General features: G+C 43.9%; 1 protein-coding gene, 1 long non-coding RNA gene and 1 other non-coding gene across 6 annotated transcripts; 2 read left to right on the plus strand and 1 right to left on the minus strand.

The window, feature by feature from the left end:
- The first annotated feature begins 10,130 nt into the window (after positions 1–10,130).
- APTX (aprataxin) lies at positions 10,131–87,393 on the plus strand. Of its 4 annotated transcripts, none has more exons than XM_036496709.2 (9): positions 10,131–10,254; positions 12,385–12,452; positions 16,688–16,824; positions 18,703–18,749; positions 20,005–20,313; positions 20,910–20,969; positions 22,666–22,892; positions 27,795–27,898; positions 28,630–28,911. In XM_036496709.2, the coding sequence occupies exons 3-9, from the start codon at positions 16,695–16,697 to the stop codon at positions 28,782–28,784; spliced, it is 1,032 nt and encodes a 343-aa protein (XP_036352602.2). In that variant the 5' UTR covers positions 10,131–10,254; positions 12,385–12,452; positions 16,688–16,694; the 3' UTR covers positions 28,785–28,911. The 4 variants fall into 4 exon arrangements, with proteins under 4 accessions (XP_036352602.2, XP_058528396.1, XP_058528395.1 ...); XM_058672413.1 differs by lacking the exon at positions 28,630–28,911 and adding an exon at positions 87,175–87,393 and having other exon boundaries at positions 10,133–10,254; XM_012925725.2 differs by having other exon boundaries at positions 10,151–10,254; positions 12,382–12,452.
- Positions 17,949–18,051, plus strand: LOC118759919 (U6 spliceosomal RNA). Its single transcript, XR_004996461.1, has one exon. It is a non-coding gene; the product is annotated as a U6 spliceosomal RNA (small nuclear RNA).
- LOC131481874 (uncharacterized) lies at positions 64,289–94,845 on the minus strand. Its single transcript, XR_009246604.1, has 3 exons — positions 94,737–94,845; positions 80,684–80,855; positions 64,289–64,364 (listed from the first exon to the last, which is right to left on the minus strand). It is a non-coding gene; the product is annotated as an uncharacterized LOC131481874 (long non-coding RNA).
- Positions 94,846–144,179: the final 49,334 nt, after the last annotated feature.

Genomic DNA, 144,179 nt, shown 5'->3' on the forward strand with positions numbered 1-144,179 from the left:
TAATGTGTCGCTGAAAAAAAATGAAAAAGAAAATCAAGAACCTTCTTGAAGAAAATGATGCTACTGTATGATCTATGAGTCACTGAAGAATTTAATGAGAAGAAAGTGTTTTGAAGAGATGAAGCCAACAACAAAAAAAATCAAAATCCATGAGATATAGTTTCCACTGATCTTTGTTGGTAAGATATGTCTCCTGTAGGCAACAAATAGATGGTTTTGTTTTTTAATCCAGTCTACTTATCTATGATGTTTGATTGATGAGTTTAAGCCATTAAAAGAAAAAGTGCTTGGACTCCATATGAATGCTGGTTCCTTGTCCCTGCTTCTGCACTTCCAGCTCCCTGCTTGTGGCCTGAGAGAGCAGTTGGGGACGGCCCAAAGCCTTGGGACCCTGTACCTGCATGGGACACCCGTAAGAAACTCCTAACTCCTGGCTTCAGATGAGATTGGGCGCGTTCAGGGTGGTATGGCCATAGACAACTCCTGGCTTCAGATGGGCTCGACTCTGGTTGTTGCAGCCACTTAGGGAGTGAGTCAGCGAATGGAAACTGTCTCCCCTTCTCTCTGTAGATCTGATCTGCATTTCCAATAAAAATAAATCTTAAAATCACCATTTTGGAGCCCGCACAGTGGCCTAGTAGGCTAATTCTTTGCCTGTGGAACTAACATCCCACATCAGCACTGGTTCAGGTTCCAGGTGCTCTATTTCTGATTCATTTCTCTGCTAATGTGTCTGGGACAGCAGTGGAGGATGGTTCAAGTATTTGGACCCCTGCATCCAGGAAAAAGATCCTGGCTCCTGGTTTCAGCTCTAGCCACTGTGGCCACTTGAGGAATGAGCCAGTGGGTAGAAGATCTGACTGTTTTTGCTCTCTGACTCTAATTTTCAAGTAAAAATATTTTTTTTAAATCACTCTGATAAAAATCCTTTCGTGGTTTCCTACTTTACCAGATACCACATACTTCCTGCATCTTTTACATCCATATGTTAGAGAGACTTTGTATAATATGTAATATGTCCCCACCATTCTCTCTCCTATTTCATTTATTCTCATGTGAGAAAATATTTACTTGTTAATGGTCTGCCTCTCCCCTCTACATTGTAAGCACCTTAAAAGCAGGAACATATGATAGTCCCATATCCTATACATGATGCCTGACATTCAGAAATTATTCAAAGAGTTGAGAATGAATGTACCAGACAGTAGAAGATTAGAACCGCTTTGCTTTCATCTGACTAGAGGCCAATTTTTGGATAATATGTGAATTTCTGGTCATTCCCTCCTAACACATTATAGGAGCATGTCTGGCAATGCCAAGAGCTTAGGTCTTCATGTTTTGTGATTGTGAGGTTGAGGTCTTATGTGATACAGGATAAATATGGTTTGGGAGGTGATACTGAAGACAGTTTTACAGTATTTAAAGTAGCCACAGTTTTCTTAGTTAAAATCAAGAACCTTGTCTGAAGGTTCAGGAAATCGAAAGCAAGCTCCTGGATTTGGACAGGAAGATATTCAGGGTGGAAGATAGGGTTTGAGAGAAGTTGGTACCTTTTCTGAAGGAAAAACTAATTGAGGAATTTACATGTGTTTTTAACTGGATGATCAGTTGAAGTTCACGAAAGGGATTACATAGGATACATGATCAGATTTGTGCTTGGAAAGCTCTTTTCTGGCCCTATGGTAAATGGATTGGAGGGAGCCAAAGTGAATTAGGGAGGAAAATGGGCCTTTTAGAAGGGGCAGCATAAACAATAAGGAATTCAATAGATTGAAATATGGAGAATGATCAGAAGTTTAATATTGAGGAGACCTGGTAGAGGAACTTGGGGAACTCTGTCAGGACACAGTCCCTGAAGGTGAGCACAATGACCAAGGCAAGGAGCAGCCCAGACCAGTTCAGGTTATGGTACCCTCCAGCACACATGCAGGCCAGTTCATAACATCCACTGGGAGATCTGAGAACCAGGATGCAGAGCAGGATGGGCCAGGTTGGAAGTTTACATCAGAGCTAGTACTGGGAGCTGCCTGCGTTGGGATAGGATGCAACACCCATCAGCAGGAGCTGGAACTGGGGGCAGGCTAGACTGAACCAAGGTACAGCACTTGCTGGTGGATGCTGAGGTGAGGTGAGCCATACCATTCTAGGTGCAGGGTTTGTGAGCCCTGAGGGCAGGTGGTCTAGTGCAGTGGGTGCCTGGTCTGTGAGCCCCAGGGGTAGGGTCAGGGTTACCTGGCCAGGTCCCTGGGCTCACTTGCGTGTTGGTTGCTGGGTCTGTGAGCCCCGGAGGCAGGGGAGGGAGGGTGTCAGGTTGGATGACTTAGGGTACCAATGGTGCAGTAGTGGGTGTGGGTCGGGGAGGGAGCTCACTGGCCACCCAGTGGCACATTTGTGGTGACCTGGTGTGGGACCTGCGGCTGGCACAGGTCGGGGCATGTGGGAGCCTGGGGTCTCATGTCCAGGATTAGTAGACTGATTGTGCAGTGTGTGTGTCAAAACTGGGTCTCCTCAGTGGAAAAAGATGGAGCAGTGGATGGCTGGCACAGATGCACGTGGAGGATATGGCAGCTCATTGGAGCCAGGAGAGGACATCTGGTAGCATAGTAGAGGAAGGAGAGCAAAACAGTTTGGACAACTACCCCAGCCAAATGATGACAGCAAACATCTGGGTGAACAGAGACTCCAAGGCCGACCATGTGAGCAAATGGACATTAGAAGGGTTCCTCATTGTAGGATTGGCAAGATAGCATACCATTCTAGGCTACTGTGATGGGCCCTCAAATGAAAAGTTTTAACGTGAGCCACCATTAATATGAATTTCAGTACTTGGGATTATAGTGACATCCCCTAAGCTCTTAGAGATTAGATACTTGAAAGAGTTAGGCAATGAAATCAGGCCTGGAGTGGTAGCCTAGCAGCTAAAGTCCTCGCCCTGCACGCACCGGGATCACATATGGGCACCAGTTCTAATCCTGGTGGTCCCGCTTCCCTTCCAGCTCCCTGCTTCTAGTCTGGGAAAGCAGTTGGGGACGGCCCAAACCTTTGGGACCCTGCACCCAAGTGGTGCAGAAGAGGCTCCTGGCTTCGGTTTGGTGCAGATCCAGCTGTTGCGGCCACTTGGGGAGTGAATCAGCAGACAGAAGATCTTCCTCTCTGTCTCTCCTCCTCTCTATATATCTGACTTTCCAATAAAAATAAAATAAATCTTAAAAGAAAAAAGAGTTCAGCAATGAAAACAGCAGAAGGCCACCAAATCCCAAAAGCAGAAGCTGAAAACACAAAGTAGAAATTACAGGTGGAATATTTTGAAGTAAATTGTAGGGTATGATTTATAGATACATCATCATGTTTATACTGTGACATACAGATGAGAACTTCTCTACTGGTATGCCAATTACAGGTATGACTATTTGGAACTTGAAAATATTATCATCAAAAACTCTTAAATCATAAATTGCATAGCTATTTCAAGATGAAACCTGATGTCATAAAGGTTATATTCATAGAAATATACTCAGATTTCTCATTTATTGAAAGACAAAGTAACAGAAACAGAGCAAAAGATAGAGAGGAGAGAGATCTTGCATCTGCTGCTTCATTCCCCAAGTTGTTGTAATGGCTGGGGCTGGGCCAGGTCAAAGTCAGGAGTCATAAATTCCGTCTGGGTTTCCCACCTGGGTTGCAGGGGCCCAAGCACTTATATTGTCATCTATTGCCTTCCCAGGCACATTGGCAGAAGCTGAATTGAAAGTGGAGCACTTGGTACTTGAACTGCCACTCTGATATGGGATGCTGGTATTAACCCATGGTGCCACAACAGCATCACCCTCTCAATACTCTTTACATTTTTTCATATATAATTACAAGGAAAATAATGATAAATATTCACCAAATTCTTTATAAGTCTTCCAAGGTCTGCTAACATTTGCCCCCCCCCCCTGCCCGCCCCATGTGTTCTGCAAGTGTTATAGTTTTAGCTTTGTGCCACGACATAAAAAGTAGGGAGTAGGAGTAAACTTATCTAAAAATTAGTTTTATTCATTTGAAAATAGTCCAGGCTGCCTTAGGTTTGGACCCCTCCAAAAGCAGACCTTGACTCAAGGATGTGAATGTTAGTAGATTTTTTAGGTGATCTCAAGAACCACCAAACTGGGAATGAAGCTGTGAGACAGGGATAGGAGGGAAGTCCGGGCAGGGCAGCCTAACCTGCAGAGCCCCTCTCCCGAAGCCAGAGTCTTGGTAATAATACACACTTCAAGGGTGTTTGATCCTGACAGTGCAGAAGCAACTTTGTCCATCTCCTTTACATCATTGTCAATACAGCTCTCAGGGGATTAAGCCCTTCACTGCTGGCCTGAGGGTGATTAGAACAGACTCCTGGGGCCTCAAGCTAGAGGTTTTTGGTTAGATGAAACTAACCAAATTTGTGCTTCACAAAATTTTGGGCCTGTCATCACTAACAACTTTTATGGTTTGGCATGAGCTTTAAGGTCTGTCCACAGAATCTGTCTGGCCTTGTCCAGTTGATGTTGCTTCCAAAATATCTCAAGTCAGTTCACTTCCCTCCCTTTGTTCAGGTGCCAACATCTTTTGCACTACATCAGTAAACTCCTCGGTGCTCCCAGCCTTTCTGATCTTGCCCTCCTATGTAATTCATTTTTCCTCACAGCACCACAGTGCTTTTCATGAAATGAAAATCAAAGTATGCTACTCCTCAACCAACTCTTCAGCTTTTCATTGGATGATGAACCCATACTTAGTTCCCAAATGGTTTCCTGTCAAGGTCTTGTTCTGATCTCACCATTTAACTTTAAATGTCAACTCCCATTGGACTCTTAGTTCCATTGGACTTCTAGCTTACCAGAAAGAATATGCTAAAAATTTGGCAGCAGTGGTGAGCATTAAAGCCATGGCTTGGGGTGCCTGTATCCTGTATCTGAGTAACTGTGACTGAATCCTGTTTGCCTCTGATCCAGCTTCCTGCTATTAAATGCCTAGGAGGCAACAGGTGATGGCCCAAGTGCTTGGGTTCCTGCCATGTACATAGGGCAGCTGATGGAGTTCCTGGCTTCTGGCCTGGTTCAGTTGTGGCTATTGTGGGCATTTGTGGGAGTAAACGAACAGGTGGAAGATTTGTCTCTCCTGCCCTCTCTCTGTTACTCTATCATATAAATAAGTACAAGCATGGAGAATAAAAATGGAAGATTGATAATAAACACCCCACTGTGACATTTTTGTAAACCCAAAGGCAGTTCTCAACTCTGAACGGTCCCTTAAACCAAGCCAAGGTCCTAATCCTCTTCAGTTCTGTGAAGACAGAGAAATGAGGATACTGCAGAAAGCAAGTTTGAATGTAGCAGAGGCTGGTTCATGAGTTTTTTTTTTTAAGTGACTACTTTTATTGTTATTATTTTAGAATGCAGTTCCATACACCCTGGGATTTCTCCCATGAGTTTTTTTTAAAAATATATTTATTTCTCTTGAAAAGATATATAGAGAGGAGAGACAGAGAAAGATCTTCCATCTTTTGGTTCACTACTCAAATAGCTGCAATGGCCAGAACTGAGCGGATCTGAACCCAGGAGCTTCTTCCAGGTCTCCCACGCAGGTGCAGGGTCCCAAGGCATTGTCCATTCCTCACTGCTTTTCCAGGCTACAAGCAGGGAGCTGGAATGGAAGAGGAGCAGCTGGGACATGAACTGGCACCCATATGGGATCCTAGCACTTTTTTTTTTCATTTTTTTATTATATTTTTGACAATCTGTACATAGTTAATTAGGGTAAAAAGGTTCAAGGGTTATAGGAAAGTGGGTAAGACTGTTATTTCCATATTGTTTCCTTCATGTATCTGAGGTAAAGGGGGATATTGAGGAAGAAGCCCCACCCAGTTTCCCACCAAGCCCCACCCAGTTTCCCACCCACCCCAGGTCCTGGATGTGGGGCATGCTCTGAGATACTTGCTCAAGTGGTTTTGATAGTTCACCAGTTATGAATTGCTGCCAGTCTCGCCACTCCAAGCACGATGAGGTCCTTGAAGAATCCACTGATTGACATAGTCCATCATAGAGTCTCCATTTGCCCAGTATTTCGCTGCCAACATATAGCTGAGGTGGTTGATTGACTTGTTCTGTCTTCTGTCTTTTCTTGGTTAGGGTTCTGAGTCCGGCAGTTCGATTGGGGAGATCCCCAAAGAAACTTTGTCTGAGGCGTTCCCAGACCAGATTCTTGTGTGTTCTAGCAAGCACAAGGTCCGGCACAGTCCATCTCCCCAATCAGCTGGTGGTTGCAATTGCTGTGTTGGTTCTGTTTTCAGCCCCGACTTCCACTGGAACCAATGGGTGTTGCAGTCCAGCCTGGTTTTGTCCAGTACATACTCTGCCCTCGCATAAACCAGTGGGAGCTGCAGCCCAGTCAGAGCGACCCAATAACCCCCACCAGGCCCACCCCATACCCTGGTTTGCCAGTATGTGCAGCCAACTAGTCCAGTCTGTCCCACACCCCATTTGGCTCTCGTACATGTGAATGGGTTTTGAAGCTTAGTTCCATCTAACCAGCTCAACTATCCAGCCCTCACGGATGCTGTTGAGTGCCTCTGTCTAGCCACCCCAGCCCCTGTCCTAGTTTTTGTGCCTTCCCATGGGAGTGGTAACCCAAGAGGGAGGAGCCCACTATTTCCCTCCCAGGTCTCTCTCATTCCTGGATTATGCACTCTTTGGGTGGTTCTGTGGTTTGACTCGACAGAATTAGCCCCCAGTGCCAGCTTCTGCCATCTGATGCTGCGGCTAAGCCCAAACAACCCTCACCCACTCTAATTTTGTTTGCACCAGTAGGAATAATCCGCCCAGCCTGGCTTTTCCCTGATGTAGTCCACATGAGGCACACAGGTGTTATAGCCCTGTTTAGTCTGGTCTGCCCCAATCCCAGCTCACGCTCTCCAGTGGGAGTAGCTGTCCAGCAAGGGAACCTCCCCACTTATTCCCCCTGCCGGCTCTGTGGCAGCACTTTCAAGGTCAGGATTTAGTTACTGAGCCATTGTGTCAGGCCCCGGTTCATAAAATTTAAAGAAGTCCTATTTGTAACATCAGAATAAAGCAGAAAATCTGATGCATAAGGTGTAGCATGTTGTCCAGAAAGCCTAGTTAAAAGAACCAATGAAGGACGCCACACTGCACCACAGCTTTTCAGTGTAGATGAAACAGCTGATCCCGGAACGAGAAACCAGCTAGGACTCTCACAGCTAGAGAGAAGTTAGTGTTTGGCCACACAGCTTCAAAGGTCAACTGATCCCTGTCGTAAGAGTTAATGTAGTTGCTTAATTGAAATTGAGGCCAAGGCTCATTTGTTATCTCAGAAATCCTAGTGCCTCTATGTATTATACTCAATCCAAAGGAAAACAAATAATTATACTGTGTCTACTCTGCTTGTGCTCTGTAAAGTCAACATGACAGCATATTGACTCAAAATGTGACTTATTGAATATCAAGATCACTATTGCTGGTGCTGGTATTGTGGTACAGTGTCAAGCTGCTGCCTGAAACTTCAGTGTCCCATATCAAAGTGTTGTTTCAATTTCCAGCTGTTCTGCTTCTGATCCATCTCTCTGCTAACACACCTGAGAAATCAGTGAAGCTGGCTCAAGTACTTTTGGGCCCCTACCATCTGCATGGGAGACCCTGATGGAATTCCTGCAGCCTGGCTTTAGCCTGCCCTCATTTCAGGTATTGTGGGCATTTGGGGAAGGAACCAGCAGATTGAAGAAATGCTTCTCTCCCTCTATGCCAATCTGTCTTTCAAATAAACAAATGTTTAAAACAAATATCACTATCATCAATCACTATGAAAAACCACAGTGAGATATCTCACACCCAATAGGTTGGCTGCTATAAAAATACAGTAGGGCAGTAGGGCAGTACGGTGTTTGTCTTAGTAGTTAAGATGCTCATGTCCCATCTTCAGGGCATCTGGGTTTGATATTTGGCTCTGATTCCTGGTGCCAGATTTCTGCTAACACATATCTTGGGAAGCAACAGTGATGATTCAAGTAACAGTATTGAGATTTCTATGTCTCAGAAACCAAGCAAACCCACAAATAAGCACTGACAAGGGCTCAGTGAAACTGGAACTTTTGTGTGCTGTTGGTGGGAAAATAAATAGATAGCTGTTATAGAAAACAATGCCGTAATCTCTCACAATATCAAAAAGAAAATTGGCTTATGATCCAACAATTTCACTTCCATGTATATATCCAAATAATTGAAAGTAGGGTCCTGTACAGATGTTTGTACACTCATCTTCATGGGAACATTATTTGGGATAGTTAAAAGGTTGAAGCAACCCAAATGTTTAAGATGGATGAATGGATAAAGTGTGGTATATACATCAATGGAGTATCACTCAGCCTTAAAAAGGAACTATGCTGCATCATGAAGAAAACTGGAGGACATTATACTAAGTGAAGTAAGCCAGTCAGGAAAAGTAGTGTGATTTCACTTATATGAAGTATCTCAAGTGGTCCAGTTGATAGAAGTGTGGTTGCTGGGGCCTGAGGGATAGGTTCAGGGTTATTTTTTTAAACAATGCATTTATGAGAGAGTTTTCATCCACTGGTTCATTTCTCCAGTGTCGGCAATGGCCTGGATATGGGCAGGAATCAGAAACTCCATCTGGGCCTCCTGTGTGGGAGACAGGAGCCCAGTTATTTGAGTCTTCACTGCTGCCTCCCATGGTTCGCACCGGAAGCTGCAGCTGGGAAACAATCCCAGGTATGGGATGTGGAGCCCATGTGTCCTATTGGGTATTTTAAATGCTGTGTCAGATGCTTGCTTCTAGTTTCAGTTTTGCAAAATGAAGAAGTTCTGGAGATAGTTGCACAATCACATTAAATCTATGAAAGTCTTAAGTGCCTGTGAAGTCCTTAGTCAGGCTTTGTGTCATGTGACCATGCTTTTCTGGCCCTTAAAATATTGACCACAGACTGTACCTAATAGTAAACGGGGTATGAAACCTGCCAAGTTTCAAAAACACATTATGTGGCGAATAATAGTATTGGCAATGGTACGGTCCAGGTGTGAGACGGAACGTGCACAAAGGCAGATCAACGGAGGGAAAGGTTAGAACTGGTCAGAGCTTCTTATCTCTAGAAGTTGTGGACTGCACTCTTTAGCCATGAGGCCAGGATACCACTCAGATGCTTGCTGCCCTTCCCTGGTTCCCGGTGTGTCCTCTCTAGTGTCAACCTGTCCTTACTCTGCTCACAAAACCAAGATTCTCCTCCTGCAAGAGCCTCCCACCTTGTCTGGATGGCTCTAATATCTCTGCCTTCCGGTGGAAGGAAACAACATTCTTAATGAAGAAATGTTAACTCCTTAAGGCTCGGTTCCTACTGTGGTATGGCAAAACTGATGCCCCGTTCCTTCCTGCATGAGACAGACGGTGGGTGTTTGGCACAGCCGTTAAGATGTCCTCTTAGCTGCATGCCAAGGGGTTTGCTACTCGCCACCAATTCCTGCTAATGTGCACCCTGGGAGGCAGTGTTGATCGATCAAGCGGTTGTGCACCCTTGCCAGGGGAGACCTGGATTCAATTAAGGGCTCCGGGTTTCTTGTTATAAAACAAGCTGTTGTGGACATGGGGGGGAGGGTGGTTGTAAGCCAGTGAGTAAAAGATAGCTGCTGCTGCTTTTTAATCGTCCTGTCTTTCAAAAAAACACACACACACAACTTGTGTCAAAATACCCTGGAATAATTTCGACACATGACAAAGCTTGGAGAATGTCCTGGAATTGTAAAAACCAGTGTATCTCTCTCGCTGCTTCTTCTCCCTGGTTGTCTAGCAGCAGTTATTTTAGTGATGACATCATTAAAAAAAAAAGTAGGTTTCCCCTGCTCGTTTGTTTTTTCTCTCCTGAAAGGGGAGAAGGCAGATTGTAGAGGAGGCAGCAACGCTGCAGCAGGTCTGCAGTGGCGGGAGGCAGCATGGCCGTCCGCAGAGCCGCAGGAGGACTGAAGTTTTCGTCCAACCCGGAGACTGAGCGGCCCCGACGGCCAACCGTCCTCACGGAGACTCGGCTAACCGCCCCGGCCCGCGAGGCACCAACGGCTGCTGGGCGTCCTCCCATCCGGGCACTGGGCGAGCCCGTCAGCCAATCCGAGCAGAGGCCGTGGCGGCGTCACGGGTCGCGCTCCGGCCGGTAGCTCCGGAAGCGGCGAGGCACGGTTGGAGTAACGCCATCGCGTCCCTCTCCGGCGCCGAGAGGTAAGGCAGCGGTCGGCCTGCCTCCTCTCCGGGCCGGGTGTGAGAGCCGGCGCTGCGGGCGCTCGGCCGGGGCTGCTGCCGCCCGCCAGAGCCGAGCCCTCAGGACGCTGCCTCGGCTGCTCGCCTCCGCTGTCCGCTGCTTCCCGCAGCGCTCGGGGGCCGTTTGAACGGACGTTGGCTGTGGCCGCCGCCGCCACCCTCGGCGGTGTTGGTGCTGTGCGGGCCTGACGGCCTTGCACGAACAGTAAGATGAATGAGCCAGTGGTCCCAGCTTATCGGCAAGGGCCGTGTGTCCATCAGGGAATCTCTCCAAGGAGCTTGAGGGTCCTTGACCAACCCCTCACCGGGCTCGGAGAGCCGCAGGACGCGAGCCTTTCCCCTTCTAGTCCAGTAGAGATCCTCTCCGTTGGAAAGGAATATCTAGACCCTTCTGGAAATTGGGCTTCTGTTAGGAAATCTGTCAGACCGTTCCTGTGCCTTCAGACTTTAGACATCATTCACCGCTCATTTTTTTTTTCCTTACCGGAGCTTCACTGCTGCCAAGAGTGATCAGAGTGTTGAATGCCAGACCCTGAGTTTTACACCTGTCTCATCTGGCCCTTGTGACAAGCAAAGAGAGATTGTTAGTCTTTTTTTTTTTTTTTTTAAACAGTTGAAGGGTTGAAAGCTTTCAGAGGTTAAGTAACTTGACTGAGGTTTTCAGTGAGTAGATGAACGCAGGCAGTCCAACTTCAGAGGCCATGAGGTTCAGCACTTTAAAAAAAAAAAAAAAATATTTGAAAGGCAGAGAGACATCTTCCATCTTCTGGTTTACTCCCCCAATGGCTGGAGCTGAGCTGATCTGAAGCTAGAAACCAGAAGCTCCCACCCAGTCTCCCACATGGGAGCCAGATCCTAAGGCTTTGGGTTATCATGTGGTGCACTCCCAGGGTTCCAGCAGGGAGCTGGATAAGAAGTGAAGCAACCAGATCTTGATGGAATAAGCCAGTTGAGCCATCGAGTCAACCTCAAGTAAATAAATCTTTTAAAAAGTGAAAAAAAAAAAAAAAAAAAAGGCCGGGATGAAGGCTTAATGGCTAATCCCACGCCTATAAGTGCCAGCATCCCAAATAGATGGTGGTTTGTGTCCTGGTTGTGCCACTTCCCATGCATCAACCTGCCTGTGTCCTGGGAAAGCAGTCGAGGACAGCCCAAAGCCTTGGGACCCTGCACCTGCGTTGGAGACCTGGAAGAAGTTCCTAGCTCCTGGCTTTGGATTGGCCCAACTCCTGCTGTTGTGGCCAGTTGAAGAGTGAGCCAGCAGATGGGAGATCTTTGTCTCTCCTTTTCTCTGTAAATCTTCCTTTTTGATAGAAATTAATTCTAAAAAAGATTTATTTTTATTGATGCTGGGGTCACGCACCACAATGCTGGCCCCTGTTGTTGCTTACCTTTTTTTTACGGAAAAAATTAAGGTTATTAGACGTAATTTCCTTTCTTACAAAATCATGTAGATGGCACTCATCTTTTTCCTTTGGTCTCAGCGGATGAGTTTCTCTTATAAAAGTGAAACTATCTTTGCTTTTGACTTTTTTTTTTAAGATTTTAAAATTTTTATTGGAAAGGTCGCTTTTAGTGAGACAGGGAGAGATATCTTCCATCCACCGGTTCACTCCCCAAGTGGCTACAAGTGGCCAGAGCTGAACCTATCCGAAGCCAGGAGCAGGAAGCTTCTTTTGGGTCTCCCATGTGGGTGCAGAGTCCCCACACATTGAGCCATCCTCTACTGCCTTCCCAGATGACAGAAGAGCTGGATGAGGAGTGGAGCGGCTGTATCACGAACTGGTGCCCTTATGGGATCCCTGTGTTTGTAAGGGTGGGATTTAGGTATTGAGCCATTATGCTGGGCCCCTGAGCTTTTATGCTTTTTCTTATGAGACCTCGTTTTTGTTTACTTTGTGTTTCAGTCATATATAAGCAAAGGCGGGTTTCTCAGTTCTTCCCTGTTACCTGCCCCTTTCAAAGAACAAAAAGTCTGTGATGAACCTTCTCCCTTAAGCTGTCACTTAGTAATTCTTCCTTCTTATCTAGTCTGTTCTCAAGTATTTTAAATTTGTATTTCATTTCTTTATCTGCCTTTACCTTCAGCAGGCTAGCTTTCAGACCTGTCATTTCCCTGAAATTTCACCTTGGTCATCAGTGGTTGCTCATCAAAACAGGTAAAACGTTTTAAAATCATTACTAGATCTCTGTGTTACTTGACACTTGATCCTATCACCTACTATTATGTTTTCCAGGGTAGTTTGCTTACCTGATTTGTTTATGAAACGTTAAGATACAGAGTTGAACAAAACAAAGTTATTTTCTTCTTTTTCATCTTCTGTTTATTTTTAAAATATTTATGGGACTTGACCAATGGCTAAATTGGCTAATCCTCTGACTGCCATTGTTGGTATCTTATACGGGCGCCAATTCATGTCCGGATGTTCCACTCCCTGCTGATAACCTAAGAAAGCAGCAGAGGATAGCCCGAAACCTTGGGATCCTGCACCCATGTGGGAGACCGGCAGGAAGCTCCTGGCTTTGGATCAGCTCAGGCCTGGCCATTGTGGTGATCTGGGGAGTGAGCCAGCAAATAGATTTTTCTCTCTCTCCTTCTCTGTAATTCTGCATTTCGAATAAAAATAAGTAAAAAAATAAATTAAAAGAGATCTATTATGTATATGAAGGCAGAGAGTTACACAGAGAGAACATAAAAAGAAATATTTTATCTGCTGGTTCACTCCACAGATTTCTGCAGTGGCCGGGGTGGACTGGTTCAAAGCCAGGAACCAGGAGCCTCTTCAGGATCTTCTTTGTGGTGCAAGGTCCCAAGAATTGGGCTGTCTTCCACTGGATTTCTCAGGCACATTATCAAGGAGCTGGATGGAAGTAGAGCAGCCAGGACTTGAGTGGACACCCATATGGGATGCAAGCACTGTAGCTGGCAGCTTTATCTGGTATGCCTCAGCTGCTTGTGGTTGTTTAAGTAAACTTAGAAGATCTAAATGGTGAAGTAAAGTGTAGTTCCTGTGTTACACTAGCTACATTCTAGCTCACTTATCACATGATAGTTGTCTTTTTGGGCAAGTTTAGGACATTTATATTATTGTGGAAAATTCTGTTGGACAGCACTAAGGCATGTTATCAGAATTTTGGCTTTGTGTGGCTTATCAGACTACTTGAGTTCTTTTGAAAATACTTAAAATTTCTAAGCAATCCACACAACTCTGGAATAAAAGATGTAGAGCTGAAAACTAAATGAGTGGGATTTGCCCACATAGGTGTGAGGATATGTGGGGTTGTACACTAGGAGGTGCCAGAGAGGTAAACAAACAAGTCTGGGGCCCAGCGTGGTAGCCTAGTGGCTAAAAGTGTTTACCTTGCATGTGCTGGGATCCCATATGGGTGCCGGTTCTAATCCCGGCAGCCCCACTTCCCATCCAGCTACCTGATTGGGGTCTGGGAAAGCAGTGGAGGACAGCCCAAAGCCTTGGAACCCTGCACCCGTGTGGGAGACCCAGAAGAGGATGCTGGCTCTTGGCTTCGGATCGGCACAGCTCTGGCTGTTGAAGCTGCTTGGGGAGTTAATCAATGTTGTAAGATCTTCCTCTGTCTCTCCTCCTCTCTGTATATCTAAGCTTCCAATAAAAAAAAATCTTCAAAAAAGAAAGAGAGAAGAAAAAAGAAGTCTCAGCCAGTCCAAAGCCAGGAGCTTCCTCCTGGCCTCCCACACAGGTGTAGGGTCCCAAGGCTTTGGGCCATCTTCAACTGCTTTGCCAGGCCACGAGCGGGGAGCTGGATCAGTAGTGGAGCAGCCAGGACATATGGGATGTGGCACTTGGAGGTGGGGATTAGCCAGTTGAGCCAATGCTTTGGCCCTGTTTCCCTTTCTTATACATACGTTCATTGGAGTAACATTTTCATTTGTATTCACAACTTGGCTTTTGGCCTGCCTCAGCTTTTGGCATCTCTATGCTTAGTATTTTCTAGTTTTTGATTTCAAGTGAGAGACATGGGATTCTTCCTTTAAACATTTAGAGGTGATTATAGTATTATTGAGTGATCTTTTTAATTAAAAGTTTTTAATGTTGATTACATAGTTTTATTATATGTGCTGCCGAAGGAAGCACTGATGTTGATTACATAGTCAAGAGGGACGCATACCAATGTGTCCTCTGATTAGGGTGGGTGGGATTGAGGTGCAAAGGTATGTGGGTAGATAAATATTTGTTTTTTTCTTTTTTTTAAAGATTTATTATTATTTTATATTGGAAAGTCAGGTATACAGAGAGGAGGAGAGACAGAGAGGAAGATCTTCTGTCCGCTGATTCATTCCCCAAGCGGCTGCAACAGCCAGAGCTGTCCTAATCTGAAGCCAGGAGCCAGGAGCCTCCTCTGGGTCTCTCACTTGGGTACAGGGTCCCAAGGCTTTGGACTGTACTCGACTGCTTTCCCAGGCCACAAGCAGGTAGCTGGATGGGAAATGGGGCTGCTGGGATTAGAACCTGCACCCATATGGGATCCTGGCGCATGCAAGGCGAGGATTTTAGCCACTAGGCTGCCATGCTGGTCCCTCAGTTCATTCCTTTTTTTTTTTTTTTAAAAGATTTATTCATTTTATTACAGCCAGATATACACAGAGGAGGAGAGACAGAGAGGAAGATCTTCCATCCGATGATTCACTCCCCAAGTGAGCCGCAACGGGCCGGTACGCACCAATCCGAAGCCGGGAACCAGGAACCTCTTCCGGGTCCCCCACACGGGTGCAGTGTCCCAATGCACTGGGCCGTCCTCGACTGCTTTCCCAGGCCACAAGCAGGGAGCTGGATGGGAAGTGGAGCTGCCGGAACTAGAACCGGCGCCCATATGGGATCCCGGGGCTTTCAAGGCGAGGACTTTAGCCGCTAGGCCACGGCCGCCGGGCCCGTTCATTCCTTTTTATTCCCCTGTGTCTGAAGGGAGAGAGTCGTCCCTTGCTGTCACACTATATCAGCACCCAGGGATGGGGGCAATCATTTGATGACATCTTAGAGACCCCAATGTGGGGAAGAATGCTCCGAGGGTGTTACTTGAGTGGTTTTGATAGTTCTGAGACGTTGTGTTTTCATTGCACTGGGGTTGAGAAAAACTTTTACCTGATCTAATTTCAGGATTATATCTCTGGGAATAGTGAGGCCATGGGAGAGGGAGACCAATGTGGTGGTGGTGGGTGATAGGGATGGATTTGGGGCAGTCAGGAGGTATGGATAGCAAATCAGTGGAGCAATGTAAACTCATGGCATGTATCCCCTAAGTTAGTCATAGAGTGGGATTCCTGACACCCCAAAGCAATTATACTAGTAACACCAAAGATTGTTGATCACAGATCCCCCTGAGATGTAACAGTAATGAATAAGTTGGCATTATTAAAAACTCCCAAATGTGATATAGAGACATGAGGTGAGTATAGGCTGTTGAAAAAATGGTACTAAGCCACAAACATTCAATTAAAAAAAAAATAACAGTATCTACAGAGTGAAAAAGGCAAGATTCAGTAAAGGAAGATAGGACTGAAATGAGTCTCCAAGTTTCCCCTCGCCTGTATTCCTGTCTGCTCCCATTACTTTTGTCTTTGTTCAGGCCTCACCTTTTTTGAATTTCTTTCCTCTCTCTTTTTGACTGATGGCCAAATTTTTTTTTCAAACGAAACAGACCACCCCAAAACCAGCATTTCTACTCTTGCATAAGTTGTATGTTACGCAAAAGTGCTGTGTTCACTCAGTAGAAATTGTGGATTTGCACATTTATTTGGCAGTCCTCTGGCAGATGAGAGCAGAATGTGTGGTTCTAACACTAGTACGTGTTACAACAACTAAGGAAGGGAAACCCAGCACACATAAAGACACCAAGAACTGAGGAACACCTTCCTTCTGGGCCCCTAGTTGCCTGGTGGGCCTGCTCCTCATACATTACAAGCCCGGGTAAATACCCTGTGCATCAGAGTCAGTTCTTTTCCTGGGTAATTACATGTTTGTGTACTCTCTTGTGAATAATGTTTATCATGTTACATGGTGATGATTGTCATCTCAATCTGTCCAGGCCCTCGGGGACAGGGACAATATTTTATTTCCTTTTGAGCTTCATTAGATACCCCAGTGCCCGGCACATGGAGTGTATCAGTAAGTGTGTAGCAATGTTTGATTGCATAACATGAGTCAGCCAGGGAGGTAAATACTTAACCACATTATCTCATTTTAAGCCTTGCAGAGGCTTCCTGAGTCCTGTCATTATCAAGGGTTTGTAGGGGGGAATGGAGAGGGAGGCGAAGTCACCTGCCTCAAGCTGTGCAGCTGGGGAATCACGTGTGTGGTGCTGCTGAGTGCAGTCTCGTGTTGGTGGAGCTTTCCCAGCGGTTCTCTGGTTTTGTCTCTAGAGCGACGATGCGGGTGTGCTGGCTGGTGAGGCAGGACAGCCGGCACCAGCGAATCAGACTTCCGCATTTGGAAGCAGTTGTGATTGGACGCAGCCCAGAGACCAAGATTACTGACAAGAAATGTTCTCGACAGCAAGGTAACTAGTCATGACATTATGGAGCTTGCCATGTGTGTTTCTGTAAGAGAGTGATAAACAGAGATGCCCACTTCCTGGGTAACACTGGTAGAAAACACATTGCCAAAAACAAGCCTCAGAGAGTAACCTTATAGCCAGCACCAGGGCCCCATTCATTCCTGATTCTGCTCTCCTATGTGGTGACATTCCTGTCAGGTGGGGTTGGGAGCAGCCAAATTTTCACTTGTAATCAAGGGACAGTGGAACTGAGTCCTTCACTCTGCCTGACCTGGAGAGATTGCTCACTGGGCAGTGAGATGGAAGAAATCCAGACTCAGCTGGAAACTGCAGGGTGGTGCCATCCCTTACAGAGCCCACACAGAGGGCAGCATCTGTCCAAGACTAGAGCATTGGGTGTCTCGTCTCTCTTAGGTTAATGAAGTGAGAGTCCTTGTCCTCGGGAAAGGGCCTTACTGTGTTCCTCACTGTAGTGTGACCCCCGAGTAGTTCAGAGAGTTGGGGCCTGCAACGCAGATTATTGTTTTTCCTGCTGGAGTTAGTCTAAGGGGAGGAAGAAGAAGAACCATGCTTGAACCCACAGGCAGACATGGAAGCAGGAGCTAGTGTGACATGGTGGGTAAAGATGCCACCTGCGAGACTGGTATCCCATATGGGTGCCAGTTCAAGTCTTGGTTGCCCCACTCCCAAATCCCTCCTAATGCACCTGGGAAAGCAGGAAAGGATTGCCCAAGTCCTTGAGCCCTTGGACTCACATGGGAGACCTTGAAAAGAAGCTCTGGCTCCTGGCTTTGGATTAGCCCAGCTCCAGCTGTTACAATTGTTTGGGGAATGAACCAGCAGGTGAAAGATCTTGTTGCCTCTTCCCCTCTGTTAATTCTGCCTTTCAGATAAATAAATCTTTTAAACAGCAAAATGAAACAAAAAGACATGGAAGTAACCCCCTCTGTGTTCAATGTTCTTTCTGCTCATATGTTCTCAGTCTGTTCTGTCTCTTTTGTCTTCTTTCTCGGATGCTTTCCACTGCTTCTTCCCTAGGTCGGTTGAACTTCTGTTTTTCAGAATATGTATTTTACCTCTTTCTTTGTTGAAGGCATCTGGTAGTTTTGAAAATTGATAATAGAAGTGCTCGCTTTGGTAGCACATATTAAAATTGATAGGATACAGAGAAGATTAGCATGGCCCCTGCACAAGGATGACACATAAATCTGTGAATAGAAATTGGTAATAGAAGCCTGATTTAAGTGTAAGGCAAGCACTTGTGTGAGAAATGAACCCCCCTTTCTAGCTGGCAGAGTCTGTTATGTTGAGAAAGAAAGCACATACACTCTTTCCATCTGCTGGTTCACTTCTCAAATGGCTTCAACAACCAGATGTGGGCTAGGCTGAAGCCAGGAACAGGAACCCCATTATGGTTCCTTGTGTGGGTGGCAGGGACCTGGGCACCTGGGCATCTCACTGCTTTCCCAGGCACATTATCAGGGAGCTGGATCAGAAGTGAAACAGCTGGAACTTCATCTGGTGCTCCAAAAGGGGGTGTTGACGTGGCAAGCAATGTGTAGCTCTGTGTGCCAGAATATGGGTCCTGCATTGGACATTTTATGGGAGGAGTTGAAGGTTTTAGAAGTTGGTGGACCTTGGAACCCAATCATCTGCATAACAGACAGTTGTTCAGAGGCCTTGGAGGAAAAAAAAATCTGTAAAGCTGCCTCCCACAGCTCAGACTCTTCTGTCTCTGCAATCCTTTTTCTTGAATATTCTGTGTACTCCCAGGTCCAGTTGCACTTCATAGATAATGAGGCTACATTGTCCTTTGGGGAGGCAAGGGCAAGTTGTTGGTTTTTATTACCTTGGTGTTTAACGTTTTGCTTTCTCTCTCAGTGCAGTTGAAAGCAGAATGTGAAAAAGGATATGTGAAGGTGAAGCAGGTATGTGTGTTTTTAACATGGCTTCCACTTTATACTTGCTGACTTTTTTATGCTGTTGACTTTGTTTTTCAGTTGTTTCTTTTTTAACACTTAAAAATGATTTATTTTAATTGGAAAGGCAGATTTACAGAGAGAAGGAGAGACAGAGAAAGATCTTCCATCCACTGTTTCACTCCCTGAATGGCTTTAGTGGGGCTGGAGCTGAGCTGATTTGAAGCCAGGAATTTCTTCCTGGTCTCCCACATGGGTTCAGAGTCCCAAGGCTCTGGACCATTCACTACTGCTTTCTGAAGCTGAAGCAGGGAGCTAGATGGGAAGTGGAGCATCTAGGACAGGGAGCCATCACTTATATGGGATGTTGGTGCTTGGAGGTGAAGGATTAGCTAGTTGAGCCATCACACTGACCCCTCATTTGCCTTTCATAGCTAGTTGAGCCATCACACTGGCCCCTCATTTGCCTTTCATAGCTAGTTGAGCCATCACACTGGCCCCTCATTTGCCTTTCAAAGAGAAAACTATTCTATCTGTTGGTTCATTCCCCAAATGCTTGAAAGAGCCACAACTGGGCTGGGCCAAAGTGAGAGCCCAGATCTGTCTGGGTTTCTCACATGGCTGGCAGGAAACCAAGCACTTAAGCCATCATTTGTTTCCCAAAGTGTGCATGAATAGGAAGCTGGGTCCAAAGCAGAGTAGGTGAGACTAGAACCAGCACTCTAATAGAGGATGTGGGTGTCCTAAGTGGTGGCTTAACCCATTGCACTACAGTGTCTGTCCCATATTGTTGACTTTAGTGTGACTGTGTCAGTGAGTGAGGGCTTTTCTGTAATGCATGGAAGTGACAAAGTAATATAGGTAAAAGTTAAGCACAGCGCCTGGTACATAGTGGGAGGTTGGCATGGTAGTAGGTCATGTTACTGATAGTGTTATTGTTATTTTGATTCTTTCCTTTTCTTTTCAAAAGGTTTATTTATTTGAAAGGTGAAGTTACAGAGAGAGAAAGGGAAAAAGGATGAGATGGTCTGTCCACTGATTTGCCTCCAAAATGGCCATGTCTCCCACATGGGTAACAGGCCCAAGCACCTGGGCCATCTGCTGCTGCTTTCTAGGCACATTGTCGGATGCTGGATTAGAAGTCGAGCAGCTGGGATTCAAACCAGTGCTCATATGGGATGCCGGTGTTGCAGGTAGTGGCTTAACACACTGTGCCACAACACCGGCACCTGTTATAATTATTTTGTAATTATTTATTCCATAGGTAGGGGTCAATCCCACCAGCATTGACTCAGTCGTCATTGGGAAGAACCAAGAGGTGGAGCTGTACCCTGGCCAGGTTCTACGCATGGTGAATGAACGTTATCCATATGTTGTAGAGTTTGAGGAAGAGGCAAAGAGCTCTGGACCAAAAGCACACAGGAAGAGAAAGAGATCAGGCAACAATGATTCTGTTGAAAGGGATGCTGTCCAGGAAGCTGATCCTGGCGCAGGGCTCGAACCTGAGAACAGTCCTAGCCATGGCTCTGTGCCCCCCAAAAAGAGCAAGGTGAAGGATAAATCTACCAAGAAGGTGAGGGTAGTATGATTGATGGTGACCTGGAGATTAAATGAGATATAATGGCTGCTTAATTGTTTTGTGTATACTGTAAGGTTCAGGCACATGTGAAGTGTTATTAACCATAATGAGGGTTATTCACCATGATGAAAGAGTCACTTGTTTGTGGCTTGGACATTGCTTGGGTAAACGTCCCTTTATATGCGTTTCTCTTGAATTCCTGAGGTATACCACTTGAAGGAAGATAGGATAATAATGGCAACATATTTACCACTGAGTGATTAAAATGGATCCTAGCGTAGGTCATGTAGTTTATGTGCCATATTCAAGGTAGACACTTGACTGGGTAGTAGCTGGAGTGTAAGAGGGAGGTGAGGACAGGATAGGAGTCACACTCTTGACTCTTCTGGTCTCCATCCAGACACCTCCTCCAAAACCAGGCAGATAGTGGATATTTCCATGACTCTAAGAGGCAATAGAATGAATAAAGAGAGTGTAGTTTAATTCTCAAAATGACCTTATTTTCAGGTTTGGTTGGACTTTGCTATCACACAGTATTAACTAGTGTCAGATTTAATTATTGGTAATTTACATGACCTGTTTTTGTTTAGGATTCACTGGGCCACTGGAGTCAAGGCTTGAAGATTTCAATGCAGGATCCCAAAATGCAGGTCAGAATCAAGTTTTGTAGTTTAAACATATCTTATGTTTTAAATGATCACAGGGTATGGATCATACTTTTATATTAAAAAGTGTTAGTCCATTGGCATGAGATGTGTTTTGTTGGGCTGTTTTGTGAGAACAAGTGTTTTCTCCATTGACAAAAAGGTAGCAACTAGAATTATTTGAACAGAAGCTAAGTTATTCAGGTGACTATCCCTTCTGCCTTACATTTAATTTTTAGTATTAAATTTATTTACTTGAGAGAACCTGGGAGAGACGGAGAAGCAGAGAGCTTCCATCCATTGGTTCACTCCTTGGAAGCCTTCAGTGACCAAGTCTGGGCCAGACTAAGGCTGAGAACTTGAAACTTCAATTAGGGTCTCCCGTGTGGTGGCAGAGACCGAGTTACTTAGCATCACTGCTGCCTCCTATGGCATTGGCAGGAAGCTGGAATCAGGAGCTGGGAGTCAAACCCAGGGATTCTGATGAGGGTTGTGCTTAATACCTGAGCCACTTGGAAAAATCACACCCCCATGGATTTTTTCATTTAATTAATTAATTAATTTGAAAGGCAAAATGACAAACTGAGAGGAAGACAGAGATCCTCAACCTGCTTGTTTATCCCCCAAATGGCTATGTTTGCCAGGTCTGGTCCAGGCTGAAGCCAGGGGTTCAGAACTTCAGAACTTCACCCAGGGCTCCCATGTGGGTGGCAGTAACTCAAACATTCAGGCCAACTTCTGCTGCCCTCAGAGGCCTTTAGTAGAGAGCTGGAGTGGAAGTAGAGTGATTGGGACTTGTATTTTGATATGGGATCCTGATGTTACAAAATGATTGATTGGTCTGTCGTGTCACACTGTTGGTATCTCCCCACAATTTTTTTTTTTATACAGAAAGTGAAGTAGAGACAGAGTTTTTCTATCCACTGATATACTCCCCAGATGGCCACAGCGGCCAAGGCTGGGCCAGGCAGGCTGAAGCCAGGAGTTTAACTGTGTTTCCCGTATGGGTGGAAGAAACCAAAGTACTTGGACTATCTTCTGCTGCTTTTCCTTGACTATTAGCAGGGAGTTGGATCAGAAATGGAGCAACTGGGACTCCAACTGGCACCCATATGAGAAGCCAGCATCACAGGCAGTAGCTTTCCATGCTATGCCACAATTCCAACCTCTCTCCTACAGCTGCTTTTTTTTTGTTTTGTTTTTTGAAAGAGAGTTGGAGGGAGAGATGGATCTTCCACCCTTTGGGTCACTTCCCAAATGGCCATGATAGCTAAAACTGGGTCGATCTGAAGCCAGGAGCATGAAGCTTCTTTCTCTAGATCTCCCATGTGGGTGGTGGAGCCCAAGGATTTAAGCCATTATCCATTGCTTTCCCAGACAGGTTAGCAGGGAGCTAGACTTGAGCTGGTGCCCATATGGGGTTGTTAGTGCTTAAGGCAGCAGCTTTCTTCACTGTGCCACAGCACCAATCTCCTCCCCTGCTGATTCTAGATCTTGGTTAGAATCCTAGATTTATCATCTGATGCCTATGTGACAAGATGCTTGATTTGTCTCAGTCTCAGTGCTCTCATCTCTCAAAGTTGTGATACTAAAACCTTTTGCAGAAGACTGTGTTGGGAACTAAGTGACTTAATGAGTATGGCAGCACCTGGCACACAGAAACTTCTCAGTAGATGTCTGTTTCCTTGTGTCCCTCTGCTAGGTGTACAAAGATGAGCAAGTGGTAGTGATTAAGGATAAATACCCCAAGGCCCGTTACCACTGGCTGGTCTTGCCGTGGACCTCCATTTCCAGTCTGAAGGCTGTGACCAGTGAACACCTTGAACTCCTCAAGCATATGCATACCGTGGGAGAAAAGATGATTGCAGATTTTGCAGGGTCCAGTAAGCTCCGATTCCGACTGGGCTACCATGCCATTCCCAGCATGAGGTAAGTTTTGGGTGGTGCTGGTGCTTCCATTTCTGTCCAGTTGTTCAGAGAGCTGGAGCCTGGGCCTGCTGAGTGTGCTGACAGCCCTGAGACCCCCAGGGGCAGTAGGCTGGGATGGAGCCAAGGGTGAAGGGCTGAGCCTTCACCTCTAGCTAGACCCACCTAGAAACCTACTCTGCCTGTAATTAAGTTCCTTAGGATCCTTTGTTCTCAAAATTCAGAGCTTTTAGGACCTCAAATAGGAGCAAGACGAAGCAGCTGCGTTCCCCTCAGATGAGGACCTGCAGTCAGTGGCTTTCATCACAGTTTTCAAAAGCATCTGCAACACAGAAATACTTAAGGACTGTTGCTGTGATGGGAACAAAACACCACAGGCTTCCTTAATGACAGCTTAGTAAAACTAAGACTGAAGGTAAAATGAGAGTGCGGTATGGAATCTGGTCCTCTGGCTTAGACCTGGAAGGGTTTGGGAAGGAATAGTGACTCTTTTTTCAAAGAATGCATGCAAGGCAGATCTCCATAGTTTGTTTGACCTGCACAGTAGGATAAGGAGACTGATTCCAGAATTTTTACCTTATTTTTAAAATGGTGGTCAAATATGCATTAAGCATCTTCGCATTGTTGTGCAACCATCCTTCTCCAGCACGTTTTTCATTTCCTCAAAATGAAACTCTGTATGTGTTAAATAATAATTCCTGTTCACCCAGTGGCCCCTCCTGTCTGGATGGAGTATCGTCTTCCCTCATCTGTGAGTCTGTGAGGGATGTGTTTTTTTTTTGTTTTGTTTTGTTTTTTTTTTTTTTAAAGATTTACTCATTTTATTACAGCCAGATATATACAGAGGAGAGACAGAGAGGAAGATCTTCCGTCCGATGATTCACTCCCCAAGTGAGCCGCAACGGGCCGGTGCGCGCCGATCTGAAGCCGGGAACCAGGAACCTCTTCTGGGTCTCCCACGTGGGTGCAGTGTCCCAAAGCCTTGGACCGTCCTCGACTGCTTTCCCAGGCCACAAGCAGGGAGCTGGATGGGAAGTGGAGCTGCCGGGATTAGAACCGGCGCCCATATGGGATCCCGGGGCTTTCAAGGCGAGGACTTTAGCCGCTAGGCCACGCCGCCGGGCCCGAGGGATGTGTTTCAAGGCTCTGAAGGGAGTGCTTGAAATTACTGAAGCTGAAATATATTCTTTTACAAAATATGTACATACCTCTGATAAATTTCAACTTTAAAATTAAGCACAATAATAGATTAATAATAATAAGAACTATAGTACCAAGACATTGTTATAAAAGTTGTATGTATTTAGTTTCTTTTTTAAAGATTTATTTATTTTTATTGGAAAGCTGGCAGATTTACAGAGAGGAGAGACAGAGGGGAAGATCTTTTTTTTAAAGATTTATTTTAAATGCAGTTACAGAATATGTGTCGGGGGGATACGGGATGCAGATGCAGAGAGAGAAAGAGCGGGAAGCCTTCCATCTGCTGGTTCTCACCCCAGATGGCTGCAGTGGCTAGGGCTGGGCCAAGCCAAAGCCAGGATTCAGGAATTTCTTCCAGATCTCCCAAGTGAGTGGTGGGTCCCCAAGTTCTCATGCCATTTGCCACTGTTTTTTTCTGGCACACTAGCAGGGAGGTGGATCAGGAGTGGGACAGCTAGGACATTAACTGCTATGCATATGGGAAGCCAGTATTGCAATCGGCGACTTTACATGCCATGCCACAATGCTGGCCCCATCTAAATTCTTTTAGCGGAGATAGTGTTCCTCTTGATTTTATAGCTTCATATAAATGGAATTGTGCTCTCTTTTTCATTTCCATAACTTTTTTTTTATTTGAAATGCAGAGAGAGTCAGATTTCCCATCCACCATTTCATTTCCCAAATGCATACAGTAGCTAGGACTGGGCAGAGCTGAAATGGAGAACAGGAACTCAACTCAGTTCTGCACATGTGGCAGGGAGCCACTTGAGCCTTTACCTGCGTCCCTCTTGGGTACACCCTTTTAGGAAGCTGGACTCAACCAAGAACTGGGACTAGAACCTGGGCACTCCTTTTTGTAAGATTTATTTTTATTTGAAAGAAAAAGTTGCACAGAGAGAACGAGAAAGAGAGAGAGCGAGCAAGCGAGCATGCGCATTTACTACTCAGATGGCCTCAATGTCCAGAGCTGAGCTGATCCAAAACCAGGAACCAGGGGTCAAAGATTATCCTTTGGGTCTCCCATGTGGGTGCAGGGGTACAAGAACTTGAGCTGCCATCTGCTGCTTTCTTGGGTTCCATGGAGGGAGCTGGATTGGAAGTGGAGCAACCGGGACTTCAACTGGCTTGAACATGTGGAATGCCTGCACTGCAGGCAGAGGCTTACCTTGCCAGGCTATGGCACTGACTCTAACCCAGGCATTTTTGATATGTGTTCTGGGCATTCTGAATGACATCTCAACTTCTGTATCAAACGTTGTCCCCCAAATTTGGGTTTGTCTGACATTATTTATGATTAGATTAAGACAGTGCCCCCCCCCCCATGGGGCCTGGCGCCATGGCCTAGAGGCTAAAGTCCTCACCTTGAATGCACCAGGATCCCATATGGGCGCCGGTTCTAGTCCCGGCTGCTCCACTTCCCATCCAGCTCCCTGCTTGTGGCCTGGGAAAGCAGTCAAGGACGGCCCAAAGCTTTGGGACCTGCACCCACGTGGGAGACCTGGAAGAAGCTCCCGGCATCGGATCGGGGCAGCATTGGCCATTGCAGTCACTTGGGGAGTGAATCATCGAATGGAAGATCTTCTCTGTGTCTCCTCCTCTCTGTGTATCTGCCTTTCCAATAAAAATAAATAAATCTTAAAAAAAAGAAAACAGTGCCCTCCTCCCTCCCTTTTTTATTGTGAATGCCAAAATACCACAGAAGTGACTGTTTCTTTCCCGGACATACTGGAAGTTACTAATACTGAGATGACTTGTTTGTGATGTTAACCTTAACCATTTTTTTAAAGATGATTTCTGTCAGGTTTCCACAATCTTCCACAAAATTCCACAATATTTTTCTCTTTGTAACTGATGAATGCCTTTAGGGAGGTTTTTTTTTGTTGTTGTTGTTTGTTTGTTTTTAAAGATTTATTTATTTGAAGATTTATTTACTTTTATTGAAAGGCAGAGTTAGAAGGAGAGAGAGAGAAAGATCTTCCATGCATTGGTTCACTCCCCAAATGGCTACAGTGGCTGAAGCTGAGCCGACCTGAAGCCAGCTGTCTGGGGCCTCTTCCAGGTCTCCCACATGGGTGCAGGGGCCCAAGACTTTGGGCCGTCCTATTTTCTTCCCAGGCCACAAGCAGGGAGCTGGATGGGAAGTGGAGCAGCTGGGCCATGGCTTCCCAGGAGAATCAGAATGAAATGCAAACTCCTAACTGGCCTAAAGGACTCTTTCTGATTTGGTTGGCTGCTGCTGGTCTCGGCTCCTTGGCTCGGACAGTTCCAGCCAGGTTACTTTCTGTTCCTTGAGTGCACTAGGTGTTGTCTTTTCAGAACCCTTGCTCTTGGCCTCCATACTCCCTCAGGCTTTCCTCCCCAAACCTGGCTGTGTTGTCTGCTTTCTCTGCCCAGGTCTCAGCCTGGGAAAGGCCTTGCCTGAGTGCAAGCTAAGGATTCAGCCTCTACTCCAGTATATGCTGTCTTGTTCCCACTTTTACTTTTTCTTAGCATGATTACCTATTTGAATTGTTCTTGTTTGTTTATTTATTATTTGTCTTCCCTCATTAGAACATAATTTCTGTAAGGACAGATGCTCTTCACATTTTGTTCAGTGCTAAATTTCCAGCGCCTTGACCCTAGAAGATATTTTTTAGCTTTAAATATTTTTAATGAAATGAATAAATTGAAATAAATAGTTGTGCTATCAGTACTTTATGTACCATACTTTTCTGTTTGTTATTTTGGTTAAATCTTAGTTTTTTTTTTTAAAGATTTATTTATTTTTATTACAAAATCAGATATACAGAGAGGAGGAGAGACAGAGAGGAAGATCTTCCGTCCGATGATTCACTCCCCAAGTGAGCCGCAACGGCCGGTGCTGCACTGATCCTATGCCGGGAACCAGGAACCTCTTCCGGGTCTCCCACATGGGTGCAGTGTCCCAAAGCATTGGGCCATCTTCAACTGCTTTGCCAGGCCACAAGCAGGGAGCTGGATGGGAAGTGGAGCTGGCGGGATTAGAACCGGCACCCATATGGGATGTCGGCACGTTCAAGGTGAGGACTTTAGCCGCTAAGCCACGCCACTGGACCCTAACTCTTAGTTTTTACATTTATTTTTTAAGTTGACACATAAAATTGTACCTATTTATGGGGTTTCATGTGGTGTTTTGATACATTTATGCATGTATTATGTTCAAAGCAGAGTAAGCATTACTTGTCTTCTCAAACATTGATCATTTCTTTGTGGTAAAGGAAATTATCATAATCCTTTGTTCTTGCTTTTCTGAATTATAAAATACATTATTGTTGCCTATGACTATAGTCACCATCCTATGCAATAGAACAAAGTTTATTTCTCTTACCTGACTGAAACTCAGTACCCACTGACCAACACATCCCACCCTCTGCTGTCCCTCCTAGCCTTGGGTAGCCATTTTCTGCTCTGAACTGCTGTGGGATCACCTGCCTTAGTTGCCACATGCGAGTGAGATGAGCTGGCATTTGCCGTTAGTGCCTGAATGACTTCATTGAAGTAACAGCCTCTAGTTCCATCCATGTTGTCCCAAGTCGTAGGATTCCATCCTTTTTAAATGGCTGAACAGTATTCTGTTGTTTATATATACTTCATTTATTCATCAGTTGGTGAACACTTAGGTTGTTTGGGTAAACCTTATAGCTCTTATTAACTTTAACGATCAGTTTGTTTTTTTCTTCCAACTAGCCATGTACACCTTCATGTGATCAGCCAGGATTTTGATTCTCCTTGCCTGAAAAATAAAAAACATTGGAATTCTTTTAATACAGAATATTTCCTGGAATCACAAGGTAACAGTGTTCTTTGCTTTTCATGTTTGTTACATTTTCTGAACTGTTCTTATATTTGATTCCATTGTGAACAACTGAAACTCGTGGACAACTTTGTGTTCTTTATAAAGACATCCCCATGGAAGGAAATTAAATTTTTTGGATTCTAGTATAATTACCACTGTGCTGCAAGCAGCTTTCTTAGGTGTCTAGATAATTTTTTTTCGGGAGTCAAAAGTATTCTGTTGTAACAACAGGGGACTTAACGTTGTCATGAGAGTTATTGGAGATCGTGGATGAGAAAGCTCTGAGCAGTAATTTGGTTTACCCTAAGTGGGACAGGAGCATGGCAGCTGCTTCCGGTTAGGAACAGTTAATTAACAGGGCAGGGGAGGCTGTGTGTGTGTAGAAGGAAGCATTGCTTGATTGTCTGCTGTGAAACTTCAGTGTTTTGGGATGTTGACAATTACAGCCACCTTTTACCAGGTGCCAGCCAGGAGTATCCACTGTGATAGCCCTTAACAGAGTAATGTGAATTGCTTAGAATGTGTCCTGCAGGAGTATATTACCTCAAAGGTAGGTTAGTCAGATTTAGAATCAAATGAAACCCATCTTTCTGGTGGGAAGTTTTGCCTCAAGCTGGCTTTTCAAGTACCTGACATGTATTAATTGGAGACACACCTTCTGTTTGTGCTGTCTCATATTGACTCTCTGGAGTAGCTGGGCTCTGAACTTTTCTTCCTCACCTACAGCTGTGATCGAGATGGTACAAGAGGCTGGCAAAGTGACTGTCCAGGATGGCGCAGCGGAGCTCTTGAAGCTGCCCCTGCGCTGTCATGAGTGCCAGCAGCTGCTGCCTTCCATCCCTCAGCTGAAGGAGCACCTTGGGAAGCACTGGGCAAAGTAACTGCAGGGACTGAGCCTCTGCTGCGAGTGTGGTCGATTGTGTGGAATGAGCTGTGGGCACCTGCTCTGGGTGGCTTGTGCATTATTCATTTCTTGGATTAAAACATGCAGTGTTTTTACAAAGCTTATTCTGGTTTTGTTTGGCTTGTTTTTTACTGAGCGTCAGACATACATCTACCCACTCCATCTTCTGATTTACTCTGCAAATATGATGGTGAAGGCTGAGCCATTTCAAAGCCAGGAGCCAGCAGCCAGGAACTCAACTGGGACTACCACGTGTGTGGCATGAGCCCAATCACTTGAACCAGCGCTGTTGCCTCCCATGGCCTGCATTAGCAGGAAGCCAGAGTCAGGAGTCACATTTGGAAATAAAACCCAGGTAAGTCTAGTGTTTGATATGGACATCTTAACTGGTATCTTTTTTTTTTTAAAGATTTATTATTATTGGAGAGCCGGATATACAGAGAGGAGGAGAGACAGAGAGGAAGATCTTCCATCCAATGTTTCACTCCCCAAGTGAGCCGCAGTGGGCCTGTGCACGCCGATCCGATGCCGGGAACCAGGAACCTCTTCCGGGTCTCCCACGCGGGTGCAGGGTCCCAAGGCTTTGGGCTGTCCTCAACTGCTTTCCCAGGTCACAAGCAGGGAGCTGGATGGGAAGTGGAGCTGCCGGGACTAGAACCGGCACCTATATGGGATGTCGGCGCGTTCAAGGTGAGGACTTTAGCCTCTAGGCCACGCCGCCGGGCCCCATCTTAACTGGTATCTTAACTGGTAGGCCAAACACCACCCATATTCACCCCTATTCTGTTCTTACATGGTCACAATGTAGGTGATTTGACATAATTCCAGGATTGGAAACCTAAATTTGTTATGAATATGTTCTGTGAGTATGTGAAGGTGGCTGGGACATGTGTGATTACTATTGCTAGGACCTGTGTGAGGTCTGATGGGGAAAAGAGCAACATATTCACCCAGAAAGGTGGTGCTATCCATGTATAAAGCTTTATTTATTTTTTTTGAAAGGCAGATTTACAGAGAGAAAGAGGTAGGGAGGTAAGGGGGGAGGACTGGAGGCAGATGGGGAGGGGTAGAGAGAGAGAGAGACCATCTACTGGTTCACTCTCCAAATGGTCACCTGACCAGAGCTGAGCCAATCCAAAGCCAGGAGCCTCTTCCGGGTCTCCCACACGGGTGCAGGGTCCCAAGGCTTTGGGCCGTCTTCGACTGCTTTCCCAGGCCACAGGCAGGGAGCTGGACAGGAAGTAGGGCTGCTGGGACATGAACCAGCGCCTGTATGGGATCCCAGCATGTTCAAGGTGAGGACTTTAGCCTCCAGGCTACTGTGCTGGGCCCTGACCCTTGTCTATTTTGTGATGTTCTTTCTTCCCTCTTCATGAGGAGGCTCAGTGTCTCCCAATCTTTCCACTCCCTTTCTGTCCAAGGTTACCTGAATGTTCCTGTCAGTTCTTCATGGTGAGCAGCGAGGCTAGATGAGAATGGAGTTTTCTGGTATCGGGTAAAAGGATTCTGGCTAGTAAGGAAAACTTAACTTCATGGTTTAGCTCTTAAGTCTTCTTGCTGGTTTGCTTGGTCAAAAAGCAAAATATTTGTGTATTTAGACATTTCTCCTAAGCAGCTGACAACTAATAAAAGGTGGTAATCACAGAATTGCAATGTGTGAGAAAGCAGTTGTTGCATGACAGGATGGTTCAGCCTTGTTTTTCTTTGAAAAGAAATTTGGATGGAACAGTTGTATGGGGTTGGTTTTTGGATAATACTAGAGCTAAGGATAAAAGGGAAAACTGTGTTGTTTTGATCAGATTGTTGGCATATTTGAAGGAGTGACTTTTCACCATTGATTCATAGAATATTTTAAGGATTATTTTATTCAAAAGACAGAGTTACAATAGAGAGAAGGGGACAGAGATCTTCTATCTGGTGGTTCACTCCCCAGATGGTCGCTACATCCAGAGCTGGGGTTAACTGAAGGCTGGAACCAGGAGCTTCCTCCCGGCCTCCCACGTGGGTGCAGGGAAGTGGGTGCAGGGGTCCAAGGAGTTAGGCCATCTGCTGCCTTCTCAGGCCACTAGCAGGGTGGTAGATCAGAAGTGGAGCAGTTAGAACTCAAACCAGTGTCCATATGGGATGCTATCGCTGCAGGTGGAGGCTTAACATGCTACACTATAGCACTGGCCCTGAAAGAACACCCTTAGTAAAGATTGTCAGTTGGGAGAGGGAAAACCTTAATCCAGAGAGTACATTCAACCTCACAAGCAGGATGCCGCAGTGAATGTGGGTAGAGTAACACTTGATGTGGTCCTGCCAGGACACAGATGCCATTTTCTAGTTGGTTCTTTGGGCCAGTTGCATGCCTGCCTGCTCTCTGTAAGATCAAGGATAATTTAGAATTCAGGGACACCTTGGCCTTTTTGTATGGGAGAGTGCCTGTCAGCAGCCCCTCCTCCCTGCAGGTGCTCGTGGGAGCAATCTGTTTAGACCAGGTTCTTAGGGGCTCTGTCTGGAGCCAATAATTATTCCCTTGAGTGGCTCTCTTTCTCTCTTTGTGACCAGAGGCTAGTCCAGTTGCTTTGTTTGGGTCCTGCGACCATAAGCTAAAATTGAAAATAATGCGATGAAAGCCATGAGACCCTCTCCCCAGAAAACTGTGTGCATGCATATGTTCTCAGGGAGCATGTGCAGCCACAAGAGTGCTTCCATAGAATCAAAGGGTCTCTATAAAGAGTCATCACAAGGCACCTAGGATGTTCAGAAGGGCCTAGGGGCAGATCCACCTGCAGGATGTTTTCCTGAGTCCTTTGGTGCATGACCATCCCAGAAGTGTACAGTTGGGCTGGTGGCTGCAATTCAGCGCTACACTTATCCAAGAAATAGTCCTGGACCTGGGATAGATTCTCAGTGCATCTGAAGGATGCAGGAATCCTGCCTGACAGACTTCTATGAGTTCTCTTAGAGGCCTGCAGTCTACTACAATAGGAAAGATGTCTAGGGGAGGCAGGTGTAGTTACCTGCCTAGGTGGATCAGCTGCATAGTGTCTGTATCCCAGGTGATCTTCCTAGGCGTCAGTGGGCCAGCAGTACACCCTGTTCTGAGGACCTAGTTTGGTGCAGCGTGCATGTCCTGCCTGCTACCTGGTGGGTGTGGCTTACACTGTTGGTCTAAGGTACTGGTTTCCTGACGTGTCAGCAGCACTGAGAGCCACTGGGCATTTAAGACAGTGCATAAGCACTTAACTTCCACATAGTTATCAATGTGATTTAGGTTTGCATATCAATGTTCCAATAAAAATAGACTATTTTATTAGAAAATATAACCAAGGAAAGACAGTATCAGGGATGTGTTATAAGTGAGATGGAATGGAGGAGGATTTGAAAGAGTGAAATGACCAGCCCTGAATTTTGGGGTCAGCCAGGCTACTCGGTGGCCAGGAAGAATAGATTTAAAAATTTTTATTTTTAATATTGTTTACATAGTTGAGAGGGATGCATGCAGATGTGGGCCTTTGATTAGGGTAGGGAGGGTCAGGCTTGGAGGAAGGTGGTGGGCAGGACATATTTCAGTCTTTTCCTCCTGTGTCTGCAGGGGAGGAAGGGGAGAGGACTGCTTCTTGCTGCCAAGCTACATCAGTGCAGGGAGATGGGGGACGGTCCCTAGATGATGCGCCAGAGACCTCAATGCGGGAAAGAATTTTGCAAGTGTATTACTTAAATGGTCTCTATAGCCCTGAGACATTGTTGGCTTCTTTGCTCCAGGGTTGAGAAAATGTTTCCAAGATCTATTCATTGGTTGAAAAGTTCACCTTATGCATCCACACACTCAGGAACATGCTGCAAAGCTTGGCCAAAATTGTCTAACCTATTCTGCGTTCCATCTTCTGACCAGCCACTCAGTATCCCCTGCTGGCCAGATGAGCTGGCTGTCATGTTTCCCGTGTGCATCTGGACATTTTGTTCACTGCGAATGTGGAGGCCCAGTCCTGATACATGCACTCCAAGGTCGGACTTTAAAATCCTGTGATTTTTTTCGCTGTGACTAGAATCTGGGTTCAGTGGTCTAGTCGGGGGGTAACCTCAGACTTATGTGCACCAGCTAGCACAGGCTCAGGTGATATCTGTTACTTACACCTACCAACACACACACCAGTGGATACAGTGTGGTCAGTTCTGCCTCAGCCCCATATCTTGCTTGAACGGATGATGCTGTGGTCCAGTTCACCACAGACCCAGTCCTCATGCATACCAGTGGGTGCTGTGGCTTAGGGTGACCCCCCAAAACCACTAGCAGGCCTGCTACTAGCCCTGTTTTTGTGCATGCCAGCCTCTACTGCAGCCTAGCTCAGCCCACATCCCATCTGACTTGTGCACACCCACAGGTGCCGCAACCTTGCTCAGCCCGACCTGCCCCAGAACCATCCCTCACGTTTGCTGATAGGTGCCTCCACCTTGTCTAGGCTAGCCTGCTGCCAACCATGGTTCTTGTGCTTATTAGCAGTAGGTAGAGCCTAGCAGGAGAGGGCCCACAGTTCCCCTTCCAGGCATCTTCCCAGCCCTGGATCTTGTGCCTGCCATGGGATACTGTGGTCCAGCCTGACATGACTCACACCCAGTACCAGCATTTGCCAGCTGGTGCTGTGACCTATCTTTGTTGGCCTACACCAGTTCTGGCTCTCATACATGCCAGCAGGTGCCGAAGCCCAGCCCAGCCTAGCCCACCACCAGCGTGGCCCATCCCCAGTCCCAGCTTTCACACTTATTAGTAGAAACAGCAGCCCAGAAAGGGAATCCCCAAAGTTCACTTACCAGGACCACTCCCAGCCCTGAGTCTTGTGTGTGCCAGTGTTTTGGCCTAGTCTGAGATGGCCATCCCCAGTCTCAGCATCATGAGTAAGTGCTACTGCTTGGTTCAGCCTAGCCCGCTCCCAGTCTCAGCTCTTGCTGATAGGTGCAGCAGCCTATCACAGCCTGACCCACCCCCAGTCCTCACATGAACTGGGGTGGGTGTTGTGAGCCATCCTGGCCTGGTCTGCACCCTGTCCTGGCTCTTAATTGTGCCAGTGATCCTGCCTAGACCACCCCAGATCCATCTCACACATATGACAAGTACTATAGCCTAGCCTGGTTTAGCCTGCTCCCTGCCTTGACTCTTGCTCACCAGTGGGGGCTGAGCCTAGCAGGAGAGTTTCCCAAGTTATCCTACCAGGCCTGCTCCTAGCAGTGGATCTTGTATGTGCTGTTGGGTGGTGCTGCCCATACTGATATAGCCAACCCTCAGTCCTGGCACTCACTGGTGGGTACCGTGACCTAGCCCAATTGGCCTGCACTCATTCTTGCTCTCGTTGATGAGTGCTACAGGATAGTCCACCTCCAGAGCTGGCTCTCATGTGAGTCGGCAGGTGCTGTGGTGTAGCCTGGCCTGTACCACACCCATTCTGGCTCTTGTGAGCACCAGAGGGTGCTTTGACCCAGCTTGGTATGGCCCTCCTGCAGTCTTAGCTCTCTCTGGTGGATGTTGCAGACCAGCTCAGCCTGGCATGACCCATACCTTGTCCTGGCTTTTGCACATGCCAGCAGGTGCTAAGGCCTGGTCCAGCCCTTTCTGTCCCCAGACCTGGCCCACACAAATGTTGAGAGTTCCCCTACCAGGCCTACTCACAGCCCTGTATCTTGTGCATGATGGAGAGGGGGGGGGTCAGCAGCCCTGCTGGGCGTGGTCTTCCCTCGGTCTTGGCCCTTGCATGTGCTAGTGGATACTGCAGCCTGGTCCCACCTGGCCTTCTAGCTCTAACTCCCATGAGTGTCAGGTGGGTTATTGTCAGGCGAGTTCTGTGGTTCAGACAATCACTGGTGGGTACTGCAGTTCCACAAAAGTGAGTCCACAAATCTACAGAATCTGCCCCCAGATCCAGTTCTCTTGTGTTCTGGGGGTGCTGTGGCCAAGCCCGATGTGGTCCACTTTCTGCTCCAACACTAACAGGTGGATACTGTGGCCTGGCCCAGCCAGGCATGCACCCCAGCCCCAGCTTTTGTGAGCTCCAGTGAGTGGTAGGTGATGCTATTGAGCCCAGCCCAGGTCTCCCATGTGGGCAGTGCCTTGGCCTGAATGTTTTCCCTCTTCTAAACTACTCCATCTTAGCTTTCTTGCTTACCTATGAGTGCATTGACCCAATCTATGAAAGACCCCAGAAGTGATTCCTTCCCTGTCAAACATACCCTCAGCTGCTTCCACTCCAGTAACATTCCAGATCCCTTCCCTGGGCAATCTGCTCCCTACTTGGGGGCCAGGGTGGCATGTTCCAGCCCAGAGTTTCCTGCCTTCCCTACTTACCTTTAAGGAAAAAAAAAAAAGAATAACTATACTGGCAGAGTGGTATAGTTAGCACAAATTTGGCATTAACTAGTCACAGAAAGTGCACCAGCTATTAGCTGCTTTTCTCCCAGTTGTGTAATACTTGCCTAGGTACAAGGCAACTTAAGCCATTGGAGAAGAATACATGTTTTTAGTACAGAAACGTGAATGATGACTTGGACCAGGAAAAGGACATGATACTGAGGTACAGAGTCCTGTGACCCATTATCCTGGATGGGATATTTGTTATCAAAAAAACTACCTTCCTATATTTAGTTAACACTGATTTATTGTTGCATTACAGTGTGTGAAGTCCTTTGAAGGTGTAGGGAATATTGGCCTGAAAAAGTTGATCCAAATCATGCAAAGCACTTTTTGATGCTGCATCATTTTATAAAAGGACTTTGTCCAAAACTGGCCCCATCATTGCAGATGAGTCTCCCACCTGCTTTATTAATGCAAAGCAGGTGGGAGACCTGAGCTGGAATTGTAGGTATCAACCACCATCTACTGACACACATGAAAGGCATGTCTGGGGGTCCTCCCTGGCAGAGCTCCACCACAGTACATCCAGTGAGTGTTGGACCAGGGGGTGGACCATGTCAGGCTGGGCCATGATACTAACCAGCATGCAAGAGAATGGGGTCTGGGAGCAGATTCTGTGGGGAATTTGTGGCTCACGGTGGGACTGCCATACCAGATTGTTTGCTCAAGAGCTGGGAGTGGTGATGGACTGAACTAGGCATGACCATGTAACTCAGCAACACTCATGAATACTGGGGTTGGGAACAAATCAGGCTGGTCCAGTCTGCAGCACCTGCAGGTATACCCAAGAATTGGGTTTCATATAAAGGCTGACACTGGGAGGTGGGGCAGACTTGTGCTGGGTAGGGAGTAACACCCCCTGGTACATGTGAGATCTGAGTCTGGGAGTAAGCCTGGTGGGGAAACTTGAGGAACTCCCCTCATGGGCCGTAGATCCCACTGGTAAACACATGAGTCAGTGCTGGGTATTGGTCAGGCTGGACAGGGCTGCTTGTTGACTGGTGTGTGGATTGGCTCTAGGGAGAATGGATCAGGCAGGGTTAGGTCAAACTGTAGCACACTGGTATATGTAGGAGCCAGGATGGGGTATGGGCCATGCCAAGCTAGGCTAAGTTATCACACCTACTGGTTTGTATTAAAGCCAGGGATGGGGACAGGTTGGGCAGGAATAGGCTGCAGCACCCACCAGTGAAATTTGGGGCTGGTGGCAAGCCAGGTCAGGCTAGGTCAGGCTGCAACATCTGATGGCAAAAGACCAAGCTAGGTGATGGGTTATGTTGGGCTGGGCATCTATGAGCATGCGCAAGATCTCTGACTGGGAGTGAGCCTGGTTGGCTAGCTAAGAGGATACCCTGGCTGGGCTGAAGTTCCCACTAGTGAGCATGAGAGCTATAACAGGGGTGGTGAACTGAGCTAGACATGACTGCAGCTTCCCTCAGCCTGGGTATGCCATATAGGGCTAGGTTCAAGCATCTGCTAGTGTTTGTAGGAGCTGGGGTGAATGTAGGACAGACTGGGCTAGATCTTGACACCCGCTGAACCACATGAGAACTGGGTCTGGGGGTTGGGCCAGGCAAGGCTAGGCTGTAGCATCCAACAATAAGAGCAAGAATGGGTGTGGGCTGGTTGGGCAAGGCTGCTGTACCTGCCAGGGTAGGAGGTGGATCAAATCAGGCTAGGGCAAGAACCCATGATGTGTGCAAAATCTTCTACTGGGATGTGACCTGAAAGAGGAGCTTGAGGAATTCCTCAGTCAGGACATGATCCCTGCAGGTGAGTGCAAGAACCAAGGCTGGGGGCAGCCCAGGCCAGGCCAGGTTATAGTACACACTGTGGGTCAGGTCTAGGGCTGGGCCATGCTTGGCTAGTTCGTAACACCCAGTGGCAGATGTGAGAACCAGAATGGGATGCAAGACAGGATGGGTTGAGTGACAACACCAGCTTGTTCATGTTAGGACTGGGGGATGGTTGGGCTGGGCTAGGCTGCAGGACCCACCAGCATGATTTGGGATTAAGGGCAGACCAGACTGAGCCAGGCTGCAGCACCTGCTGGTGAATGCCAAGGTGAGTCGAGGTATTCCAGTCTGGGCTGCAGCATCCAGTAGCACATGTAAGGCCCAGTAGGGACAGGAAGCCTGGTTGGGGGGGCAACAGGACTCCCCTGCTAGGCTACTGCTCCTGCTGTGAGTGTGAGAGCTGGTACTGAGAGCAGACCAGGCTGGGTAGGGCTACAAAACCTGCTGGCCTACATGTGAGCTGGGTTAGGAGGAGAGCCAGACTGGGCTAACCGACCATATCCACTGGTACATGTGTGAGCCAGTTAGTGTGGGCTGGTTGGGCTTTGCACAGCATTGGCTACAGGTGAGGTGACTGGGGAAGTCCTGTCAGGCTAGATTGTAGAACCACTTGGAAAGTGCAAGATCCAGGGTTGGGAGTGGGCCTACTAAGTAAACTGTGGGCACTCCTGTGATGTGCTGCAGCTCCCACTGGTGAGCATGCGAACCAGGACTGGGGGCAGATCTGGATGGACAGGCAGTGGCACTTGCTGGCATGAGTGTGGGCTGGAAAATGGGGTCAGTTGGGCTGATGTAGGCTCCAAGCCCAATGATGTGTAAGAGAGCTGAATGGGATATGGAACTGACTGGGGGTGGGCCTGGTGGAGGTTAATGGGGGGTCACTTCAACTAGGCTGCAGTTTCCGCTGGTGTACATGAGGACTGAGTGTGTATGGTAGGGTTAGGCTGGGCCAGGCATCCACTGATTTGCATATGAGGTGGGGCTGGTGACAACTGACCATGTGACTGCAACCACCAGTGTTTGTGTGGGTGATGGATTGAGCCAGACCCCACACTAGCTGGCATACACAGGAGTCACATTGGGGGTCACTTCTGGTGAGGTTTCTTTGGGGACCCCCCCAACTGGACCACTGGATTCAGAACTCTAATCACAGGAAAAGTCACAGGATCTGTGGTCTGATCGTGGAGTACATATTCCAGAACTGAATCTCCTTGGTTGTTGAAGCCTGTGCAATGGACAGCATGCCAAGATGCACGTGGAGGACGCCACAGCTCACTGAGGCCTGCGGAGGACTAGTGCCATGGAGGGCAGAGCAGATTGGACAGCTCTCCAGGCTAAGCCTTGGCAGCAAGTATCTGGGCAAGTGGAGACTGTAATGTGGACTGTGTCAGCTAGTGGACCTTGGAAGGATTTCCTCAACCTTTGGGCAATAAATCAACAGCATCTTGGAACTATTTCCTCAACCTTTGGGCAATAAATCAACAGCATCTTGGAACTATCAAAACCATTTAAACAGTACCCCCAGAACAGGCTCCACATCAGGGACCCTGGGATGACATCAGGTGGCCATCTCCCATTCCTGGGTACTAATGTGGTGGGGCTGCTGGGAGCGGCCCTCTCCCCTTCTCTCCCCTTTCCCCAGATACAGGAAGAAAAAAAGAAATTGGAGGCAGATGTCTTATCCACTTTCCTCCGTTCTTCGACTCCCCACAATAACTGGTGGGCCACATGGACATGCATCCTTCTTAACTATGTAAACATCATCAAAAATTAAATTTATTATTAAAAAAGAAGAAAGAGTAATTGCTCAGTCCTACTTGTCTCTTGCTTCGCAGTATTTTCTTCATTCAAAGGTAGAGTAGGAAAAAAATTAGGTTTGAGGTTCAGCTCTGCTACATGTTAGCTGTGTGAACTTGGGGAAGTCATTTCACTTATGTGGCCTGAATGTTTTCATCTGGGAAATGCAGTGAAAATCTGTACTCCTGCCCTCAAGGCTGGCTGATTGAGTGCCCCTCCAGTCGTGTCCCACCAATCATGCCCCCACCAACCTGTACTCCATTTATCTTTGAAGCCACACTGAACCTCTCTGGGAACAACCTAGTCTGGTCTCTTGTATCTAAAACCACGACCTTAAACTGGATCATGCTTAAGAACCTCCTTGCATAGAAGATTCAAGTCTTTAGGCTTCAGCTGCTTGTCTGGTGTTTCTTTGTCCTAAAGGTTTTCTTTTTTTTTTTTTTTTTCTAACACCGAATTTGGCAGATGGACTTTCTAAGGCATACAAGAGTCTGCAGCCATGTCTCATGCTCTGAAGTATCTTCATCTGCCCTTATATTCCTTTTGTTTCTTGGTTCCATTTTCCCATGTTGGCTCTTTCAGAAGGGTATCAGAAGAATCCCCATGTGTCTCAGAGAGCAACCCTTTCTCCCCAACCATCTGACCAAAGCACGAAATTCTATACTTGGGCCAACCCTTGTCTGTGTTTGCATCAATGTTTCTCTTGGGAAGATGGAATACTCCGGCCATTTCAAGCGATGAGACCATGAAGATGTGGATGTGGAGGACCTTGGGGCTGAGGACATCATCAGAACTACACAGAGCAGAGAGGAGCAGTTTGCAGAACAACTGCCTCCTGTGGCGCACATCATCCTGAGCTGCCGACGGCACCCTCCGTCCCTTGTAGGTCATGGGGTCTAACACTGAAAAGAAGACAAATAATGCTGTACTTCTGGCACCTGCAGGGTTCAAGTTGACACAGGCCACATCCCTGCTCCTCGCTTGTGCTGTTGGATGTTGATTAGGGGAAAAACTGGATCATTTGTTCATGTTCAGTAGTCAGTCAGTAGCCAAGGGCCTGGCGCAGAAACTTCTCCAGAAGCCACTGGAGTTCCTCTTACAGCACTTGGGGTCACCATGAGGCACCTCCATGTCTGGGCTCACCCTGGAACCAACCTCTGCTGGTCTTTCCTGAGCTACCTTCTGGAGGGAGGGTCAGGCCCGGGGGCTGAGGATTGGTGGCTGGGGGGCCCGTAGGGCGGCTGAACTCTTAACCTGCTGCTGACAGCAGTTCTGCCATTGCCAGCATCCTGGAGGCTGCAAATATTGACCAGGGACTCAGGGCTGAGGCTGTTACTTTTTAAAAGAACTTATTAATTATTTTTGATGATTTTTACATAGTTAATTAGGGTGATTAGGGTCAAGGGCTACAGGAAGGTAGGTGAGATCACCATTTCCACATTCTCTTTCTTTCCTTCCTGTATCTGGGGGAAAGAGGGAAGAGACAAGAAGAAAAGCCACACCCAGTTTCCCAAACACCTCTGCAGCAGGATGGGAGGACAGCCACCTGACACCATCCCAGGATCCCCAGTGTAGGGCATGCTCTGTGGGTCCTGCTCAAGAGCTTTCGATAATTCAACAGTTCCAAATTGCTGCCACTCCAAGCATGATGAAATCTCTCCAGAACCCACTGGTTGATATAGTCCACCTTAGCATCTCCCTTGCCCAGATATTCACTGCCAACACTTGGCTGGGGTTGTTGATTGATTTGTTCTGTCCTCCATCCTCTGTTGTGGTACCAGGTGTCCTCTGCAGACTCCAATGGACTGCCATATCCTCCATGTGCACCTGGATATGCTGTCCACTGCTCTGTCTAAGCCACTGAGGAGGTCCATCTCTGACACATGCACTCCATGGTCAGACCACGGAATCTACAATTCTCTCCATAGTTGGGGCTCTGAGTCCAGCAATTCAGTTGGTGGGATCCCCATAGAAACTTCATCTGAGGTGATCTCAGAACTGATTCTTGTGTGTGCTTGCCAATACAGGGTCTGGCAGAGTCCACTGCCCCAATCAGCTTATGCACATGCTGGTGGTTGCAATTGCTGGGTCAGTTCTGTCTCCAGCCCTGTAAGTACAGTGGCCCTGTCATTGAGTGTCCCTCAGGATTAATTCCTCACCTACACATACAGTGGCCTTATCCATGGATGTCCCTAGGCAGTAATTTCAGAGCCCCAAGACCCCAGAGCTCGCCCCTGGGCTCTGTTGTCACTCTGGCAGCCCACAAGCCCAGGATTGAGCCACTGTTTGGCAGTGGTGGACTGGGAGCTAGGATCCCCAGCAGGAAGCCTGGCCCTGCACGAGTTCTCCCAGCCACGTGGCTGAGAGATTCAGATGCCCACACCTCTGAGCAGACTTACCTGGACTCCACCCCCCAACATTACTTCTGATCCAGGAAGGGAGGAGACAGGTCAGATACTGAAACGTGGTCATTCCAGCTGACCAGGCTTTGGCAAGAGACCAGGGTTTTATAGAGGTCCTAGTAGATACACTTAATTAAAGCTATATCCCATAGGTCTCTTTATGTCCACGAGATGCAGGGTCCCTACAAGGAGAAGCTTTTAGTCCAAGCTTACCTGAGGCTGAGCCCCATGCAGTCCACAACAGAGCCATCCTTAGGGTCATAATGTTGGTCTCAGGAGGTTTTCTAAGGAATGGCACTTTGCTTTTTTGTTCTCCATCACATACCTGATGAAATTCAGAGTATCTGGGATATAATAGAATCCTCATAAAGCTTGGCTGAGTGAATGAATCCTGTCTCATACTATTTGAAACATGTAGAAAAGAAAGCCCTTTTTCACAGACCATTCTTACTGCCTTTGAAAACATTCTGAGGACATTGTTTATGCAAGAAATATCTCCTACAGAGCAGAATGAGTGGGACCCTAAGCATGGTAATATTTTCCTCATAATGTTTCTTGTTACAAACTTGGTGATAGGGATATTAGGATTTTTCTCCCCATTTTCCGTGGTCTAGATGGACTTTGCAATCTTTGGCCACCAGATGGCAGCATTTGATCAAGAAATTCTTAATTGTCTTTCGCAGTGCAATGCCTTATTGGCATTTTATGTAACTTGTTTTCAGAGTCCATAGAACAAAACAGATAAGGAGTTCTAGAAATAAGACCAAGATATGTTTCACTGCATTTCTAGTGAAAATATAAGTTTGAAAGAAAGCAGTAACTATTTGACTTGGAGTTTATATAGACCCTGAAATTGGCTAGAGCCAGAATTCAGTTAAGAGGGCATAAAGATCTTGGGACAAGTGCATGGCGGGTGTTGAAAGCATGCTGGTGTCTCTAATCCTGTTCCTTCACCTTTTAAAATATTTATTTATTTTTATTAGAAAGGCAAATTATAGAGAGGACAGAGAGAAAGATATTACATCCTCTGGTTCACTCCCCAAATAGCTGCAATAGCTGGAGCTGAGCCAATCTGAAACCAGGAGGCAGGAGTTTCTTTTGGATCTCCCACATGGGTGCAGGGTCTCAAGGCTTTGGAGCATCCTCCATTGCTTTCCCAGGTTGCGAGCACGGAGCTGGATGGGAAGTGGAGCAGCGGGATTAGAATCTGTGCCCATATGGAATGCTGGTACTTGAGCTATGATTCTGGCCCTGCATCCTGTTTCTTAATTGGATTTTGTGTTACTGACTCTCTTCATCTTAAGAGCATCTGGGAGTATGACAGGGGTAGACACTTCTCCTGGGCATATATCTTGGGAAAGTTATGTGTGCTCTAGACCTCTTTATTTTTTTCTCTTGCTTTAGTATTTATACATATTTGAACCAAACACTAAGTGCATATACTTTAACCATTCTTTTTCTAAAATTAATAATGAAAATATTTAATTCTATGTGCATTAACTGTTGGGTTGGACCTAAGGCTTGTAGAGGCTGCCTAGGCTGTTTGTAACGAGGACCTGAGCCATCCAATCTCTCTGTGCTCACAGGAGGCCTCACCCTTTGCTGCCAGCAGATGGCTGTGTTGCTCGCACATCTCACAGCGTTTTTCTTCCTATATTCTTACCTATGACTTACACCCCTTGTCTACTGTCCCCTCCCACCACAACAATGAAATAATCGAACTCAGACAAGAATCTGTCACTTTTTCCCCCCTAAACATTAGTATTTTATATTTCAAAATTCCTTTTCTAAGCAGAAATTGCATGTCAATCAAATTTGCACAAAAAGCTAAAAACAAAACACAAAAAAACTAAAACCGAAAAGTCAGTGTCCTCAGTGAGAGGATGCTTAGCTTTGATGAACTCCATGTATCTTTCTTTCCCCCCAGCTTGCGCTTTTGCCGTCCTCTGTCATTGTCAGTCACATGGTCAGCTGCGTTTTATTCTAATTTCCAGTTTTATAGTTGTTTAAGAAAGATTTATTTTATTTTTCTTGGAAAGTCAGATTTACAGAGAAAGAGAGACAGAGGAAAAGATCTTCCATCTGCTGGTTCACTCCCCTAGTGGCCACAAAGGCTGGAGCTGAGCTGATCTGAAGCCAGGAGCTTCTTTCAGGTCTCCCACGCAGGTGCAGCGTCCCAAGGATTTGGGCCGTCCTCAACGCTTTCCCAGGCCACAAGCAGGGAAGGACGGGAAGTGGAGCAGCTGGGACAAGAACTGGCGCTCATATGGGATCTTGGAGCATGTAAGGTGAGGATTTAGCCACTAGGCTACTGTGATGGGTCCAGAAGTTTTATAGTCTAACGCTTTATATGTAGGTCTAAGATCCATTATGGATTAACTTAAAAAAAGTTTTTTATTTTATCTTGTATTGAAAATGCAGATTTACAAAGAGAAGGAAACAAAGAAAGAAAGATCTTCTGTCTGCTGAATCACTCCCCAAGTGTCTGCAACGGCCAGAGCTGAGTTGATCCGAAGCCAGGAGCCAGGACTGTCATCCAGGTCTCCTATGTGGGTGCAGGGTTCTAAGGTTTTGGGTCATCCTCTACTACTTTCCCAGGGCAGAAGCAGGGAGCTGGGTGGTAAGTGGAACAGCCTGGACACAAGCTGTCATCCATATGGGATCCTGGCACTCGCAAGATGAGGATTAGCCAATGGAGTCATTGTGCTGGGGGTTAACTTAAAAACAAACAAGCAAACAAATAAAAAATTTATTTATTTGAAAGGGAAAGATGGAGAGAGGCAGAAGCGAGAGAGAGGGAGAGGAGTTGGAGAGACAGTTCCCTAAATGACCGAAATGTCCAGAGGTGGGCAGGTCTGAAGCAAGGGGTGGGAGCTTCTTCTAGATTTCCCAGGGATCCAAGCACTTGAGTCATTTCCCACTGCTTTCCCAGGCATATTAGCAGGGAGTTGGATTAGAAGAACAGCTAGGACTCAAATGATACCCACATGGGATGCTGGGACTGCAGATGGCCAGTTCACCTGATACAATACAACGCTGGCCTCTTGACTTAATTTTTGTGAAAATCTAAAATCTGGGTCAATTTTTTTTTTTTTTTTAATGAATGTCCTCTTAAGGGATTTTTCAACCTTTCCTGATGGGGACTTGTGAAAATACAAACCGTTCCCTTCTTTCTGGATGTCCCACCTCCCTGATAATCAGAATCTATGACTAAAGAGAAGAACTTCAAGGGCCAAGAACGCAAGGGGTAGCAGGTAACCATATGAATTAGAAAGCAATGTGTGAGTTCTCCATCTCTCTTTGCGCTGCCTTGCTTGGCCAGACAGCAGACAGGTGTGGCTTAGGGGAGCTGCAGCCTTCCCTGGGGCTGGATGTCGCAAACGGTGTGTAATTCGCAGTAGCCTCCGGCAGGGGGCGCTCGCTTCCCGCCTGTGCCCGGTGCGCAGCGCCGCGTGCAGTGGGTGGGAGAGTGCTTTCAAGGGCTGCATTCGCTCCAGGCTCCTAATCCTGAGCCCACTTTAAGATTTTGGGGTGGGCACCTTCTTCCATAGCTCGATCCTCCCCACTCTAATCGGAGGCCCATGGGGTGTGCATCACTCTCAACTATGAAAACAATATTAAAAATAAAATTTAAAAATTAAATACATAAATAAGAAATTAAAAAAAGATTTGGGGGTGAGGGAAATGAGCAGCTGCCACCAAGGTTAAGTATAAAACGTCCCTAATAGGAGGCATCATTTAACTGTCCCAATGGGGAAGAATTCGTTGCAGTGGACCATCTGCCCAGGGGCATTCTCGAAGCCACTATACACCCTCAGGGAGTCTTTCATTTTTCATTAATTTTTTAAATCTCTGGGTATGCCTATGCAGGAGCCAGGCTGAGCTGCCACACTTGGCGTTCCTTAGGGGTAGAGTTTGTTTCTCAGTGAAAGGTGAAAGGAGGGGCACCATCATGATGGTGATGTTTGGAGAAGATGGGAACTCCTTCCGGAAACGGAGGTGGGCAGAGAGACTTGGGGGCCATCCCTGGGCAAGTGGGAACAGTGGGGACAAAAGGCATTCCCCTGCTGCCTTTGATAAGAGAAATAGCTGCCAGGTTCAAGGTGAGACTTTCCTCTTTCTGTGAAAAATGAGAGGCACCAGGTACACCCTGGTAGCTATGCTGGGAGGTGTGCTTTCCTGGACCCTCGCACAGGCCCTTGGCTTCTCACCCAGCCTTGCTCACCTGTGAGGGGGCAAGCTGAGGACAAGCAGGCCTGGCAGAGCAAGCGGATCATGACTGGTGGGGGACAGCCAGCTTGTACAAGGTGGTTTCTCCCCCAGGTCCCCTTACCAACCATACCCCTGCTGTCCTGCTGCTGTCCCCTCCTCTCTGCAAAGGGTGGTGGGCTGCTTTGTACCAGATGTGTAGCGCAAAGTGGAACTAGCTGAGATCCCACACTCTGTCTCGGTGCCTCTGCCAGCATGAAGGAGCCCATGTGGGCAGCAGAGCCCTGGCCAGCAGGCTAGGTTGTCTGGCCCATCTCGGAGCTCCTTGGTTTCTACTGTAAAATCAGGGTGTGGGGGCAGGCATTTGGCCCATTGGTTAAGGCAGAGCTTCTGGGAACAGCATCCTACATTGGAGTCCATGGGATTCCAGTCCTGCTCTGCTTGGGATTAGGCTTTCTGTCAGGGCACACCCTATGAGGCAGCACAGGATTAATCAAGTACTCAGGTTCCTGCAGCCTGGCCCAGCCCCTGCTGTTGCAGATAGCTGGGGGGGGGGTGGGGGTTGTGATGCAGGGGACAGAAGATTTCTGTTTCTTAGGCTTTCAAAAAAAAAAAAAAGAGAGAGAAATTGCATATATAAAATACATTGTGCACACACACGCATACACACACTCCACATTTTGAAAACAAAAGTGGGGTTGAAATCCTAAGAAGAAAGCAAAATCAAGTGAAGAGCCTAGCATAGCCCAGTGGGTGTGGCTTCTGTCTCTTCCTCAGCTGAGGGGGAGTGGTAATGAGGGAGGAGACCAGCCTGCTGATGCAAAGTGCTGGCAGGTGTAGGGAAAGCGCCCTGGGGGAGGGGTAGGCAGAAGGCTAGTGGGTGCTGGCTGCTGAGGGGCCTCTGGCCCGCTGCCCCCGCCAGATCCCTGTGGCCCGCGGAGAGCCAGGCAGGCTGCACCAAGGTGGGACATGAAGCCGTGTAGGGGCTACCAGAGCAATAGAGCAATAGAGTGAGCGCCCACGGTGGTGTGGGAGGCAGGAGGCTGCTCATCCAGGCTCAGACTGGCAGGGCCGGCCTGGAGCGAGGGGACTAGCTGGAGTCCTGGGTTCTAGATGGCCCCAGACTCTCTCATGGGCATTTTCGGCAGCCTCTCCTGGGCTGGGGATGCTGGAATGGGGTGTGTGGAAGACTCAGGGATAATGGTGGGGCTGGAGCTGGGCCAGATCTGGACAGCAGCAACTGTACCTATTGGTGACTTCTTGATTTCTTGAGGACTATGTGTCTGTAGTGGTAGGCTTGGGTGCCCCTGGGCTGGGCCTGGTAATTTCCTTAGGTGTTAGTGGAAACGAGGGGGGTGTTGCCAAGTAATGGGCTTCAAGCAGGAGTGCTCAGAGGAGAGCTGTGTTTGCCTGTGCCACGTACAGGAGACTGTGGGCAGGGATGGGTCTCTACAGAAACTGCTTTTCTGAGAATCAGTGTGGCAAGGCTTTCAGAACGAGGACCAGGGGAGCATCCAGGATGTCCAAAACGGGAGCCAGAGGGCCGTGCTGCCTACAGCAGACATCTTCACGCAGTGGACGGTGAAAATGTGGGTTCCTGGGCCTTTGCCCATTTCATATTTGTGGTTGGTTGGTACCGTGTGGCCTGATAAGCTTTCCTGGCATGTTCGCTGAGAAATAAAGCCCGAGGGAGAACATTTTCAGATTCTCTACTCGTGTTCTTGGTCTCTCTCTTTAGCCAAATTTCGTTCTTATCTAGGGGGGCTAGCGTGGGCTTTTGTTGCCTCATGTTAAGGTGTCTGCACCTTTTTTACCTTCATTGGCCAACCACGAGTTTTTGTTCGTCCTCCACGCTAGTGGAAGCAGCCCACAACCCATGCCAGCCTTCGTGGAAGCTTTGGGGTTGCTGGGTTGGAATCCCAGACTTAGCCCTTAGACGGTAATTGACACCTGTTATGTTGTTTAACGTTGTTGATGCTTAGCTTTCTCACCTGTGAAATAGCTTCTGTGCCACCACCTACCCTGTAGGGTTTGTGTGAACAAGCAATGACCAGAAGCGGGTAGAGCAATTGTAGATGGTCACTAAGTTAAGCTGGTGATTGTGGCAAAGGGGCTGCTTTTCCAAGGAAGTTTCCCTGTGGAATAGGCTTCACCTATTTATTCTTCTGAATTCATGGTTTCTTTTCTCTCCTAACGAAGCACACAATCATGAGAGAATTTTTTTTCTCATTAAACTTTGTTTTGATGGGTCTCAAACTTCAGTGACAGATTTTTGGTCAAGTTGTTTCCATTAAAATGTATTGATTTTTAAAAACTAATAACTTAAAACTGCTACACACAAAAAATATGATCCACAAAACATTCTCATTTCCTTCTGAAGGTTTTATGATGCATTGTTATCATTAACCAGTCTTTTACTATTAAACTTAAATGGCCAATTGAGACAAACAGTTCTGAGACCGTTCTTCCACCACTGATTAAGACGGGGTGGCAGGTGTTAGGGATAACGTTCATTTAGCACTCTGAGCTTTCTGGACAGACTTGGTGACCTTGCCGGCTCCAGCAGCCTTCTTGCCCACTGCTTGGATGACACCGACGGCAACTGTCTGCCTCATGGACAGTGAAATGACCCAAAAGGAGGATAGTCAGAGAAGCTCTCAACACACATGGGCTTGCCAGGGACCATGTCAACAATTGTAGTGTCACCAGATTTCAGGGATTTAAGGCCATTTTCCAGCTTCTCTGCAGAATGATAATCAATCTTCCTTTAGCTCAGTAAACTTGCAAATGATGTGGGCTGTGTGGTAACCCAGCACAGGACATAACCACAGGACATGCCCAGCGCTGATTTGTCCTGGATGGTTCAGGATGATCACCTGAGCAGTAAAGCCAGCTGCTTCCATTGTCACCAGCAATATTGCCATGATGAGCATCTTTGACACGTTCTTGACATTGAAGCCCACGTTGTCACCAGGAAGAGCTTCTCTGAAAGCTTCATGGTGCATTTCAACAGACTTAACTTCAGTTGTGACATTGACAGGAGCGAAGGCCAGGTTTTAGCATAACATAACATAGCATAGCATTCCACCGGCCCACAGGGACAGTTCCAGTGCTACCAACTGTGTAGACATGCTGCAGGGGCAGACACAGGCTTATTGGTTGGTCTAGTTGGTGGGAGGATGCAACGCAGACCTTCCAGCAGTGTGGTTCCACTGGCATTGCTGTCTTAGTGGGTGACTTCCCATCCCTTGAGCCACAGCACCTGCCGTGGTTCAATGAGAGAGTTTCAAGAACATATTCATTTTTTGTAGATGCTGGTTATGGCTTAGGATCAAGAATAACATCCTTGGACAAGACATTTTCAATTACAAAAAATTTAAGGAAGGATATAGAGTTGATTTTCCAAAAGGAAGAACTTACAATAAGTTTTTATATGGATGAGTAAAGTCTAATTTTTTTTAAAAGTGGATAATAATTGGATGGGTGATGTATTTAGGTGAATTAACTTCACCAGTTTTGGGAGTGGCAATTAATGTCAAGATCAGCAGCCCAGCCATTTGACCAGGTACAGATGAGTTCCTTGAATCAGTTGTTGTGCCAGTATGGACATTAAACATTTTATGTAATCAGGAACATCTATTACTGTATTTGCATTTGCATTCTTTTCTGTGGTTTTCCACGTGTTCACGAAAACCTACAAGCTTTTGGCTGATGTGACTAACAGAATAGGTGTCATCGAGGCCTCCTGTCTCCTTCTGTGATGTGTTTCTTCTTGTATGCGTTCTCTAGAGACTTTGTTGAGTTTTGCACATTATCTACACCTTTATTTAAAAGCCAAATGGGAGTTATGAAAGAGAAAAGAATCATTAAAGAAGAACAATGCAGGCAGGTTCTTTGCTCACAATCACATTTTTAGGCTAGCCTAGCAGGACTTTGTTTGCATAAAGTGTTTCTGAATTGCTTTTCAATTTCTCATTACTGTATTCATCATGGCTTTGTTTCTTGAGTGAAAAGCCTAATTTTTGTCTTTCTAACAGGATTACCTAATTGCACAATCATTTTGAACCATACGAAAGCTGCCATTAAAAATGAGTCAGGGGAAATAAATGAGACTTTTAGGTTGGGAGGCAGTAAGCCATCTGATACCCAGTCCTTGTTGGGCTGAAGGGATTTTATTTGACATCCATGGAAAAAGGACCTTTTTTTCCTGCAGAAAAAATTGCTTTTGTGTTTTAGTTAGCTATGGCTGGTTGTATTGAAAGAATTCCTTTCATGTTTTTCTGATTCATTTCGTGCTTAAAAAGAGATTACTTTAGTTCGTGCATCTTAATTTATTGTGTGATTTCCTTCTTTTTAGCTCTTATAGACTAGTGAGATAAACAAAATAATTGCTATGAGATTTCAGTATGTGCATATTAAAATTAGACATCTTGAGGCAAAAATAAAGACATGGGAATTGGACAATATAATAAAAGCATGTGTGGGTGCATGGGAGTCCACATACACATTCATGGATGCAGATTCTTTGAAGCATTTTTATTAATATAAACAAATTTTGTGCATTCTATAGGTATAGTTCGAAGAAGATGACCACACTTCCTTCCCTTCTTTCCTCCCCTTTAATATACCTCCAGTTTCCCCTCTCTGCATCAGTTTTTGTAAAGATGTAATTTTAATCCATATTAAACACAGGCTGAATTTGCCACTAATTGTAACATTCAACAAGTAAAAGGAAGACCACAGTTCCACTGGAATATGAACACAGGCTTACAACAACAGTCATATCCCAAGTGAGCACTTCATTCCTACACGTTTTTTTTCCTGCATTCTTTTTTTTTTAAAGATTTATTTATTTTTCTTGGAAAGTCAGAGATACAGTGAGGAGGAAGATCTTCTGTTTGCTGATTCACTCCCCAAGTGGCCATGATGGCCAGATCTGAGCCGATCCGAAGCCAGGAGCCTGGAGTTCTGGAGTTTCTTCCAGATTTCCTGCTTGGGTGCAGGGTCCCAAGGGTTTGGGCTGTCCTTAACTGTGCTTCCAGACCACAAGCAGGGAGCTGGATGGAAAGTGGGGCTGCCAGGATATGAACTAGCACCCATCTGGGATCCCGGTGCATGTAAGGGGAAGATTTAGTCACTAGACTAATGTGCTGGGCGCTTTTTTCTACATTCTATATTAGCTGTTGCATATAGAGAAAACATATTTTCCTTTTGAGATTTTCTTATTTCACTAAACATAATGGTTCCGAGTTGTATCCATCTTGGTATGAGTGTAGGAGAGAAAGTCTTTCGTCCCTTGAACAAAGAGCCTTGGCTCCCTGTATGTTCATGGACCATTTAAAATAATGGATCTCATATTTGGCACAAATAAACAAGGTAAACAAAGTATACATCATATTCTTTGATCATAATCAACATTACAAATGAATAATTTAGTGTGCTTAAAAATCTTAACCGCTTAGACATGAAGAATTATTCTGCCAGAAAAGAATTATGCTGGATTGTTAAAAGTCTGTGCTGAAATTAGATTGTTAGCGTTGTCAAGTCTGATATTTTATAGACTAATGTATAGGATACACAAAAGCTGTTCTCAGAGTAAAATACATTGATTTATAAAGCTTCCATTGGGGTCAACATTGTGCCAAAATGGGTCGAGCCTGTGTTTGCATGCTGTCATGAACTTTTGGAGTGCTGGGTTATGTCTGAATGCTTTGTTTCTGATTTAGCTTCCTGCTGATGTGCCTGGGAGGAAGTGGAAGATGGCCCAAATGTTTTGACCCTTACTATCCATGTGGGAGACCTGCTTGGAGTTTTTGACTTCTGGCTTTGGCCTGATCCTCAACAGCCGGGAGCCAGGAACCTCCTCCAGGTCTGCCATGTGAGTCCAGGGTCCCAAGGCTTTGGGCCGTGCTAGATTGGCCTCCCAGGCCACAAGCAGGGAGCTGGATGGGAAGTGGGACCGCTGGGATTAGTACTGGCACCCATATGGGATCCCGGTGCGTTCAAAGCAAGGACTTTAGCCGCTAAGCCACTACGCCAGGCCCCTCTTTCTTGATCTTTTTTAAAAAAATGCTTTCATTATACAGAAAAGAGTCTGAAAATGAACTCATCTTAAGAATCTGGAAAAAGAAAATATAATGAATGTAAAGTTAAGAGAAGTGAGGAAACAGATAAAAATCAGGAAATTTATAAAGTAGAAACAAACTACATATCAAAAGGTTACATACATTTAGAAACTATTTTTATTTAAAATTTTTTATAAAAGCAAAGTATTGAATAAACATTACAAGAACTCAGAGACATAAAAAAAAAAAAAACCCAAATAGCACTACAGGTCAAAATACAGTGTTCAATACAGAAATTGAGGAAAGGACAGACACTCTAAGGGAAAACCAAGAAGACCCCACAAGGAGAGGCTGGAGAGTCAGGGGTGTTGGCCGGAGACCTGCTTTGAGTAGATTCTTGCAAGTGCTTGTTCAAAGCCGTGCGGTTTCCCTGAGCTCAGCAGCACGTGTGTTCAAGGGCTGTGGATGTTGGGCTCTCCAAGCAGGCTCTGGATGGAGAGCAGGATGGTATGCCATGGTGCAGTGTGGGTCACTGAGGCAGTAGCAGCACTGGGATACTTCACCATGTGAGAGCCTCATGTGGGTAGCCACTCGGTCCCTCCAGGGAGAGCTGTGTGTTGGCTCTTCATGCTCAGCAACTCCAAGGCTCGTCCCCCCTACCTGCTTGAAAAGGCTGTCTGATTCAGCAAAGGCAGAGATTCCTTTGTTTCCAGGGATCCTGAGGGTCGTTGGCTCCTGCTGTGGCAACCACTGGGTCTTGTGCAGTGCCCCTGCTGTCTTTGCTTCTTTAGCAGCTGGTGACAGCTGGCTCCCTATCATGAGAGGCCATTTGTTGGCACTTGGCAGTGAAGCAGGGACTGTAAGAATGTGACTGCAACTGCCCAGAAACTGTGCTTTGAAAAGAATATTAACAAGCCTGACACTATACAAATTAAAGAAGAAAGCATAACTTTATACTCTAAGAGATGTGAATGAAATAGAGAAGTGAAATTATTTTTAAAGAAATTTTTATTTTCTTTTTTATTTGAAAGGCAAAGTTACAGGGATAGAAGGAGAGACAGAGAATGAGACATCTTCCATCTACTTGTTCACTCTCCAAATGGATAGAGTGGCCAGAGCTGAGCTGATCCAAAGCCAGGAGCTTCCTTCAGGATTCCTACATGGGAGCAGGGACCCAAGCAGTTCAGATATCCTCCGTTGCTCTCCCAGGCACACTAACAATGAGCTGGATTGGAAGTATAGCAGTTGGAGCACAAATTTGTGCCCACATAGGATTTTGGTGCTGGAGGCAATGTAGGCTTACACTGGCACTACTATCCTGTGGCCCCAATCTCCAGACTTCCGTATTTCTTTTTTTTAATTTGAAAGGAAGGGTTATGGTGAGAGGAGGGGGTAAGAGAGGAAGTTTTTGCATCTGCTAGTTCACTCCCCAAATGGTCACAATGGCTGGGGCTGGGCCAAGGTGAATTCAGGTTTCCTGGAGCTTGAGTCTCCCTTGTAGTTCCAGGGACCCAAGCACTTTTGCCATCCTCTGCTGCTTTCCCAGGTGCTTCAGCAGGGAGCTGGGTTGGAAGTGGAGCAGCTGGGACTGGAACTGGCACTCATAATGATACTAGCATGGCAGGTGGCAGCTTAATGTGTTACGCCACAGCCAAACCCACGACAGAAATGATTATGAGTGACAAAGATGGTAGAAGAAAACTTGAATAGGTTCTTTATCATGCAAAGTTTAGAAGGGTGCTTAAAACCCTAAAATTTAAAAAGAACACATATGGGATAATTTCCTAGCTTTGTTCTTATTTTGAAGAACAGATAATACAATGTAATCTAGACCAATACATCTGGAATTGTAGTAGTAATCTCCTAGGAATCTTGAACTGAAGGCTATGATTCAACAGAACTGGGGTAGAGCCTGAGCTTCTGTTATTTCGCAAGCTCCCAGGTGATGCTGCCGCCTGTCCACGCTGTTTGGGTGGCAGAGGTCAACTGTTGAAAACCACAGAACAAGATGAAAATCACCTCATTTAATTAACCCAGCATAGCTTTCATAACCAAACAAGGCACAAGCAGTGTAAAGAAAGGGCACTAGTCCCACCTCTTGATGTGTTCAGTAAATGTCTAGTGAGCACCTATAAAGGGCTCCAGTACTGTTCTGGGGACAGGGGATGTAGCAGTGAACAATGCAGGGAGGTCCCTGGTCTCTGGAGACTATGTATTATGATATTGTGAAAAATATATTTGGTTTTCATTCTATCACCCAGCAACAGTTGTTAAAATCCTGGAATTTCCAAAGTCAAAAAAATGTATTAAAGATGCTTAAGTTTTCATGTGTTTCAGAAGCAGAATAATGGGTGGGGAAAAGAAAGGAAATGGGGATTGAAAGAGAGAGGGAGACAGAGAGACATCTTTCATCCATTGGTTCATTCCTCAAATGCCTGCAGCAGCCAAGGCTAGACCAGGGTGAAGCTAGGAATCAGGAACTCCATCCAGGTCTCCCACATGGATGACAGTGCTAGGTCCTTGGGCTGTCTTCTGCCTTTCCAGGAGCATTAGCAGGAAGCTGGGGCTGGAGCTGATGCTCTGATACAAGATGATGGTGTTGCAATGCAGTGGCTTAACCACTGGGCAACAGTGCCTGCTCAAGAGTAGCTCATGTGTGCTAATAAGATGGCTGGTGGCTGCAGTTGTAGATCAGTGCAGGGTCGGGGCTGGTCAAGACTCTGCCATGAGGAAAAGGTTGGGACTTTCAATGATAGAACTTATTATACTTGAGCAATGGGACCTGCATAAAATCCCACAAGGATTGTGTAGGAAGAGCTTCCTCCTGGGGGGAAAATATGGACATTGCTATAGTCCTCTGTATTCAGAGAGGGCCTTGACACTCTGGGTACCGTCCCACACCCCTTGTCCTGTGCCTCTCTCCCATCTGGCGTTCTTTCATGTCTGAACTCTCCTTTCTCTGGGGGCTGCTCTCACAGATGCAAGCAGTGGGTCACAGGAGCTACAAATTGTAGCCGATTGGTCAGAAGCACAGACCGCAGCCAGTGCGTGCAACTGGCACCTGCAGTGGGGTCCTCCATCTATGGAGTCTCCATGTGGACAGTGTAGAATTGAATTGAATTAGGGTGCAGGTGTCTGCTGGGAGTTTTTAAAAATATCAATTTTGATTTTATTTATATTTTATTTTTATTTAAAAAATTTTATTTTTATATTTATTTTTGTGATTTTTTGTTATTTTTTTGTGCTGGAGAGTTATTGTTTGAGGTGTCTCATATCTATTGTTAGGGATGTTGAAGACTGCATAATTGGAGTATAAAATCTTTGATTTTTTATGTTCTTACACAAATGGATACACATATATAGAGGGTGCATGTGTGGCACAGTGGGTAAGATGCTGTTTTGGATGCCTGTGTCTTACATCGAGTGTCTGGATTGAGTCCCAGATGCTCCACTTCCAATCCAATTTCCTGCTAATGTGAACTTCAGAGGCAGCAACTGATGGCTTGGGTTCCTACCATCCATATGGGAGGCCTGGGTGGAGTTCTGGACCCCTGGCTCAATCCTGGCTGTTGTAGGCATTTGTAGAGTGAACCAGCAGGTGGGAAGTCTTGTTGTCTGTCTGCCTTTCATGTAAAACAAAAATAATTAGATAAAAATAAAAAAGAAATCAGGAAGAAATGTGAGTTTTCAGAGGTGTATGACTTTGTCTATCTAATTAAGAAGGAAAGATCCAGTTAATTTTCTGTAGTATTGCTTATAACATGATCACATATATTTTAGCTAAAAACAAACATACAAACTACCCCATTATAGTGTATTTGAAATATAAATACAGTCCATGTTAACATGGAAAAAATGCAAACCAGGACACTCACTCTTGGCTTTTTTTGGATACCGAAGAAAGAAATTATGCTTATGTTATAAGGAAGTGATTTTCCCAAGGTATTACACATAAAGGAAATTTGAGTTGTTTATAAGAAAACAGTAATTTTAGGAAATTATGGAAAAACCAACGTTGTGCTTTAAACTTTACAATAAAAAATGGAACTGGCATTATGGTGCAAGTGGATTAAATTGCTGGCTGTGCTGCTGGCATCCTGTAACAGTGTAGCTTTGAGTCCCAGCTACTCCACTTCTGATCCATCTCTCTGCTAATGCACCCAGGAAAGAAACGGCAGATGAGCCCCATACCAACATGGGGATCTGGACAGAGTTCCAAACTCCTGGCTTTTCCCTTACTTAACCAGTTATTTAGTAAGTGAACTAGCAGATGAAGATCTTTCTTCTTCTCCCACTGTCTCCTTTTTTTAGGTAACCTCACCTTTACAAAAAATAAAAATAAACTAAAAAAATTAAATAAAGCCTTAAAATTCATGAGATTTTAAAAATAACACAACTTGGGCCTGGCACAGTAGCCTAGTAGCTAAATCCTTGCCTTGCAACCACTGGGATCCCCTAAGGGTGCTGGTTCATGTCCCGGCTGCTCCACTTCTCATCCAGCTCCCTAATTATGGCCTGAAAAAGCAGTAGAGGATGCCCCAAAACCTTGGCACCCACATGGGAGACCCAGAAGAAGCTCCTGGCTCCTGGCTCCTGGCTTCAGAACGGCTCAGCTCCAGTCATTGCAGCCACTTGGGGAGTGACCCAGTGGATGGAAGATCTTTCTGTCTCCTCTCTGTAAATCATCCTTTGCAATAAAAAAGAATAACATAACTTACCTTTGATAACACTGTTTAATTCAGAAAGAAATTAAGACACAAATAAGGATAAAGATAGTCCATGTTCACGGAGTGGAAGAATTAATATTGTTAAAATGCCTACTATGGTTTGGATATTAGTTTAAATGTTGAATGACCCGTAAGGTTCCCGTGTTAAAGGCTATGTTAATAAAACCCTATGATGATCCAAAACACCTGTTTCATGAGAAACCAACATGCACCCCTATGTTCATAGCAGCACAATCAGTAATTGCAAAAACATAGAAGCAACCAAAATGCCCATCAGCAGAAGACTGGATAAGAAAGCTATGGTTCATCTACTCCATGGAATACTACTCAGCTATTAAAAAAAAACAAAATGCAGTTCTTTGTGGCCAAATGGGCCCAACTGGAAACCATAATGCTAAGGGAAATGAGCCAATCCCCAAAGGTTAGATACCACATGTTTGCCTTAATTTAAGATGAAATGATGTCAATATGTAAAATAGTACCTGTAAAATGTAATATTATCTCAACCTCATGTGGTTGAGAACTTGTATTTTTTTTTTAATGTATTGGTTACCCAATACTCTGTCCACTAATTCCATAACATTATAAATTGTTGCTGATGTTATGTTGGGGCTTGTAATTGATCGGATGACACTCTACCAACTCTACCTTCAGACCAGAGAGGGTATACCCAAGAAGCCGTTGAACTTATCTGTACAGTAAGATGCTGGACTCTATGTTTGGTGTATGCTTGCAATGAGGGAATCTCAACTGAACTTGAACTGTGGCAATGCAGCAAGGTGGAGGGTTTGGGTAGGCGTAGGAGGTATCCCAGTACCTATAGAACTGTGTCACATAATGCAATGTAATAAAAAAATACAAATGATAAATATATATATATATATTTAAAAACTAATAAAATAAAATAAATAAATAAATGAAGGCAAAAAAACCTCCTATGATGGTGGTATTGGAGGTGGGGGAAATGTTATAAAGTGGGGTCTGGCCTTTGGGCTACTGGGAGCATGTCCTTGGGAAGTTGTGTGCAGTAGGAGGTTATAAAAGCCTGGGTTTGTTCCAATCTCAGTCTTTCTGTTTCCTGGCTCACCACGTGATATTCCCTTCATCTGCACTCAACCCCTGCTGTTTGCTGCCATTTTATAGGTCAAACCAATGGACCATATGATCTGATCTTGGACTTGAACCTTCAAAATGGTGAGCTAAATAAACATGTTCTTGTTTCTTTCTTTTAAATATTTGTGTTTTTGAAAGGCAAGGTGATAAAAAGGGAGAGATCTTCCATTCACTGGTTCAATTCTGCAATAGGCCAGGCTAAAGACAGGAGCCAGGAACTCAATTTGGGCCTCCCAAGTAGGTGGTAGGAGCTCCAGCGTCTGGGACATTATTAACTCCCAGGCACATTAACTGGAAATTGGATTGGAAGCACACGGTAGTGGCTATTCAAGGCATTTCAATATGGGATATGGACATCCCACTACATGTGACACTTGCCTCAGCTTGTAAAAAAAACCCTTTTTATTGCTTCAGTTTCATATTTACATTTTTTAACATTCATATTTTATGCTGTAAAAATCCTATCAACATAAATTTTTAAGATATGCTCCTTCTAGTTCCAGTATCTAGACTAGATAAACATGAATTTTGTTAACATGTTGAATACCAGCAATGTGTTAGGTACTGAATAGCAGGCATTGCCCATAAGTGGTCTAGAGTTATTTAGAGTTAGATGATTTTTTTTGAAAGATTTATTTTATTTTTATTACAAAGTCAGATATACAGAGAGGAGGAGAGACAGAGAGGAAGATCTTCTGTCCGATGATTCACGTCCCAAGTGACTGCAACGGCCGGTGCTGAGTTGATCCGCAACAGCCAGGAGCCAGGAACTTCCTCCAGGTCTCCCACGCGGGTGCAGGGTCCCAAGGCTTTGGGTCTTCAACTGCTTTCCCAGGCCACGAGCAGGGAGCTGGATGGGAAGTGGAGCTGCTGGGATTAGAACCGGCGATCATATGGCATCCTGGCACGTTCATGGTGAGGACTTTAGCTGTTAGGCCACTGCGCCAGGCCCTAGATAATTTTTTATATAGCAGAGAAAACTATGTTCCCTTAAGCCTAGCTAATGAGTTAAAAAGCCTGTAGTCACTCTTTTGGTCTAAAGGGGCTAATCTAATCTCTGGGTGCATTGAGAGAGTTCACTGAAATTGCTTGTCTTATACGTTTGATTTTCTTTATTTGGAGGACCTGTATCAATTGTGGATCTGAAACATTTGAGTGCCAGCTTGTGTCCTGGCTGCCCTGCTTCCAATCCAGCTCCCTGTTAATATGCCTGGGGAAGTAGTGGAAGATGTTCTAAGTGTCTGGATCCTTGCCACCGTTGTGGGAAACCTGGAGGCAACCCTGGCTCTTGACTGTGGCTTTGTCCAGCCTAGGCTGTTGTGGCCATTTGGGAAGTAAACCTGTGGATGGAGGATCTTTCTCTGTGTTTCCCCCTCTCTAACTCTGTCTTTCAAATAAGTAAATAAATATTTGAAATATTTTTGAAAAAAATTGAACTGTACATGTACAAATGTATCTATTTGAGAGCTAGAACATGGGTTGGGAGAAGAAAAGAGATCTTTCATCTGCTGTTCATTCTCCAAATATCCAAAGCAGCCAAGGCTGAGCCAGGTGGAGGCCAGGAGCCAGAAACTCCATCAGGGTCTCCCACATGCGGAACGGCAGTGCAGTACTTGAGTGTATCTTTGCCTGCCAAGGTTCACATTAATGGGAGGCTGATGGGAAGTGGGAGAGCAGGACTCTCTAGTACTCTGATATGGGATGTGGTCATTCCAAGCCTTGGCTAAACTGCTCTGTTAAATACCTCACCTAGGAAAAGTTTTCTGACATGGACTGCGCTAGGCAACTCTAACAACCTTTGCTGCTTATCAAAAAGCAGTTCTGGGCTCGGCAGCGTGGCCTAGTGGCTAAGGTCCTCGCCTTGATCCCATATGGCTGCTGGTTCTGATCCCGGCAGCTCCACTTCCTCTCTATCTCTCCTCCTCTCAGTATATCTGACTTTGTAATGAAAATAAAATAAATCTTAAAAAAAAAAAAGCAGTTCTTCCATTTCCAAGTGCATGGGCTTTTTGTCTATTTTCATAAAATGCTTGTTTACTTCTTGTCTAGAAAAAAAGATTCTTTTTGTATTTAAGTATTTCTTCCTTTCAAATTTTTGGAATTTGAAAAGATGGAAGAGCTGTTCTGCTGTAATTGCTGCCTTAATTAATCGTAAGACACATTCTACTTAAGAAATGCTAACCGTAATGTGCATTTATTTTCTAAGACATTTTCCATCAGGAAAATGAAGAGCTTATAATTGGGTTAGGTTTTTCACTTATTTCCTTTGGGCATTTGCAATTTGGAAACATTTGCTGCCCATAAGCAAAAATTAGCATCAATTTTCAGAGCAGTGCATTTTTCCCTCTAGCAATATACTGTGAATGTTAATTAATACTAGGGACAGTAATAGGACTTCATGACTCGCTGCACATCTTCTGTTTTTCAAGAAACTATTAATTATTGAGGACTTACTATGTGTTGGGTACTGCATAAAGCTCTTTCAGTTCCTTCTTTTAATCCTCACAACAATCTTTTTTTTTCTTTATTTGAAAGCATAGATGAGAGGAGAGAGAAGGAAGTAAGAGGCATTCCATGTGCTGGTTCATTTCCCAAATGTTCTTGGCAGCTGGGGCTGAGCCAGGCTGAAGCCAGAGGCTAACTTCATCTGGGTCTGCCACGTGGGTGGTAGGAGCTCAAGAATTTGAACCATCATCTGCCGATGCTGCCTCCCAGGATGAGTTTTAGCAGGAAGATGAGCTTAGAAGTGATCTGGGATTTGAACCCAAGCACTTCAACATGGGATGCAGGCATCTCAAGTAGTGTCTTAACCCCTGTGACAAATATGTATCCCAATATTTAAAAAATATGCTGATCTAACCATGCATGCTTAGACACATCTTCTGTGCTTTCGTTTCCAAGACAGCTCTATGTAGAACTGGGCAGTCCTACCTGAGGAAGAGCAGGCACACGCTTAGAGCTTTACATCTGGATGGAGAGCACCCGTGCAACGACCCACAGGTATCTGGGAGATAACTGCCCTGGGTTACTGTGACCACCAGGAGAGTGGAGGTTGGAGAGAATCACCCAAAGACCTTCTCCTTGTCCCTTGTGGTTCCACAGTGTTATCTAGGGTTATGCTGTGTGGATAAACAAGCATACATTTTGCATTTCAGGTGGTTGGCTGTGTACCTTTGTGGCTTATCCTACAACTGTGACTGCCGAGCCGCATTTGCTTCCAGTTCTTCCATCACTTTCCTTTTCCATTACTTCACTGCCGGGGATTGTAGTCCCTGATAAAACTTCTGTTAGGATGTGAAAATATCAATAACACTAGGATATACAGGTTCACTAATTTATTATCTATTTTTTTAATTCTTTGCCTTCTTATTTTTTTCCCCAGGAGGGATGAGGTTCTTCTCTGAGTGCTTGAGTGGGTAGATTTCAGAATCATAGGAGTGAGTTACAGGTGGTTCAGTGGTCCCTGTGTTGTCCCATATTCTGGCTGGGCTTGTCTTGATGTAGATGACAAAGTTGTAGTGTCTGACCCAGTATAATGAGAAGTGGTACTGCTTTTCCTAGAGTGTTCCCTCTATGGGCACCTTGGACTGCTCTGTTTCTAGCTCCCTCCCGACCCAGCCTTGATTTTCTAGGGTATAGCTTTGTCTGACTGTGCTTTTGTCTTCAGCACTGTATTGGTTTCAATACTGTTACCCTTTTTATTTGATGAACTTTCTGTTTAATTTGTCAGTTCTCTTAAAAAACCCATGAGGAGTTTGGCTTTAGTTGTTTTAATTTATCTGTGAACAGGACAGATATTAACCACATTAGCCTCGTTGAGGCAGGAAAAGGCTCTGGTACTTTGGTGGTGGTGGATAAGCATTTTTTGATTGTCATTGCCATAAGAATCTTAGAAGGAAAAGTAAATTTGCTGGCTTATTCTGCCATCTTGTCCAAGGAAACCTGATAACTTTTTTTGAGATGAGACATTCTTTATGTCAGAAAGAATCAAGAGCAAGGATGGGGTATTGTTGGCGTGGTGGGTTGAGTGACTGCTTGGGACATATTCCATACTGGTGTGCTGGGTGAAGTCCTGGCTCCACTGCTTCCCAACCAGCTTCCTGCTAATGTATGTGGGAAGCAGCAAATGATGGTTTAAGTATCAGATGTAGTTCCGGGCTTCAGGGAACAGCCCTGGCTGTTGTGGGCAGTTTGGAACAAACCGGCAGATGGTAGCTCTCTGTTTCTCTTGCTCTCCTTTTCAAATAAAAGAAATATAAACAAACAAATCTTTTATAAAAATGGAATCAAGGCTAAGTAAGTCAATACAGTTTGGTTTACAATAAAATGTTAATATAAAGTCACCGAATTCACATTGAAATGTTGCCATAGCAACGGTCATTTTTGTGAAATTATTTTGGATATTAGATTCTTAAGAAGTGACTTTTCCAGTGATTTGCTTTAAGGCAGCTTCAATTCTCTTTCTCTTTCTTGGGGTATAAAAAGTGAGAAAGGGGTCTGTATCAAACAGAATTCTTTGGTTGAAATGAATAGAAATCAGTGGGTCATTTAAGTGAAAGTGTGTGTGTGTGTGTGTGTATTTACCAGCAGCATGAAATGGTTCATAGGGCTGCAGGAAATGTGGGAGGGGGGTCTTTAGGGAGGCTCTTCAGAGTTGTCAGGAATACGGAGCATCGTGGGAATGTGGGGAGCAGCCAGGAGAATGAGCTCTTTCTGTTTTTAGAGGGTTCAGATCCCAGGGAGTCTGTGATCTGCCTTTGTTTTAAGACAACAACAACAAAACCCACTCATTCCCACTTTGTCCTAAAGAGATTCTCGCTGAAATTCTAAAGGTGTTTACAAGCTCTTTCAGATTATCAGTCATGAATGATAGAAAATAGACTAAGGGTGACCGTGAAAGCAGTGCCATTTCAAATGGAGAAAATATAGCACGTCTGAATAGTTTTTGTTTCTGGCAGTGTTTTTTCTTTCTTTTTTTTTTTAATTTAAGTTATTTGTTTTTAAATGTTTGTTACATAGTTGGGATTTACCATAAGGGTCTCTAGGTGGGATGGGGGAGGAGGGGAAGATGGAGAAGGGGAAAGACCCTGCCCTCCCTCCTGTGGTGTGGGGAGGGGTTAAGAGGGTGGAGGCGTGGGAGATGTTATGCTGCTCCTTGCTGCCACATCACATCAGCACCAGGGACAGAGATGGCTCTCTGATTTCTTCCAAGGGTCCCTGATTGGAGGAAAAATGTCCTGAGGGTGTTACTTGAGGGGTCTCAATTGTTCTGAGATGGTGTTGGCTTCATTGCACCAGATATGAGGTATTGCTTCATGCTTGCTGGTTGTCTATGTTTTGGTATGTCCATAGCCTTAGATACCTAATGGAGAATTTGGCCTGTAGCATTGTTCAACCTTCTTTTTCTCTCTCTTTCTGATTGTTCTGTTTTTCATGTGTGTCCTGGTATTTTGTCTTTCCGTACATAGCGTCAGCAATGGGGGAAGCCCAGTCCCACATGTGGTTCTAGGTTCAGGCACAGTTTTATTAAAACCTGTCTTTGAGATTTTCTTTTGTGTTTCAGATTTCTGAATCTTCCTGTAGATTCACCTTATTTTTTCATTCCTGAATTTCACCAGTAAAGTTCATTCATGAGAATGTTATACTTTATCTTGTTCTCTTCTAGGGATATGCTCAGTGGTACTGGTACCTACCCTTGGCTTCCCTCCAATTCCTAGGCAGTGTCCAAAATGCTACACATTTTTAGGTCCTTCTCCCTTTGCCAGATGATCCTGGTTTTTATCACAAGAGTTTGGGTACATTCTGCTGTCTGCTGTGGGGATTGGCCGTGAGATGTACTTTGGTCAGTGGCATACTAGCAGATGTGATTCGTGTAGAGACTTCAAACAGGTGTATGGGGATTGCCTTGCCCTCTTGCTCCCTGCATTGTGCTGGTCTCACAAGAGTAAGTGACATGTGGAGCAGAGCTGTGCCAACCAGTTTGTACACTGAGACTGAGCTGTTGCAGCAGACCCGTGGACTTATGGGCAGGAGAACAGATCCATTTTGTGGTATAATTCTCAGTTTTGGAAGAATCTGTTAAAGAACGTTTTTGTGTCACTGCTGAACTGGTGCATTGTTTATATCACTGAGCACATTTTCATTAAAACTGGGGATATTCTGGAGTTCATGCCTTAATCCAAGTGAGTACCTGTTGACTTCACACCCTAAACTATCAATATAACTTAGAAAATCAAGTAGTTGCTGATAAGATTTCACAGCACAGTGTAGTTCTACAGCATTACTTTCTAGCTGGGTGTATATTCATTGGAATTCTAGTATAGGTTAGGATGTAGCTCTAGTTATTACACGCTGGCCTGGGCTTTAATAGCTCTTAAGACTTGGCTTAATATGATATCCACCAGATTTCCAGGTGGAAGCCTTCCATGGGGAAGCCATCAACACTTGGTTGTAACTTTTCCTATCTGTAAGGTTGACTTTGAGTCCAACACTCTTGTTTATTTTTTGATCTGAAAAAATTCAGTGTTTGTTAAGGTCTCGTGTTTGTGGTGGTAGCAGACAGTTAACAATCCTGTGTGTCAGACAAGCCCCCCAGACCATTGACTCTGAGAAGACAGTGTGAACTATGCTTCAAAATTTCTTCTTTGTTTTTTTTTTAAGATTTATTTATTTTTTATTACAAAGTCAGATATACAGAGAGGAGGAAAGTCAGAGAGGAAGATCTTCCATCCGATGATTCACTCCCCAAGAGAGCCTCAATGGTCAGTGCTGTGCCGATCTGAAGCCAGGAACCAGGAACCTCTTCCAGGTCTCCCACGCGGGTGCAGGGAGCTGGATGGGAAGTGGAGCTGCTGGTATTAGAACCAGCGACCATATGGGATCCCAGGGCATTCAAAGCGAGGACTTTAGCTGCTAGGCCATGCTGCCGGGCCCTCTTCTTCTTTTTTTAATGCTTACATAAAAACAATGCTTGGAGCAGGCATTGTGGTATAGTGTGTGCTCATTCCAGAGCATTAAGCTCAGAGAACATTTTCCTCCATTTAACAAAATTCACATACCCCTGAATAGAAAAATGAGAAATCAGAGCCCGGCAGCGTGGCCTAGTGGCTAAAGTCCTCGCCTTGAAAGCCCCGGATCCCATATGGGCGCCGGTTCTAATCCCGGCTGCTCCACTTCCCATCCAGCTCCCTGCTTGTGGCCTGGGAAAGCAGTTGAGGACGGCCCAAAGATTTGGGACCCTGCACCCACGTGGGAGACCCGGAAGAGGTTCCAGGTTCCCAGCTTCGGATTGGCCCGTACCGGCCATTGGGGCTCACTTGGGGAGTGAAGCATCGGACGGAAGATCTTCCTCTCTGTCTCTCCTCCTCTCTGTATATCTGACTTTGTAATAAAATAAATAAATCTTAAAAAAAAAAAAGAAAATGAGAAATCAAACGCCTTACAAATGTAGACTTTAGGATCAAAACCAGGGATATCCAATGTTATAACTACTATTTGAATTCCTTTCAGTATTTTGACAGATGAGGGATTAGGATTAAGGCAAGCAAAAGAAATACGTGTCACTATCAGAAAGGAGAAAGAGTTACTGCATGATAATCTATCTGAAAACATCAGTGGCCCAACTACCAAATAAGAACAAAAAATAATAAGCACCCAATGGCTGCTGGACCTCATAACCTACCAAGGAGGATGGCTTGGAGTCAACTCAACAAGAAATACAAAGGATATCCAGGGAGAACCACAGGGGCATTCTATAAAACGTATAGCACAAACCATGTCTGGGAAAGTCCAAGGCTTATGTAGCAAACACTCCGGGGTGCCAATCCTGGAGAACTGAGATTCCTGGTTCAAGAAAAGTCTCCTTGCTTTGATGAAGTAACTGTTCTCCAGTGTCTGCCACTCAAGGAAGAGATAGGAAATTTTCTGGTACCAAAAGGCCTATTAGACTCCTTGTTTAATTTTCTGCCTCTAACATTCATGAAATATTGTTTGGATATAATATTCTTTTAGTAGTGACTTTGGTTTTGAAGAGGAATTACAATCCACATGTTCAGGGCTGTCTGTAGGGCTGTCCTTCAAGGTGAGTTATCAACACTGACATATGAACAATTGCTCTCGGCCGTTTGGCTAAAAACAAGTGCGTGGTCTGGATGGGAAGTGGGGTCACTGGGATTAGAACCAGCACCCACATGGGATCCCGGCGCATGCAAGGTGAGGACTTTAGCTAGTAGAATTCTGTGCTGGGCCCTAAACATTTTGTTTTTAAAAGATTTATTCCATCTGCTGTTCAATGGACACTCCTTCAAACAGCTGCAAAGAGTGGAGTTGAGCTGATCCATAGACAGGAGCCAGGAGCTTCCTCCAGGTCTCCCATGTGGATGCAGGGTCCCAAGGCTTTGGACCATCCTCTACTGCTTTCCCAGGCCATAGCAGGGAGCTGGATGGGAAATAGGGCTGCTGGGATTAGAACTGGCACCCATTTGGGATCCTGGTGCTTGCAAGGTAAGGATTTAGCCAGTGAGCCATTGTGCCAGGTCTCAGCTCCAGCCTTTGTGGTTACTTGCTGAGTGAACCAGTTGATGGAAGATCTTTCTCTCTTTGTCTCTCCTTCTCTCTATAAATATGCCTTTCCAATTAAGAATAAATTCATCTTTAAAAATAAAATAAAAATAAAAGATTCGTTATTTACTTGAAAAGCAGAGTTGGGGAGCAGAGACAGAAGGAGAGAGAGAAGAGGAGACAGAGAGAGAGAGAGAGGTCAATCTTCCACGTGCATTGTGGCTCAAATGGTTTCAATGACTGAGGCTCAGCTTGCCTGAATTCAGAAGCTTCATCTAGATCTCCCACGTGGGCATAAGGTCCCAAGGCTCTAGGCTGTTCACTACTGCTTTCCCAGGCACATTAGCAGGGGGCTGGATTGGAACTGGAGCAGCCAGAACAAGAACCAGCACCCATATGGTATGGTGGCATCACAGGTAGTAGCTTAATCTATTAAGCCACAGTACTGGCTCCAGAGAAATTTTTAAAAAGACTTATTTATTTGAAATACAGAGTGAGGGAGGAAAAGAGTTCTTCTTTCTTCTGGTTCCCTCTCCAAGTTGCTACAATAGTTAGGAGTGATCCAGGCCAAGTCCAGGAGCTTTGGACCCCAAATGCTCAGGCCATTTTCAGCCGCTTTGCCAGGAACATTAACAAGGAGCCTGTTTGAAAGTGGAGTGACTGGGACTGAACTGGCTTGCCAGTATGGAATCCTGACATTGCAGGTGGTGGCTTAACCCACTGTACCCCAATGCTGGCCCTGTGTTTTGTTCCTTGACTTTTCCTGTTCTGGCTTATATCCAACAGCTGGAGGGAGACCTTTTCTTCTGAAGGTTGTGTGGGTGGTGAGCTCTGAGCCTTGTACACCTGAGCATGTTACTGTCATTTTTTATGGCAAATGCAGCTTGGCTGGTGGAGAATTCTGGGTTGCAATTTCCTACTTAAAAGTTTTCCTTTTTGCTTTGTAGCAAAGGCTAGGCTGGCTGTTAATCCTCTGCAAGCATCTTTGTTTTTGCTGCTTTGCTTCTTCCAACAGTAATTTCTACACTCAGGTTCAGGATGTGCATGCTGGCAGGTCTCAGAGCCAGCCTTTTGTCATTAATTCTACCTGATTCCAAAAGCATGATACCCATCTGAAGAAGTAATTCTTTCCCAGTTTAGGCTAGTTCCCCCACCCCCTTTCTTTTTCTATGATTGTTGCTTCTTTTCTGTTTGTCTGATTCTTTCTTGAGACATACAGCAGTTTTAAGTTGACTTGCTGGTCTCTATTCTCAGTATCTTTATTTTCTTTCCCACAACTTCATCTCTGTTCTCTGTCTTCAATGTTCTTGGAATTTTTTTTCCCTCCTAGAATGATTCCACCCTGTGTTCCTTGCGGTTCTTTGTAGCTTCTGTCCCTGCTGGCTGTCTGGTATCCTCCACCTTCCCTCCTCCCATCTCCTTCAGTCTGCCTGGCTCTCAGCCAGATGCTTTTCTGACTTAGTGCTGACTTAGTCACTTTCTAAACACTTTGTCCCAGACATGCCCAACTGGGTCAGCCTTCCTCACAGCTCCCTTCTCCCAGACTGTGGAGTGACAGAGCCAATATGCCAAGGGTACCTCTTTCCTTCCTTGGCTTTGAGTGGACCCCAGAGATGGATATTTGATCAAGAATTTATGCAAATAAATAGAACACTGGGTAGGTTGTTTAGCCACTCTTATTTCATAGAATTAATTTTGGAGACTTTAATGGGAACACAAGGCAGGTTTGTAGGTAGATATTGCTTAGGTATGCAAGAAGTCTGTTCTCTGCCTTAATTTTTTCCCACAAGGGTTTTTTTTTTAACTGTCAAGTTCTTTTTATTTAACTGAATTTTCTACATTAAAAAATTATTATTATAATTTTATGATATAGTCTCATAGGCCCTGAGATTTCCCTTACCTACCTCCTTACCCTCCATTGAGTTCCCCTATATTATTAGTATAGTATAGTTCTTCATAAACAGTCATATGTCCATCATTGTGGGCCTGGACAGTGGCAAAGAGTTCAACATCCTATTGTCAACATATAATTAACAGTTTCATTGGGAGTCCATCTTTGATCTGGAAGCAGAAATGCATAGTGCTTTGTATTCTCTCATCTGGATATGATAATCTCCATTACACAGTTACTACTATACATCCCCTTAAATGAAAAGCCACATAACAATCAACAACAGGAAGGAAACAAGAAATTAAAAACACCATGAAATTAAATAGCATGCTACTGAATGACTAATGTGTCACTGAAGAAATGAAAAAGAAAATCAAGAACCTTGTTGAAGAATATTATGCTACTGTATGGTCTATGAGTCAGTGAAGAATTTAATCAAAGTGTTTTGACGAGATGAAACTAAATAAAAAAAAATCAAAATCTATGAGACAGCTTCCGCTGATCTTTGTTGGTGAGATATGTCTTCTGTAGGTAACAAATAGATGGGCTTTGAATTTTACTACAGTCTACTTATGTATGACGTTAGATTGATGAGTTTAATCCATTTACATTCTGGGTTAATATGAATGGGTGTTAATTTGGTCCTGTCTCCCAAGTTTTAAAATGATGATTTATTTATGTATTTGAAAGGCAGAGTTAGAGGAAGAGAGGTCTTCTATCTGCTAGTCCACTGAATGGCAGCAATAGCTATGGAAGCCAAGAAACTGGAACTCCATCCGTTTCTCTCCTGTGGGTTGGCAGGAGCCCCAGCAGCTGTGGTATTTTTCATTGACTTCCTAGGCCCATTGGTAGGGCTTTGCTTTTACTTTTACTCTGGATCCCATGTCATTAGAAAGATTCCCTTAATTGCTTTTTATGTGTTTTCCATTCCAGGTTGGTGACAGGTGGGCATGCATCTCACAGAGCTTGACGCATTGGGATGGATGTTGTAGCTGTTAGTTCTTGGTCTGCACTAGTTCTCACCAAGTAGCCTGTGTTGTGCCTTTGGATCTTGGGTTCTGCTGTGTTTGTGCAAGGCATGTAGTATGCAACTCTAGGGCATAAACCAGGAGACTCTCACACATTCCCAAGGAAATTTTTCTATTTAGGCCAGGTTGGGGAATTACTAGTCTTCTGTTTCCCTGGGTAGGCTCCTGGGAGACTTGTCTTGGTCAAAGGGAATATATTCACCCTTTCTTCAGGTCTCAGAGGATTTTTGTTCCTTCGAACACATTTTACTAATTTCCCAACTGTCATGGGCTTTGGAGCAGTAGTCAGGAATTGACCCATTTTGGTCACTTTAGTTTTCTGCCCTGCCCCAGCCCTCCACAAGCAAGAAGGCACAGAGCCTGTCACTCCTGGAAAGAGCAAGGGGAACCCTATGTTCTTTTACATATTTTAGACATTTAAAATTTTGTTTCTACTTATTCAGAGTTGATCTATAGGATTCTATCCAAGATAGGTGTCTTCACTTGGAACACAGGTGACTTTTTCTTGTGCATGCCCACTTGCTGCCTGCGCGCCTTCAGGAGCTGGAGGAGGGCTCTCTGCTCAGGGAAAGCAGTATCTTAGGAGCACTTGGCTGGTCCTGGTGGGGCACATAGCACTAGTGTGTCCAAAGCCATGATTACGGTGGCTTGGTTTCTTCCTTATGTTCCTCTTGCTATATTAGTGTGTGAGTGTGTGGGGGGCAGTCCTTGCTGCATCGAGAAGATGTTCCTCCTCCTAGCATTGCTGCTGCTGTCCCGGTCTGGAGCTTCTGGCCCTGGGGCCCAAGGGCTCCTGTCGTCTTGGTCTTTGGGTCTGAGCTTCCTTCAGTGGGAGGGAGAAGGCTCAGGATACTGCAGCTTTCCTTTGATGAACTTCCTTGGGTAGTGAGTTGGTCCTTGCCTTCTGGTTACCACTTTTATGATCTCCAGAAGCTTCTAGCCCACAGAGGGTGTTTCACCTAAGATCCAAGCACGAGTGAGGTATGTCCCAGTTTTGCATTTCCTTAGTCATTTCCAAGACCTGTGTTCACATGGCCATCTGCTCTTTGTGTTGAACATCCCTTTCTCTCCACCCAGTTGTTTGATGCCTTTCATGAACATCTAAAGAGTTAGCATGTTCTATAATTACAATATGGAAATATCTGTGAACGAAGTAGACACAGTTTGAGAAGGGGATAGAGGCCTAGGAAAGAGTCAGGCTCTTCCAGGATTTTAAGCAGTAGCATCTACCAGAGCCAGAACTGGGCTGCCTGGGTCTTGGTAGACATCCACAGCCCAAACACCCATTTGATTTCGTCTTATGTCAGAATCATCTGTGCTGAGGGATAGTTCTCTTTTCCTGATGTTTTTGTGATTTAGCTCTTATACGTTACTTCATGGCCACTGAAATACCAGTGATGCTGAGTGGTGTAGCTTGAGAACTCGGATCCCTTTGCATGCCTTTCCGTTGTCTCTTGGAAACAGCGTCCAGCCAACCCTGTGCACGAGAGGGAGACTGTGGCTCACCCAGAGTAGAGGAGTCAGGAGATGGGGCTCCACGTTGCCTCCAAGTCTGGCCATTGTGGCCTGCCAGAGGTGGCATGGCAACATGTTTCCTGAAAGCTGAACACCCTTATTGCAACCATTACTTGACTTTTTATTTTAAGTAATTCTAGACAATGTTGCAAAAATAATAGCTTTTCTTTATACCCTTTACCTAGCTTCTCCTGCTTACATCTTACATAATATACTTATTAAAATCAGGAACCTAATGTTAGTCTGTGGGTAATTACATTGCCCACTTGGTTCTAATTTGTCCAGCTTTCCCCTGAGAATATTTCTATTTATGTATTTATTTTTAAAATTTATTTTTATTGGAAAGGCAGATATGCAGAGAGAAGGAGATACAGAGAGAAAAATATTTTGTCCACTGGTTCACTCCCCAAGTGGCCACAACAGCCAGAGCTGAGCCGATCTGTAGCCAGGAACCCAGGAGCTTCTTCTGGGTCTCCTATGCAGGTTCAGGGTCCCAAGTCTTTGGGCCGTCCTCTACTGCTTTTTCCGGCCACAAGCATGGAGATGGATGGGAAGTGGAACAGCCAGGACACCATATGGTGCCCATATGGGATCCTGATGTGTTTAAGATGAGGACTTTAGCCACTAGGCATTCGCATTGGGCCCTCTACTTATTTTTTAAAATGTATTTGAAGAAGAGAGACAGAGATATAAGTATTTGGGCTAGGCCAGGTTGAAGCTGGGAACTCCATCCTAGTCTCCCTTGTGGGTGCAGGGGCCCAAGGACTTGGGTTATTCTTTGCTGCTTTCCCAGACAGCAGTTTGAGCCAGTAGATGGCTTAACATGCTGCACCACAATGCTGACTCTCTATTAGACTCATTTTGTAACAATAAAGGTAGCTTTAGTGGGATTGGAGGAAAAATATTAGTCTTGTTTTGTCTTTTCCCCACACCAAAATACACATTATTTTGAGAGTAAGTTAACGGTACCTATACATATATGAAATGAAGACGGCTCTGATATTTGGGCTAACACCCAATAGTCAGTGGTTTTTGATATAGTACCTGGTTAATAATCTGCTATTGGAAACCCAATCATGCTGTTCCCTCTTTAGTGAGACCTAGGCTGTGTCTGCTTCACATGACTTCCCACAACTATGCTATCAGGATTGCAAGGAGCCTTCCCTTGCAGGGATGGGCTGGCCAGTACTTCTCCAAGTATTGTCACGATTACCGTGCCAGGGTGAAGGTTCTGTACCGGTTAGATGTCCTCCAGGTGGCTAACTTGCTTTAGAGTGTTCGGAGAGTCTTGGGTGAGCCTTTTGCTGTGCAGGGCAAGCACAGGATATGTGAACAGGACCTGTCCTTTGTTATTTCTGGCTGTGAAGCTGCTTTCTTAGGGCCAGTGATTGTGATCCACATTTGAAAGTGCTTACCCTGTGTATTGTATTAATTATTTCCTTTAATCCTGATCATCTATACATAGATGGTGTCAATTAAACTCATTTTTACAGATGAGACTTAAGAATCTGGATAACTGGATCCAAATCAAGTAGCCATTAAGAGCACAGCCCAGGTAGCCTGACTCCGAGCCTGTCTCTTAACCACCCATGAATGCTGGGGCACAGGTGAACACGATGTTATTCTGTTTGATTTGGCCTTTAGTGGTGTTGCCTTTGATTTGTCTAATACTTACCCTCAGGGCCTCATGTTCTCATTACTAACCTGCATCCTCTTTTAAGGCTGAAGTGCAGCAGCCCTATAATTTCTGACACCATGGTGTCTTTAAAATTGCTGTTAAAAGCAAACTTTAGGCTTGCAAAAATAAGTCTGTGTGCACTCAACAGAATGCCACCAAGGTTATTTCTGAGTTGTAGAATGATGACCATTTAAGAAAAGGTTGTGTTTCTTTTTTGACTTGTTTTCTATTTTTTTCATTAAATATTTGTGTAATTAAGAAATACTGAACATTTGAAAAAGTTGTGATTTTATATTGTGGGCTAATAACATGCATTTAACTTTTTGATGAGTGACAAAAGATAAAATACAGATATGTGTTTGGCTTAGCAGTTAAGCTGCTGCTTGGGTTGCACAAATGCCATACCAGAGAGCCTGATCTTAGGGCTTTGCTTTGCTTCCAGTTTTAGCTTCCTGATAATATGTACTCTGGAAGGCATCATGTGATGGATTAAGTACCTGGGTCCTGTCACCCATGGAGAAGGTCCCATCTAAGTTTGGCCTTCCAGCTCCAGCTTGGCCCAGCACCAGCTAGTGCAGGCGTTTGAGGAGTGAATCAGTAGATGGAAGATTTCTCTGTTCACTGACAGAGTAATGAACAGGCAGAACATAGTATATTCACCCAGTAGGATATTATTTCACCTTAAAAAGGATGTGATGGGGCCATCTTGGTGGCACATTAAGCTAATCCTCCATCCCAAATGGGCTGCTCCATTTCCCATCCAGCTTTCTGCTTGTGGCCTGGGAAAGCAATGGAGGATGACCTGAAGCTTTGGGCCCCCGTACCACATGGGAGACCCAGAGGAAGCTCCTGGCTCCTGGCTTTGGATCAATTCAGCTCTGGCTATTGCGGCCATTTGGGGAGTGAACCAGTAGATTGAAGACCACTCTCAGTCTCTCCTTCTCTCTCTGTAAAATATGCCTTTCAAATAAAAAATATGTATTTTTAAAGGATGAGGTGAATATTTAGCACAGCAGCTGGGACACTGCTTCTGATGCCTTTGTCCCATTTTGGAGTGCCTGGATTCAAGTCCAGTTCCATTTCTGATCTAGCTTCTTGCTTTTTGATGCCTTGGGAGGCAGGGGATGATGGCTCAGGCCTTGGGCCCCAGGCATACACATGGGAGATTCTGGTTTGGGGCTGATCCAGCCCTGGGCTATTAGGGCCATTTGAGGAGTGAAGTAGGAGACAGAAGATCTCTTTTTCCTTTTCTTTGCCTTTCAAACAGAATGAATACTAATCAAGAAGGTAAATTCTGACTAGGACAAGTTCAAAAATATTCTCTTTTTACATTCTGGTATCCTATGCACTTTTTCCCAGCCTTGTGAGAATGCTTTTTTGGCACAAAGTGGGCAGTCACAGGAGCCCCAAGTCAGGGAAAGCTGGGAAGGACCTGATTAACTCAAATAGCTCCTCTCATTATTAAAATTCTCCTCACTTTTCAATCTGTTATTTCTCTTTTCCATTTGCACAAGGCATCTTTAGTATGAGTCACAGTAAGAAACTCAACATAAGAATATGCCAGGTTGCAAAATACACATCTTCTCTCCCCTAATGGCACAGTCAAGATTTTAAAATTGAGGTAACTTAACAGCATGGATCTTGGAGTTTGTTGCCTTTTTTTTTTTTGGCTAATATAAACTGCATTTTTGATGATAAAAACTGGCTAAAATCCTGATTTAATTAAGCTATTCTCAAGTTTGAAACAGTTGCCCATTCAGAGCTGTGCTCTCCAAATTAAAGATGAAAGGCATTTCACACTGTACATAGCGCAGGGAGACCACAGGAGAAGGCATTTCACGCCTGTCTGCTATTCAGAGTCTGTGTGTATGTCTGTCATTTTTGTGGCATGGTTATCTTGTATGTGTATAGTTGGTGGGTGTGATTTGGGGTATATGTGCAGGGTGAGGCTGTGTGTAGTTATGGTCTATTTGTGTGTAATACTATGTGTGTGCTGCATATGTTGGTGTGGTGGGTGTGTTATATGCTGTGTGTGTGTGTTGTGTGGTCATGTGCAGAGAGTTGACACTCAGGGTTTAGAGTATTTAAGAGTATCTGTTTAGATAAATCAGGAAAGTCTTTGTTTCCTCTCAAACTGACAGGTACATTCTTTTTTATATTTAAAAAATTGGTTAATTTTCTTTTTAATATTGTTTACATAATTGACAGGGATACATGCCTATGTGGACCTCTAATTAGGGTGGGGCGATTCAGGTATGGAGGGAGGTTATATATGTTTCAGTTTTTTTTTTTCTCCTATGTCACAGGGGAGGAAGGGGTGAAGGTTGTTCCTTTCTTGCTTTCACTGATGGGTGCTACAGCCTTGCCCAGCCTGGTCCACCACCAGACCTGACTTTCATATGACCTGGCAGGTGCTGTGAGCTAACCCAGCTTGTGCCACATCCATTCTGGCTCTTGCTAATGCCAGTGGGTGCTGTAGCCTTACCCAGCCTGGCCCACCCACCGCCTCAGCTCCTGCAGCCTAGCAGGGAAGTCTCCACAATTTCCCTACCAGGTCTGTTGACGGGTATTAAAACCTAGCTCAACTAGGCATGAGCCACACCCTGTCTTGGCTCGGCCTGTTACCACCCTTAGCTCTCTGTTTAAACTAGCAAATGCTGCAGTCCCATTGAGGTGAGCTCACAATTCCCCTATAGAATCTGACCATAGATCTGGTTCTCTTGCATTTTTGTTGGGTGCTGCAGCCCAGCCTGACCTGGCTCATTCCCTGTGCTGACATTTGTGCACAGGTGTGGTGGCCTAGTCCAGCCAGGCAAGCCTTCTAGTCCCAGCTTTTGTAGCTGCCAGGTCTCCTGTGGGCAGGTGCCTTAGCTTGACCCTGCTCTTGGGCTTCCCTCCTCCTAACCACCCCGTCTCTATTGCCTACCTGTGGGTGCAGTGACCTGGTTAATGGCAGATCCCAGAAGTGATCCCTTCCCCATCAAACATGCCTTTAGTTGGCTCCCACTCCAATACATCCCCAGAACCCCTTCCATGGCAATCTGCATCCCCCGAACCTGGGTGCGGGGGTAGCATGTCCTGCTGGGAGTTTCCAGCCTTTCACACTTATCTTAAAAAAAAAAAAAAAGAATAAGAAGCTATTCTGGCATACTGGTATAGTTAATACAAATTTGGCATTAACCAGTTCCAGAATGCCTACCAGCTACTGGCTGCTTTTCTCCCAGCAGTGGAGCATTTGCTTAGATGTAAGGCGACATAGACAGTTGCCTCTATCTTGTGAATAGGTACATTCTTAAAGCCAAATGTTTGGTTTTCTGGAAGAAATGTCACAGATTATAAATTAGATTAAAATGAAGGTGGTTTTCCACCTTCCTGTAATTTCACCTGATGTTGCCGTTTAGCGACAGCCACGTGGGAGCTTCAGAGTTATGATTAGAGCTTCCACAGGGTCTCTTTCCTGTCTCTGATGTGCCGATCTAGTCTCCTTGGTCATTTACAAGCATTTCTTGCTCTTCAGAGGTTGTTGTGTGGGAGGATGTGCCTCATTTTATCATCTCTTTCTGCTGGCCCTGGGCCACCTCGTGGGAGAGAGTGTTATTTTGAGGCTAAGAATGGGAGCTCAAATCACACTTCCTGGATCTAAACCCTGGCTCTCTCAACTAGGCAAGGGCTTAACTGGGATGGTTTTCCTTATCTGTAAAATGGGGTCATACTGTAGTTCTTGCAGAGCTGTTAGTGCAGGAGGGCTTTTAGGAGATGATGCTGAGTGCTAGCAACAAACGTGTTCACTGTACACACATCTGTCATGGCTGGGCCTCTACAGGTGTAGAGAAGAGACCAGTAGACTCCATTCAGTGAACTGTTTTTTTTCACCATTTAGTGTGACTTGTGAATTCACAGTGACCCTTTTTATCCATGGGTTCAGCATCCATGTATTCAACCTAGCACAGATTAGAATTATTTGACAAAAATTGCACCTGAAGCTCATATGCATAAACATTTTTCTTGACAACTACTGAATCAGCATTTACATTGGGTTAGATAAGTCATGCCAGATGATGCAAAGTGTATAGGAGGATGTGTGCATGTTGTAAGCCCTTTGACACAAGTGTCTGCGAATTTTGGTGTCTGACAAGGATCCTGGAACCAATTCCCTGAGGGTACAGTGGGACAACTGTATTTTGCTTGATGTGCTGAAGCTGATTAGTTTCATGCATGACCTCCTCACACTTGCAATGCTGTGTCCTGCTCTCTTGTTGGGATAAATAATGGATCATGCAGTAAATGCTCTTAAGAGACTTTGAATATGTGAATGGGCTTAGGTCTGACCTATTGTTGCAACAAAACTGCTTGCTTTCACATGTTGAGACTGGCCCTGCCACCTGTTTTCTGTGCCGGAATAAGAAAGTATCACAGCAATGCAGAAAGGCACTCAGAGCCTTCAAAACAACAACAGCCAATGCTATAGCCTTTGCATGTAATAAAAGTCACTCTGGCTATGCAGTTGCCTGGTGCAGATTTCAGAAGAGACTTCACATTTTGTCCTGGTTACTTTTGAGCAAAGTGCCTGTTAGATTCTGGGGGAAGCCATTGCCTTGGTGGTTTAGCCATTTACATTCTACATGGGAGAACTTGAATCTAATTCATTTTTTTTTTTAGATTTTAAAATTTGTATTGGAAAGGCAGATACGCAGAGAGGAGGAGTGACACAGAGGAAGATCTTCTGTCCAAAGGTTCACTCCCTAAGCGGCTGCAACGGCCAGAGCTGAGCTGATCTGAAGCCAGGAACCCAGAGCCTCTTCCAGGTCTCCCACATAGGTGCAGGGTCCCAAGGCTTTGGGCTGTCCTCAACTGCTTTCCCAGGCCACAAGCAGGGAGCTGGATAAGAAGCAGGGCCACCAGGATTAGAACCGGCACCCATATGGGATCTTGGTGCGTTCAAGGCAAGGACTTTAACTGCCACACTGTCACGCCAGCCGCTGAATCTAATTCCTGTTACTGACTACAGATTCCAACTTCCTGCTAATGCAGACCCTTGGAGACAACAGTGATGGCTCAAGTTACTGAGTTTGTGCTATCCATGTGGGAGACGTGGATTGAATTCCACGATCCTGACTTTGACTTGGCCCAACCCCAGCATTGCAGACATTTAGGGAGATGATCCCGCAGATGAGAGCTGTCTCCTGACCTTTATGTCTCTCTTAAAAGAAAAAACAAAAAAAGAGGGGGCAGCTTTATGGGTTAATGGGTTAAGACATTACCTGTGTCACTGACATCCCATGTGGGTGTTGGTTTGAGTCCTGGCTACTCCAATTCTGATCCTCTGTTTAGGAAAGTAATGGAAGGTGGCCCAAGTGCTTAGATTCTTGCTACCCACATGGGAGAACAGCAGGAGTGCCTGACTTTGGCCTGGCTGTATGACTATCTAAGTAGTGTAGTAGACTGCTATATAAAGAGAAATTATGATTTTTATGAGGCAGCTGCTGGGCCACAGCAAAGGGGTGAGGTAAGGGCGACAACTCTGATGGGGCTGGTGTGGCAGTCAGGGAAGGATTCACAGAGGATGATGAGGATTTTCCTAGATGGAGAAGGAGGTAGCAGAGCAGTGCATAAAGGCTTGGCTGTGTGAGTGTGAAAAATGAGGTATGGCTGGTGTTTAGGCTACATGGTAGAGAGGAGGCACTTGCGGCTGGTTGGGTCCAGAGGGTAAAGGACCTTATATTTCTGCCTTAGGAGCTTGGATTCTCTCCTGCAGGCCATTGGTTCTTGACCTTTAGAAGAAATGAGAATCGCCTAGGGAGCTCATTAGCAGCGGGGATTCCGAGGTCTTCTCTTGGAGGAGATGCATGCTGCTAGTCTGGGGTTTGGGAAGCCACAGCTTAATGAGCTCCCCAGCTGATTCCAGTGTGGCTAGCCCACAGACCTGCCCATTGCTGTGGGCTAGGAGGGCTTTTAAGAACAAGGAGTGACATGACCCACTTTCTTTCTTTTTTAAGGAAGACAGTTCTACCAACTGTGTAGAAGAGGGAGTGACTACTGGCAGGGAATATACATGGGAGTTTGCTGCAGGTGAGAGATGATGAGAATAGAGGCTGAAATGTTCATGGAAATGAAGAAAAAGGCTGAATTTAGAAGACCTGAGTTAGAATGCCTAGGGTGGGCATTTGGGCAAGCAATTGAATTTCCGAGTAGCACACCTGCGTCTCATACTGGAGTGCCTGGTTTGAATCTAGACTCCAGATGCTTATGAATGTGGACCTTGGGAGGCAGCCATGATGGCTTGAATAGTTGGGTTCCTGCCACTCACGTGGAAGATCTGGATGGACTGATTTCCTTCTGGTTCAGATGGGGGCCATTGGAGGCATGTGTGGAAGGAACCAAGGGGTCTCTGCTTCTCAAAATGGTAAAAACCAGGTGCACAGTTGATATAAGTTGGAAGGAAAAAGGTGGGACTGAAACTATTAAAGATTGATTCCTGCTGTTTGTTGATCAAAAGAATAAAAAAGTTGAGTAAACGTGGGATGACAAATATATGGAATGGGATGAAAAGGGAAAATTCCATTTTAGATGTGCACATTTGAAATTAATGCAAGAAATATTTAGAGTTTGTGAGGAAAGTTCACAGATTTCGACATAGATGTAGAAGTAGTCAGAAGACAATTCTTCTAACAATAGCATAAACTGAGGATCTCTTTCTTTTAAAGTGATTTATTTATTTAAAAGTGACAGCTTATGGGGGGCAGAAACAGAGGGAGGGAGAGAGTGAGTCTGTCTGATGGTTCACTCCCCAAATGTCCCCAACAGCTAGGCCTGGGACAGGCTGCCAAAACCAGGAGTCTAAACTCCTTTTGAGTCTCCTACATGGATGGCATGTGGCCCAAGCATTTGGGCCTCTTCCATGGCTTCCCCAAGTGCATTAGAGGGGAGCTGAAAGGGAAGCTGAGCATCTAAGACTCAAATTGGTGCTCTTATATGGGGTTCTATCATTGCAAATGGCAGCTTAACCCCCTGGGTCACCATGACGGCACCCAAGACGCATCGGTCTTGTGCACATCAAGAATAAGTAAGTGTGAAATAGAACAAAGTCAAGATTGGGAACAAAACCAAGGGTTATGAGGAGTATGTTTTAAACAGTTTTAAGAAAAAAATGTTTTGAAACGTGTATGTGTGCGTGTGTTGGAGTGTGTGGTCAGTCTGAATGCTGACACTTATTCTACTCAAACCTTTTCTTCCAGTACTGTTTCCTAGTCGGTTTAGGTCTCAGATGTCATTCCTGAATCAGGATAGCAACAGCACGTCAAGAGCATTAAGAAGGTCTTCCTTTTTGCTATATTTGGAGAGCAGTACTTGGCTCTAATAAAAGGTATTTTGGCTTTAAATTTGATGTGGGTTAGGACATACTGACACTCGCACCTGCAATATTTGTTTCTTTGTAGTATTTAGGTTAGAATCAGTCTGGCAGGATCTCTTTGTTATCTGTTAAGCTTCAATAGATTTCGAAGATGTATTAATATACTCCCATCAGATTCAAGGGTGCCCATGTCACTTTGTTTTGGAACATAATCATGTTCCCATTAAGAAGTCTCTGCTCTTGGGGGAATCTCAGAGCCTGTGAAACAATGTCATAAAATGAAATGCAGTAAAATTTAAAAAAAGTCTCTGCTCATATGTTTGTCAAAAACAAGATCAACTTGATTTGTACTCCGCTTTTCACATGGTTATGTATCAAATTCTGTCCAGGATTGTTAATCTGTGTTTATTGTAATCATTTTCTTAACCCATCATGATGCAGTGGAGGTGTGAACAATTTTCTTTTCCTTTTTGAGATATTTATTTGAAAGGCAGAGGGAGGAAGTTGATAGGATTAGGGAGAGAGAGAGAGAGAGAGAGAGAGAGAGAGAGAGAGAGATCAATCTTCCATATGCTGGTTCATCCCTCAACTGCCTGAAACAGCTAATCAGCCCGGGCTGTGGCAGGCTGAAGCCAGGAGCTAGGGGCTCCATTCTGGTCTCCCACATGGCTGCAGGGGCTCAAAGAACTCAGGCCATTTTTTTTTTTTTGCTGCTTTCTCAGATGAATATTAGTTGGAAGATGGACTGAAGTTTAGAATAACCAGGACTCAAACTGGTGCTGAATACAGGAGAGAAGTTTTACAAGAGGTGGCTTAGCCTAATGTGCCAGAACATGAGCTCTGTGAGCAGTCTTTAGACCGGATTGTACAACAAATTCTGTGCCCTTGAGATTCCCCAGCCAGAGTTCTTGGCTTTTGAGAGGACTTTACCTAAAATTCTGGAATTTTCTCCAGCTGAGTTCAAGGAAATTTTCTTTATAGGAAAAACATGTTAGAAAACCACATGGTGGAGTCAGGCGCGATAATCTAGTGGCTAATATCTTGCCTTGCATGCACTGGGGTCCGATATGGCCACTGGTTTGTGTCCAGGCTGTTCCACTTCCCATCCATCTCCCTGTTTGTGGCCTGGGAGGGCAGTGGAGGATGCCCCAAAGCCTTGGGACCCTGCAACTGCATGGGGGACCCAGAGGAGGCTCCTGGCTTTGGATTGGCTCAACTCTGGCTGTTGCAGCCCCTTGGGGTGTGAGCCAGTGGATGGAAGATCTTTTTCTCTGTCTCTCCTTCTCTCTGTAAATCTGACTTTCGAAGAAAAATAAAGAAATCATAAAAAAAGAAAACCATATGGTAGTTTAAATACCATCTGCAGCTGGAAACAAACTAGAGGAGGAGTTTGTGGGTTGGAGGCGCTGGATGATCAGGCTTCACTCTGACTCCTTCAGAACTTGAGTGGGCATTCTGGAAGCACAGAGGCACTTGGGCTGTGGAGCTTCTTGTGGCTGAGGGCCAGGAGAAATGTTCTGAAGATTCATCTAAAAGGAAAACACTTTAATACTTATATTTATTGGGTTAAACAGGAGTCCAGTTGTTCAATTATAGGTCTTCTGCTGTGACTCCAATGGTTGGGGTTGGGTTTCTTCTGGTAAGAACGAGAGCCTGAAGGGGGACAATGGACTGGGCTGCACATGGCTGCAATCTCCCTTAGCATGGGTGTGGCATTTGGTGATGGTTGATGCTAACTACCCCAGCTCAAGTCTCCCACGTGTGCTGGTACTTCGTTCTGACTCTTAAAGTTCTTTCCATTTCTTCCCTCCAAACCTCGCAGTCTCAGCCCCCTCGCTTATCTGCAAGTACAGTGGTCTTGTCCATGAAAGGTCCTCAGTAGTCATCCCTCACCTGCACATGAACCGTTAGGTCCCTGCTTGCCCCATCTTTGCCATTCCTCAGAACCCACTGTTAGCCTACACCCCAAAGTTCCCAAAGCTCATTTCTGGGTGGCCTAACTCACTGCAGCTGCCAGGTGGGTAGGTCAGAGGTCCCCAAAGCCAGGCACAACTCTTAGTGATATTATTTTATATTGAAGCCTTCAATCCAAAGAAGAAATAAACATTTCAACCATGTTATATGTTCTGTAATTTAAGCTAAAACATGTTGAAGCAACTTACCTTGTTATTTAATTAATTTATTTGACAGAGAGAACAAGTGAGAGTGCATGAATGAGCCAGCGTACACACTCTCACCTGCTGGTTCCCTGCCCACAACGGCCAGGGCTGAGCTGGAATCCGGGTCCCACATGAGTAACAAGAACCAAATTATTACAGGATGCAGCATGGCTGCCTTCTAGGATCAGTGTTACGAGAAAGTGGAGTCAAAAGAATTGAACCTAGGTAGTTCAATATAGAATGCAGGTATCTTAACTGCTACTCGCTACTTTATTCTTGATAGTCGTTGAATTTTGTCAATATGGCTTGGACTTCGGCTTCATGAAAGCCTTGTTCTTGTTTTTATTTTTGTGTTGTCACTTTCAAATATTCTAATCACCTGCAAGTTCATTTCCATTTTTCATGAATGCTGCCTTTTACTATTTGCAGTAGGATGCTATGTGTCTATCACTGGGGACAAGGAGGCAATCTAGTTAGGTGCCTTTTTGTTGCACCTGAAGTAACAGGTGTACAGTGATCAATCATGGGTGGATTTTGAAAGGACTCACTTGCTTGGTTTTTTTATTTTGATAATCATCTATTTCTTACATAGTACTTTGTGGACTGAAGGTTAGAGGCAAAGTTTGTGGTATTTGTGATTATTCAGTTAGCCTGCAGTGGCAGCTGCCATCTGAATCCTTTTGCTGAGTGACAGATATTATTTAACCCAATAGTGATAACGGAAATTTGTACATACTGGAATTGTGCAAAGGAAGGGGTGTCTGTAATCTGTTGAAATGAATCACTTAGTATTAAATAAAACTAAAATATTTGGGCCTGGCATGATAGCCTAGCAGCTAAATTCCTTGCCTTGCATGTGCTGGGATCCCATATGGGTACTGGTTCTAATCCTGGCATTTCCACTTCCCATCCAGCTCCCTGCTTGTGACTTGGGAAAACAGTTGAGGATAGCCCAAAACCTAGGGATCCTACACTCACATGGCAGACACAGAGGAGGCTCTGGGCTCCTGGCTTAGAATTGGCTCAGCTCTGGCTGTTGTGGTCACTTGTGGAGTAAATCATCAGATGGAAGATCTTCCTCTCTGGCTCTCCTCTTCTCTGTGTATCTAACTTTGTAATAAAAATAAATCTTAAAAAAAACCTAAAATATTTAAGTACACTCTGTAACCATCCTGGGTCTTCAACTCTGAATATTTTATTTGCATCAGAATGCTCAAATTGTTCTACTCTGGTCTTTAAAAATTATGTTAGTGCCTCTGATTGCTGTGATTGTCTTCTCAAATTGATGTTTTTGTTGCCTCCCGCCAAGTCTTTGTCGCCTCTCTGATAAGTTTTTGGGCAGCTCTTTCTCTGAGATACACTATCCCCTTTCATGCACAGAGCAAGCAAGCCAAGCTAAGCCATGCTAAGCCAAGCCAAGCCAAGCCAAGCCAAGCCAAGCCAAGCCTTGTCTTGCCTATCCTTGGGATCTAATACCCCCTCTCCTCACTCCTTCCTGGTTCCTGTGGTTCAGAACTGCCCTCCAGAAGCACGCACCTGTTTCTAAAGCTCTTACCTCCCAGCCAGGATAAAAGATTTGCCTTTCTGCCCCTGGAGTCAGCCAGGCAGAGCCTGATTTTCTAATGAATAACTCATCAACACTGAAGAACACCTCATAGTGGTTGCTGCAACCTCTTAAATCTCAGGCCAACCCACTTTTTTTTTCTTCCTTTTAAGGATCTAAATTTCAGGAACTCTTCTGTAATATTTAACATTAACTTCAAAGGTTCACAAAGGAAAAGTTTCCTGAAGAGGCCCTGTCTCTCTACTTTTTTTTTCTCCTTGGCACTTTTGATGTATTTTCAATGTAGCAAAATAAGTTTTAAGTGGATCCAGGGAGGCGCCATGTGGTCCTTTTGTACCTCCAAATACTGAAAACATAGGTAGGCGCCTAGGAAGCCTTAACAAATGCTTGTTGCATTATTGATTAAAGTTCCACACTCCAGGTACACTTTGATTTACATGTAGATTTATTTCTGGAAACTGTTGCCTTGGGGAGTGGGAAAGGAGATGTGGTAATGGATTGGAAGGAAGGAAAGAAGTTGCTCAGAGATATCTACTGCCAACCCTTTTCATAGAATGATAAATTTGAACATCTTTTGATGGTGGGAAGATTTCAGGCAACCATCTTTTGTTTGAATCTGTATTTTAAATATTTGCTTTAAACCTGATAGTCATCTATTAATAGGTAGTCATCTGGTCACACAGTCCAAACAAAGTGCTGATGTTTTGAAAGATAAGGCAGTAAGATTTGGGAAAAGATACTTCATCAGAGTATGTTTGCTACTTTTCTTTGGCAGGGAATAGCATCCAACCTTATGGAAGTTCCTTTTGGAGATGCCTATGGCTGGATTGTCAAGTGCCCCATCTCCAGGAGCCTGGAACTTCTCCTGGTTCTCCCATGTGATTGCTGGACCCAAGTATTTGGACCTTCTTCCACTGCTTTCCCAGGCACAAGAGCAGAGAGCTGGCTAGGAAGTCGAACAGTGGACAATTGAACTAGTACCCATATGGGATGCTAGCATTGCAGGCAGAGGCTTAGGTTGCTATGCCAGCCCTGTGTCTCTTAGAGAATTTGTATTTTGCGCCTGTCTTAGATTAGTTTATGTGAAGCTTCCTGGTGGTTTAGAAGCAGTGACATTGTGTTTATGGGAAATCATTCCTCCCATCCAAAGCTAGCATATTTTCTCAACATAGTTGGAAGACTGGTCTCACCAATTGCATTAGGATCAGGCAAAGTGTGTCTAGGATGCAGATAGAGTTCACTGTAGTGTCTAAGGATCCTTCAAGGGTCAGTGAGGGTGGCTGTGAACCCAGGGAAGTGATAGGAGAAAGAAGTTCTGTGGTACTGACGGGAGGACATGTTCAGGAGCCGAAAGTCTAGGGCTTGGGGTTTTGTTTGAGGAGCAAGATATTTGCTTTCTCTAGAATTTAGGGGAGCATCTTTCCAGATCCACTGGACAGCCTTTGTTCTGAGTCATCTTCTGACTGCTATTGGCTCCTCTGGCATCTTAACGCCAGGATGGTGGCAGTGCATGTGCACTTCCCTGCGACCTCATTTTATCCTCAAGAGGCTATTCAAGCAGGGCATCAAAACTATCATGAGGAGGCACATTATTAGAGAATAGTGTGTGGATTTGAAAAGTTTTTGGCACCCAAATAAACTGATTTTTTTTTTTTTAGGATACACACACACACCATTCATTGGTTTACTCCCCAAATGGCCACAGTGATCACAGCTGGGCCAGGCTTGGTTGGAGCCTAAAGCTTCATCCAATGTGGGTACAGGGGCCCACACATTTGCTTCTTTTGCTTTCCCAGGAACAATTAGCAAGGAACTGGATCAGGAGTGGAGCAGCTGGCACATGACATGGCACCCGTATGGGATGTCAGTGTCATAGGTGGTAGCTTAACTCAGTGCACTGCAACACTGGCTGCAATAAACTCATCTTTTAATTTTACTTTCCATGAAAGTTTTTTTTTTAATTTTATTATTATTGGAAAGCCAGATATACAGAGAGGAGGAGAGACAGAGAGGAAGATCTTCTATCCAGTGGTTCACTCCCCAAGTGAGCCGCAACGGGCCGGTGCGCGCCAATCCGATGCTGGGAACCTGGAACCTCTTCCAGGTCTCCCACGCGGGTGCAGGGTCCCAAAGCCTTGGGCTGTCCTCGACTGCTTTCCCAGGCCACAAGCAGGGAGCTGGATGGGAAGTGGAGCCACCGGGATTAGAACCGGTGCCCATATGGGATCCGGGGCTTTCAAGGTGAGGACTTTAGCCGCTAGGCCACGCCGCCGGGCCCACTTTCCACGAAATTTTTAAGTACTGTCATTTTCCTCCTGATATAGCCTGTGGACTGACTTTACTTTATCATTTTTATTTGCTCTATGCTCATGATTTACTTTGTTTTATGGTCTGTTTGTGTATTTCTAAGTAATCCTGAAATTTTTCTTGGACTAAGGTACAGCTTGGGTGAAGAATGAATAAATAGATCTCATGGGTTTATAGTGGCTTTGGTCCACTTTAGGATGAGTTTGTCACCGAAAGGCTACTCATATTCAGTTTAATATCTGGTCCTGATTGGTTTCTGATCAGGCAATAGATTCTGCTGTTCTAACCTTTGCCCTGTCATTAGAACAACCAGCCTCTCGCAGTGGCCTTTGACCTAGTGGTAAAACACCTGTAGCTCATGTCAGAGTGGTGAGTTTGAGACCTACTTCTGGCTCCTGGCTCCAGCTTCCTGCTAATGCACAACCTGGAAGGCAGTGGTGATGGCTTTGGTAATTGGGTTTCTGCCACCCATGTGGGAGACCTGTATTGAGTTCCTAGTTCATGGTTTTGGCTTGGATTCACCTTGCCCCAGTCAGCCACTGCAGATATTCAGAATATGAACCAGCAAAACCGGGAGTGCTCTCGCTTTCCACCTCTCAAAAGCCAAAACACACATTGCCCTCCAAGCCCCACCAACCCATCTTAGACATTGTCTTCACCCGCTGTGGCACCTTCAAAATGGCAGTGTCAGAGTCAGATGATATGCATTGAAGGCTTAAAACTCAGTGAAGTAACACTACTCCATTTGTCTTTTCTGTGTTTGTTACTTCTGTACTTTCAACCTTTGAATCTTTAATTTTGATCGAAAGATAAAAGCAAGTATAGCTTTTAGCCTGGATTATTCTGCTACCTAAATGTTATAATAAGTCAACATCTTTGGAACTCCAATAGTGATTTTTACAACAAAGAGCGTCCCAACCTATTAAAAAAATGATCATCCCTCCTCTTTGCTGAGGAAGATGTTTAGGGTGGGGACTCTTCATTGTTAAAGCTCTCACGCATCTGCGCGACACAAGAGCTAGTGTGCACCTGTCAGGCTGGGTCTCAATAAGGAAAGAGCTCCTGGCACTCTACCTGAAGAAACAACACAATATGCAAATAAAATATGTGAGAGATCGAGACTCTTTACCAAGACTGGACTCACTCAGGGAAGGCAAAGCCAGCCAGGCAGAGGTGTTGTGATTTAAATTCTGTTGGCAGTCAGAAGGGCTTTGTTCATGCAAAGATAAAAAGGTATTTGTGTGAATATTGCCACAGAGACTTTGCTTGCTTTTAATTTGCTAAATGTCATTTCTATTCACTGTTTGAAATTAGACTTCAAATCATTCTAACAGTGAGAAACATTGCAAAAATATTTCAGATAAGGTGAGAATAAGAGCTAAAGCTTGTAACTATGGCGGACCAGGTGTCTCCAACTGGAAGCAAATTTGATTCCTTTGCAAATCCCTTCTAATGCTCTAGTATACTTTCTTAATTTCCTTCCATGAGTCAATTTCTTTGGAAGGAATAGGTAGATGGAGCCATTTGAGCATTTGAAAGTCATAAATTTCTTCTGAGTGTCTGGCTTGTTATTGTTTTATATCTTGGGAACAAAAGACTTTTTTTTTTTTAAAGCTGAATTCCATCCAGTTCCATTAGAGTCTAAGGGGAGCTAAATAACCCATTTTCAGAGCCCTTCAGAGTGACAGTGGGACATTTGCTGCCTAGTAGCCCTGCTCAGAAGGGCTTAAATAATCCTGTGAGTGATCAGTCTTACTCACTTTTTGCTTTGTATTGTAATTTTTGCTTTCTCATTTGTCTCTATTGTTAATAAAACAGCTTTCTTTTGGTGAAAGGGAGAGAGCAACCTTGGGAGCCTCTAAACTTCAGATAATGGGCAGATATTCATTCACAACCTGTCTACATTTGGCAAAATAACCCAGCAAACTGAACTTCTGATATGTGCAGCATCTGTGCCACCCAGGGTAGGGTGCCAGACATCCAACGGCAGCCACAATCACTCAGAAAATAGGCTCTATAATAAAATAATTTTTTATGCCTATGTGTGAGCATGAATGGAGCAGTCTCTATGAACTGGAATAAAAAACAATTCTACAGCAAGACTAGAGCACAAACTCTGAAATTGATTCATTGTTTTTCATAAACCATCTGGTGTAGGGAAGGATTGAAGTTAAGGTGTTACATGCTACTAGGAGCCCATTGGTAAGATTAATTTGCAAAGACAAACTTTAATTTTATATTTATTGACTTTTATTTGAAAGGAAATAACACAGAGAGAGAGAGAGAGAAGCTCCCAATGCTGGTTTACTCGCTAAGCATCTGTAGCATCTGGAACTGGGCAGGGCCAACGCTAGGAGTTCAGCACTTAATTTAGGTCAGTGGTGGGGTTGTGAAAATTAGCAGGAAGCTAGATTGGAAGGAGAGCCAGGAAGTGAGCCCAGATGCTTCCACAGAGTATGCTGGGGGTTCCAAACAGCATCTTGCCTACTGGGTCAAATGCTCACTCCAAAAACAAGAGCTTTAAATGGCAGAGTCTTTGTAAAAAGAAAGGGATTGACTTTGAAATTTTTTTTCTAAAAAGAATTTATTTATTCTTTAGGATTTATTTATTTTTATTGGAAAGGCAGATATTCAGAGAGAAGAGACAGAGGAAGAACTTCCATCCGATGGTTCACTCCTCAAGTGGCCACTACAGCTGGAGCTGAGCCAATCCGAAGCCAGGAGCCTGGAGCTTCCTCCCAGTCTCCCACGTGGGTGCAGGGTCCCAAGGTTTTGGGCCATGCTTGAATGCATTCCCAGGCCACAGGCAGGGAGCTGGATGGGAAGTGGGGCCATTGGAATTAGAACCAGTGCCCATATGGGATCCCGGTGCATGCAAGGCAAGGACCTTAACTGCTATGCTATTGTGCTGGGCCCAATATTTATTTATTTAAAAGAGTTACAGAGACAGAAAAGAGAGATATCTCACATCAGCTGGTTCATTTTCCAGATAACCACAAAAAGTAGGAATGTTCCAGTTTGAAGATAGGAGCCAAGAACTTCTTCTAGGTCTCCCACAATGGACCAAGAACTTTAGCCATCTTTTGCTGCTTTTCTCAGGTCATTAGTAGGGAGCTAGATTGGAAGTGGAGTAGCTGAGTCTCGATTCAGAACCCAAATAAGACTCCAAATGATCACAACAGCCAGTGATGGATCAGGCTAAAGCCAGTAGTCAGGAACTTCATCTTGGTCTCCAACATGGGTGTTGGAGACCCAAATACTTGGGCCATCATCCACTGCTGTCTCAAGAATATTAGCAGGGAGCTCCATCAGAAATGGAGTACATGGGGTTTGAATTTGTGTTCTAGAAGAGGATGCAAACATTGCAGATGGTGGCTTAACCTTATGTGCCACATGGACCCCAAGAATGGTCTTTCTTAAAGAAAAATTGAATGTTTTTCTTTGTTAAGAAGGCAAGTATGGGACCAGCACTAGGCTCAGTTGACTAATCCTCTGCCTGCAAGCACCAGCATCCATACGGGCTTCAGTTTGTGTCCTGGTTGCTTAACTTCCCAACCAGTTCCTTGCATATGGCCTGGGAAAGCAGAAGATGAAGTCCCAAAGCCTTGGGACTTCACACCTATGTGGAAGAATGGATGAAGCTCCTGGCTCCTGGCTTCAGATCAGCTCATCTAAGGCTGTTGTGGCCATTTGTGGGATGAACCAGAGGATGGGAGATCCTTCTCTCTTTAATTATGCTTTTCCAACAAAAATGAATAATTTTTTAAAATGCTAGCATTCCAAATCTACTGACCTTTTGGTCAGGGTTTAAGGGTGACATTTTGTGAATGAGAAGGAAAGTATCCGCTTTTTAAAGAGTTTTATTTTAAAATTTGAATTTTATGGTACAATTCTGTATAGTCTTGGATCTACCTCCCCCCGATTCCCACCCCCTGACTGATTTTCCCCATACTGTCACAACAGTTCATTCCTTCATAAGTAGTTACAATTATATCAGTCTGCTACTTAAGTGTGCCCCGACATTGCAGGTACAGTGTCAGACAGTCCATCATCCCATTGTCTAAATATGTTCAACACTTTCACTGGGAGTCCATCTTTTGTCTGGAAGTAGGGATGCACTTTGCATTGTCTTTACATCTGAATATGGTAGTCTCCATTACTCCATCACTATACATTCCAATTTGCATGATGGTTTCCTTATATTAGAGAGAACATTGGTATTTGTCTTTTTGGGATTGACATATTTCACTGAGCATAATGGAAAGAATATCTTGAAAATGGATGTTTGGCAATGTTTCTGTTGTTAAGTGATTTTGTTATTGAAAATGATGTGCCCCACTTATAAAATCCTTAATAGTTCTGCTTTCTAGAAAACAGAATTTTATATCTAGTATAAAATTTATAAGAAAGGAAATTTGTGAGTTTGATTAGAGAAAGTAGGGGTTTGTGAACCTAATTTTAACAAAAACCTTTGAATAGATGATGGTTGGAATTGAAAAATCATGGTATCAAAAGCTCGGTCAACAATGTATGTATTTTTTCTATTTGGATCTATTTATCATCTTTTCAAGATTATTATTTTTGAAAGAACAAGAGAGGCGGGTGGGGGGGACACTTTCCATCTGCTGGTTTGCTCCCCTAATGGTTACTATAGCCAGGTCTGGGCCAGGCTGAAATCAAGAGCCTGGAACCACACAAGGGAGGCAGGGACCCATATACTTGGGCCATTCTCTGCTGCTGCCTCAGGCACATTAGCAGGGAGCTGGATTGGAAGCAGAGCAACCACGACTCAGTTACTTAAATGAGTTGCTGGTAATACAAGTAGGATTTTTTTTAAAGATTCATTTATTTCACTTGAGAGAGAAAGATATCTTCCACCCAATGGATTACTCCTCAAATGGTCACAATGGCTAGAGATGGGTCAGCCTGAATCTGGGAGCCAGGAGATTCTTCTGGATCTCCCGCATGGATACAGGTGTCTAAAGACTTGAGCTATCCTCTGCTTCTTCCCAGGTCCATAAGCTGGATTGAAATGGAACTACTGGGACTTGAACTAGCATCTATATAGGGTGCTTGTACTGCAAGGTGGAGGATTAGCCTGGAAAGCCACTGTGCTGGCTTTTAGTAGGATCTTAACTAATTGTACCACAATGCTGGGTTCTGGACTTGCTTGTCATTATGAGTCAGGTTTTAATACGCATTTAAAACCAACCGTTGGAATAAACTGAATGTGAATTTCTGAATTGTAGAGTTGACTAAGATGTTTAAAAATAGTGAATACTAAATGGTAATCAAATTATAATATTTTACTTATAATTTTTATTTTGGAAAACATTTTTAAAAAATGAAATAGTAATAATTTTATTATCTCTGTTTTATTTGAAAGGAGAGGGAGGGAGGGAGAGATTGATTGAATCATTTTTTCTGTTGATTTATTTCCCAAATGCCTGCAGCAGCTGGGACTGGGTTGGGCTAAATCTAGGAGCCAGGAACTCAGTCTGAGTCTCCCATATAGGGAGGGTGACAGAGATCTAAGTCCTAACCTATCTCACCTGTTGCCTTCCAGGGTGTGCATAACAGGAAACTGGAATGCAAAAAGTCACTCTGACATGGAATGCGGGCATCCTAGGCAGTGTCACAGTTTCTGTGCCAGATGCCCACCCCTAAAACAAATTTTTGTGTTGCTTATAAATGAAAATTATTCAAGGTTTTATTTTTTAAACTTTAAGGAAAGATTTCGAAATCATATTGATATAATTTGTAAAGTAATATAGCTAATAAGCTTATGAATAAAAGCAATGTGTTAATTATAATTTTTTTTTTACTGATAGGAATATATAACTGAAAGAGTTCAGATACCAGACCACTATACTGTAAACTATAACTGTCTCAATCCCCAGTTTCCAGGAAGGAGAAAATGATCGGCATAGCTGTGTAGGGTGTTCATGTGTGGCCTTATTAGCTGTCACCCGTGGAGGAGGGTGGCCTAATGTAGCCTAATGTGTTACCTGTTACAATCATACCAGCTACATGCTTTATAAGAAAGCAAAAGTTATCATCCCATGGGAAAAATCACTTGTAAACAGAAATTTTAGCTTGTGAAGTTTGTCTTCTGCTAGTTTCTGCCTCTCTTCATCTGGCCATATATTTGTCCAGTTTCACTGATGGATCTTGGGACATCTAATCTTACAGATGCAAATGCAACAGAAAGAGGCTATGAAGTGAAATTGCCTCTCAAACATTTCAGGATTTATGAAGAAAATGATGTAATATCGTTCAAGTTACGTACAAATGAGACCAGGGTAAGTCAGATAAGAGCTAAAGAAAAGTCAGCACTACAATGTAGTGGGTTAGGTCATCCCTACAGTGTTGGCATCCCATATGGACTCTGGTTCAAGTCCTGGCTGCTCTGCTTCTGATCCAGCTTCCTGCTAATATTCCAGGGTCAGCAGTGAAAGATGGGCCCCTGTACCAACAATGGGAGATCCAGAAGCAGCTCCTGGCATTAGCCTGGACCATCCTGGCTGTTGTGAACCAGACCTCTGTCTCTCTCTCCCTCTCTATAACTCTACTTTTCAAATAAATAATATAACAAATATATAAAAAAAAGCAAAGGTAAATCCAGTAAGGATTATGACATGATAATTGTCAAAGCAGATGACCTGAATGGCAAAATACATTGATATTGGTAAATTAGTAATCCTTTTTTAAAGATTTATTTTATTTTTATTGGAAAGTCAGATATACAGAGAGGAGGAAGGACAGAGAGGAAGATCTTCCATCCGTTCATTCACTCCCCAAGTGGCCACAACAGCTGGATCTGAGCTGATCTGAAGCCAGGAGCCAGGAGCCTCTTCTGGGTCTCCCATGTAGGTGCAGGTGTCCAAGGCTTTGGACCATCCTCTGCTGCTTTCCCAGGTCACAAGCAGGGAGCTGGATGGGAAATGGGGCTGCCGGGATTAGAACCAGTGCTCTTATGGGATCCTGGTGCGTGCAAGGCAAGAACTTTAGTCACTAGGCTTTCGTGCCCAGCCCCAATTAGTAATCCTTTCACTATTTTTTGCCAAAGTGACCTTCTATGATTACACTGAAAAATCAAGCTTGAAGGAAAGGATGTAATAGTGTGTTATCCTGTTTTGTTGGACAATTTATAACTTCAAAGATAAATATTTGATTGTTGTTTATAAATGTGGCACACAGATGGACCAATTATAACTTAGTTTAAAAAGTGAGACGAACCAATTTTTTTTTCCTTGAATCGTAATTCCATTTACTAAATCCAAGGCTAAATGACATGTTTTTCCCTAGCTCTTTACTGTGGATAACTGATGCCTGGCTTGTAAAGGAAAACATCCTGTTACAGGTTGGCCCTCCAGGGAGCTGTGGTTGGAGTGTTCTGTATCCAGGCTTTGGTGTTTCCTTGGGCTAACCCCTGATCATTTGCTTCTCCAAACATCCAGCTTGAACCCCACTCCTTTAGTTGTCTTCGGTATCTAGTTCGTTGATACGAAAAGTTGACTTGAGCCAAGATGTTTACTAAAGACAAAAGCTCAAAAGATCATTCTTGCCTAAAATGCTCTTGTTTCAGCAGCAGTTCTTAATACCTAAAATCGAGAGGTGAAATGAAGGTCTGGGGACTTCAGGGAGGGGTTATTCTGCCACCTGCACATGTCTTGTCTGTGTCCTTTGTAGAAGCCAATTCTGCACCATCAGTTCTGCTCCTGTGTGCCCCTAGGGAGGGATCTTTGGGCACGCATGCCCATATTGACATTTTGGCTTTAATCATCCCCTAAGAGGAGGAATGGCAAATGGATTTAATCACCTGTCAACTCCGACTTCTTCGGAGCAACTGCTTGGGACACTGCAATGAAAAATTTCTGGAACTGTTGTGGTCTAGGTTTGGACTTGGTGTTTATTTCTTGTGTTCTTGCCTCTTAAAAAGCATTTTAAGTACAGGTGCCAATACTGCCTGCAAAGTGATAATGTATATTTAAATGGTTAGGGATTCACAGACAAATGTGGGTCATCTTCAGGGATAGAAGGTGCCAGGAAAGGAAAGGTGGAGAAATGGAGATCTGACTTTCATTTGCTGCATCCACAGGAGGTAAGAGAGCACACTTCCAGCTTTCCAGATTTCTAATGAGCCTGCAAAAGGGCTCAGGCATGTGATACTGCCCCCAGGTTACAGGTGAGAAAGTAGTGCCTCCTGTGAGATGGTTGTTTGATTGACAAGTAAGTGAATAGGGGTTATATAGGATGGGGGGACAGGTGTAGCTTCCAACTTGTGAGGCTATACTAGCTACTTACCGAGCCCATATAGCGACCATGCCTGGGTCAGCAGAAAGATTGATGGATATCTCTCAGGGTCACTGGAGGTGCAGCAGGGGCATACACAACACATTCTTGCTCTGTTCCAGACTATGCCTGCATTGCATCTGGGTGGTCATTGGTTATCTTTAAATTCTCGATTCCTCACCAAGATTCATGTTTTAGTATTGAGTTCTTGGGTCCTCGGCAGGTCCCCAAGTAGGACCATGACTGTGCATCTGAGTTCAGTAGAATGACTACTATTTCTATAACTTGGCTAAATGCTATTGATTTCATTGAGGGATGCCATAAGGGAGCCTTGCTTTCCTTAGGGAAAAGCTAGTTACAAAATTGTTGAGCACCATGATTTTTTTTTTTTAAGATTTATTTATTTTATTACAAAGTCAGATATACACAGAGGAGAGACAGAGAGGAAGATCTTCCGTCCGATGATTCACTCCCTAAGTGAGCCCCAATGGCCGGTACGCGCCAATCCGAAGCCGGGAACCTGGAACCTCTTCCGGGTCTCCCACGCGGGTGCAGGGTCCCAATGCATTGGGCCATCCTCGACTGCTTTCCCAGGCCACAAGCAGGGAGCTGGATGGGAAGTGGAGCTGCCGGGATTAGAACCGGCACCCATATGGGATCCCTGGGCGTTCAAGGTGAGGACTTTAGCTGCTAGGCCACGCTGCTGGGCCCGAGCACCATGATTTAAATACAAAGAACATTTCATATTTGGCCACTCTTCCTTTAAGAACATACCCAGAATAGATATTTCTGTGCAATTTCAGTTTCAGGAAGAGATTATAATCCCAACCCTCTACCCCATCAGTACTAGCATTCTGTGCATTTATACTTTCTGTCCAGAGAAATTGTAGCAGTTTTAGTTAGGAGCTTCAGGGGCAGTTCTGAAACAAAACAAAACAAAACAAAACAAAGCAAAACAAAACAAAGCAAAACAAAACGAAACAAAACAAAACAAAACGAAACAAAACGAAAATAGTGTTATTTAACAGCACTTAAAATTCTTATGTTATCACGCTCAGCTAATTCTCGCAGTCAAGTTCTTTTACCCGTGAGCCGAAAGCACCAGATGCAACCAGGTACTTTAGGATGTTTATTCCAGCAGGGCAGGACCGGTATGGAGGTGGTGGGGGACCGATGAGAAGGAGAAAGAGAGAGGGAGAGAGGGAGGCAGACACCTGGGGGGTCTTTACGTCATTCAGGTGAGCCCACAAGGTGTAGGGGCGGGGATTGGGAGGGATTGAGGGCAGGCCCCAGGGGATTGGTGCCTGAGACTGTCACAGATGATTCCTAAGGATGATTGGAGGAGGGCGGGGTTGGGGGCGGGGCTGGGAGAGTCTCGGGTGAAAAGCGGGGTTACATCTGATTGGTGGACAGATGGACGGGCGCGAATTTTGTGAGCTGTGAGGAGAAGGAAATGGCGCCGGGTCCAGGGTGTTCGAATAACTCCTCACAGTAAGGTCTGAAGATCCTTGTTTTAGTCAATTTATATAAGAGCATTAGGAGATTAAACTGTTTTTTGTGGTTTTACTGAACCTGGTTAACTTCACTGTCAACCCCAAGATAGCTGTAGCTTTGAGGTGGGCCTCATCGACATGTGATCCGTACAAAGCCGGCATGCTCATGGGACTGTCTCAGAGCAGTGTTGCGAGTGAAACAATTCAGTTCCGTTTTCAAAAGTAATTTCCAGAGTGCTCAACCATTTTCTTGCCTTTCCTGAACTTTACAAAGCATCTTTATGTTGTTCTTAATGAATATGTTTTAAAAAAGGTTTATTTTCATTTTACTAGAGAAAAAGAGAGAGGGAGCGTGCAAGCCAGAGCCACCTAGGCCTCTTATCTTTTGATTCACTTCCTGAATGCCTCCAGTGACCGTGGCTAAACCAGGCTGAAGCCAGGAGCCCGGAATTCAATCCAGGGCATTGATGTGGGTTGCGGGGATCCAAGTAGTTAAACCACATTCTTGCCTCCAGCCTCCCGCCTCCCAGGGAGTGCATTAGCAGAAAGCTGTATTGAAAGTGGGGTAGCTGATAAAGCCGACTTCATGCGGTGCGAAACCCCTGCTCCAGCAGTACACCGTGCGCATGCTCTTTTCTCTCCATTTCCTTTCTCACTGAGATATTTCTCCATCTCTTATTCCAACATCTCTCCAACAAAACCCTTCTTACCCCACTCCTCCCTGCTCCAGCCCCTATGCACCGCCGTGCTTGTTTTTTTTTTTAAAGATTTATTCATTTTTTTTTATTACAGCCAGATATACACAGAGGAGGAGAGACAGAGAGGAAGATCTTCCATCCAATGGTTCACTCCCCAAGTGAGCCGCAACGGGCCGGTGCGCGCTGATCCGAAGCTGGGAACCTGGAACCTCTTCCGGGTCTCCCACGCGGGTGCAGGGTCCCAATGCATTGGGCCATCCTCGACTGCTTTCCCAGGCCACAAGCAGGGAGCTGGATGGGAAGTGGAGCTGCCGGGATTAGAATCGGCACCCATATGGGATCCCTGGGCATTCAAGGTGAGGACTTTAGCTGCTAGGTTACGCCGCTGGGCCCCGCTGTGCTTGTTTAATTGATGCTTTTCTTTTTTTTTTTTTATCTTTTTTTTTTAAAAATTATTTATTATTTAACTTCAGTAATTACATTGTATTATGTGACACAGTTACATAGATACTTGGGTTCTCCCCACCCCTCCCCAAACCCTCCCACCATGGTGGATTCCTCCACCTTGTTGCATAACCACAGCTCAAGTTCAGTTGAGATTTCCCCATTGCAAGCGTATACCAAACATAGAGTCCAGCATCTTATTGTCCTGTCAAGTTCAACGGCTTCTTAGGTATACCCTCTCTGGTCTGATGACAGAGCCAGCAGAGTATCATCCCAGTCAATTGAAAGCTCCAACATACCATCAGCAAAAATTTACATCATTATGGAATTAATTGACATAGTAATGAGTAACCAATATGTTAAAAGTAAATGCGGGTTCCCAGCCACCTTCTGTGACCACCTCACCTATACTTCAATTTTAGTTTATACACAACATATAACATTCAAAACATAACATGTTATACATAACATCATATCATCTTAAATTAAGGCAAACATGTGGTATTTAACCTTTTAGTTGATGCTTTTCTTAAGGGTTACAAAGTCCCAAAGGGCTTATTATTTAGCAAAGAGGACCCTTTATGGCTGGGGGTAGGGAAAGGAAGGCCAGGAGAGAATTTTCTTAAGCCTGGGAGGAGCAGTTAGTGGGGTAGTCAGACTCGAGTGGTTTCTTTCATAGTGCTCATCAAGATAAAGACTTACTTTCAGATCTTCATATCCTGGGTTGCATTGCAATTGCTGGGGAGAGAACTGGATTTTAGCTGTCCCTCTGGGACCTCCTTTCCACCCCACATGGGGTCAGCCTGTGGGATGCTGATGCTCCTGGTTGTGTCTGGCCTGGTTCAGAGCAGACTAGGGGTCCCAACTATCTGCCCATGATGGTGTGTGTTCTATCCTGTTTGCACAGGCATGGGCTGGTATCCTCTCTACATGGTAACTTTTGCAATAGATGTCTTTCTCTTCCATGCCTTTTGTGTCCACTTTTGGCGTGGATCTTGAGTCCACACATTGGTAATTCAGTTGGTAATTTAGACCCGGAGTCTGCTGTATTACATTGTGAGGCAATTTTGGGCAGGTGTGTGTGGGGTAGGGCACCAAATATACATAGCCATGAAGCCTTACTGATTAGCCCAACATTTCAACAGCCTGTGCTTATTCCTAGCCCAGAGCCAGCTTTAAGCTCAACCATGACCTTTTTGCAGGAGTAGCCTCTTGACTGGATTTGGAATTTCTCTACCAATTCCATCCTTAGCTTGTTGATCCAGCCTTCCATCTGTTGATTCTCCTCTTCTTAGGAGACTGTGTCCTTGTTTGCTGTTTCTTGAACTCTACCTTTTCGTTCTTTTTTAAAAAGCCAAACATTTCCTTATTTTGCACAGGAGCTAAAGACACATGTTCACTGTTGAAATTAGAAAAATCCAAAAAAGCGCAAAGAAAAATGACACATGGTTACCCACAATTCCAGAAATGATTATAGTTAAGGTGTGGTAAATGTCTTTTACATAGTTGAAAATACACTGTATATTTAGTTATGCATTCAGACTTTTTCCTCCTGAGTTATTCTGCACCACTTCTTTTTTTTTTATTATTCATTAATTACATTGTATTATGTGACACAGTTTCATAGGTACTGGGATTCTCCCCACCCCTCCCCAAACCCTCCCACCATGGTGGATTCCTCCACCTTGTTCTGCACCACTTCTTAGGACAGTCATGAGGTTGCTTTTACACTGATGTTTGTACATGTGTGACTGTGCATGAATGAACTCTATCTTATACTTCAGGATCAAGTACTGAACTCTGGCTACTATGCAGTTCCCAATTCTGCCTTTGGGCTTTCTGTTATTAGGCACTTACGTTTTCTCACCTATTATGTTCCCTCTTCTCCATCTTTATGGATATATGTGGTTTCTGGTTGATTCAAGGTCTTATTACGTGATAGCTAAAGGCCACTTTAAATTGGGTAATGAGTAGCACCGAACATGAGATAGCCCTACATCTAACTGCCGTTCAGTCTATTTCCTGTCTTCTTTGGAACCTTGGTTGCCACTCTTTCTCAGCCTTGGCATAACTGTTTCCTACCTTCCCTCCCCCCTTCCCCCCGAGCCTTCAGACTCCATAAATTGCTAGGAAACAAGGTCTGAGCACCTAAAGAGAGTTTCCTGTTATTCTCCTGTAAAATGATGAGGAGTTTGATAAAAGCTGGATGAATTTTTAGTCTAGGATGTTCTGTTCTTAAGCTATAATTGCTGTTTTTCCTTTAACTCTAGAAGTGATTCTTCCAAACAAAAGAAACTTCAGTCTTCATATGGGTATTATTTTATCAAAAATGGCTCCTTTAGATGTGTGATTTAAAAAGGATTTCTGCAGCACTGAAGGTGATTTTATTTTGTCTTGGGTTGGCTTTAACCTGGCTCTCAGATCACTTTTCAGGTGATCTTTCTGGGTGGCATTTATTCCACAAAGTGAATCATACTCAACTGCAGTAAATATAGAGAAGACCATGACATATACAATTTAAAAATTATTTTAAAATTGAAAAGTCTTAACCTGTGTTTTTTAAAGTATTTGCCTATGGTATGTATTTGATCTTCCTCATTTAAAGCCATTGCAGGTAGCATAAGAGTAAGAATTAAGTAGTATCTGGGATGGATTCTGTTTAGGTATCATCAGCTTTGAAAGACCCAGAGGCACCAGTATCCCTAGTCCCAGCTGGGAGAAGCTTTATCTGAGGAACTGTAATAGGAGCGCAGACCATCTGTCTTTTTGTATTTCCCCCAGGGAACAAGCCCTGTGATTTAGGAGTGCTTCTTTTATAATCAGCCACATGCCCTGCAGGTGATCATGAATCTTGGTTTTTGAGAATTATATAATCTGTATGAGGGATGCCATTATAAGATTAATAGCAAATAAATATGGTTTCATGAACTACATTTTTCTTGCTATCATGTGTTCTTCAGTGTGGCAAATGATTTCTCTTTATTCCAGTGGGAAGATCAAGTTCAACATTTATTACTCTGAATAGCCATGGGGTATTTGTCATCAATCATATTTCCTTCTTTGTTGTATAGCTACAGATTAATAACTGATGGATGATCTATTGCTTTAGGCAAATGTGGATCGTGGGGTTCCCAGAATATTAACACAATGATATAAAGGAGAATCAGGTGGAAGGAATAGAATGGGTCTTGGCTATCTTGAATCCTTGCTCTATTGCTATGCCGTTGGGTTGATCCACTTGAAATGTGACATCTCTCATTGCCCATATCAAAATTAGACAAAGGGAAGCTGTTTTGGAAGCCAAAGCCACTGTGCTGCCAGCAGTGGGTGAGGATGCTCAGCAGGTCAGAAGGAGACTCTAAGTGCTTGGAGGTCAGGCCCAGGTGGACCTTATTGCTTGCTATGCCTCTAGTACCTCATACAGTTCTCACACAGCATGGGCATCCAGTAAGCATTACAGAATTTTGAGAGCTGGATTTATAGCTCCATGACCAAAACTGTCCCCGCCATCAGGGTCTTGGTTGAGTCACTACTTGCAAGTTCCAGATATCTCTACTGGAAGAGCTTCTAGTACTTCAGTCTGGCAAAAGAGGCATATAACTGCAGCCCTGGCTGGGTTCTGGATCCAGGACTAGTTAAGATAGTAAAGATGTGGGTTGTCTGCACACAGCACTGGCAAAGCAGGGTCTAGAACTGAGCTAATTTGAGCAACAGTCTGAAGGGCCTGGACAAATGGGTGAAGTCAAATTTGAAGCACACAGAGAGATCAGTTAGACTGGGAGGATGGGGGTCAGACAGCTGTAGACAGGATGTTAAAGAGCTGAATGGAGATGGAGGCTTGGACAAGGGAGCCGAGCCTGTGAGGACACAATGCCTCCTAGGGGTGGATGCGTCCTCTGTGCTCATGGTCTTCATACAGGGCCCTGTGTCTTCTTCCCAGCCATTTCAAGAGTTTCCTTTGCTTCCTGCCTTAGGAAGTGCTCTTAGAACCCCCAATGAAGTTCAGGTTCTCATTTTCCCAATAGGAAAGAATGTTCTTGAATTGGCTGTTGGGCTTCAGCAGGGACTATCAATGTTGGTGCTCAGTGGTTCAGCTTTGAAGAAGGCCTAGGATGTACACAAAGACTCAGTATTCCAGGAAGTTGGCTTGTCACCTTTACCAGTCCTTGGGATTCACAAACATTTCCTCTATGACTTCCGAGGGCACTGAGGGTCAAGGTTTTGTGCCAAATGGCCTCACCTTAAGCTCTGTGAAGGCAGCACTCACAGAGTCACTGAACCTTGAAAGACTTGGTAATTTTTTTGGGTTAATTCCATGCATATCACTGAATACAAGAAGTTCAACAGAATGAGAGCTGTTTCTATGTCTGGATGCAAGACAATTTTTTGAAAGATTTATTTATTTTTATTGGAAAGGCAGATATACAGAGAGGAGGAAAGACAGAGAGGAAGATCTTCTGTCTGATTGTTCACATGACTGGAGCTGAGCCAATCCGAAGCCAGGAGCCAGGAGCTCTTCCGGATCTCCTTTGCTGGTGCAGGGTCTCAAGGCTTTGGGCCATCCTCAACTGCTTTCCCAGGCCACAAGCAGGGAGCTGGATGGGAAGCCGGGCCGCCAGGATTAGAACCGGCACCCATATGGGATCCCGGGAGTGCAAGACGAGGACTTTCACCACTATGCTCTGGGCCTTGGAGGCAAGATATTTTAAACTCTCACTATTTTGGAGCCTGACAGGGTGCTCCCCCCCGCCCAGGCTCCTGTAGGCAGTGAAATCAAGCCTTTGACAACATGGGCAGCTCCAACGTCTCTTTGCTAGCTTTTCTAGAACACTTTCCCATTATCTGGTAAAGATTAGGTTTGGTGTGGAGAGAGGAAACTTCTTTTGATATTTCTAGCTTTCGCCAGTCCCTGGCACATGTACGCCATGCTGGTGGTACCTAGGTGCAATTCAGAGAGGTCCCAGCAAGTGCACTTTTTTTTTTTTAAACAAACAAATGAGATTCAATTTACTGGCCAGATTTAGCAGCTAGGAGAAACTATATATTAAATGTGAGGCCACAGCGTACAATTTTAAACAAAAGGTGTTGTGATCTGCATGGAGGAATCTAGGCAGTGGCAATTCTTCCCTCACCCTCGGAGGCTCCTGGAAAGCTGGTGGGCTCTAGGCTCTGAGCCTCTGAGCCTGACAGATGAAACAGGTCTGAGGAAATTTGACTCTTTGTAATGTGGGAATAAAAAGTTTTAAGGCTATAGGTTGTTCAGACATTAGAATGCTTGCGTGTCAAAGGGAGATGAGATGAGTGCTGTGCAACTGTAGCACTGGAGCAGGTCATTATCTAGAGTCACACACCAGTGAGGCTGTCCCGGGAGATGTGGCCTGGAAGGATTCTGTGCGAGCTGGAAGGATCTTTTTCGGGAAATTGAACACAGCTAAGGATTCAGCATCAGAAAGTCCTGGTGCTAATCACTACCTGTGTGATTTTGAGTATGCAGTTAAATCTTGTTATAGTTTCCTGTCCTCATCTGTAAAGTGGAGAGGTGTCCAAATTTCACTGATTATGTAGGGTTGCTGAAGATCCAAGAATAGTCATTTCAAACTCATGGTGAATGTGAAAGCCTTGTGCCATACCTGATTCTAAGGATACAAATGGAGCACCCAATAGTAATAGGATTGAATGAAAGCAAAATGAGTCATTTAAAATTCATTCATGCTACTGACAATCATCTTCCAGAGGAAAAAAAAAATCACTCCCCTAAAATGTATAAGGCAAATTTAAAATAATAGATCTCAGTGCTGCCTACATTTGCTAAGTTAAGGCTCTATTAACAACTTACTCTAGTTTCTGAGCTATAGAAAGAAAGACTAGAATTATCAGGGTTAGAACTAAATAATATTGGCATTGAGCTCAAAATCTTTATTTTATACATAGGAAAACCACATATAAAGTGAGCTATTGCAACAATTATTTTTAAAATTTATTTTTATTGCAAAGTCAGGTATACAGAGAGGAGGAGAGACAGAGAGGAAGATCTTCCATCCATTGATTTATTCCCCAAGCGGCTACAATGGCCAGAGCTGAGCCAATCTGAAGCCAGGAGTCCGGAGCCTCCTCTGGGTCTCCCCTGTAGGTGCAGGATCCCAAGACCTTGGGCCATCCTTGACTGCTTTCCCAGGCCACAAGCAAGGAGCTGGATGGGAAGCCAGGCCACCGGGATTAGAACTGGCACCCATATGGGATCCCAGCACATGCAAGGTGAGGACTTTAGCTGCTAAGTTATTGTGCTGGACCCTGCAATTTCTATTTATACCTGCCTGGTTCATTAGGATATTCAAGTGGATTATTAGGACAGAGGCAGTGATATGGGGAGATCCAGAACGAAAACAAGCTGTGATCGTGGAGATATCTCCTTTGACTCAACAATTTTGGTAAGATCCAGTCAGTATTTATGTTTGTTCCTTGTGTTTGTTAAGTTCTTCTAGGATCTTACATCTTTTCAGAGTTCCCTTTGTCAGGAGTTTTTGAAATTATGCCATCCATTTCTGTTGCTTTACAGTGAATCCAGAGGTAATAAAAGACTTGCACCATAAATCACAATAGCATCAGGCCATTTTTGAGGTTCTTCATATGTTTCAAGTAGGTCTTATAACCAATCCCAGTTAGTAAATCATATTATTCCTTTGTCTAAATGAGGAAAACCAGGCATAGAAGTTTGAAGTGCTTTGCTTATGATCAAGAGAATGAGAGAGAACCCAATTCTATCTGGCTCCAAAGTTCATTTCCTTATACAACCTCCCAAGCCAGAGTTGCTTTTTGGTGAGATGATGGGAATTGGATTCAGTTCAGCTCGGAGTTCTCTTAGGTCTTAGTACTTCCTTTTAGCTCTGGTCATAGAAGATTGCATCAGTCCGTAAGTCCCCTTAGGCTAGGGAAGTAATAGAACCAAACCTGGATTTTGAAAAGTCCTCACCCTAAGCTTACCTATTGTTGTCCGTTTTGCTTTGCGGGAATTGTTACTTGGTCAGTGGCATCAGGATCTTCATAAACTCCTGGATTTCAAATGCGTTCTTTGGTGGACCTGAAACAAATTATTTAAATTCACAGTTCTCCATGGTACTATTAAATGTTACTGGTATGAGGCAATGAGTTGTGAGGTAAAAATGATTGATAATAGTTAAAGGGTCTGAAGGTCTAAATCTGGGGATTTCAGACTTGACAGCTGGGACTTTTTTTTGCCTCTCCCAGGACCTCAATGAAGGGAACAGGGTATGCAATAAATCCTATCTCTACATCAAACATGTCCTGCGTTTTTGTGTGTAGATCTCTTTCTGTTCAAAATATCTGGTATCAAAGGCCTTCGTATCTAACAGAGGAGACCAAAGGAACTCATAGTAAGGTAGCAACACAGATGTAGCCAGAAAACCTTGTCATGGCTACCACCTAAGCTGCTAGCTTGACCTTTGTTCAACTTGACAAAATGCAGATGGGGATAACTGCCCGTTCAGGCCAGCACAGGGTTCCAGACAATGAACAATAGGCATGGACCGTCAAATAGATGAAAGTGTTCTTGTTGTCTCTCCTAAGCAATTTTTAAAAAAGATTTATTTATTTTTATTTGAAAAGCAGATTCTACAGAGAAGAGGGGTAACCTGTATCCATATGGAATGCCAGTACCACAGGTGGAGGATTACACTGGTTTCATGGCAGAATTTCTGAAAACCCAACAGTGAGGCTGCTCCACAGTCTTTCTTCTTTCCTACTGCAAGCCACCCAAGTGCAGTTCACAGAAACTTGCTTTGTCTGCTCTCCTTTCCTTTCTTAACTCTTCATTATGTAGGTCAACTTAGCCTCTTTGGTGACTTACAGTTGTCCTCCTTTCTCCTTATCTTGATTCTCCACAATGTAGAAAATTCAAGGAACTGACTTTAAGATGACTTGTTCCTTAGTAGAGCAGGGAATGATTGGGGGAAGTGATTGAAAACACCTTTGCTCGTCTTTGGTGCCTTGTTAAACCATTTTCCCCGTATCCAAACTGTGGCAAATGTTAAAATCTCAAATTCTTCGTGTATCATTCTCAAATACATGGGACAATATATTCTTTTAAAATTTTTTAAAGGGAACAGATTTAATATAATTTGTAAATGCAATTCTAAGAATACAATACTTCTCCCTCCCTTTTTTTCAAAACAGTTCAGAGATAACATTTTCTTAATTTTTTGTTTAGTGGAGCATTAAACCTTTTGAAGAATCAATAAACAAAAAGCATGAAGACCATAGTGCAACAGGAGCACAGGCAAGGGCCACAAACAATAATCAACTGAGATCCTATCTTTTGCAACAAAATGGATGCAACTGGAAACCAGTTGCAAGCCAGTTTCAAAAAGGCAATCATTATTTTCCCTGATATGCAGCAGCTAATGCAGAATTCAAAAAAATATATAGGAATACAATGATCATTTTGGGATATAGTTGTTGCTGCTAGTCCATGTTTATACTCCTGTGGAACTGTGGTCTACTTACCTTTTACTTGGTGAATAGTATGGCTAGTGGTGAATTAAGCCTATGAATATAGAGTGGATTAAAATAATGAAGAGAGGAGAAGGAGGAAGGGGTGTCGGGGGAGGTGGGCAGTGTGAGAAGTGTGATGTCTTCTTGGAATTGTACCCATGGAATTCATAAAACCCATTCTCTTTATATCCGTAAACATGTTTAAAAAAGGCAGAAAAAGAAAAAGATGTTCGTGGAGTTTGCTGACCTTGGAAGCAGAGTGTGGGGGGTTGGGGAAAACAGTTCCTTATCCTTTAGTAAGAAAATAGAGACAAGATCACAACACTGAGAAAGATTGGTTCTGCAGACTAAGAAACAGACTGGGGAGTCTGGAGCAGTAAGAAAACATTTGGTTTTATTTTGAAGTTGAAACATACAATATATAAAGTTAAGGATTTTGACAAACTTGAAATAGTTGGTGAGACTTCAAAAATTGTGGTGAATTCTCAAATCTTTTAACATTTCATTTACATGGCTTTTAAATTGAGAGCCTTATTAAACCCATTCTATTGACGTTACAAAAATGAATACCATTATGCATTATGCATTGGTGATCTTATTGCTAATAATGGATAATGTTATTATTTTAGCTTTTTAAAAAAATATTTTTATGAGAGGCAAATTTACAGAGAGAAGACAGAGAGAGAGAAATCTTCCATCCACTGGTTAACCTCCCTAAATGGCTGCAACAACTAGAGCTGAACTAATTCAAAGCCAGGAGATTCCTCTAGGTCTCCCACATGGTTTGAGGGGCCCAGCTTGTTTCAGTATCATAAGCAACAATGTTTTGGAATGAAAGCAACATAATGTATTCCACTCACATCCAACAAGATTTGTAAATGGCAAGAATCAGAATTTTATTTTCAAGTTTCTGACAATCCATGCTCCTTAATATGGGCTCAATGTTGATTGGAGTTAGAGTAGTCAGGACCTGAGGGCCAGGGCACATACTGCTTGGTCCTTAACCTCGTACCCAGGGGTCTTAAGCCAGATTCATATGAGGTGACTGAAAAGAACTTTCAAGATTTAGAGATAGAGGACTATTTGATCAGGTATGTATTTAATTCACCTGCTGAGATCTGCTGACTGATGGGAAAGATGAGTGAAGGATAGCATTTGTGTCACACCTCTAACTTCTGCAAGGACACTGCTGAAGGTTATAGATCTTATTCTCTTTTTTATAGTAACACTAGAAAAAATTTGGAGAAATGGACAAAAGGTATAGTCTCCTTTTGGTCACTGATCAAAATTGTCAGATTAGATGGGCTCGTTGGGAATCATTACTTTTTATAATGCTCTGCGTATACCCAGAAGAGTTCAAGAATTTACATGTCAAGGTCACACAGCTTGGCAAAAATTTCCTTACTGCTACATCATGGTGAGTGAAGCAAATCATAATGAGTGAAAACACATGCAAATAAGGCTTGGACCACTAGCCCACCTCATTAGGACTGGCTTGACTCGAGCTCTGCGCTTTCCGTGAGCTGTGTTGTCTGTTCAAAGACCCCAGTGCTCTTGACAGTGATGGTTGATGTGTTTCCCCTACAGACGTGTCAGCTATAGGATCCAGCCAGATTCAGGGCTGGTTCCTTCCAGGCTGCAGCCTGCCCTGTCTACTATGTACTGCATGAGGACCGGTCACTTCCCCTTCTACAAGGGATCATTGAAGAAACCTGCTGTTAGAGGACCAACAGTGAGTGTCCTGCTGCTCCAGGCAGAAATTCCATCTTGATGATTGTGTCCTCTATTACGGTTTGGCAAGATAGCCAGCTTCCCGGGCAAGGCTGAGGGAGAGCACTGCCCCAAATTTCTGTGCAGGGCAGTGAAGGCTTGAGGCGTCTTAGGGGAGAAGCCAGATAAATCCTTCCCAAAGAAAACCGTTAGTCAGCACTTCCAGGTTATTTTGCTCACTTTTCATATGGGAAAGGAAGGGAATGAATACTTCTTGGTAATTACTCTAGCCTAACAACTGTGCTCGATGCTTTATGCTTGCAGTAGCCTCCATCCATGACCCTGTGAGGTGGGTGTTATGGTCCTCTAGGTGAATAGGGAAACTGAGGCTCAGGGAGATTGTTATTTCCTTATTTGCCTGTAACATGTGGAACTGAAGTTCTAGCTGCCTCTAACCCGAAAGCCTTTTTTTCTCTCTCAAAAGGTTATTTCTGAAAAAGTGTAAGAATTGCATTCCCTTCCACATTGTTGGGTACCCTTCCAGGGTTATCTGCCTGGCTAGCTGGGATGAAACTCTTTGGGTACCCACAAGAAAATGTTGGGTCCCCTCACTGGAATTATTGAAGGAGGAGGTCTTGGTCGCTTGTTCACAGTGTTTTGGAAGAGATTTCTGCTTTGGCTAGCCGATGTACAGCAGCAGCAGTTTGTGCATTATTGATGAAGAATCATTATCAACAGTAACAAAAATAAACCTTTAATAGTAGTGCGCGTTCATGGTTCTTGCATATTGGAAAAAATGACCAGTATTTCGGTGTATGGTCTCATAGCTATTACTGTTCAGACACAGTTAAATAGATACCAATAAGCAGTTCTGCAAAAACATCAGAAACACATGAAGTTGATAATGGTAGTTCATTGATATTCCCCAAGCTGTGAGGTTGGCATGTGACTAACTGATGCCTGGGAGTAAGCAGCTGGACAGGCTGCATCCAAGGGGTCAAGGGCTTAACAATGTGCTTTTGCTCAGTCACACAGGCCAAGTGGCAGCAGGGGCCTGCAGGATCCTGGTGTGGTATGACTGATCAGCTGGGTGCAGGTGCAGGCCTCCTGGGACCCTAAACCCCGGGGACTCTAGGCCTCAGAGACCCACTCTGTTTGTAACCTATCTGTGTGACCTTAGTTACTTTACCAGTTTTGGTTTCCTCCTCTATCAGATGAGAAAAAATAACAGTACCTCCTCAGAGCTTTGTTGTGCAGACTAAGCAAAATGCTGCAGGTAGATGAAAATAACTGGTTTAATAAATGTAAGCTATTCTGGCTATAATTCTTTTTCTAAAAAAAAAAAAGATTTATTTGAAAGAGTGGCACAGGGAAAGGGAAAAAGAGAAATCTTCTATCTGCTGGTTCACTCCCCAAATGCCTGCCAATAGCAGAGCTGCACCAGTCTGCAGTTGGGAGCCAGGAGCTTCATTTGGGTCTTCCACATGGGTGATAGGGCCATAGTACTTGTACTGTCATCTGCTGCCCTCCCAGGCACATCAGCAGAAAGCTGGATGGGAAGTGGAGTGGTCAGGACTTGAATTCCAAATATCAGTTGATTGCATTACAAGCCCCAGTTTCACCTGCCATACTAGCATGTCGGCCCCTATAGTTGTTAATAATACTTTTATGGGATTATGATCTTCTTCTGCCCAGTGACCTGGCCCTAGTATAGCTAGATATTGCATTTTAATCAACCATTATTGGAATATTATCTTAATTTAATTACACATCAATTTATATTTATTTAGGCCAAGTCTTGGCTTGTAACTAAAATATTGAGGAAACTATTATGATTATAATGTAGCCAGTCTCCACCATGCTCTTCATCTCTCCATGTCCTCTGAGCCATCTCTTGGTTTAGGAGTGAACGTGACTTTACTGCTCTGGGCCAAGCCTGTCTCTTAGAGGACAAAGGCCAACCGTGGCTGCTTGCTCCTCTGGCCTGCAGGTGCCTGCCTGTGGTCTGTTGGAGTGCCCAGAGAGCACAAGGTTTGTATTTATAATATCTGCCTGGCCATGGTGCCTGAGGACATACATAGGGTCTGACAGAGAAGGTCATGACTATTTCCTTACCTGATGTCAATTTCTGAATAAACAGAGTGAAAAGTTCAGTTCCCTTAGCAGTGACCAAGCAATGTTAGGGTGCAGGTTTTTCCCTCCTACTTTAGAAAGTCATTTTGCTAGTGATCCATAAGAAGAGTATTTGGGGCTGACACTATGGTATAGGGGATTAAACCCCCAGTTGAGATGTTGGCATTATATATGGTCACTGGTTCAAGTCCGGATTGCCCCATTTCTTTTTATTTTATTATGATTATTATTTTTTTGGTACAGTTTATTTGGTGCTTAGGTCTCCCTTCACTCTCCCTCAAGCTCCTTCCCCTCTCTTCTGTTCTCTCCATCCAGTCTCACAAGGTGTATTTCAAGAATTTTCCCCAGCCCATCATGATGCCACTGGAGTGTCTCCCAATCATGTAAGAGACTGTCAGTCATTTCGTTGTGGGTTCATTCTTGTATTCCAGGACCCTAATGAAGGTACAATGAGGACCAGATCTTAGTTATTTATGGGCAGTACCAAAAGCAGTGATAAAAGGGACATTGACCATTTTAAGTAATTATATACAATCAACCTCTTATGGATGCTTGATTAATGAATTATATCACAAAATCTTATTACAGAAGGTACAGGTAAGTATGAAGTGACATAGAGCAAGATTCACATATAATATCCCTAGATTTGACATCATATTATCTTAGAGCAAACATGTTATCTGACCTTTTGAAATTGGCTCATTTCCCTTAGCATAATGGTCTCTAGTTTGGCCCATCTGGCCACAAAGTATTGTGTTTCATTTTTTTAAATAGCCGAGTAGTATTCCATAGTGTAGATGAACCACAGTTTCTTTATCCAGTCCTCTGTTAATGGGCATTAGGTTGCTTCCATGTTCTTGTGATTGTTGATTGTGCTGTAGTAAACATTGGGGTGCATGTTGCTTTCTCATGTAACAAGTCTTTTTGATATATTCCTAGAAGTGATATTGCTGGGTTGTATGGTAGATGAAGTTTTAATTGCCTAAGTGTTCTCCATACTGACTTCCATAGTGGTTGTACCAGCCAACATTCCCACTAGCAGTGGCGTAGGGTTCCTTTTTCTCCACAACTTCACCAGCAGGTGGTGTTGGTTGTTTTCTGTATATGGGCAATTCTTTCTGGCATTAAGTGAAACCTCAGTGTTGTTTTTATTTGAATTTCCCTTATTGCCAGGCAGCTTGAGCATTTTTTCAAGATTGCTCCTTTTATGATCCAGCTTCATAATCACTCTGGATAAACAGCTGAATATGGTGTTTGGGTCTCTGCACCCATGTGGGAGACCTGGAAGAAATCCTTGGCTACAACTTTTGGCTTGGCCCAACTCTTCCCATTGTGGCCATTTGGGGAGTAAACCAGCAGATAGAAGATGTCTTCTACCTTTCTGTAACTCTGCCTTTCAAATAAATAAAACAAAATCTCCCCCCAAAAAGATTGCCATTCACAAACTTTTCATTAAAAATAAAAGTGTTTCCTAAGCAGTTGAGAGGAGAGGAGAGGAGAATGAGAGACTGGGCCACAGTATACTTTGAAAAAGAGGGCTTGGGTGTTTGGGTAGCTGCGAGGTAGGTCCTGAATTCCATGTTTCCCCTTCATCAGAGTTGAACAGAAAGGGGGGATAGTTTAATCAAACAAGGAGCACCTCACCCTTGCTTGTGTTTGACAAGGACTGGAAGGCCCCTGGAAGAGTGTTGGGGGCTGGGGGGATGGATGCAGGGGCTGCTCTTCTGCATTTAGGCTTTAGGCACTGAACGAGATGGGGCAAACAGGAAGGCAGAGCAGCCCTGAAGACAGTCCCTGCTGTGGTCACATTTTCCTGGGGCTGATGCTGTGTGTTAGTTCTCCTCCACATCTTAGAAATGATCACTAGAGACTTCATCTGTCTCTCATCATGGCTAAACTCAATAAGATTAAAAGACATTGTTTGTTGCTATGATACACTTCAATAGCAGAATGATGGGCTTGTGACTGTTGCTGAAGGACCATGCTGTTGTGATAATGTAGTGGTGGGGAGGGTAAATGGGGAGGATGAAAAGGGAAATTCCTGAGCCTATGGAACTGTATCATGAAAAAAAAAAAAGAAAGAAAAAAGACATTGTTTCTGTTCCTGTGTCCATAATAATCCTTGGAGTTCCGTTATTGAATCTTAACCTGACCACTTCGTTTTGACTCGTGAGCACACTGGAGTGGTGTGGATAAAACGAATGGTCTAAATGGTCTAAATTGCATGGCAGAGCTGAGATATTGCCCCTCGGCCTCCTGCTCTGGTGCTCTTAGTGAATGCAGCTGTTTGCACTGCCCAACAGGGAGGGCACAGAGCAGAGCCATGGCAACTGGGGTGGTGAGATGCACGGTGAGTGTCATGAGAGCCTAGAAGGCCTGAGGCTTTTCTGTGCAGTGACGAGCTCACAGCTACTGTAATACTTGTTATCAAGCCAAGCTCATTGACTTAACCCAGCAGTGTTGGTGCTCATCTAATTCATGGCCTACAAATGGCGATTACAGGAAAGCACAACTCTGAAAGGCTTTGAGGTCTCCACCAAGGCTCAGGACATAAGGAAAGAGCCATGTCTTCCCCGAAGTGGGCTCTCTACTGCTGGGTTCCCAGGCAGGCTCAGTCTTTGGATGGTGGCCAGGCCTCTTACTTGCTCTGGTGCCTTCTAACTTAACCTCTGTCTGGCTTTAAGATGAAGCCTTCTGGGGAGGCTTCCTATGAATAAGTGCATTGAGCCCAGCATGAGCCCACTGGGCATCTAGATTGAGCTGTTAGTAGAATCCAAACAAGCCCTCCTCTTGCTGTGGTCCTGCAGCATCTGTGGTGGGGGAGTCATCTGGTGTCCCTCCATGATAAACTGACTCTAGGTGAGTTGTGATAGCAGAGCTCCCTGCACTCCAGGCCAAGTTCCTCAGAGTTCCTAACCGGACTCCATCTGTCAAAAGGTGATAGACTTGCAGGTAGTCCTGAAGCACAGCGTAGTACTTTTTGATATAACTAGTAAATGGCATATTGGAGCTTTCTGACTTTGCAACCCTCTAGGCTAAATAAAGGCAACATGTGAAAGGTATTTGTAGATTTTGTAACTGTGATTGTACTCCTTGCTTGTTGTGGAGTAGACCCTATAAGTGAATCATCCAGGACTCATTGAGATGGGCTCCGAGAGGGACTTTAGTCATCCCAAAGATTCCTGCATAGCTTGAGAGACAAAGAATTTGTGGAAGATAGTGCCATTCTTCCCTTTGGGCTTGGAAAAATATCTATAGAGAGGTTACTAGATGGGATAATATTTAGATTTTTTATTCTGTGCCAGAAGTGCTAAAGGAAGATTGTTGCTTTCTAGACTGAGCAGAACTCAGAGGAACATAAGCTATCACAGAGAGAGACGCCCCACCAGCCCTTGAAGACTTGGAGATCTTTGCCCCGTCTAGGGGTATGTGTCAAAGATACAATGCCAGAACAGATGGAGCTCCTGGTTTTGCACTTAGGGTGGTTGAAATTGTGTCTGTTACTCATTAGGTGGGAGTTCCTACATCTGGTTTTACAGGCATGGCATTGTGTTTCTCATTAGGTTGTAGCACATTCCAAGGGAACAAATGGTGTTAACCTGACTAAATTCTGGAACTATTGACATATGTAAGTTTAAATGAGCCAATGAATTTCTGTTGGCCTCAGCCTCCTTATTTGAAAGGCTTTGTGACAGTCTGGAGACAGAAATCAGGCCAATTATTATTTTTAAAGATTATTTATTTATTTTTATTTGAAAGGCAGCATTACATAGAGAAGGAGATAGACCTTTCATTTGCTAGTTCACTCCCCAAATGGTTGCAACAGCCCCCAAATGGTCTCAATGACTGAAGCTGAGTCAGTTTGAAGCCAGGATCCAGGAGTTTCCTCCAGGTTTCCCACGTGAATGCAGGAGCCTAAGGACTTAAGTCATCCTTTGCTGCTTTCCCAGGCTGTAAACGGGGAGCTAGATCTGAAATGAGCAACCAAGACAGGAACCATTGTCCATATGCAATGGCGGCATTACAAGCAAAGGCTGGCCAGTTATTTTAACAGAGTAATTAATATAACTCATTCCTAATCATGTATTAGAGAAACTGGACATGCAGTCAAGGGAAACAAAGGTATCACAGAGGTGGTTAGCAACTGCAGGAGGCAAGCTGCTCCTTTAGGGCTGGGGGAACAGAGAGGAGTGGGGACAGTGACTACTCAGAATCCCGGAGATCAGAGGCCATACCCCTTGCATCACTGGGTCTGATGTCTCCGGGGAGGGCATTGCAATACTACTGGCACTGACAAAGTGCAGTCATTGAGCTTGCTGCCAGGGTTAAGAAGAGACAGCACTGACCTAAATGGGAAGCCAGCAGAAGTAGCAGATAGCAGCTCCCTCCCTCAGGTCTTCCTTTAAGGAAACATCTGCTCTCCACTCCCTGTCACAGCCCTGAAACTGCTTCAAGGGAACAGCAGCTGGTGAAGGAAAACAGGCTGGGTAGAGTCCCCTCCATAGCATCAAGATGCAGCATGTGAAGGATGGAATGAAAGCTCAAAGAAAACAGCTTTGTAAATAGATGCAGTCTCAACGATTTCTGCCAAGTCAAAGACCACAAGCCAGGCTTTGAATCCAAGGCAGAGGACAAGCAAGCTCTTGGTCAGATAGTATGCTGCGCTGGAAGGGGTTTGAGCTTTACTATCAGGCAGATCTGGGTCAGATCCTGCTCCAGCTACCAGGACATTAGGCAAATACTTTGGATTTCTCTCAGCTTCATTTTGTCTTCTATAAAATGATGTAAGACCTATCTCACAGGATTATTTTGCTAATAAAACAAGAAGGCATTAAAGTGCTTTGGTCAAAGCTGGGGTGCCTGGCACACTTGGTAGCTGTGATGTAGGAATTCTTATCCAGTGAATGTCTGCTTGGTTGACTTGCTCCCTTTGGTGGCTGTTTTGTTTTTTCCATTTGGATATGACCCAGGGAACTGTGATGGGGATCCTGGGGCAGCAGTGCAGCAGTGGCCAAGGATTCTCATGCCAGCTGTGTGGGCAGCATTTGCTTGGCTGCTCCTGGCTTTTCTAGGATGCAACACTTTGCCAAGATGGGCATCTAGTAGACTGTTCCAGAGTTTGTGATCAGTGCAGGGCAGGGAATGTTCTCGCCTTTGTGCTAAACTTGCCCAAGCAACAAACAGGCTCCCCTGGATACGCTTCAAATCACAGGCAAGAGCTTGGCTTTTTAGGCAAAAACTTTGTAAGTGAGGAAACTCATCTGGAATCTTCCCAACACTTAGTATTGTTCATATTCTCTTTTTCTCACGAAACTCCTAGACTAAAAATAATAAGGCAATACAGATGGTTTGTATTATTGATATGAAAATTCATATTGTTAATAGTTGTCATGTATTAAGTGCCCATTATTGTGAATTATTCTTTATATGTATTCTTGAATCGTACCAAGTAAAATTTAGTTTCCCAAACTTATATATGAAGAATAGGAGCCAAAGCACAGAGCTATTAAATAAACCTGCCTAGAGTTTTCTATTCTATTTCATTTTTTTTAAAGAAATAATTAATTAATTTTAGAGTATGGGAGAGTTTGCTTTCGTGGATTGGTTCAATCCCCTAATGCTTGCACAGGCTGGGACTGGGCCAGCCAAGTCTTCCACATGGGTGGCAGGACCCAAGTGCTTGAACCATCAGTGCTGTTGCCCAATATGAACATCAGCAGCAAGCTGGAAGTGGGAGTAGAGTAGAAGCTCAAATACCTATGATTTTCAAATGGTGTCAAATAGAACCAGGATTAAGATCTGGTCTACTCCTTCATTACTAATCCAGGTTTTTCCTGGATAAAAGTAATGGCAAGTTTAATTTTACTATCACAGAATTGTTTAAATGGCATGCATCTCTCAATTACTAATCCAGGTTTTTCCTGGATAAAAGTAATGGCAAGTTTAATTTTACTATCACAAAATTGTTTAAATGGCATGCATCTCTCACCTAGCTGTTGAAGAAAATACCAGAAACAATGAAAAAGATAAATGTCCATAACTCGCTCATAAGTGCAGTTTTAAATGATTCAAATCTGCTATGGAGGGTACCTTGTTTGGCTAATATTCCAACAATTTTTGGAAGTTGGCATAACTAAAAATTTCTCTTAATGCTAAACAAGACAGCCTGGTTTTCATTGTAAAACAATTCACCTGGATGGTGCATCACTAATGATTTTCCCCTTTCAATTTCTGAGTAAGTTTGAGGTTGTCGGTCACAGACCTCACAGTCACTGTGATTAAGCCCTGCCATTTCTCAGAAGCCTCTGCCTTTGTTACAACCATCCATGTCCTTCTCACAAAACTGGCATAGGTTTCTCTAGAACACGTTTGGCTAATTCCTGCTTGTCCTAAGAGAAGCTTCTGAAAATATAGATTTCTAAAATTTTTATGAACAGTGAAGTTGGCTTGAGAAAAAACAATTTTTTGACTCCTAAAGAACCCTTGGGAAGGAGGCAGGGGCTGGAGATGGGAAATTCCCAATTTTTTCCCCATTGTCCGCTCCTTGCTTTGGTGGTTCCAGGGCTGTTTACCAAACATAATCCTAAATCTGACTTGGGAGAATTAGATAAGAACATTTAGTGACTTTTGTTGGGGTGGGGGAAAATAGTTCCAAGAAGAAGACTTTATGCTGATTTTTAAATGTTTAATGGAACATAAAAATAACTAAGGAAGCATGTTCCTAAAAAAAAAAAGATTTGACAAACAGATTTAGAAGAGAATAACCTTGAATAGCACATATATACATACATACACACATTTACATATACACACACATATATATGAAATAAATACACAGGCAAGTTTAAATACCTAAAAGAGAGAAGATTTGTTTGATAAATAGTTTTGAAGTAATAGATGAGGTGTGTGGAAAATGTTAAATAATCTATTCCCACCACCCTATTTTTTAAATCAGTTTTAGACTTTTAAATAAATACACCATTGTAAAAGATGAAAGAGAAAACCTTTTGGAAATGAGTTTACAAGCTGACAAACCATGGATAAACTTGAAAGAAAAAAATATCGATAGATTTATCTTTGTTAAAAGATGAAAAGATCAAACTCATTTGATCCTTCTAGGAAGATCAATGAGATTTAACTGCTCTGCCCACTGTGAAGTAGATTTAAAAATATTTGAACCGTTGGTGGGAGGATATAATCTTATTTGAGTGTTCCCATTCAAATTCTCTCTTTCAATTTTCACTGGAGTATGGTAGGGTTTAGTTCTTTGGAGCTGTTTTGTTTTAGCAAAAGTATAACTAATAATTTATTCACAATTATGCTTTTACAGTAAAGAAATCCTACTCTTTGAAAGCACATTCCTTATGTATCAAAATTTATTAGTTTCAATATTCCCTACTTGAAGAACACAGGAGTGTGCTGGCATAAATCCTTAGGACTTGGAACTGAAATGAAACGAACGGCTCTGCTGGATTGTTGATGTTTTTATAATAGGGAAGGGGCCAAGCAGAGTGGAGACAAAGGATTGGACTGAGTTGTGTTTTCTTAGAGAAAATAACATAAGCTGTGGGACAGGCAGCTGTGGGACAGGCAGCTGTGGCTGGAGTCTCAGTCACTGAAGGCTACCTTTGGTAAGTTACTTAATTCTTTGTTCAGAGAAGAGATTAAGAGCCTACTGTCTCTGGGGGCTTTGAGGATTCCTTCTGCAGTCAGGTGAAGGCCTGGCATTAGCACTCCGCAGTAATTCCTTTCTCCTTCCTTGATTTCCTTTGTCTTTCTCCATCTGGGGCCCAAGTCTATCCAGTCTACTGGTGGTGGTGGACTGTGGAAAACATCTCTCTCTTCAAGGTTATCCTCCAAAGAAAGTGAAGCAAGTCAGGTCAGCAGAAAGCCCAGGCAGTGAGTAGCCTTGAGCAAACACCCTGTTGGGAAGCCTGAACTGCCTGCACAATGTCAGTTTGCTAATAGGCTCCTTGGCTGTTTGGAATGGGTTAAGAGCAAATACTGAAGAGTGAAGCACTGTGAGCCTCCGTGACTCTATCCCTCTGGTTTGTGGGGCTACCATCTTTTTGGGAAGTGGTCTGTTCCATTATTAGACACCTCTTCATTAGCAAAGCCTCCATGCCCTGAACACAATAGATCTTCCTGTAACTTCCCATGGCTCCTTACGTTGAAGATCAATGTGTCCTCAGCTGGCAGGTTGCCCACTGGTATTGCTTCTGCCCATTTTCTCCAGCGTTTTCAATCATTAGATAGGATTATTTCTCTTATTTTGCACAGGGAAGCAGATTCAGAGAGGTTCAGCAGCTTGCTCAAGATCACAGAGCCTGTAAACGATCCTAATTTTAACTCCTCTCTGTGAAAGTAACACTGAGATTTGATTATGATTTATAACCCATGTATATGCCTGAGAAGCAATGGTTTTTCTACTTACTACCTGCTGAATTCCTTATTAAATGGAAGAATAATCTTGTGATTATAAAGTAAATTGACAATATGTCATTGCAAACATTAAGAGAGAAATAAGAAAGGAAGGAGGAGGAGGGTGGGAGCCAGGAAGGGGTTGTGAGAAGTTTCATTGTTATTTTTAATAACCTCTTATATAAAATGAACAAATTTCATGTATGTGTGTGTATATATACGTGTGTGTGTGTGTATCTATCTTTCATGTTTTCTTTATCCAGTGCTTTATCCAATTATCCAGTAGTTATTTGATGGGCATCTGGGTTGACTTCATATCTTAGGCATTATAAGTTGAGTTTGGTAAACATGGGTATGCAAGGAACTCTCTTACATGCTGGCATTACAAGCAATAGCTTAAATTACTGTGCCAAATTGTTGGTGCCAAAATTCTACATTATCATGCTATTTTTTTAAAAACTTTTTTTATTATAAAATATACATGGAGTATAACTCGCAATGACATTAACTATATTCAGATTGCTGTGCAATTACCAATAACTATTTGAAGTGTTTAAAGACAGCAGGTGCATCCAACTCTTTTGGAAGTGAGTAATAAGATCCATTAAGATGAATATCTACATGTCTGTGGGACGGTAACTTTCTAATTAGTAACAATAGATTAGTGAGTAATTGTTTGGATGTGACTCAAATGGCAGGAGTGCTGGATTCCATTCCAAATGCTATACTTGGAGATTTATTTAATATCTTCTATCAGGAATGTCATTGTTTCCTAACTTCAGGAAATTAAACAGGAACATCTTACTATTGTGTAATTAACTATATTCAACTTTAATTACAATTGCTAATTGACACTTGCATACCAGCTTGACGTCTGGGTGAGGCAAGCGTACTGTGACAGTGACAGGTAGGTAAATATACCAGAGAGCTAGTAGAGATTACCTAATTACAGACATATGTTCCATCCTGGGGTTTGCAGGCATGCTGGATTATTAGGAACGGTGGAGATCAGAGTTTCCTCTTCTCCAGGTTGAATGTTCTTTTCTTTTTAAAGGAAAAAACAGATTCCCAGGCCCTGTAATGAGCACACCACGCTCTTGGCAGTTTAATCACATTTCTTTCCAAATATGGGATCTGGCATGGAAGCCAACATCCCTGCCATGACCCTGCCAGTGCAGAAAAGATGATGTCTACCTGACAGTGGACACAATGCCTCCACCCCATCGAGAGGGACCTTCATGTTGCTAGCACATACTGAACTTGGAGTTGTCCTGGACTCAATCTTTTTCACAGAAGTGATTTTGACACCACCAACTATACGTATGTTCTTGTAAACTGATCTGTTTAACTCTTGGACAAGCTTATTATCCAGGGTAGAAAACACCGTTTTCTTGAGTCTTGACCATTGCTCTTGCCCACATCCATGGACCTTTGTGACAGTAACAACGTTTCCTTTGAACCCACTTTTGGCCTCAGGATCCTTCCCAATGTAGTACTCCAGTTAGTCATTGCCAATCACCTTCAGAGTTGCTGTACAAGTATAAACCTAACAGTCATCCTGGCTCTTCATTGATTTGTACTGAGTTTGAACCATTTTGGCAAAGGATAAACCGAATACATTAAAGACTAGAAGACTCATGGGACTGGCAGAGGTGTTGTGGATTAAGCCACTGCCTCTGACGCCGGCATCCCATATGAGTCCAGTTTGAGTCTTGGCTGCTTTACATCTGTCATTCAGCAGATGGTCGCTCTCTCTCTATTCTAACTCTGCCTTTCAAATAAATCTAAAAAAAAAATAAAGCTGAGTGAAGATTAGTATAACAGCTGAAGTGTTAAAATTTGGTAGAATTAATGTCACAAAAGTTTAGAGAACTAGAAAGTTGATTGTAGCAGAAATAAAGGGCTATTATTATTTTTAGAAAACCATCGATTTCTTAATCCAAGACTTTATTTTATGAACAAGTGATGCCAAACTCCTATTTTCAGAAATTATGATTGCTCTTCACCTCAATACTTCAGCTTCTTCCTGCTCTCTGACCTTCCTACTTACTCGGCAAGTTGACTTTAGGTTCGGGAGAGGGAGAAAGAAGAGGAATAGGCACATTGCTCCTTTCCACTCCTTGCATTCCAAAAAAACTCATGTGGCAATAATTGTTCTTCATGTCCCTCTGCTTCAAACAGCAAACAGCAAGGAACTGAAGACACTAGATGATAGCAGTTTCTTTTGATTAACAGGCTCATCTGGGTGGCCATGCAGCCACCTATGATTTCTTCACTTTTGCAAGAGGGCTCTGTTGCTCATTGGTTTCAGCAAACCAAAATATTATTGCATGCATTAAAAAACCCACCACAGTATAGGTTATAAAGCTGGTCGTAGATAATCATTGTTTTAGTTATAATTAATATTTTGAACATCTCACAGTTGGAAATAATTTCCTGATGTGCCCTTGACTTGGTGCCATTCTAACAATGATAGTATTTTCAGAGATTACCTTCCAAGAACTCTCAGTTGTTACCCACCCAGGTTGTTTTACCTCTTGTTCCCTTTCTGAGCACATCGTGGAGCACACATGCGCAATAATACACGAAGAGAAAAAGTGCTACTTTTTTTTCATGGATTGACAAGCAAAACAAACTCTAGTTAAAGCTGGATTGGGGAACATAACTCTAGCCTAAAGACTAAGTGTGTGCTTCTGTCACCCACATCTGCTGTTTGATTCATGTGCTCAGTCACCTGATAGAGTGAGCAGGTAAGCACTCGGCTTGCACAGTAGATGTAATGTCATTTATTTGTTCATCTACCCAACAGGACTTCAGACCTACCTCTCCAATCCCGTTGTAGGTAGAACAAAAGTATGGCAGTCCTGGCCCAAGAGATGGCCTTTACCGCGATGATTCTGCCCCCCAGCAATCCTGGCACAGTGTCAGCTTTCACCTATCAGATGATACCCCTTCTCTGGGGAAAGTGAGTAAAGGTTAGGAGAAGTCAGAAGCCTCACACCCAAACTCCTTAGAGAGGGAGAAGGGGCACAAAGCCCTCGTTTGTCAGAAGGGATTGATTCTTAAACTTAAGCCATGCTTCTCTCCCAAGCATTTGCTATTGATAAGAAGCACTAATCTCTGCAATCTGTCCCTTGCAAGATGTCCCATTTGTTTCTGCAAAGCACACTGTGCCTCTGTGCTGATGGTATAGATGTGGCAAAATGACCAGACCCAAGTGCTAGATGCATGCCTGGGACTTAGGGATCCCTTACACACACACACACTTACAAGTCAGTGACTACTTGAGTTGTGAATTTGCCTTGTGTTTCCCAAACTTTACAACGCCTGAGAAAAATGAAACTTTTGCTAATATGACAACTTTTCCTTGAGGTTTTTGTATTTTGATATTGCAATGCACTATAGCAATGTTAAAAACAAAGCAAAACCTGAATGAATTTTAGATTTAGGCATGGTCAAGTTTAGCATCTGGCCATTTCTCCTCTGATCCTGCTGTGGAGTGGAGACAATCACGGTCAGCTGCCAGTATGGTTATGCAGTTTAGCGATATTGCAGGTTAACGCTTGGCCTGGGATGAATTGCAGTCGTTACGGCGTTTTTTTTCCCTGTGTATTTTGCTCTGAAGCTCCCTGTGAGTACATCTGCAAGCTTTGCTGGTACATCACACTAAATCCAGGGGGATATTTGTTTCTTTATGTAGTCAGAAAAAATAGGTCAGATTTTGAAGTGGGAATTAGGAGATCATGTCCTAGATAAATCCTTTCTGATCTGTATTGGTTTTCCCAGAGACTCAGATAATCCAAACATTTGTTGATTCACTGGAGGTTGCACTGAAGTATTAGATGTGGTCATTGTGATGGAATACTGCCTGAAGGGAAGCATGATGGATGTTTTGCTCAGGAACAGCCTGCCTCTCAGCTGGCGTTGCCAGCTAGGCATATGAGTGGTATGAGATACAACTGGTGAACCACCACAGTCAAGCCCTGCCCTGGGTCAGGGTTGGTGCTAGAACCTCCCAGTGGGTGCTCTGATGGGAGCTCTGGTAAGGTAAGGGAGACAGATGTGGATCCCTTCAACTACTCTTCTGGATAACACTGTTCTTTCAGAAATCTGTTCAGATTCAGGAAGTTAAACAAGGTAGAACTCAAAAGCACTTTAAAAGAATTAGATTCAAGGAGTTTCTTAAAAATGTATGTGTTAGAATTCTGCTTTTCTCCTCTCCCTTCTCTTCTTCATTTTAATTATATATTCTCCATCTCTTTTTATTTTCTCTGTCCATATTTCTTGTGGGCACACCTTTGAGAAGTCAGTCCCATTTGTTACCTAAAAATCCTCCTCTTCCTCCAAAAAACAAAATTGGGGGCACTTTTTTTTTTTTTTTGCACAGATTCATTATTTTTGTTCTGGTATGGACAAAGTGTGGTCTTTCTGAGAGTATTTGAGTCCTGCTGCATGATTCAAGTTTTCCTTTGCCTTGGGCATTGTGTAAGGAATGATTTATTCCCAGTATAAGAAAGACCAATGGGGGAGCTAAAATTTACTCTGTGACTGATAAATGCTGGATTAATAATGTTGCACATAAAGGGGAAAGCATTATAATGGTGTATATGTTTCTTAAGTTGTACAGTGTACTTCATTCAAGAATCACTTTTTAGACATTCTGTTCAATGCTCACAAAAATATTATGGAACTATTTTTTTAATTAAAATATTTTTAAAAAGATTTTATTTATTTTTATTGGAAAGTCAGATATACAGGGAGTAAGGGAGACAAAGAGAAAGATCTTCTATCTGCTGATTGACTCCTCAAGTGGTTGCAATGGTTGGATCTGAGCTGATCCCAAAACCATGAGCCAGGATCATCTTCTGGGTCTCCCACGTGGCTGCAGGGTCCTGAGGCTTTGGGCTTTTGGGCTTCACTGCTTTCCCATGCCACAAGTAGGGAGCTGGACAGGCCTCTGGACTGTTGGGACACGAACTGGTGCCTATATGGGATCCTGGTGCGTGTAAGGTTAAGGACTTTAGCCTCTAGGCTACTATGCTGGGTCCCATGGAACTATTCTTACTGGTTAGTGTTGAAGTAGTGGTGGTGGTGGTGGTGGAATGTGTCAGCAAACTATAGCTTGCAGCCTGCTTATTCTGGAGTCTGTTTCTGTAAATAAAATTTTATTAGGATATATATATTTCCATGTTCACATCTTATCTGTGACTACTTTTGTGCTACAGTGACAAATTTGAGTAGATGCTAGAGATTGGCCTGGAAAGCATGAAAGGTCTATCCAGACTTTAGGGTAAAAATGTATGACCTGCTCAGTAAGTGCTGTACACAGTCACTGTTTGTGGCTGCTTGGGCTGTGTACTGTATGTAGTGTGAGGGGTTCTCTTTGGGGTTGTGCAGTGGTGATCCTTGCACTGAAAATGTACATTTGTCATAGTTTGAAGTTACTTATAAATGAAATGATAGGGCACTTTGGATTTACTTTAAAATTCTCAAAGCAGTGCAACAAACAAAGCACCTGGACAAGGGTGTGGGATAGGGGAAGCACAGATGGCACAATGTGGTGATTGCTGAATCTGGATGATAGGTGCATAGAGTTCATGTTAGTTAACTTTTTGTTACTAAGGGAGCTATGTATCATGGAAGGAGGTCTGTTGAGTTCTTGATGTTTTTTGGCCCATAATCCAACATTGGGTGGCCCCATTGGTCTGTTGTCACATGAGGATGATGGGTGGTGGAATGCATAAAAGGAAAAGTCACATGATAAGCTACAAAACAGAGACAGAGAGGGAGAGGGGGAAGAGGGAAAGGAAGAGAGGAAGAAAGAGGGATACCCCCCGCCCACACACAGGAAGCACAAGTGTCAACTGTTCTCTATGGAGGTTTCTCTTGATAAAGTCCTCAAGATTTGGTCATGGGTTAATGTCCTAGCCCCCAATCCAGCCCAATCCAGCCCTGTTCCATTGCTTTATCTTTAGCTATCTTAGTTGAGCCATTCCATCCTTAATCCACTAATTTAAGACTCTGAAGAATGATCCCTAAACACATAGGCTTTTGGGGAATACTCAAACTATTATCTAAATTAATACCAATTTATGCTATGATATCTTCAAGCAAAAAAGAGAGACATAGATCAGTGATGAATAAAAGCTAAATTCAACATGAGATTGAGAGGGAGTAACTTTGAGGTTGACAGTTGATAGAAGCTATAGTAAAAGAGAGATAGTGGATGGCAGAATACTCTGAGGATCAGGGTATGTCCTAATGGATAGACTTTGATTTGATTTTTTAAATCTTAATTTTTATCTTTGAAGAAGTTACAGAGAGAGGAAGAGATCTTCTTTCCCCAGATGGCTGCAATGGCCAGCACTGGGGCAAGCCAGAGTCAGGAGTCAGGACTCCCAAGTAGGTGTCAGGGGTCTAAACATGTGGATCATTTTCTCTTGCTTTTCTTAGGCTGTTAACAGGAAGCTGGATGGGAAGTGGAGCATAGGGGATGCTGGTATTGCCAGTGGTAGCTTTATCTACTGCCCTAGTATACTAACTCTGAATGGACTTTTAGCTCCTTTGCTATGTACGTGAAGATTTACTTGAAACGTCTCTGCTGTCCGATGATTGTATTATTCAAAGGCTTGTTTGGCTAACACAGTCTGTCCAGGATTAGCAAATGGAGAAAACTTGTGATGATGAAGTCAGTGATAATTTTCCACTGATTCTGGGGTGGCTGTGAAGTATAACATGCTCTTAGATCTCAGAACCTAAATACTTCCTCTGCTTTTTCTCTCCCTTTTTAGATTTTTTTCTCTCTTTAGCCTGATTATTGGGAACCTACAATCTGGCAAAGAGGAAGATCAGGGTTTCCACAGTAATCTTCTTAAAACAATCATGCAGATAATCTGGAGTTTGTGAATTAGTGCTTAGATTTAGGTAACGCTGTTTGAATGAAAGGAGACTAGATCCCTGCCCCCTCTCCCCCACATTGTCTTTCCCCTTTTCCTTCACATATTACCTCTAAATTTCAGTTTCACTAGGCTTTCTATTTAGTACATTTTTAGGTGGTTATTGTTCTACTCCCTCCACTTTGTGACTTCTGTCATTCCCATTATTCACAAGCTTCATTTAGACTTAAGTTATTTGGATTAGATTGGACTAAGGACATTTAGGTCATTGATGATGATGATGATGCCTGTGGTGGTTTCCAGTTTTATGGATTGTAGATCCTCATTGAAAATGTGTTTGTTTTCTTTGGTGGTAAACTTTGTTTTGCAATTGTACGGAGAAGAAGATCCAGTGAGTGCTGTGGTTCGTACCAACAGTGGCTGGAATAGGAGGCTCTGGCTCCAGAACCTCAATTCATTTTGGGAGCAAAGCAGCTGCTCCAGGAGATATGGACAGGTGGGTCTTGGTGGTTTTACTCCCAACTCCACTGCCTAGTCTTTCCTTGAATTATACTTAATGAAAGCTTATTTCAAACAAGGCCTAGTTCTGAGCGCTAGGAATGATAAAGGTCAGTTTCTGCGCTCAGAGACTAAATGGAGTCAGAGGAGAAAGCCAGTGCAGACCAGGGTGGTGAATGCTGAGAGAGGGGTGAGTTCGGAGTGCTAAAAATGAGCAGGAGTAGCTAAGGGAATGCCATAAATACCGATGAAAAAGGCTAAAAATGACTGCAGAAGTGCTTAGCAGGCACTTTGCTGAATGCTTTACATCAAAGTTTCACTTAATCTATAAGGAAGCGTCTGACATATGTGCTGTTTTCCTTTCTATTACATAGGAGTCAATGAACTACACAGGTGATGAGTGGATTCAAAACCAGGTCAAAGCAATCCTTATCCAGTGTGCTGTGGATGCTTGGGGCAAAAGGAGAATCAAGGACAAATATGCAGAGGTGTAACAGTGCTCTTGTAATGTAAGCTTAAAGCTTGGTTAGGTATGAGAACTGACGGCTATCATTCTCACCTTACAGATAGTAAGAGAGTATTTCTAAGCATGTACTGGTTAGTTATAATGTACAGCCATGTTTCTTGATTCTGAATTATTAGAAAAATACAGATTAAAACATTGGAATTTGTATTCCTATAACATGGCTTACTCTTTATTTTGTCTGTTGTTTCATAGAACAATTGAATGGTCAGAATGAAATTGCAGAATTTGTGGTAGAAAGTTCCAGCATGGATAGTGCTAGGTAATGTCACTGGGTTAAATATGAGAATCTTAGAGATGGAGACTCAGAAACAGGAAGTATTTATCCTAAGTACAGAAAACTATGATAAAAATTGATCATTACCATAATTGGTCACACCAAACACTTAGCAGGTATTCTTCTGTCTAGATATTTTTAAAGTTCAGAAGCTTTTTAGCAGAAGAGACATTAGGAATGGGAATTCCTTCTCAGTTGCCTGTAGTTGCCATCTGGCAAAGGAGGGTGTGAATGGCTAGGTCATAAAGTACTAAGCTTTGGTGCTTCCCAGACTTGCTGTTAAGAACCTGCTCCCTCCCCCCTGCCCTGCCTTTTTAAAGCACATGGCAATTTTCTGAGGACTGGACATCAACAAAACAAGTTGAACTGTGACTTGCTTTCCGTCATTTTGCCTTTGCCTTCCTTAAAATCAAGCCAAGCAAATGAATAAAACAAAATATTTTTTTAAAAAGCACAAAGACTAAAGTAGATTTAGGACCATGCCATGATGTTTGAAGAAATTAACTGTCATTATCTTCTGAGAGCAAAGGGCACAGGGAAAGTTCAACATAAAATATGTGAGCATAATGAAAAGAAAGTCAGAAATAGTTTCACAGTCTTGAATCATTTCATTTATATAAAGAATGAATAGAGGTAAAACTGTCTTCTGCTGTTAGATACCAAGGCAGTGGTTACCTTATGCGTAATGACTGGAAGGCAAGTTTTTGAGGTGGGTTTTGGAGACCGATAATTTTAAAAAAAGACTTATTTATTTAAAAGGCAGAAATACACACACACACACACACAGAGACAGAGAGAGACACAGACAGAGGTTGACTGATCTTTCATTTGCTGGTTCACTCTCCAAATGGCCACAGTAGCTAGGGCTGAGCCAAGTGTGAAGTCAGAAGCCAGGAGTTTCATGCAGGACTCCCCCATGGGTAACAGAGATCCAAGCACTTGGTCTCTCTTCCACTACCTTCTCATGCACTTTAGCAAGGCATTGGATCAGAAGTGGAATGGCCAGAACTGGAAATGCTGCTCATATAGGATGTTGGCATTACGGATGGGGGCTTAACCTGTGCCACAGTGCTGACCCCAGTAATACTCATTTTCTAATCTTGTGTTGGTTTCACATATGTATTCAGTTGGTAAAAATTTATCAAACTCTACACTTACATTTTTGGCACTGATTTGAATATAAAATAAAAGGATGAAAAATAATATGATATCACTATGAGGATAGACAGAAAGATAAAACGTTAAGATTAGTTAGTCCTGAAATGTACCAAAGTATACAGTAGTTTAGTAACTGATTAGAAATGCAATTTTAAATTAGCGAGAAGAAGAGAGTTTAATAAGGATGTTGAGAATTCTATTTAATCATTTAGCAAAAATAATGTGGGATCCCTAGCACAGTGTCACCAAAATTAATTTGGTGCAGATTTCAATTTTCAATGTGAAAGAATAAAACTTCAAAAGTACCGTAGGAAGTAACTACAGATGACTACATAGCAGCACAATGAACATTAACAGGCAAGTGAGTGATGGGGAGAAGTTACTTCCGAAATGATTTCTTTCTGAGGAAACCTAACAAAGTAACTCAGGTTGATATCCATAGACCAACTTCCAGTCTGTAATTATGTAGGTATATGTAAATTTGTTTTAACATGTGACACACACACACACACGCACACTTCTTGGGGGGATTTCTTGCCAGCAGACCCCAAGACCACTGAGGGGGTGAGGCAATGTGTTCTTCAACTGTAGAACCACTGGGGACATTCTGATGGAACACGGCCCATTTATTGTAGAGAGAGTACAACTTATATAGACTAGCAAAAAGGGAGGCAGACATTCCCTCCACCCAACAATGACATTTCATGTTCCTCATGCCCAGCTGGAAGCTGTGCCTCAGGTCGTGGGCAGGTAGGCCTGACTCAAATGAGCACATAAGCTAGCACATAAGCTGGAAGCTATGCCTCAGGTCATATTCATCATATGTTTCTAGCAAATAGGCTGTTAGAGTTGCTTATCAAGGAAGTCCCAGCACAGCTTGTCCAAGGACAGAGAAGAGAGACTGGGGTGCAGTCCACCACTCCCGCTGCTTGTCAAGTGAACAGGACAGGTTGAAGTCTCAGTTAGTTGAGACCACTGTCAGGGGGTTCCCCTGGGGACACGATGTGCTGTGCACCTACAGCCTCCCACATAGGCTAAGCAGGAAAGATCCAGAGATGATATAAGTATAAATATAAATATAAATAATTGCATATAAGTAAGTCTGATTTATTTGGAAGACATATTTATCCTTTTTTATGGGTAATCTTGACTTTGTAGAATTTATACTGTAAGGACATTGGATCTATTTTTACCCAGTAAGAAATGTGTACAGTTTTATTTTTTGAATGTGATAGGGATTTTACTTTGAAAGCATCTGTGCATCTTTTGGCAGTTAGGCCATCATTTTGTTGGAGGTGGTCACACAGAATGACCCGGCCTTGCTGTATGGAAATGCTTTCAAATGAACCATCAGGGTGTCTGTTTCTTAAGTGCTGAGCTGTGAAATGTGTGCCCACACTAGCCAGAAAGGGAGGCTGGCTCTGATCTGTTCATGCATGTTTCAGGGGGAAGAAAGATAGGGCACCGAATGTGTGCCAATGGGGAGTTGTTACTGGTAGTTTCTTCAGTGAAGTGGGAACAGCATCACCTTAGCTTCCTGCAGCTGTCACAGATGCCTTGGCCCTAAACCCTCCCTAACACTGTTCCCCTTAGATAGAAGGTTCTGAGGGTGGTCATGCATGGCTCTGTTTCTCTAGGACAGAGGGTCTTTTGGCCAAACTGTTGATTTTTGACCCTAGTTTTGAGGGAGCAAAGGATGCTGTGTCTTTTGCCAGGTTATAGATGGTCTATAGATATTAATAGCATTTGCTTCTGTTTGAAAAAGCATTGAACAAAAATCCCATAGAGTCTTCTGGGTCTTGGGGTGAGTTCCTCACTTCCAAATCTAGATATACTTAATTGAAGGCAAGCAGGACTAAAAATACTCCGGCTGCACCTGGCACACGGGGATCCTTTGGGATTTGTTTGATTTGACCATATCCCAATCATAATGGTGTGGAGTGTGAATTTTGTTCCTTAGAATGTAAGCCCTCATTCAATTCTTCATACCCTTAGGTTTTGTTTGTTTACGAAATTTTTCTTGAGTTTATAAATTCCAATAGATTACAAAATTATACATTTTCAATATAGATCAAAACTGTTATGAAGACATTGTTAGAGAAATAGATGAGTGAGGGTAGGATGTGGTTCTTTGAAATTGCTTTTTATTTCATTGTCTAACATGTAAAATCCTTCAGAACTGTGGCTGTTAATCAATAGTTTTATGTGTTTCTAAATGCATAAATTAAGAGATATAGGGCCCAGCACAGTGGCCTAGAGTCTAAAGTCCTCACCTTGAACTCACCAAGATCCCATATGAGAACCGGTTCTAATCCCAGCAGCTCCACTTTCCAACCAGCTCCCTGCTTGTGGGCTGGGAAAGCAGTTGAGGATTGTCCAAAGCCTTGGGACCCTGCATCTGCATGGGAGACCCAGAAGAAGCTCCTGGTTTCAGATCAGCTCAGCACCGGCTATTGTGGTCACTTGGGGAGTGAATCATCAGAAGGAAGATCTTCCTCTCTGTCTCACCTCCTCTCTGTATATCTGACTTTGTAATAAAAATAAATAAATCTTTTAAAAAGAGAGAGATAGGAATATCAACAGAACTATCAAATACTAAAACGTCTTGGCTTTAGATAAAGGCAACAAAGCACAGAGAGATGAAAATATATCTTAACTATCAGATCAGAGGAATTATGAAAATTCATTTTATGCAAGTTACCACACTACATTATCCTTACTTTCTCCAATTATCTGTTTATGCCCAACTTCAATATATATTGGAATAAATTAATTTTCAACAGTAATTTTGCAGTTTTAGTTCTACAGAGCCAGAAAACCAAACCAAACCAAATGGCTCCTCATGGAAATCTATTCATTCTAGTTGCCATTTACCATCCATGTCTACAAGCTGACTCTTTGAAACACGTGCTGATGAGCATGGCCACATCTGTGGGAGTGTAGCAGTACAAGGAACTAGTCTGTGGCGGTAGGAGATCAACCTCTCTTGGTCCTCTGCATCAGTGAGCTGAGTGAGGAGTAGGGGGCCTATGGTCTGCCAGAGTGTGTTGTGGGGTATGGGAGTGACTGATGTCTGCAAGGGGGGACTTTGGCAGAGATCCGTAAGTGCCAGTTGAGGAAATAATGCTTGCTAGGGAAGAAACACTGTCTGTTCTACAGGTGGAAAGGATGGCACAGAACCAAAGCAGGCATCAGTGACAGGAATGAATTTCCCTTCAGGATTAATTAAGGTCCAAAGAAAGGACCTCGGAATAGATTTCATGAAGGAAAGCCTCATTCACAGGGTAATTTTAAATGCCGCTTAACAGATAAATTAATATGTTTGCTAGTTTGACTATTTTTTTTAACCTGTCAGGAGGAGGAAGCCCAGAGCTTAAATACTTCAGCATTTCAGCATTTCTCTTATTTTTTAAAAATTTATGTTTTAAAAATTTTTATTGGAAAGACAGAACAGATTTACATAGAGAGGAGAGACAGAGAAGGATCTTCTATTGAGCTGGTTCACTCCCCAAATGGCCACAATAGCTGGAGTTGAGCCTATCTGAAACCAGGAGCCAGGAGCTTCTTCTGGGTCTCGCACATGGGCACGGGGTCCCAAGGCTTTGAGCCATCCTCGACTGCTTTCCCATCCATAAGCTGGATGGGAGGTGGAGCAACCTAGGTATGAACTCATGCCCAAATGGAGTCCTGGCACTTGCAAGGTGAGGATTTAGCTATTGAGCTATTGCACTGGGCCCTCCACGTTTTTCTTTAGGAGCATTCAAAGCCAGAACTGTTAGTTGGAAATCACTTCACAAATGATCTATTTGTACAGTTTCATTCTCAGATCAGCCAATGGAGACTCATGGAGACAAAGAGATCTATTAAGACTCTACCTCACTCTGGCTCCCATTTAGTTCTTTGGTCAAGGATACAAATTTAGCTCTGGTTCCCGATCTCCCTCCCTCCAACATTACTTCCAGGATAATTTTAGTTTATCTTGGTATCCATGAGGACAATGTGTCCAATACCTGGTCTATCAGTTCATGGCCCCCATCTTTCCCCATGATCTTGTCCTTCAACCTACCTCAACTACTCATTTCTTTCTTTGTCTTTAAAAGATTCATTTCTTTATTTGAGAGGCAACATTACAGAGACCGAAGAAGAGAGAGAGAGAGAGAGAGAGAGGGCTTCCATCCATGAGTTCACTCCCAAATGGCTACAATTCCTGGAGCCAGGATAGGCTGAAACCAGGAGCCTAGAACTCCATCTGGGTCTCCCATTTTGGTGCAGGGGCCCAAGTACTTGGGCCACCTTCCACTGTTTTCCTCAAGCGCACTTACTAAGTGTTGGATCAGAAATGGTGCAGCCAGAACTCAACAGGCACTCTTATGGGTTGCTGGCATTGAAGGTGTTGGCTTAACATGCCATATCACAACACTGACCACTGAAATATTCATTTCTGTATCACATCTGATACACTATTCTGCACTGGATCCCCTTCACAGTCTCAACAAAAACATTTCACTTTTATTTTGTCTAGCAAGATTCCATTGCTTTTCCAGTTTATCTGTGTATCTGGATGGGATGTCTAATCCACTGACCCAACTGCCACACATTTCCTTCCCACGCTGTCCTTTCAGAACTGGATCTCCAGGAGATGATAATGACCAGTACAGAAGCTCCCTGTGGAGATTCTCTTCTTTCTGGTACTTTCTCTTTTTTTTTCTTTTTTTTAAATTATTCATTAATTACATTGTATTAGTTTCATTGGTACTGGGATTTCCCCACCCCTCCACACACCCTCCCCCCATGGCTTTCTGGTACTTTCAAAGAGATTAATATATGGGAGCAAAGAGTTCCTAGGAAATAATTTCTGTTTTTGTATGCGATGAATGGCTAGATGGAGAAGTACAGCAAACACCTGCAAATACTATTGGCAGAGATATCCAAGACCTGCTATTTGCAAAACAAGAAACCAACAGCCTGTGTTACAGTACATAGTGCCATATTGAGATCCAATGCCAATAACAGGGCTGATTTGGTAGTTCATTCATTTCTATTTAATTTGTTTCTTTGAAGTGTTCATTTCTGAGAACCAATTTTCTGAAGCCATGGAAATGGCAATTTTACATGCTTGTTTCAAAATCCTGTGTTTTGTTTGCCTGGAATTGAAAGGATCATCTTGTTTTCACTAGGAATTTTGGCAATTCTCAGTGTCTTTAACAGAAGTCACCTGTTGGCAACGCCCGCGTAGCCGCGTACCCCGAGCCGAGCGGAGGGGCTAGGGTTACAGACAGACAACACATAAGACAACACAAGACAACACGCAGTGGGTCACTCTTGTACACAGAATGCCAACTTTATTTGGGGTCCGCCTGCATCTTCTAGTCTGCTTAGTCCCTCCCAGTATTATCCCACAAGATTTCCCACTGTGTTACCTTTTAGAAACAAGCTAAGCTGTGGAGTTAACCCTTGGGAGACCGGGGCCTACAGTCGCGGTGTCCCCAGCTGTTGAAAGTAGAAATGTTGACCCGTAATGCCAAGGCAGGGATTTAATATCGGCACCAATCTTGCGCAGCTTTGTGTGAATCTTGTAAAGAAGAGCTCTCCTTAGAGGCTCAGGCAAGTAGAGGAGACAGTGGACAGCAGCAGGTATGAATCAGAAATGAAACAGAGCTTGGAATCTGGAATGAACCAGAACTAGATTAGTATCTCAGCTTTACCTCAGTCTCAGTTTCTTTATCTCTTGAAATAGGGATTAAAAAACTATACTTGGGCCCGGCGGTGTTGCCTAGCGGCTAAGTCCTCGCCTTGAAAGCCCCGGGATCCCATATGGGCGCCGGTTTCTAATCCCGGCAGCTCCACTTCCCATCCAGCTCCCTGCTTGTGGCCTGGGAAGGCAGTCGAGGACGGCCCAATGCACTGGGACCCTGCACCCGCGTGGGAGACCCGGAAGAGGTTCCAGGTTCCCGGCTTCGGATCAGCGCACACCAGCCCGTTGCGCTCACTTGGGGAGTGAATCATCGGACGGATCTTCCTCTCTGTCTCTCCTCCTCTCTCTGTATATCTGACTTTGTAATAAAAATAAAATCTTAAAAAAAAATAAAATAAATAAAAACTATACTTAATTTATTCATACTTAGTTAATGTATTTAAGACTCAATAAATTCCTAGTAAAAATGTACAGTGTAATAGATAATATTTTACTAAGTGATTGAGTGTGTGTGAAAGATTGATTTACTCCATCTGTTCCGGGCCTCCCATGTGTGTGCAGGGTCCCAATGCATTGGGCCGTCCTCGACTGCTTTCCCAGGCCACAAGCAGGGAGCTGGATGGGAAGCGGAGCAGCCAGCCGAGATACACACCAGCACCCATGTGGGATCCTGCTGCATGCAAGGCAAGGACTTTAGCCATGAGGCTACTGCACCGGGCCCAAATTTTAAGTTCTTAATCCTAAAATAAATTTGTTTTCTTTTTATTCTTCTTCTTTTTTGTTTTTTTGTTTGAAGAACTTGGGAGAGTAGTATACAGTCAGTGATTTCCTGCTGCCACTCATTTATTCCTCTACTCACTGCAGTCTTCCTTCCATCCTCATCACTGTATAAGAATTGCCATGACTGGGGCTGATGCCATCGCGCAACAGGCTAATCTTCCACCAACAGGTGACAGCATCCCATTAGAGTACTGGTTCTAGTCCCAGCTGTTTCACTTCCAGTATAGCTCCCTGTATAAGGCCTGGGAAGGCAACAGAGGGTGACCTAGATCCTTGGACACTTGCAAGCACATGGGAAACTTGAATAAAGCTCCTGGTTCCTGGCCTTAGATTAGTTCAGCTCTAAATGGAGTGAACCAGCAACTGGAAGATCTCTTTGTCTCGCCTCTCTTTAAAATCTGTGTTTCCAGCAAAAATAAATCTGTTCTAAAAAAAAAAAATTCCAAAATAAATGTTTAGTAGAATTTCAGTGTTGTCTCTTGTGTTTTCTCATCTAAACCTGCTCTTCTAGATAGTCTATATATGAGTTTCAAGTGGTGCAAGAATCCTGGAAATTATAGGCATGCTTGAGTGCATGTGTGCATTTTCTAGTGGAGGGTTCAGGCTTTCATCCATGGTCGCAAGGGCAGCTCAAGAATGGAGAATCAAGTTAATCCAAATGGCTGATTTTCACAAGAATTCTTGACTATCCTGTTCTGTAGATATGAAAGTCATTCCTCCCTCCCTTGTGGCTGGATGAGCAACTTTACAAATCTATGTAAAGTGAAAGGCATCTCCTTTTGGACAAAGCATGTCAGTGCTTCCTGTAGAACCCTTTAAACTTCCTGATTAGAGCAAGCTAGGCTTTTCTGCCTTACTAGTGTAACAAACGTGATTACATCCATTTCTGTTCATCTGGCAGGATGGTGTGCTTCTTGTTTGGCACAAGTAAATCTGGTTTATTTTTGTGTTCCCCAGTGCCTAGCCCAGTGCCTGGGATGTGGCAGGTGCTTCATCAGTGTTGGTTGGAAGCTTGCCCATGTTTTGTATTTCTCAACAACAAATACAAGAAATAGCAGTGTAGCCAGATCTTGCTGTACTTATGTAAATATTTAGTATATTACTAGGGTAGATTATGAATATGTATATAAAAAATGGCTACTGGGACAGGAATTCCTGAGGGAAATGTAAAAATATCACTCTATTTCTTTCACTGAAAAAAATGCAAAATCTGATTTTCCCAGTATTATTAGACTCCAATAAATATTCATCCCTTATCCCTCTTGGGGGGTCCCAAGCTTCCTACAAGCAAAAATGAAGGCTAAATGTGTCCAGTCAGTCGCTCTGATTGTTTTCCCCCTGCAGACAGAGTGAAGATCTTAGTTGATTTGCTTCTTTCAGAAGCCTAAAGATTGAAATAATTTTAACTTTAATCCCCAAGACTAGAGGAGGACAAGCTAAAACTGTTACTGCACCAACTCCTGCTCAGTAAAATATTTCCTGGGAAGAGGGTGACAGCTGCTTCTTGAGGTACAGAAGGACTGTGAACTCCTCCGGTTCAGCCCTCCTGGATACAAAGCATGGGGACTTTCTGAATTAACAATGGTGCCACAGGTCATGTCCACTAAATAGCAAATCCCTACAGGATAGGAGCTGGGCCTGCTTAACTTCACCCTGAGATGTCCTAGTTGCCATAATGAGTGTCTCAAGTTAGAGGCAGCATCAGTCTGAAAGGTGTAAGTGTAGGCCAGTGAGGGCTGGGGCCAATGAGATCTCAGGCAGAGCTTCCATTCCTTCACTGAACTGCTTTGTTTCTCCCCTGGGACAGCACTCCGACCTCCACTTCAGTGGTGGCCACAGGGGAGCCTGGTTCAGGAATGTGCTTGGCTTGGTAGAAATCCATCTCAAGTTGGCAAACAATACACACAATACCTTGCTTCCTGTGTTTGGAGGACAAAATAATTGAGAGTTTCACTGATGATGAACGTTGCTGCCGGCACAAAGATGGGGGCCCATGTGTCCTTCTCCTGGAGGATAATTAACTGTTCTAATTTATACTGGAAAACAAGCATGTTCCTGAAACCAGTGGCTGATGACTTATAACAAGGCTGACCTTGCCATGCTCATGTTGTGCCGGTTTCTGAAATCCCCAGATAATCAAGTCTAAAGTCGGTGCTAAGGCAAAAAGGTGGTTTATTCAAACAAACCTAGGTCTCCCAGCCACCTCCCCCAGCCCAGCATGGCTGGGCTGGGGGAGGGGCAGCCTGCAGGATCCACAGGGCTAGCAAACAGCGAGTGGGCGAGCCAGAGAGAGAGAGAGAGAGCCCAAGCCCCCCAGTTTTTATACATTTCAGGCTATTAATTATACAGTCATGATCTAGCAGGCTTCTATTGGTGGGTTTGAAACTAGCAACTTTCAAAAAGTACAAATCGATGCGCTATAGGGTGGATCTTATCAAACACCAGGTACCTCCTTCCTGAGGAGTGTTCTGCCTACGTGACCTGCCAGGTGTCCTGCCAGGTGTCACGTAGACTATCAGGGCTGGAGTTCACACAGCCCCCAGCCAAGCCATTAAGGCGGAATCACAAAAGGCAGAAAACTTCCAGGTTCTTCTCTCAGAGCTATCCGAGCTCCTCCATGTTTCACAGGCGATTTAACACAACTGGAGAGAAGATTTTAGCTCCAAAAGCAGAGAGTGGGAGCACCCCACAGTATTTGGCAATTTGTACCTTGTGTAGGTGGAGAGTAAATAATATCTGCAAAGAAAAATCCAGGCATTTGAGAAAAGTAACAATGAGTTTAACCACTTAGGCACCTGTTCATAAAAAACAGCAACAACAAAAAACTGTTGTGGCTTAGTTAAGCCTCTCTACCCCTACCACTTTATTAGAATTTTTGTAAAAGTTAAATCACTCTCTTAGGGCTAAAAGGCATCCAGTTTAGCACACACAGCAGGGTCTTGCTTTAGAAAGGTATACTTCATATCTGGGCACTGTTTTATAATGAAGTAAATAGGCCAACTAGTTCTTCTCTTCCATAACAAAGCATACAATAACTACATCTGCGATGAGGCAGAACCAAGGTCGCCTTGCCTGTGGGCAGGTTTTGAAAATTCAGAGTAAAACCTATACATTGCAATTATAAGCTGGGAGGTTGAAACCGTGCAAATGATTATCAGTTTGTTGTAAGCATTCAAATCAGCCAGTCCATAGTGGATGGTGGGGCAATAGGGGCAGTGTGGGCCGCAAGGGATCTTCCCTGCTTTATAGGTGGAGAAGCTGAGGCAGGGCATTTAAAGCAGGCTCAGAGTTATACTGGGTTTGAGGAGTGACCCCCACCATTTTGGACTTAGCACCGTTTTAAATATCTGCTTCCTCTAAATCTTTGTTTCCTTAAGATTCGTGTGCCATTTAGGCTCAAATTTGATTGTCCGCCCATCTGCTCCAACTTCACAACCTTGTTCCCACCAATCCACTGTAACCTCATGGTGCCATACCTGTCGGCCCTATCCACCAATCCCTTGTGGCCCCTCCCTTAGTCCTCACCCACAGCGGCACCTCCCAATCCCCTGCTGTCCCGATTGTCCTAGCTACCAATCCCTTGTAGCCTGCCCATGGCCTTATTCACCAATCCCTCAGAGACCCATGATACCTGTCTCAACCATAAAGGCATACTCCTGCCTGCCATGCTGGTGCTTCTTGGTCTCTCCCTCTTCCCTTGGAACCCTCTCCTGTCACTATGGCAGGAGACATCTCTCCCCCTCTCTCTGTCTCTGTTTCTATCCTTGTGGTCATCTTCCGTGTTGGAATAAAACCTCCTGTGTGGCTCGCTGAGTCTGGTGTCTTGGCTTGTGGTGGCAAACTGAAAAGAGCTAACACCGAAAAGATCTAAGCCAAAAAGACCTAACACTGGGTCCCTCAGGGAGATGCTCTCCAGAGTGAGGGTGTGGGAAGGGCTGACGAGCCGCCTGCCAGCCAAGTGCTATATAAACTCAAAATAATTGATCTAAAGAAAGCAAGCTCACAACTGAGAAATTGAAGATGAAGGCCTTTAAAAAGTTCATGGCAAATACTCATTATCAAAAAAAAGTGTGGATTTCAGATATTTTTGGCACCAAAATGAACATCTTTTTGTTTTCCATGACCTTTTTTGAAATACCCTCAAATAGGTAAGAAGCAGAGTAACTGGGGAGCAAATGAAACCACAGTCTGAGACTTCTCAAAGTGAGCCTGGCACAGCTGTTTCAGTCTGCATAAATCTCTGATTATATAAAACCACTCCCTTGATGGACAGAAACAGGGTACAGCCAGATGTTAGGGGATGGACTTCATGTCAAACAAGTTGTTTTAGCTTTGAGTCCACGGACACAGTGTAAAACATGGTTGAATAACACACAAACGAGCACACTCCAAAACCAAAACAAACAAGCAAACAAACAAACAAACAAAACACAAAAAAAACCTCAACCCAATAACTGAGAATATTTTGTAAAGCAATTTTCAGGTTGCTTATTTTTCTGGTCTTCCTGGCTCAGATTTGGGAGAGCTTCAAATAATTGTGCTGAGCAAGGAGGTGCCATTGCTTAATTAGGTCCTGCTGATTACTTTGCCTGAGTTCACTTATTTTTCTGCATCACTGCTTCTACCCGGTAGCATTGTGGGCTTCACTCAGCTTTCCAGGGCTGGCACACCACAATCAGAGGCAGGCTTCCTATGCAGTGTCTACACAATTTCTGATGAAATTATAGGCCATTATGATGTCCATAAAGTATAGAGGTTAGGAGGTGCTTGGGAGTGACTATTGATAAATGAAGATTCCCCGAGGTATGCAATAATACTATATTTTAGAACCAAGATAGGAATTAGTAAAAATATTTGTAGATACCAGTTTTTGTCAATTGTAAGCTCCTGAGCAATCTCCCTTGTGCCTATGACTCTTTACACAGTTGATTCTCAAAAATATCTATGTGTTGGATTTGGTACCATATTTATTCAACAACAAGAGAAATAAGCTGGCCTCCTTATGACCCTTCAGACCTCTTTATACCTCTAGGCCCCTGTTTCTTCATACTGGTATTTCCCCTGTTCCTAGTAAAGGAGGGAAGTGAATTTGCAAGATAAGGTAGTAAATAAGGAACCATAATTAGATAAAGTTACAATATAAATAACCACTACAACTTCTGAGTTAAGTTTAAATTACGTAAGTTGAGATGGGAGTGCTGAAATGTTTCAACAGCCAAGAGGCAAATTCAAACCAAATTGAGAAAATATTGTTTGTTTGTTTTTTTAAATTAGTTTTATATATATTTTTAACTTTTAAAAAAAGGTTTGTTTATTTTATTACAAAGTCAGATATACAGAGAGGAGGAGAGACAGAGAGGAAGATCTTCCGTCCAATGATTCACTCCCCAAGTGAGCCGCAACAGCTCTGAAGCCGGGAACCAGGAACCTCCTCTGGGTCTCCAGTGCGGGTGCAGGGTCCCAAGGCTTAGGGCCATCCTCAACTGCTTTCCCAGGCCACAAGCAGGGAGCTGGATGGGAAGTGGGGTCCCGGCACCCATATGGGATCCCGGTGCATTCAAGGTGAGCACTTCAGCCGCTAGGCCCCATTTTTAACGTTTTTGAGAGCACTATATATTCTGTGCTAGCACTTGAGTCCTGGAGGTTACGAGGCTGAATGTAAAAGGCAAGTCAGGTGTGCCACACTGAGGGAGACTATGAGCTGGGGTAATGGACTGAGACCAATCACCATGTTGAAGAAGTAATGTTTCTTTACCTGTACTGATCAACTTGCTACATGAGTCTCTGAACTCATATGTGTCTTCTTCTTCCATCCATCACTAAAAAATACTGTCTTTTGAGGTTGATGGAACTGTTGTGCTCAAACTCCTTGTGCTTCTGTTCATTGCCAGAAAATACTACAACATGAAGTTTAAGTTGCTATCATGCATGGCCATGTGATTCAACCACTGTTTTGCTTTTTGTCTTTCACTTTTGTTTGGATTTTTCTTCCTTATGCCTCTAATTCAGTACCATTGAAAAGGTGTTTATATCTAAGCATACTCTCAGCAAAAGATGATCTCACAGTTAAACAGATCTCACAGTTAATGGTTATATTCAGGGCACTAAACACATGGTAAGCAGGGATTCTGATTTTTGATAATCCCTGGATTTAAAGGATTTTTCTTTATTCACCAAGGGAAAATTGTTATACAGAAATATGAGTGAAGGTCATAATATTATCTCTGATGGCACCATTCAAGGAAATAAAAACCAATGAAATAATCCTTTGGCTCACTTTGAAGTAAATTTTGTTTTTAATTGGTAAAGGAAAAACAGGATGAAGTTCTTAGGCAGTCAGAATTGATTGTAAGCAATGTTCTGCTTTGTTATGCTTTATGGAAGTGCTGATTAGCTTGTGTTTTCGGTCAGATTCCGATGTAATGCTGAATCTACATCTCTTAATGTCTATTTTATTACTTCTGTGCATTTTCATTATGTGTGAACTTTTGTGCTTACAGCACCGGGCAAAACTTAATGTCGCACAGAATTTAGAATGGTACACCTGCATCAAAGATAGCTAATTATTCACTTCTGAGTTTGTCTGGGGGGAATTATTTGAAATGGTGTCTTCAGGGCTAGTAAGTTCTGCTTTATCGTACAGCATGTTGTCACTGGAATCAAAATGCTAAAAACATGTATTGATTGCTTTGTCACTGCTAGGTGTTCTGCGAAGATTTTGGCATAGCTTGTTTGATTATGGTAAATATCCTCATAACAATTTCTGTGGCCCATGTATAATCTGCACTTCCTGGATGAGAATACCAAAGCTCAGCTAGTTGGCCATGATCACATGGCTGATAAATGCAAAACGGGGACTCAGACCTGTGTGGTTCAAGATCTCCTACTGCAGGCCACTCACTAGAGCTGCCCCCTATAGTTGGAAAGCTGGTTAGAGACCTGCTCAAACTGAAGAGAAACCTGAAGCCCAGGAAAATGAAGTGATTTATCTATCACCCTCTTATTTGTAGCAGGGTTGGACCATGACCTTGGTCTCCTTGGTTCCTGTCCGTTTTGCTCATAAAGAAATAGAGTTGAGCCACAGGGGCATCTGCTCCTTTATGTCGATTGCAAAATTGAGGAGTTGTCCTTTACTTTTCCTAGACCTTTTCTCTTGTATTCAGCTGCTTGGCAAATGACTGTTGACCTGATCCTTTCATTGCAGCATCCTGCATGTGGAAGGGCTCACCCTGTGGAATGGTCCTGCTGCAAGCCCTGCTTGTCACCTTCCTGCTGGGTGATCTTTGAGAAAATTAATCTCTGTGCTTTGGATTTTTTTCTTGCAATCTACAACACAGGGAAACTATTGCCCATTGTATAAGATTGGTTTTAGGATTAAAAGTATATAGTGTTTATTAAAATTAGTGAGGAAATACTTTAAATGCACATTGTTATATTCTTTCAACCATCTTTTTCTCTCAACTCTGGTCCAGAACTTTATCTTCCCACATCTAAACAAAAATGAGCCTCCTCACTGGCTTCCTTGCCTCTTGTCTCTTGCTCTGGACATAAAATCGCACTTGGCTTATTTTGTTCTCTCCAGAATTTAATTGCCCACAGCACTGCCAAGTTCAAGCTCCTCAGGCTTGCACTCACTGCTCCACTTTTAGTCTTTGCCATGAGTCTCACTAACTGAGGATTGTGGGATGAGTCCCCACAATGTCACCCTCTGTTCCAAGTTTGGTGAGTTCCAGGCCCATCCTTACTTCACAGCAGCTGACTTCAAATTTGGGACAACCCATGGTCACCCTGAAATTCAACAGTTCTCCAGAATAATGCGCAAAACTGATGAAAATGCTATATTTATATTGGAATGTTTAAGGGGGCAAATTGAAATCAGCCAAAAGAAGAGACACTTAAGAGAAAGTCCAGGAGGCTCCAAATGAGGAACTTCTAGTCCTTCTTTACCGGAGAAGTCATGACCACATAACTTCCTCCTGATTACTGTGTTTCACATGCAAAATATTGCCAAATAGATGCTCATGTGAGAGTTCCATGTCCAGGGCTCTTTCATTTACTTATTTGAAAGGCAGAGCTACAGAGTGAGAGGGAGAGACAGAAAAATCTCCCATCCACTGGTTCATTCTGAAACCTGGAGCCAGGAACTCTATCCACATCTCCCATATGGGTGTCAGGGTCTGGAGCACTGGGGCCATTATTTGCTCTGCCTTCTCAACCATATTAGCAGGAAGCTGGATCAAAGCAGAGCGGATGGACTTGAACATGCACTCCAACATTGGGTTCTGATTTTGGAAACAGTGGCTTCATCCTTATCAACACAGTGCCAACCCCTGTTCAGAGTTGCTTTTTTTGGTGCTTGATCATATTTGGCTTAAGGGGATAATCTCTAGTTTCCTGACCCTCCTGAAGGTGAGGCTAATAAATGCAGTTATCAATTCTTCTGGAGGTTTTAATGGATGTTGAATGGTCCAAGGCATCTTCCTAAGCCATATTGTTAGATTGTAGCCCAAGTTTTCCATCAGGCAGGACACTGTGGGGCCTAGAGACAAAAGGCAGACTTAATCATTTACTCTGCAGCCTTATTTCCTGTTACTCTTCTATAGGACTTCTGCCAAATAACACTACACTCAAACCATCCCAGGCTTCCATGCAGCTTCATTTACTGTAACTTCTCACTTTGCTTCAAATACGTGTAAGTTAGGCTTTAAAAAGACTTAGCTGAGTCTTACATATCTCCTGGAATTTTACTTGTGTGCCCAATGCTTTCCTCCTGACCACTCACTTTTCTAGTGAGTTGAGAGTTTCCTTGTTTAGCTCTGTGGTGTGGCTGTGGTTATAGGCTTCCCTAATCCTTGTATCCCATGAAGTATTTGCTTAGAAAATGTTTATTAATAGTGTTGTAGAAGGCATTCAGTAAATCTGTTGAACTGTTTCTGCAAATTAAGCATCTTTGTTAATTGCGTCTTACTGTTTCTGATGATCCAGAGGCTAATTTAGATATATTGCTACTTGAGTGATTTATTAGATTCTAAGGTAATCAAATTCAAATTGAGGTTCAGAATGTTTTAAAGTCTGAGCACTCACTCTCTCTGTCTCTGTCTCTCTCATGGGGGTTGGCATTTGTGGTTTTTAGGAGGTTCAAATATATGTCCCTAAAATCAGAACTTTGTGCTCTGTGTTTAGCAAGTACTTTTAGTCTCCCAGTTCCTATGAATTCTGGGGGTTAGAACCTAGAGAAGACTGGAAAACTGCAAGAGGAGAACTCCTTTGAAAAAATAATTTATGCTTTTAATATCAAAACTTTTTACAATCCACAATCCTGGGATTCAGCACTTTGATAAGTGAGGACTACTGTCTGTCTGCAGAGTAAACAGATGGATTTTTGTTGAATCTGGGCAGGTAAGTTCCCCTACTCCCACTGAAGCAAAAATATTTTTAGTAAAATTTCTGACTTGCTCCATTCAGACATGACCCCAAGGTGTATTTTATTTAGATCATGCCTCAGTTGTCATGACAACAGTGTGTGTGTGTGTGTGTGTGTGTGTGGGTGTGCGCGCACATGCATGTGTGCCAGGTGGTGTCTGCTAGCAGCACTGTCAGTATACAGGCAGAAAGAGTGGGTGTATATAACAGGAAGTGTCTCCCCCGCCCATTTCAATAACATTAGGAGAGGTTGAAAGCATCATTCAGTTTGAGTTTTTCAGTTAAGATCCCAATCAGCTCTTCTTATCCAGCAGAGCAGAGCAGTCATCCATTCAAGGTCAGTGTTGAAGCATCTATTTCCCTCTGAATTGTTCTGGTGCCATTCACCACTCAATGGGGTTCTCATTGTGACAGCCTTATGATGTTGACACACTAACCCTTACTACGTCTCTAGCTTCATCTCTTGCAGGAACATGTAACATCATGACTGTCTACTGTGGGAAGTCACTTGCAAATTATGCTGCTTCAGGCTTCTGAGATTTTTGCTCCAGTTCTGTGAAGAAGGCAGTTAATTTGTTAATCGATGAGCAAAATGGATTTGAGCTGTGAATTCAGTTTTTGTGAATTTCCCATATTTTTGAAAACCCTACTAATTCTTGAAAGCTCCTGCCTGGGTTGCTGTTCTTTCAGCACCTCTCTCTTTCTGCACTAAATGTTTTCATATGAAAGAAAGCTTAAGGGAAAGACATTTGTTGCATTGGTTAAAATGCTGCTTTGGATGTCTCCATTCTCTGTGGAAGTGCCTATCAAAGTCCTGGCTTTGATTCCAAATCAGCTTCCTGCTAATGCTCACCCTGGTGATGGCTCCAGTACTTGGGTCCCTTGCAGTCATGTGGAAGACCTGGACTGAGTTCTTGTGGCCTCAGCCTATGCTAGCCTTGGCCAGCCCTTGTAACCATTTGGGGAGTGAACCAGAGGATGGAAGATCTCTATCTCTCTGTATTTCAAATAAATAAAAATTAGGAAAAAAGAACTTTCAGTGCATTTCCCTCCCATGATTCCTTGTGACCCTTAGTAGGTTTGGCCCAGAGTTTCTGTTCTCAATGTGAGGGGTAGACAGACATAAGAAATGGACTCAAACACAGCTGATTGTCTCCAAAGTATTTCTCATTTTTTGTCTTGAAATAGAGGCAAAGAAAGGCAAAGAAAGCAGATCTATATGAGAATGAAAACAAAAACATTGATTAGTCATTGCCAGGTAGCAACTATTTACATCGTGGGCCAGGAAGATTTATTAGATCAGTTCAAGTCTGGATCACTCAAGTTTGTAATGACTTTCACTCTCAAAGACTCATACCTCAAAGTGTTTTTTCAAACCTTTTACCCTGAGTAGTGTGGAAAGGCAAGTCCTTGCCAGCAAACTTTTCTGTTTTGATTCACTCAACCAAAGCCTTTGTTTCCTGTGTTTTCAGGCATGGCAGTGTCTGGGTGCTTAAGGCTAATGAAATCATCCATGCTGGAGAAGTAGCAAGCATGTTCCTCATCAAGTAGCTGTCCAAGATCTATGAGATTCCACGCAAACCCAGCATCCAGCTGAAAATTTGATCTCGGTTCCACTCAGGTAAGGAAAGACAGAGTGTATGAAGAAATACCTGGCACTCCTCTCTGAGTCCCATGATGGAGCCAGTTTCAGAGCAGGCAAGGTAATCCGTTGATGCTGGGAAAAAAAAAAAGGCTGAACATTTAAACTCTCTGTTTTTCATTCATTTAATTAAAAAAAATTTTTTTTCATTTATTTGAAAGGCAGAGTGACACAGAGAAAAAGAGCAAGAGAGAGAGAGAGAGAGAGGGAGAGAGATTTTCAGTGTGCG

The sequence above is a fragment of the Ochotona princeps genome, chromosome 14, assembly GCF_030435755.1.
Source record: "Ochotona princeps isolate mOchPri1 chromosome 14, mOchPri1.hap1, whole genome shotgun sequence".
NCBI classification, from domain to species: domain Eukaryota; kingdom Metazoa; phylum Chordata; class Mammalia; order Lagomorpha; family Ochotonidae; genus Ochotona; species Ochotona princeps.

What these genes read in the sequence shown, in the direction of transcription:
- APTX (XM_036496709.2), top strand. Translation starts at nt 16,695, where the DNA reads ATGCGGGTGTGCTGGCTGGTGAGGCAGGACAGCCGGCACCAGCGAATC. An exon ending in TGCAGGATCCCAAAATGCAG is followed by an intron (nt 20,970 to 22,665) that starts GTCAGAATCAAG and finishes TCCCTCTGCTAG; the next exon opens with GTGTACAAAGATGAGCAAGT. An exon ending in CATGCCATTCCCAGCATGAG is followed by an intron (nt 22,893 to 27,794) that starts GTAAGTTTTGGG and finishes TCTTCCAACTAG; the next exon opens with CCATGTACACCTTCATGTGA.